Source organism: Thermobia domestica, chromosome 3, assembly GCF_964235325.1.
Source record: "Thermobia domestica chromosome 3, izTheDome1.hap1.1, whole genome shotgun sequence".
Taxonomy (NCBI): Eukaryota; Metazoa; Arthropoda; class Insecta; order Zygentoma; family Lepismatidae; genus Thermobia; species Thermobia domestica.
Genome location: NC_137456.1, coordinates 135,906,960 through 136,051,138, shown reverse-complemented (window position 1 = coordinate 136,051,138; position 144,179 = coordinate 135,906,960). Strand labels below are relative to the sequence as shown.

At 35.8% G+C, this 144,179-nt stretch overlaps 1 protein-coding gene, 1 long non-coding RNA gene and 1 other non-coding gene across 3 annotated transcripts; 2 read left to right on the top strand and 1 right to left on the bottom strand.

Annotated features, from left to right (window-relative positions):
- Positions 1-49,118: 49,118 nt before the first annotated feature.
- LOC145681514 (uncharacterized) lies at positions 49,119-130,088 on the bottom strand. Its single transcript, XM_081753160.1, has 7 exons — positions 129,838-130,088; positions 119,763-119,918; positions 79,738-79,878; positions 69,957-70,100; positions 66,147-66,281; positions 64,175-64,303; positions 49,119-49,918 (listed from the first exon to the last, which is right to left on the bottom strand). The coding sequence occupies exons 1-7, from the start codon at positions 129,996-129,998 to the stop codon at positions 49,915-49,917; spliced, it is 870 nt and encodes a 289-aa protein (XP_081609286.1). The 5' UTR covers positions 129,999-130,088; the 3' UTR covers positions 49,119-49,914.
- On the top strand, positions 74,925-74,998 carry TRNAN-GUU (transfer RNA asparagine (anticodon GUU)). The gene has a single exon. It is a non-coding gene; the product is annotated as a tRNA-Asn (tRNA).
- LOC145680765 (uncharacterized) lies at positions 95,559-103,456 on the top strand. Its single transcript, XR_014130675.1, has 3 exons — positions 95,559-96,544; positions 97,788-97,965; positions 103,231-103,456. It is a non-coding gene; the product is annotated as an uncharacterized LOC145680765 (long non-coding RNA).
- Positions 130,089-144,179: the final 14,091 nt, after the last annotated feature.

Sequence of the window (144,179 nt, the reverse complement as noted above, 5' to 3'; positions counted from 1 at the left end):
CAGTCTCGGTCTCGTCTCGGTTGAAAAATAGCTGTCTCGGTCTCGATCTCGTCTCGAGTTAAAAATCGCCGTCTCGGTCTCGGTCTCGTCTCGGTCAACAAATGCTTGTCTCGATCTCGGTCTCGGTCTCGAGGGCCAAATCTCGGTCTCGTCTCGAAAGTCTCGAAATAAATAAATTACACCGAATAAATACGAAGAACATACAGATGATTAAAACTGGGAAGTTGCTTAGGTCCAATTTCCTGAATTTTAAGCATTCCCGAAACTCGAAAGTAGAGCCACCTTTGAAATCCTTGGGTAAAAAAAATATACAAGAAAGCAATATAGGCCTATAGCTCCTTACAGCCAATGATCAAAATCCGTATTTATTCGGTGCAAGGACTTCAATTTTTAAATGTTGGACTTTGCTAAGCAAAATGTTTCTAAATCTGCATTACTGCCCCAAAAATCTGAAATTCAGGGTAGAAGACGGATGACTTCTAAACGAACGCCCCTATCTAGCGGCAATCATACAAAATTCTAGATTCCTTTTTTTTCAGGTAGTTTTTCTTTCTTTCATCTCGGATTCGTGGTTGTGAAAATATGACATTTTACGTCGATGTATTCTTTTGAACACATTCTGCATTTATGTAACGTAATTATGCATCATTGACTATGACATTCGGAGCTTGACTTGTTAATCATTCCAACGCTGCAACATACACAATACAAGTATAATGTTAATATCTTAAATGTATGAGCAAGGAGGGGGAAGGGAAAATTAGCCCTCCTCCCCATTCCGTCAACGCCCTTGTCTAGCGGTTGTCCTATGAAACTCTAGTCCACACGCTTTCCCGTGGTTTTTGTTTCATTTATTTCATACCCTATGCTACGAAGATATTACGTTTGCTGAGCAAAAGTGAACCTTTCTGAAAATGAACTTGGATCCCTTGTGCTCTAAATGTTGAGTTGAAGCAACCCAACGCAACTGCAACCCAAGTTTGTTCGAAACATATAAAATTAGTTTGTTTAGTTTGATTGATTACAACTTGCATCAGTAGCAAGGCTATATGAGACAGGGCTTTTTGTTAAAAGTGGGATCTGACCCACTAATTTTGAAATTTTACGTGGGATCGCAGTCAAAATCTATACAGCAAATTCCGACGCCTCGTGTCTCTATCCTCAAAAAATAATGTTAAAAGACTGAATATTGCACCCTGTAGCGTGGTACATACACACAAACAAACAAATTGAGATCAAATTGTCCCAGACCTTGACGTTCAGCACTAACGCTATAATAAGTATCACACTTGGTTAGTTACACGATCGACTGCCATACCTTGCGTTTCTCACCTGGTCTCTTCATACAAGCTATGCCAAGTTGTAAAGTTTCAAAGAAAATTTAGAACTGTGGTGGGGAAGAGGTACGAAATAAAATTTTCATAATATAATGTAAAAGATATTGTTGATACAAAATTAATTGTTACCTGAAGTTTCCAGTTGCATCTCAGCCACACCACTGACGTTAGATTCATCAGAAGCAATTTTCGGATCAACATTTTTACCATTTGTTTGGGTTTCCATTTTTACCAAGCATTGTATTTTTCATAATGATTTTCGTTCTTGGAACTAAACCACCCATTTCTTTCTTACACGTTTTGCAACAAACTCGTTTGATCGTTTACTTACCTGATTGAGTTTGAGTTACTCTAATAAATTTGTATCAAATCATGTCCTTTTCTTCACGTATAACCCATGTTAAACGATTCCATGTTGTACGGAGACAGAACTAACATGTACTGTACAAACGAATGCTTGCGATATTTTAATTTCAGAACCTCAACGTCGCAATGAATACAACACAACAGTTTGTTTCCGTGATAATTATTTTATTTATTTTTTAATATCAGTTCTATAAGTAGTCCAACCTTCGATTACGACACTTTCTCGCAAGTTAACTGAGAAGCATTTAAACAATACAATATACGTTAAAAATAAGGAGGAAAAGAGACAAAATAAATTGTTGATCACCACATTGACCTGCTGTAGCCACGTGAAATCAAACCATTCACATGGGAAGAAAATGGTCTTCTGATTGGGGAGCACTTTTGGACAGTTCTCTTGCTCTGGAAGATTTTTTTTTTTTTTTACGAACATAAAATAAAATGCAAATAAACATATGTTTAAGACAAGTCTTCAAAATACACGTGTTTAAAACAAAATGTTTAAAACATAAACAAAATTTGTTTTAAACAAAATCAATTGTTTAAAAAAAAGTTTTAATCATTTGTTTTAAATATTTTGTTTTAAACAAAACAACCCTGGAAGTTAGTAAATTTGGGACGAAGCCCAAACTAGCAAAAACTTGAACTAATTACATGAACCTTCGATTGTGCCACCTGCAAAGTCTATAAAAGAAGTGACAATTCACAGCAACTAGGTAACTAAGAAAATGTTAAGCTAAGTCAATTGAACTTAACGGCAATCTTCTGAACAAGGAATTTGCCAACTTGATCAGAAGTAGTGGCTTTTGGGGGGAGGCTTCTCCTTTCTCCCTGCTGTGACAAGACTTAGCTTCTTTGGTCCTCCTGAATAAGTCATAGTCCCCCAAGAAAAACTTCCTGAGTACACAACTGTATGATTATTTAATTATATTTGTCACTATTTTATTTGTCAGTTTCGATTCTATGCAGTTTCGATCGTACGCAGTTTCGATCCTACGCAGTTTCGACCGTACGCAGTTTCGATCGTACGCAGTTTCGATCCTACGCAGTTTCGACGCTACGCAGTTTCGACGCTACGCAGTTTCGACCGTACGCAGTTTCGATCCTACGCAGTTTCGACGCTACGCAGTTTCGGTCGTATACAGTTTTGATCCTACTCCGGTTTTTCCCTATATAACTTCAAAAAATTACTATTACTTAATATTCTGTGATTATAAAATAATTGTTTTTTTATTGCTTGATCATATGACATCTGTTTTCGATCCTACGCCGGTTTTAGTTTCGATCGTACGCAGTTTCGATCGTACGCAGTTTCGGTCGTACGCAGTTTCGATCGTACGCAGTTTCGATCGTACGCAGTTTCGATCCTACGCATGTAACCCGATTTTGGATGGCTATACGTGCTGTATATATTTAACAGAAAATGACTACCTGTAATGTCCTTTAAAGAAAGGGTTACATGCGTAGGATCGAAACTGCGTAGCATCGAAACTGCGTACGATCGAAACTGCGTACGACCGAAACTGCGTACGACCGAAACTGCGTACGATCGAAACTGCGTACGATCGAAACTGCGTACGATCGAAACTAAAACCGGCGTAGGATCGAAAACATATAAGGTCTTATGATCGAACAATAAAAAAACAATTATTTTATAATCACAGAATATTAAGTAATAGTATTTTTTTGAAGTTATATAGGGAAAAATCGGAGTAGGATCAAAACTGTATACGACCGAAACTGTGTAGCGTCGAAACTGCGTAGGATCGAAACTGCGTACGGTCGAAACTGCGTAGCGTCGAAACTGCGTACGATCGAAACTGCGTACGGTCGAAACTGCGTACGATCGAAAGTGCATAGATACGAACCTGAGAAATAAAATAGTGACAAATATAATTAAATAATCATACAGGGGTGTACCCAGGAAGTTTTTCTTGGGGGACTATGACTTATTCAGGAGGACCAAAAAAGCTGTCTTGTCTCAGCAGGGAGAAAGGAAAATCCTCCCCCCAAAAGCCACTACTTCTGATCAAGTTGGCAAATTCCTTGTTCAGAAGATTGCCGTTAAGTTCAATTGACTTAGCTTAACATTTTCTTAGTTACCTAGTTGCTGTGAATTGTCACTTCTTTTATAGACTTTGCAGGTGGCACAATCGAAGGTTCATGTAATTAGTTCAAGTTTTTGCTAGTTTGGGCTTCGTCCCAAATTTACTAACTTCCAGGGTTGTTTTGTTTAAAACAAAATATTTAAAACAAATGATTAAAACTTTTTTTTAACAATTGATTTTGTTTAAAACAAATTTTGTTTATGTTTTAAACATTTTGTTTTAAACACGTGTATTTTGAAGACTTGTCTTAAACATATGTTTATTTGCATTTTATTTTATGTTCGTAAAAAAAAGAAATCTTCCAGAGCAAGAGAACTGTCCAAAAGTGCTCCCCAATCAGAAGACTATTTTCTTCCCATGTGAATGGTTTGATTTCTCGTGGCTACAGCAGGTCAATGTGGTGATCTACAATTTATTTTGTCTCTTTTCCCCCTTATTTTTAACGTATATTGTATTGTTTAAATGCTTCTCAGTTAACTTGCGAGAAAGTGTCGTAGTCGAAGGTTGGACTACTTATAGAACTGATATTAAAAAATAAATAAAATAATTATCACGGAAACAAACTGTTGTGTTGTATTCATTGCGACGTTGAGGTTCTGAAATTAAAATATCGCAAGCATTCGTTTGTACAGCGGTGGACACTTCTAAATGGTACAGCCATATGGAGATTTACGGCTAAAGTGTACCATTTAGAAGTGTCCACCGCTGTACAGTACATGTTAGTTCTGTCTCCGTACAACATGGAATCGTTTAACATGGATTATGCGTGAAGAAAAGAAGGACATGATTTGATACAAATTTATTAGAGTAACTCAAACTCAATCAGGTAAGTAAACGATCAAACGAGTTTGTCACAAAACGTGTAAGAAAGAAATGGGTTGTTTAGTTCCAAGAACGAAAATCATTATAAAAAATGCAATGCTTGGTAAAAATGGAAACCCAAACAAATGGTAAAAATGTTGATCCGAAAATTGCTTCTGATGAATCTAACGTCAGTGGTGTGGCTGAGATGCAACTGGAAACTTCAGGTAACAACTAATTTTGTATCAACAATATCTTTTTTCATTATATTATGAAAATTTTATTTCGTACCTCTTCCCCACCACAGTTCTAAATTTTCTTTGAAACTTTACAACTTGGCATAGCTTGTATGAAGACACCAGGTGAGAAACGCAAGGTATGGCAGTCGATCACGTAACTAACCAAGTGTGATACTTATTATAACGTTAGTGCTGAACGTCAAGGTCTGGGACAATTTGATCTCAATTTGTTTGTTTGTATGTATGTACCACGCTACAGGGTGCAATATTCAGTCTTTTAACATTAATTTTTGAGGATAGAGACACGAGGCGTCGGAATTTGCTGTATAGATTTTGACTGCGATCCCACGTAAAATTTCAAAATTAGTGGGTCAGATCCCACTTTAAACAAAAAGCCCTGTCTAATATAGCCTTGCTACTGATGCAAGATGTAATCAATCAAACTAAACAAACTAATTTTATATGTTTCGAACAAACTTGGGTTGCAGGATAAATTTGGCTTCAACTCAACATTTAGAGCACAAGGGACCCAAGTTCATTTTCAGAAAGGTTCACTTTTGCTCAGCAAACGTAATATCTTCGTAGCATAGGGTATGAAATAAATGAAACAAAAACCACGGGAAAGCGTGTGGACTAGAGTTTCATAGGACAACCGCTAGACAAGGGCGTTGACGGAATGGGGAGGAGAGCTAATTTTCCCTTCCCCCTCCTTGCTCATACATTTAAGATATTAACATTATACTTGTATTGTGTATGTTGCAGCGTTGGAATGATTAACAAATCAAGCTCCGAATGTCATAGTCAATGATGCATAATTACGTTACATAAATGCAGAATGTGTCCAAAAGAATACATCGACGTAAAATGTCATATTTTCACAACCACGAATCCGAGATGAAAGAAAGAAAAACTACCTGAAAAAAAGGAATCTAGAATTTTGTATGATTGCCGCTAGATAGGGGCGTTCGTTTAGAAATCATCCGCCTTCTACCCTGAATTTCAGATTTTTGGGGCAGTAATGCAGATTTAGAAACATTTTGCTTAGCAAAGTCCAACATTTAAAAATTGAAGTCCTTGCACCGAATAAATACGGATTTTGATCATTGGCCGTAAGGAGCTATAGGCCTATATTGCTTTCTTGTATAATTTTTTTACCCAAGGATTTCAAAGGTGGCTCTACTTTCGAGTTTCGGGCCTGCTTAAAATTCAGGAAATTGGACCTAAGCAACTTCCCAGTTTTAATCATCTGTATGTTCTTCGTATTTATTCGGTGTAATTACCTCAGGCTTATTCTGTTGGACTTTGCTTATCAAAAGATTTCTAAAACTGTCTTACCGTCCCCAAAATCAGAAATGCAGGGTGCGGATGAGGGTGGTTGCCCTCCTGTTCCACTGACGCCCTTACTAGCGGCTGTCATATGAAACTATCCCACGCCTTTTCGCATGGTTTTAGTTACATTTGTTTTGGATTCTTGACTGCGAAGTATTATTTTTTGAAATAGAATTCATTTGCTGAGGAAAACTGAAGTTTATTGAAAATGGATTTGGATCTATTGTACTCTGAACGCCCCAAATATTACCTTTCGTCAATAAATTTTTGACTCAAAAAACAACCAATTACATAGACTTGCAGAAAATATAAAGTTAGCACAATATGAAGTGTGCTTCAAACATTACTTTTCGAAAACGTAGCCCTATTATTATAAAATAATTTTATTAGCACCAGTGTTATGAAGTAGTAATCAAATTTTGCAACAAAAATCTCACCCGCCTCCACGAAACGCTAGCTTAGCCCCTAAAGGCATAACTACAAAACTTTTAGAAGCGGTAACTCGAAATGATTTTCTTTATGGTTAAAATAACCGCACAACAGCATTTCTGGTAAAATTCTAGCCCTCATGTAACATGACACCATTTGCATTTGAAATTTCGAATACTAAGCACAGATGTTCGCCATGATGCTTGATAGCACTATCTGATGTGTCAGACCACTTCCAAGATTCATCATTCTCCCTCAACCCGTTGTCAACGCACAAGGATGGTGAGGACTTTTGTTTTGCCGTGTATATTGATAGATTGTGTGAAACCTCTATAGTGGTAAATTTTAAAATCTACCTTAAAAGCTTACTATATCCAAGAAAATACTTACTGTATGAGAGTCACTGGCAAGAGGGTGTAATAAAAGGGTCGTTATATGAAATAAGTTGAAAATTACTAATCTATACGGAAATGTTCTGTACCCAACACTGTGTAGTCTTAAAGAGAATAAAATAAATGAAAAGATCGGTTGAAAGAGCAAAAAGTCTTAATAAATACGTGATTACACGATTTTGAAATATGTTTAAAATAATATTTTAAACTGTTCAAAATGTTTAAAACATGTACTTTTACTTTTTTGTGTGTTTTTTAAAACATCTTTAAAACATTTTAAACACTTTTTTCATGTTTTAAACACGCGTTTTGTTCTTTTTTTTTTAAAAAAAAACTGTATTTTTTCCAACCCTGCTAACTTTTGACCAAGTTGGAAAATTAGAATGCGTTGCTGCCAATATTTACTTAAAAGACTTCCGTTTCTTTCAATTGACATTTGGATTAGCATTTTCTTACTTACCCAGTTGCTGTGATTTTCAATTTCTTTATGAACTTGGCAATTGGCAAAATTGAATGTTTATATAATCAGTTTAGTTTTAAGTAGGTGGGAATTTGTCGCCAGATACAAAATTTCTCATCCTACGGCCTCGCGCCTCATAAACCTACTAACATACCAAAATTCCTAGTTTTTATTCCGATTTCAATTACGGTACCTAAAATATGAGATTTTGTACATCCAAAAAGTCTATTTAAATTACACAGTTTTTTGTCTCTTTAAAGCTGCTAAAAATGGAAAATATTCACTTTTGGAAATTTTCTATATAGTCCCAGGAGGCTAAAAACTTTGCCAAATTTAATCCTTGTAGTTCTACTGGAAGTGCCTATACTGTAAAAAATCGTTGTATTATTTCAACGACATGCCTATGTGTTAGCACGATTGTGTTAAAATATAACACAAACAAGTGGTTAGAACAACTCACTCTCCGTTTGGAGTTGTGTGTCAAATGCCGCTAGTTGAAATGACACACAGCCTGTGTGTTAACACAAGTGTAGAATCTTCGGTGTTGTTTTCTGCGTGATTGCCATATATGTTGGGTATCTAATTATAAAGGCTTATGAACTGAAGCTACAGGCAAACACAGTAGAAAGAAATACTTAAACAAATCCAAGTATACGCAAAATTTCAAAATACAAACCGCGCGATGTGTTTTCAATTGTTTTACAAAATGTTTCTGAAGAAACCCTAACAGCACAAGATGTGCTAGGCATGTACCATTTTGGTGTTCTAAATTCATCTCCCACATTTGATGCATTTATTGCTTCTTTTTCAAAGCGGTTGTGTACTAGAAGCAACAAACGCATCAACTTTATTAGATGGCAACTGGCGCCGATCATTTGAAAGTGAATATGGAAGAACTACAAAATAAAGTAAATAGACAGTCGTCATTTTGTAATAAAATTAGGTCTACATGGCGAGCAGATTTTATCCCGAACGGTTATCGTCGAATATACGCGGGTTAAAGGAGCACTCTGATTAGCCAAATTCAAAAGACCTTAAGAATTTATCCCTCTACAAGCGACGGTTTACGTGTTATAGGCTGCCAAAAACATGAAAAAAGGAATTTTAAAGGTCCATAGCTCCAAAACTATGGGACCTACCGCAGTCGGGTCAAGACTTAACTTAGGAACTAGTATGTGCCCTATCCAAAAATGCGTATGTCAGAATCCTGAGGTGCTTCCACAACAATTTTTATAGAGGGAGTTTAACTACGGGCCTATGATATAAAGTATTCTCCAACTACCTCCATAAAAATTGTTGTGGACATCTTAGGTGAATTGAATTTTGGACATCTTAGGTGAACTTTGGACATCTTAGGTGAATTGAATTCTGTATGGAAATGGAAAACATTTCAGTTTTATTTAAATCTTGGAAAAGAAACATTCTCTGTGTGCAAGAGGTTAATCTATACACATGACGATACATCACTCCAAATGTTTTAAACATATTAACTGACAGAGTATATAGTTATCCTGGGGGCAAGAAAACAAAGGGATTTTTACTGAAATTAAAAATCGTAGTATGGTGGTACGTACCATACGCATGAACTTACTTTGGAGGAGGGGTCCAAATTCAATGCGAAGATAAAGTATTTTCAGATTTGTCAATTTTCGAAGTTTATGTTTATAATTCCGTACCTATACGTCCGAGCGCAAGTGAACTACGTCAGTCAAACATCGGTCCTTACTGAACAAACTTGGGCACAGATCGTTGCAATTGCGTAATTAGGAGGCGCACCATAAATTCGTATTTAGGTTCTAAACATCGTGTGTGTGGGTTTTATCGGGGTTCTCCCGTTTCCTTCCACTTTTTTCATTCCACCATTTCATTCATTTCTCATCATCAGCGTCTACTTTAGCCTAACCGGCATAACCGTAGGACGTGAAACTAAAAGATTTCATTTCATTTCATTTTCGTATTAAGGTTCTAATCCTTGATTTTTCTCACTTTTATATTTACCATAATCTATTAATTTTTAATTACTAGCTTCGTTTATTCAATATCGACATGATACTTTCAGGATATATTAGTGGTGGGCTAAGGTTTATTTGAAGATAGTTGCATCTGTCTCTTAGCAGTATTTCCAGCCATAGAACTATTTATTTCCAGACTTTTTTGGTAAAAATTTCCTTTTTTCCCTTCTAAAATTTGCCTCTTATTTCCTTCTCTTCTATTGGCTACATTGGAACGAACATACCAGATTCTGGAAGCCTCATCCTTGACTTACACAACGCAGTATAAAAAGTTTCACTTGGATAATTGGGGACACTACAATTCCGGTCTTACAGTATACCATATTACATAATTTTAAGGATAATAGTGACTTTCTAGGAAAAATGATATACTTTTTAAAATTACATGCTTAATTTGAGAGATATCATCATGATACTAGCTGAATATATTATTGGTGGGCCAAAGATTACTTTAAAATTGTTTGCTTCTGAGTGGTAGCAATGTTGCCAGCTACAGAAAATGTTAATTGTAATTGTTTGTAAAAAATTTGGGAAGTTTATCCTTTCCCCCCTATTATTTCAGTGTCCTTGGCTATATTCAAACCAACGTACAACTGTCTGGAATCATTCTTCGCCTACAAAACGCACCATAGAGGAGCACGATTGAATAATTAGGGAAGACGGTGAACCACCATGTATGCTGATTTTTGCTTCTGACGCGTAAGAAGTGCCAAAATTTGATGTGTATTATGAGATAGTTTTTTTCTTTCTCTCTTTGTATGGCAGCCAGCGACTTCAGGTTTTTACTGTACCTTGTCAACATACCAGAAAATTCTTTTTAGGTGACTTGCACCCCTGTGGCTTCGGTGTTCCCAGCTAGAAAAAATCATGAAATTCGGCTAGGGATTTTTTTTTTTAAATTTCACTCCTACATTTTTTCAATAATCCCTCCCGTTAGCAACACTGCAATCTAACTTACACCAAAAAATAGCCATGTCCCTCTTCTAAAATACAAGACGTAAACGATATCAATCGGGATAACAGTGTTTGGGCAATAAATCATTAACTGAAAGTCTACCAAAAACCGCAAAATCGATTTTGTCCCGAAAGGGTTAATGAGATATGCGCGCCAAAGATTTCGGGCTCTAATTTAACGTGAGCCCCCCCCCCCCAAAGTTTCTGGGCTGGTCCAGAGAATGAATGGCCTACATAGTACTGTCTACGGGCTGGATAGGCTACCAAATTTCAGCTTTCGTTCTCCCATAGTTAATGTGATATAGGCGCCGAAAATTTGGGAGCTAACTTCACCAGAGCCTCCCAACTTTCTGGGCTAGTCGAGATAAAGATCGATGGGCTAACAAATTTCATCTTTTGGGCCAATATAGTTAATAAGGTGTGAAAATCAAAGTTTTGGGGCGTTAACTTAACGTGAGCCCTTAACTTTTTGGGCAAGTTGAGATAATGAGTGTACCAGGTACTAAACTTCATGGGCCTTCCAACCCATTATTATTTAGCATTTGGGGCACTCAAGGAATACAGATACAGGGTCTCCAAATGTGAAAATGAAAATGCAATCTTTAAGTTTTATGTCCGACTGTCATCCTGGGTAGACTAAAGGAGACGCAGATGATGAGAATAAATGAAATGGTGAAATGAAAGAGTGGTGGGAAAGGGAAACTCCAAGAAAACCCTCACAGACGGTGTTTGTTCACCACAAACCCCACTTTGCGCAAGTTGGTATAGAACCAGGGCCCCGCAGCATGTGTGAACCCTCTGCCACTAAGCCACTGCGGCCCGGAAGTCCTCGAGACGAGACACATAGGCGTATACCTAACGTGTAATTTGTTCGTAGCGGGAATTTCTGTTATGGTATAGTTAATTACATACAATGAAAAACCGAAAATGTGATGTGGACAATCGCGAACAAGCAATAAACAATCTGCGTGATTTGTTTTAGATTTCGGAAAATAGGTTCTGCCAGATTTACGCTTATCGACTGTAATCGTTTATTTATTTATTTATTTATTTGGGAGGGAAGCAAAGTATAATACATTTCAGTCATTACACATGCAAAGAGATGTTTTATGGTAATTGTTTTTTGCTGAAATATAACTTCGGTATCTTTTATACGTGTTTAGGAGCTGAGATTATTATCTAATAATTATAAGGACGATACAAGTTTTTTTTTTTTTTTTTTACGAAGATACAAGTTTTTCACCTTCGTACAACAATTCATGTTTAATAGGCGTATAGAAGGGGCTCATGCCCAAAACATTGGGACTCCATTTCTGGGGCCCCATGTTGGGGGCCCGGTTCCTGACCACCACTGTGCTGAGGGGAATCGGATCTTTCCAACGTCACCATCTGTATGCAACAACTCCATGCTGAAACGAGAAATAGAGTGGACTCAAGCCCAACATTTCGGAACCACATTTTCTGGAGCTTCGAGGCCAGGGCCCAATTTCTGACATTACCGCTTTCGTTAATCGACCCCGACCTTTCAAACGCTAACACTATAGTACAACACCATGTTAAATAGGCAAATAAAAGAGACCTGAACCCAAACTTTTGGGATCTCATTTCTGGAGTCTCAGGTCCCGGAGCTTTCCAACACCACAATATGTATCCAATAACTCCATGCTTAAAAGAAAAATATAATGAAGCCAAGCTCAAAATTTCGGGACACCATTTTTGGACCTTTGAGACAAGGGCCCAATTTCTGACGTTAACACTGTGCTCAGACGACCCGAACATTTAAAAACTTCACCACCCACCCACATACAATTCCATGTTTAATAGGCGTATAGAAAGAACCCGCGCCCAAAACTTCGGGACCCCATTTTTCTGGAGCCTCATGGCTGGGGCCCGGTTTCTGATATCACCACTGTGCTCGGGAGACCCGGACTTTTCCAATGCCACCATCTGCATCCACTAACTCCATGTCTAACACGGCTTCCCCATTGTAGGAGGATTTTGACGAATTTTCTGCAGGTTCTTTACAACTATTTACAACGTTTCAAACTATTCATAAGAAATGAAATTTCAATACATTAGAAACTATGTTCTTTTAAAATGTTCAAAATGGATGACAGCATTGATTTCCAGTAATAGTTGTAAACTTTCGTAATTTTATTCTCTATTTGAATAGTAGTTTAATTTCGAATCTTTTACGGTTAAAAATATTTTTGTGAAATGTAACGGAATACATTGAAATGCTCCTACCCCCACGGGTACGTGTTCCAATTATAAATCGATTTGAGGTTCAGCGTACAAATGAGAAACTCCCAAAGCGAAGTACAATATTGTAACGTTGTTGACATACATATGAATAACTGGTGATTAGGTCGTTAAGCTGTACATAAAATCATATAAATTTTCATTCATATTACGCAGACAAGTACACACAGAACAGCATATGAATCTTTATCTGACTTTTGTTTCTCTAACTTTCTGATAGCCTTTAGAAATAATATCTTTACAATCGAAATATTCGTTAAACATTATTATTATTATTATCCTTCAATATTCATTATACATCATATTCTTCATTACTTTAAATTCTTCATATTACATAACTATTTTACATTATATTCCGTCGAAGCTGTTTCAAAGTTAGTATTACACTTCTGACATAGTCATCATTACAAATCATAATTGATTCTCAATCCATACGCCTGTAACTTGTCCATCCTACCTGCAGTGTGGATCCTACGCAGTTTCGATCCTACGCAGTTTCGACGCTACGCAGTTTCGACCGTACGCAGTTTCGATCGTACGCAGTTTCGACGCTACGCAGTTTCGACCGTACGCAGTTTCGATCCTACGCAGTTTCGACGCTACGCAGTTTCGACCGTACGCAGTTTAGGTCGTGTGGAGTCCATGAATATAACCCTAATTTATAGCTGCACAGGTTAAACAAATTAAAGAGAGAAAAAAAATATATATATTTTTTGAGCGCATGATTAAAACTTAAATTATTTCAGGGCAACTGCGTAGGATCGAAACTGCGTACGGTCGAAACTGCGTAGCGTCGAAACTGCGTAGCGTCGAAACTGCGTACGATCGAAACTGCGTAGGATCGAAACAGGTTTTGAGCTGAATTTTTCGATCGTACGCAGTTTCGATGCTACGCAGTTTCGATCCTACGCCGCATTCCCTAAAGAAAAACAATTCAATGCCAGTAAATCTATATAGATAAAAATAAAAATGGCTTAATAACTCTTAAACAACCAGACCGGTTATCATTTCACTTAGTGAACTTTTCACTTTAACGGTGAACCTATAGTATATACTGTATATAGTATATGTATATATAAAAAACGATATTAGGGGTCACTAAGACGAACAATGACATTTCCGATGCTGTTTTAAATCCAAATTCAGCCCCCATCAAAACTCATGCGGGGATGGTGACATGTAAAAAAAAGAATTGAAAATGACCGATGTTAGTGTCAAATTAATAGTTTTGGTGTCCCTAAGTTGATTGGTGACACTTTTAGTGCCCTTTATGTCTAAAATGAAACGCATTCTCCTCGTGCGAAGAACGGACATTATGCTAGTGTATGATAAAATAAGAAGGAACGAGCATCAATGATTGTTAGCAGGTTCAAGCAAGATTCAAGACTAGATTATCGACTACAGCGCCATCAAAACACAAGCGGCGTTTGCACAAAACAATGGCTCACCCATGCGGTAGGTTAGAAAGTGTGCCCTGCTGGAAATCTAAAAGAACCGCAATATAGAATGTAACATGTATATGAAAACAATCTTCATTTAATCTTGGAAATTAGTTTTTAAACTTTCGCGCGTCCATATAGTATACTCTCACATTATTATACTATTAAAAATTACCACATTCAACATTTAACAAATTTAACTGAATATTTAATAAATTACCTGAAATCTACAGTCGAAAATTCTTGATCCCTGTCTGTGAAAGTAGTGTTTTTGGTTGTTCTGTTAGTTGCTGCTGCATCAGAATCAACAATGGGTACATGTTTGTCTTGAGGCAGAATGAAAAACATTAAGAAAAAACCTAAAGCAGTCTCTGGTAAGTACATTTTTAGTTTTCTACTCTTTCATATATTTGAAACTAAATCTACAAGTCAACTGTGCATTTACTTGTAATAAATATTAACATTCTATTAGTCATATTATCACTTGCATTTCTTCTATCAGCTTAAAAATGTGACCTTATGATCTCTTCATGTTTCTGAAAGATGATGACCGGAACTTTTAATCTATTTTCAAATAAATAAATATATAAAAACTCGTATTTAATAAGAAAAATATTTCCAAGAATTCAGTAATGCATATTTATTGTTCACATAAATGGTGAACTAATTTAACACTCTTTCGTAATGTTATCACTTGTAAAGAGTAGCTTCAAAGGTCTTTGTTCTCAGCTACGTTATGATTAGCATTCAAACCTCAAACTCGAACATTATGTCATTTCCTTTAAATACAATAATTCTTTGTTTACATTGCGTTTGGTAACAAATTTCTATTCTGCTATAGTGACTAAAATGCTTATTGTAACTTTGACTTCTTTGTTAAATGAAATAAAATTAGGAGTCATTAATAGATTATTCATCTTCGTCACGATTGAGGCTAATGGTCAGAAGGTGTTCATGGAAGGACTACCAGCTAACTTTAACAAGTAAAGCTTCCTTTCACTTGACTTCCGAACTATAGAAACTATAGGTCAGCAGTAAACAAATGAGCACGATAATTGCGGTCACCGTCCAAAGGAAGTTTGAAGTCAAGTGGAAATCTGAAAAGTGGTCAGATAAGAGAGTATCTTCATGTCTTAGAAGTGTTTGCATAGAAGTAATCGTTGGATGGAGGCTTTTGAGAAGGAAGAGAAAATTAAGATCCTGTTTGGCAGACAATTGCCGGTATTCTACTGTAAAGTTCGCCGAGTGGCGTTGGTAAATTGAGATATTCGGTTAGTGTCCATTCAAAATCTTTATATTGGGAAAATAAGTTCAATAGGAATTTACACCGTCTGCCGTTAGAATATGATTTTGTTGTCTATTTTCACAATTTTCCTCGAAGTTAGGTGTAGTTCCACACGAGAGTACAAGTAATAAAATTCTTTAGTTTTTGAGAGTTCGTTCGTGGCCAAGCGGTTAGCGTATGCATCTTTGGCGTGGGAGACGCGGGTTCGGTTCCCGGTGGAAGCTCATGTTCGGATTCCATGTTAATCAGTAGATCCACGTCTTATATAGCCTTGCTGCTCAAAGAGAAGCTAAACTAAAATCAACTCAAAATCAACTCAACTCTTTAATATTTGATAGAGATGATTTCAGCTGGCAATCTGCCGTTAGATGCCAGAATACAAGGTTATATAAACAATATACCTCTTGTGAGATTGCCATTGCCTGTATTTTATACATAGAAAACATTTGGTGTGTCTGACAAATTGATAAGTCCAATTCGTATATTTCGGCCCTTGTGCAAATTGCGAATTCAGGCATTTTAAAACTAAAAATGGTCTTTGTTAAAAGTCTATTATTAAATGTGGCGTAACTGTAAGTGGTTACATATTCCACTTTTGTATTGAACGTGTTGAACAGAGGAATAAGAGTGAAATTGAACTTACTCATAGCATACTAAATACAAAAACAATTACCTCATCTCTTACCATTTTTGCTTTGTGATAATCATTTTCAACTGATTGTTCTGTGACGTCACAGTTTGGTGCTTGGATTCTCAGTAAATCCCTTACATAGAGCAAGAAGAAGACACAAAATTTAGCGTTGATAGAAGACAGTAGCGACAAACAAGCGTGATTTTGCAGATATACTTTTCGTCGATTCTTGTCTACTCGAACACTGCGAACCTTGTTTTATTTTATTTCATTCCACCCATATCTCGTTTTCTCCCCTAACGCTTATTCTAAAAGCCCGCTCCTATGTCACACATTAGCGAGCTGGAAATGACTGTTCTATTGGGATCCAACATTGAAGCCGGAACTGAACTGACAGATATCAACAACTTCCGTTTGAATCAAAGGGTAAGTTCTCAGATGGAATCTATTCGGGATCTCAGATCGTCCAACAGTTACAACGCTCAAAAGCATAAACATTCAAACAAGCAGTGAACAGAGATCTATATACATGTAAACGTTACCGAATGAGTGTCACGTCACGAATAGCGTGTGGTGTTGGAACACGTCGTGAGTGCCAACACACCTTTACCATTGACAAAACCTAAGGTAATATTAGCGTATATAAGTAACATGGATAGCCAACGTTCTAACCGCACTTGCAAAATATCGCATCCCGTGAGACCAACAAAGTCAAATAATGCCAGGAAAAAGATGGGTGACCGTTCATACTTACCAGATGCTGCTGCTATTGAGGTGTTTATCTAGCATCGTAAGCACAGTTAGGAAGGCACTTCAAAGAAACAAGTAATGTACTCAGGTTTGGAAATTCAGCATCAATGGCGAGGGAAGTTGGTGTGCGGACCACACATCAGAGCATGAGTGCAACAAACCAGCTGGTAGTTTCTAGTTCCCAAAATATCGTTTTGCAAGAGTTCAATTCTTTAGTAACGTCGGACATCATATTCATGTGTTTTCTCGCCATTCCCATTTCCTCCCAAATTATCATAGCACCATTCTTTCATAATCATTAATTTTCATTAATCATCTGTCATTCAGCCTCAAGGGGAAAAGCATTTAATTTTAAATTAAAAATTTAATTTAATTTTTACATGTGCTTGTCCAGTGCTGCAACTGATCGATCTCAGTAATGCCCATAAATATAGAAATATTGCTTTCACATTGCCACCTTTGTTACGTTGCTACATCTTACATCGTGTAGCGATGTTCAAAGTTGCGACTTAGCTATTTGCTATGTCCGTAATTTTCTCAAGTAATACAGCAACACAGAAAAAACTGAATGTTTCATGCGCCATTATCTCTACTACAAAGTTCTTTCTGGTCATTCTGAATTCCATTGGAATTACGGTAAAAGTAGTTGCGTTCGACAAATGGTTCGCACATTTTTAAATAATATTCTGCAATAGTATCTTCTAAATGCCCGTATAACGTGGGCCCCTGTCACCATAGTATGGCGCGTCCTCAGGTTGCGGATCGAGAAGAAGGCCTCTAGATATAGAGGTTAGCTGCGAATATACTGAATAAGCAGTCTCGAACAGACGACAAGGGGTAATCCTCCAGCTTGGAGATTTGGTGTGGGACTAACAACCTCATCCTCTTAAAAAAGGCTTGTTCAGATATATCCGCAGAATCCTCGGATCAGACAGATTACTTGGCACGAACTCAGCAAAGTAAAATCGACATGAGATTTGGAACATGGAATATACCTAGAAGTCACTAAAGGGCAGGCGCATTAAATTTGTAACAAATGAGTTTAAAAATAGAGGAAGGACCTAGTGGGATATCAGGAATTTAGATGAGAAAGAAATAGAGGAGTCAAGTCGGGAAATTTTACGTTCTTTTACTGGGAACGAATTAAAAATTACCAATTAGGAACAGGACTTTTCGTTCACAAACGAATAATATAAGCAATTACATAGATTGAATTTGTTAATGATAGATTTTCTTTTACTGCTCTTAAGGGTCGGTGGTGTAATATTATTGTTTTAAATGCATGTCCCAACACAAAATAAGGATAATAATATAAAAGACAGTTTTTACGAAACAATAGAACGGGTATTTGATCATCTCTCACAATAGTATATGAAAATTCTGTTAGGCGGTGTCAATGCGAAGGTAGGACGAGAGAATATTTTCAAACCGATTATAGGGAATAAATGTCTGCATAAGGAAGGTTGTGGCAACGGCGTTAGACTCGTGAACTTTGCAACGCTCAGAAATTTTATCGTGAAGATTACAAAATTCCCGCATCGCGACATTCATAAATATACTTCGATTTCATCAGATGGGAAAACATAATCAAGCTGATCACGTTTTAGTAGACAGAAGAAAACAGTCTAACACAACTGATGTTCGGTCGTTCAGGGGAGCTAATTGTGATACTGATTATCACCTGGTAGCAGCGATAATAAGACATCTCCTTGGTGTACCACGTTCCAACCTTGAACATCTCCTTGGTGTAACTCACGACAGAGATTCCAAGGATCAATATCGTCCTTACAATACATCTGCCGCAAATCATGGGTCATGTAAAGTAGGATCTAAGTCATTTACAGAGGATTCCACGTCCCAATCTTGAACATCTCCTTGGTGTAACTCACGACAGAGATTCTAAGGATCAATATCGTCCTTACAATTGCGGCGTTAGACTCGTGAACTTTGCAACACTCAGAAATTTTATCGTGAAGATTACAAAATTCCCACATCGCGACGATTCCACAAGGTATCGAAAGTTCCAAGTTAATTTGCTTTTATTTAATGGCTAATTGGCAACAGTGAATACCTAGGTCATTTCTTAACTATGTTTTAAATATATATATAAAAAAAACTACTGAGATCATTTCTAGACATTTCTAGATATACTAATGTATGTAGAAAGAGAGACTGTCGTTGAATAAAGGAAATATACAATATCTGAAAATGGAGCGGTTTAATTTAAAGAAATTTGAGGGAAGTCAGGTGAGAGGGGAGCCAGATTGAAGTGTCGAATAGATTCTCGGTTTTAGAAGGTTCGGAGTGTACTAGTGTTGAGGATACTTGGTTGAAAGTAGAGATAACATTAACATTTCATTAAAAGAAATATTGGGGTACACAGAAATAAGTAGGAACAAACCATGGTTTGACCAGAAATGCATTAAATTAGCACAGAAGAGAAAACAGAAGAAACAGTGTTGACTACAAAATCCGAACGAAATAACTACATAAAATTTCATTGTCATTTGGCGGAAAACTTCGAAACCTTTTAGAACAAAGAAATGCGATTTTTGAAAGCTAAAATTAATTAACTTGAAGATAATAGTAAAAACAAAAACACTTGGGACACGTATAAATGCATCAACGAACTTAAGAAAGACTATCAACCTCGTGCTTATATATTAAAGAAAAAACGGAACAGTTCTCACTGATCAGGATAGCATCTTAAATAGATGAAAAGATTTCTTTGACGATTTGCTTAACACAAAGCCAAAAACTAATGTTCGTGGACAAAGTGAAATGCATAGAGCATAACCGTATATTCCAGAACCTAACCAGACAGAAATAGAAATCGCTTTAAAAATATTTAAGAAACACAAATCTCTGGGTGTAGACGAAATTCTGACTGACTTAATTTTAGCTGGAGGGGAAACATTGTAGAGCAAGATACACAAACTCATTATCCTTATATGGAACAAGGAGGAATTCCCTAAAGAGTGAAAAGAATCAATCAATGTTCCAGTTCAGAAGGAAAACACCAAAACTGATTGTAAGAATTACTGAGGCATTTTCCCTATCCTGTCAACTTCCATTAAATCCTCTTACACATTCTATTAGCAAGATTGACTCCATACACAAATTAAATTATTGTAGATTATCAGAGCGGATTTAGGTAAAAACCGATCAACTAACGTCCAGAGCTCGGTTTTAGAAGGTTCGGAGTGCACTAGTGTTGAGGAGACTTGGATTGAAATCAGAGATAGCATTAAAATTTCAGGAAACAAAAAACTGGGGCACACAGAAATACGTAGGAGTAAACCATGGTTCGACCATGAATACACTAAACCAATAGACAAGAGAAAACAGGTAAAATTACTTTGGCTACAAAATCCGAATGAAATAACTACACAAAATTTCGTTGGCATCAGTCAGGAAACCCAAAACTTTTAGAACAAAGAAACGTGATTTTGTGAAAGCTAAAATTAAGTTACTTGAAGATAATAGCAAAACCAAAAACATTCAGGACATGAACAAAGGCATCAACGAATTTAAGAAAGGTATCAACATCGCGCTTATACATTAAAGAAAGCTGACAGAACAATTTTCACTGATACAGATAGCATCTTGCATAGAATGAAAGATGTCGTTGATGAATTGCTTAACTAATGGTCATGGAGAATTTGAAACGCACACGGCAGAACCGTATATTCCAAAACCTAACCGAACAGAAGTAGAAATAGTTATAAAGAAATTTAAAAAGAACACACACACATATATAAATCGAGAGTAGACGCAATTTCAGCTGAGTTAATTTTAGCTGGAGGGGAAAAATTGTGGAACAAGGTACACAAACTCATTCTCCTTATTTGGAACAAGGACGAATGGAAAGGATCATTGTTCAAATTCACAAGAAAGGCATCAAAACCGATTGTAATGATTATCGTAACATTTCTCTTCTGTCAACGTCTTATAAAGTCATCTCCAACATTCTATTAAGAAGATTGACTCTATACGCAGATGAAATTATTGGAGATTATCAGTGCGGTTTTAAACTAAATCGATCAACTATCGACCAGATATTTACCATCCAACAAATACTCGAAAAGAAATGGGAATACAATACCCGGTACATCAATTATTTATTGATTTTAGAAAGGCCTGGGACTGTATTAGGATGGAATCATTGTATAACATTCTTACAGAATTTGGAATAGAGAAAAAGCAAGTTCCGTAAATTAAAATATATTTAAATGAATTCCAAAGTAAAGTCCGGCTAGGAAAATTCTTATCCACGAGCTCTCACGTCAAGAATGGAATGAAACAAGGAAATGCGTTGTCGCCATTATTATTCAACTTTGTTCTGGAGTATTCTATAAGGAAAATAAAAAACAGCAACCTGGGCCTAGAGCTGAATGGTATTTACCAGGTTATTGCGTATGCTGATGATGTGAATATAATAGGAGATGATAGGAAAATAATAGAAAGAAATGCAGAAGATTTATTAATCGCTTGCAGGGCCATCGGTCTAGAAGTATATGCAGAGAAAACTAAATAGAATGAAATTTTTCCTAACGGACACCTCTGAAAAGCTGTCACCTCTCAATAACGGCCACTTTTCAATTCCCCGGCAGAATATCATTCAGTACAATGGAAAAGTTACTTCTGAATAGCGGACATTCTCAATAACGGACGCGGACACTGAAAACTATTCGCCAGCACCTATGTAAAACTTCCAAACATTATCGCTCATTGTTGAGTAAGATATTGTATTCTTTTGTACTTCGCTTAGTCTTGTTTTAAGAGCATATTGTTTACTAGCAATTTTCAGCATAGTTTGAACAATGGAATGACGTCTCGTGTATTTTGTCTTCGTCTGGCTACAAGTGATCCATTTGCAAGACGCAGACAACGAGTACAGTATAATATAAAGAAAGTACCTGTACTGAAAGTTCCTTTTACTGTACTTAGAAAACTGCATTAGTGTACATTAGGTATGAACATAAATAGCAAGATTATGTTATCTAAATTTGTATGTACATTGCAGTATTTTTTCTTGTACTGTAACTTAAGCTTTTTCCGAATAGCGGACAATTCCGAATAACGGACAGTTTTACGTTTCTCGGTACTGCCCGCTATATAGAAGTTTCACTGTACATGGAAGTTCATCGGGATCGTAATACTGCAAATTATGATGGATACATTAAAATATAGGGGAGACTCGGTGAAAATGTCATACTTTTACTGAAATGAATATAACATTATTAATAAACAAGTGATCAGGGAAAATATTTGGATTAAATGTTTGATTCCTGTACTTTTGAATCCAATTAGAGCAATTTCAATTGTAGAATCCTTCGTATATGCTATAGCAAAGTAAAATAATAATAATAATAATAATAATAATAATAATAATAATAATAATAATAATAATAATAATAATAATAATAATAATAAAATTGAGTAACTACCTGGCCTGGATGACTTCGTAACCAATTCGAAACTTCTTGATCGTAGTACTTCATTAACGAACTAAAGAATGATACAAATAATTAAGGTAAAATGACATACTTACCTGAACACAAATCTTCCCCTCAAAACACAACTTTCTCCTGTATTAATCTACCATTACTCCACTATCACTGTTGCCAAGTACCGCATAGGGTTATGTTGCTGACAGGCACAAAACACACACCAACACCGAGAAACCCCGCTATGTCATTTTACCTGAGTATGTCTTTTTCACCAAGTCTCCCCTAAAATAATACTTTCGAGAAAGTCGATAGTCTGAAATATCTAGGATCAAAATTAGCATACCAAAATCATATTCACGAAGAAATTAAATGTAGACTAAAAGCAGGGAATTCGTGTTATTATTCAGTTGAAACTCTATTGTCGCCGTGAATTCTGTCGAGGAATTTAAAGCTTAAAATATATAAAACGATAATCATGCCTGTTGTTCTGTATGGTTGCGAAACATAGTCGTTTACTCTGAAAAAAGAATGTAGACTGAAAGCATTTGAGAACAAGATCCTTAGACGAATATTCGGATCCAAGAGGAAATGCAGAATGGCGGAAACTTCATGACGATGAACTGTACAATTTATTTCCTTCACCAAATATTGTTAGGGTCATCAAGTCTAGGAGGCTCAGGTGAACAGGTCATGTAGCCAGAATGGAAGGAAATAGGGACACTTTCACAGTTCTAACTGGAAATTCAATCGGAAAACTACCATTAGGAAGATCAAGGCGCAGATGGGAAGAAATAGAAATAGAATAGAATAGAATAGAATAAAATAAAATAGAATAGAAATAGAAATAGAAACTGGATCCAGTTGGCTAAAGACAGAAATCGATGGAGAGCATTAAACCTCCAGGTTCCATAGGCCATAGACTTAGGTAGTTATCTTCTAAATGCCAGTTACTGATTTTATAAAGAAAACCTTTTAGACTAATCAAACTTCTAATATTTTTACTTTTACATTGTCATTGTATACGATTATCACATTGCGCTGTCGCTCATCTACAATACTTGAGGGTCCATCTTTCGAATGTCTTTAACGCAGTGGTTGGATGGAAATGGCTTTCGGACTATTCATACAAACCACTGTCTACATTCATATGATTCTACATTCATCTCTGAGATATTTCCAACTCATTCCTCAGTAAACTAAGAACCGCCAATATTTGAATTTAGCCATTAATAAACATTCAGTTAACGATTTCGTAGAATTATAATGGCTGCTTTGATAGAGAATAGTGCTAAGATTCAGTTTTGGTTTTAGGTTCCACAAGGTAGTGAAGTAAACACAATTTCACCTAGTCAATCACACATTGACCGGTACACTTGTTATGTGCAAGACGAAATTTTCGAGGCCGCGAACATGGAATTCCTGTTTCTATGCCGCTCTGATTTGCACAGATTTAACAAGGAGTTTCGAACTCTAAGAATGATTCTTTTTCAGAAAGTGTTACAATATGACAACCAATGTTATAACAAGGGATTAACGAATATCTTTATTGCTTAACAAAGTAAAATTACATTAATGAACTGAACTTAACAAATATCTAAATTTCTATTATGCCCAATCCACTGGAGGGAAGAGATCAGCAACATCACTTCCAGCCACAGCCCCATCTTCGTGAGGTTCGTGCCTGCTCGATTTTATTCGGAAGAAAATATCCCTCTTTCCACAGGTCAACAATTAAGTGTGGAGTGCCATTGCAGTGCAGACGGCAAAAGTGACTAATTTTAGTAAGTCAGTGAATATTGACTTCTTTCCCTAGGAAATACAGTTTTATTTTGAAGTAAAAAATAACGCAATTCTTACTTACAGTACATGTAGAGAAGAAAGGGAACAGGTCATTACCTCTGTTCCACGGAGAAATCGCTACTGGACATCACCCTGTAAGTACAGTCGCATACAACGCAGAGCTCATATGCATTTCCCTTGAATCTATGTTTACCGCACGTATTAATTAATATTTTTCATCTTTACGTGATGCTTATCATCTTAAGTTTATAAAAAATTAAACAATATTTGTTTTTTTTTCTAAAAGAAAGTGGCACGTAAAAGAAGCATATGTTTCAAAAGAGAAAATCGTACTGGCCACTGGTATTGGAAATTAATGCATCACTAACCTAAGTTACGACCTTACACAGCCAACATCGTCCTAGACAACAACTTGCGCATTCTACAGTTTATATAGGAACATTGTAGCAGTCAAAATCGATACTACACCTGAACTGATTCATTGTCCATACGACGACAAAACTGGACAGAAACCTAAAGCAATTTAATAAGTAATTTCAAACGAATTGACATTTTCTTTTTTGAAGTTCTGTTCTACCATTGAAGCTCTTTCAGAAGCAATACGAAATTTGTAATTAAGATATAATGACATCAAATGTGCACAACAAATGCAAAAAAAAAAAAAAAAAAAAAATGGTTACAAATATTTCTGATCGTGGAAAGTATAAAAATCTGAAATAACAAAATAAAAATAAATAAATGAATAAAGCATAACTGATATAGACGGAAGTATCAACATTTTGCCCTTAAACTATCTATATACAAAGTGCCACCTTCTTAAATCTTTAGTATATGATGGCATTATGTTATACCCTTTTATAACATGCGGTATAGAAATTACTTGTGACCGTAATCTCACTAATGTTATTCTGCGCCAACCTGACATTTAAATAAGGCTAAATAATATTTTACCTGGATTGGAGCTATTTACAGCAAATATCTTCTTTACAAGTTTTTCTGAGAATAGTTTCGACAAATACAAGAGATAAGTTAGTCAATAGCAAGCTTCGGCTAACCTTATCACATGTGTTTCTCTACATATCCATTTTAGAGAAGTTTGGTGAACTACTGGGCCGCATTGGAACAAAAGTAATCCGTAAAAGTAATTGAAAGATCCACTAATGTCATATCTAGACAGTCAAATTGGTAAGTAGGCACCTAACCGACTACGCAACCGGGATTCTTTAAAATATTAGGTCTATATCACTAAGGCAATATCAGAATATGCTTGGAAGGCAGGGGAAGACTCCAATATACGTAGAAATTCTCCATTTTTAATAGCACATTAATATTATTGAAGCGAGTGTTAGTGAAGCTTCCACTATTCGACTCGATTAGCATTTGTGCGTAAGTCTATCTGTTTCACGATCACGCTCGTAAAACGTATCGAATTTTGATTAAATTTGGTTTTTACCTTCCTCCCATTTGCAGAAATAATCTTATTGCTTGGGGTTCGAATCCATCAGGTATAAGGGGAGGAGTAGAGCGGTAATATCCACTCATATAGCAAGTTAAAACACGTATGTGCAAAACAATTTTCCAATATAAACCATGCATTTTGTCGATTATGGCAAAACTTAATGTATACTTTCTTATAGTATTGGAAATGTCTCCACAACTTAGGGTTATAATCCGTGAAGAATGAAAGTGTAAGTACATCCTTCATTTCTCAATTCCACATATTCCACGATAATTTTCGTTAAACGTACTCGATTTTTGCGTAACATACCGTAAATTTTCTTTGAAGCTTCTCAATCTTCCACTCTGTAGGAATTAAAGTCAAATAGAATAATGTAGTGTAGTTCCACAATAAAGTTTCCAAAATTCATTCGGTTCTGACACAATATGTATAATGTACAATTTATTTGACTCTCATCCGCAATACTCAGTGCTTTGGATGAAAATCAGTTAAGAATATGCGATGAATTTAGTCTTCTCATTTGATTGGATTACTCCTCACCCCCCCCCTTAATTTAAGAAATATTTTCCACTATAATTTTGGTTACAATCATTTGAATTTGTTTTGCTATATCATACCTTTTCTTTAAGGCTTTATTAATCCGTTAGTGCGTTATTTAATCCGCATGGGACTGAAATCAATAAAGAATAATGAAGTGGTATAACGTGGTATTTTTAGAGTTTAGAGAATATTAACTAATACAAAACACATTCAGTTTTGCCTGTACAATATTATATATGTTTTATTCGACTCTTTTCTGTAATTCTCTGTTCTTAGAATTAAAATCAATCAAGAATAAGGGATGTGGGATGGATGACACTCCCTCCATTAAACAAATATATGTTCCAACGTATCTTTTGTAAAAATATTGGATTTTCATGGAAATGGTGTACACTTTTGCTACTTCATAGTCATTTCTACTGCTTGGATTTAAAATCAATTGTAAACGAGAAAGTGAATCCAGGTCCTAGGTTTAGAAAATGTTTTAAGATAACTTTCGTAAATATTAGGCCTACCCGCTTTTACCACAATATGATATATTAAAGTTTTCACATAACTCCCACTCTTGCAGTTAAGCCAACAAGATTTCAGATTTACCCCCTACAATCCCCTCCCCAGTATATATATATATATATATATATATATATATATATATATATATATATATATATATATATATATATATATATATATATATATAAGACGACGTTTTTCTTAAAAAGAACAATTTTGCCGAAAATGAACTTTTCTTTTTCTCAGAATTTCCTGACACAATTACTTGCAATTGAAAGGACCAATAATAAAGGAGCGCGTTCTCACAATTTTATGTCACATATTTTCCTGAATATTTATTAATCACATTCAGAACTTTTACAGAACATTGTGTGTGTTTCACCGGAAATTAGAGATTTACTCCTATAGTTTGGGTTTGAAATTAGTGTGAGAGAGGATCGCCCGTTTCAATAATGTACAGCATCACTAGTTATTTGTATATTATTATACTTTTGATAAAAATGTATGTATATCAAATTCAGGGGGAGACAATTGCTCTCCCTCCCGAAAGTCCCAAATTACTCGCCTGACTTAGAAACTTAAATTAAATAAAGTACTAGTAGGAAAAGAAAACGAAAATATTTTAAGAAACTCTTTGCAGATAAATATGTTTTCAAACATTTTCCAATTTTTGCTGCTGGCATCTCATAAAAAATAATACAGATCGTTAAAATAACTTTCCCACTACAATTGACGGAAAAAAAATTACGATTATGGTTACAATATTACTTCTCAGAAAATTATTAGGTGTTCTTTTTTGAAGGATTAAAGGTATTGTCGTATGCCGTATATATTGCAAGGATATGAGAGTTGATATGTATATCTCTCTTACGAAGAAATATTGAATTTAGATATAACCTCAGGAGGAGCGTTTCAAAACAACGAAGAACGCTACATATTATTAGTAATACGTACTATATAAGCTGCTTTGCATTTTCTCAATTTCCAGGGGCACATAGGGTCACTGCCTTCCATTCCTCTTAATATAATACTAAATTCGAAATAGTATTCTTCAATAACGGGTATCGACTTATGAAAATAGTCTGCAGAGAAACGTACACAAAATCGAACATCGAACTCGAGCTTTCAAACTCAAAAACACATCCAATAATGCTTAGGTTACGCATACTTATTATTATTATTATTGTTATTATTATTATTATTTTTATTATTATTATTATTATTATTATTATTATTATTATTATTATTATTATTATTATTATTATTATTATTATTATTATTATTGAATTGTAAGATTAAGTGCTATATTTTTGCTTTCAACTGTTCTCAACGTAATAAGGATTATATTATTATGTTTAAAGTTTCCTCAGTGATCTTCAGTAAACTGCTTGAAAAGTTGCCCTTTCTTGGGGTATTAGACTCAGATATACTTTGCTTAGTCTACTTTATCTCTGGAAGCTTCGCTTTCAAAATATTATTCGTACAATTTATTTTTACTCATTCTGTGTGTAAATTTTCATGAACGAATTTATCAATTAGGGTTATTCTTAGTAACAATCAAAGTAGGCAAATGTGTGGACTAATGCTCATCACCAATATATTCACGCAAATTTTCCTACACTTACAGTTATTATGATAACGCAGTAAGACTTATAAAATTATAAGGTTATTTCGTCCACCCATCAGTTCTTCCACACGATAACTCTTGAAGGAAAGTGATTTTTGTAATTCCGTTCTTTGTGCAGTGGATAAGTAGGCAATGGTGACTTCTACAAAATTCATTCATAAAACTGCTCATATCAAATTCATTCATAAATGTACGATCCGCATAATTCCTACAATGTTATGCAACCTTCATAACGCTTAAGAGTTACGAGTAGCATAAACATTAGGGGTCCAAAAAATCAACTTACGAATTTTAATCTGGGTCATTCATTCCTTTATTCCTATGACGTCAACAAACAAAACTGCAAAATATTAAGGCTCTACCATATGTTTAAGTACTCGCTCAAAGTTGATAGTTTTTAATGTACTTAGGTAATATTCGTTACAACGTAATAAAATTATATCATATTCCATATTCACTTTCATACTGCATCTGTTCGTTATTAAATCACATCTAAAAATGTTTTTGTTCATAATTTAATATTTTTTTTTAGTGTAGCCTTCTTAAAGTCTTTGATTTTCTTATGGTGTAGAGCAACAACACGAACCAAATATTGTTTTTGGGCCTCATCTTTCGGTATAGAACTGTTGTAAGCTTGAATAAGGGCAACAGCTCTTTCAGCACAATCATTTACGACAGCCAGATTTCCAACACATGTATTCATTTTTTGGCATACTTCATTTGTTATCCAAGACGAAGGATCAGCTTGAAGGAAAGATTTTGCCTGTTCTTCACCATCGTTCATAAGTACATAGAAGAATATGGTGGAGCGCCTTGTAGCGTAGAATTCCAGCTGAGCTGTTGTCGTGAAATTGTTCTCATCTGCTCTTCTCATATCTTTCTTCTTTTCAGGTTTGACTCTCATATTGTTGACTATCCCTTGCTTTGTTGAATCTGACACACGGGGATCAAAAAGTGAAAGAGGAATTAGGTATTCAGACAGACACCATAAATGACTTTTCATCGTCGCAAATACTGCATTCTTAAATTTTTGGTTATAATATTCTTCCAGCTGACGCAGGAAGTTGAGGTCATTGAGCGGTGCTCTATGTGCCATATTTGCGTCATTCCAGTAGCTTCCATAGATGAGGGCAACGAACAGACTTAATCCCTGAAGCTCTTTTATTTCACTCTCAGAAAGAGTAATTTGACTGCGAAAGAGGACGACCTTTATTGTATATATGGCTTTGGACATCCATCTTGCATGGTGCATACCTCCAGGACTGCGGAATTTGACAGTTGTTTCTGCTTTTCCTCTAAGGAATAAAAAGCAGAGAAGCATGAGTTCGTTATAATCATCTCTTTGTTGCTTTTTCTCGACGGCCTTCTTGTAGTACTCAACCATCTCACTCCTAAGGTCAGCTGTAACTTCAGGGAAAATACAGTCAGGTGTGCTTTCGAATGTATTATGATCTAATGAACCCCAATTCTGCTGGAATCGTTTGAATAAACCAATTTCAGGCCCACTGCTGGTCCCAAAACTGGTGCAGGTTTTGAATACTGCAGACAAGACAACTTCTAGCACATTTTGTCTACAAGCAATCCAGATCAGAGTCGTACCCAAAGATTTTTCTATCAAAGCACATGCTCCAGACTGCAATCCTGTATTTGAGGCAGTTGTGTCGAAGACTAGACCTCTAATTTTGTTCCTCAGAGACCAATCATCAACAAGCTTTAAGCAAACATTGGCCTGGGTAACTCCGGTTCCAAAAGCTACCACGGGAACTCCTAGAAGCTTTTCCTCTCCTTTCGAGGGATCTGTAATAAGAATAGCTACCCTATCAACTTTCTCAGCTCCTTGGACAATATTTAGCAGGAGTTTTTCGTCCCAGTGAAGAATCAAAGGACCATCAGATGAAAAACTAGCCTGTTCTTTGGTGCACATAGCTTCTCTTGTTAAGCTCCTTTTGCGGCGGATAGTACTTCGAGAAAGGGCACATTCGTCGAGTGAGTGACCGAGAGATTGAACCACAGCTGCCATCACCAATGTTGCACTTCTGTCACTGATATTGGCACGGTCGAGAGCGATTGATACATCATGACTGATTACAGTTTTTCGTCGTTTAGAGGAAAGTGACACGCTCTGGCTATTTGATGCCTCACTGTACTTACTGAACACTACATCCTCATCCAATGATTCTGATGTGCCTGATGAGCTCGAAGTGGGTTCTAACAGCTCGTCTGTGTTGATGTTCTCTACAATGTGACGTTTTACCTTCTCCTGACGTGTTTTTTCTGCGTCGGAATGCATCCTTTTCATTTTCTGCTGGTAAGCCATTTTCCTGTCGACCGGCCCGAAACTCGATGAACGTGGATCTTCCAACTGTTGCATCAAGAAGCTTTTGTCCTCTTCGTTCTTCATGAGCTGCAGGGCAACTTTCCGTGAAATATCAAAGACATCATCCAGATCTCCACGAAAAATGTCCTCTTTCATCCTATAAGAAGGATAGTCTTTTGTTCGATTCTTCTTCAAGCCCTATATTCCTCATAAAGCTTTATTAGTTTCTTTACGGCATAACGCTTATCTGTCATCGGCGCATTTGCTTTGAGCCAGAATGGAACCAGAGCCTCCATTGTAATTTCGGCACTTCGGTATTGAACAAGCTTCTCTTCCATGTGATGATACATGAATTTTCTGAGCACCTGAAGTTTCGTTGGTAGACCAGCTCCTGCAATTGTAGACTCTGGCAATGTATATAGAGTATTACAGGTAGCACATTTTCTGCTATCGAGAGAAAAAAATACCCAGAATTCTTGCGCGACGTGACGTCACGTGGAAGAGAGCACGAAACAAACACATTGTAGGGAATACAGTAAGCGGTTATTCATCAATTGATTAAAGATCCCCATGTAATGGATGAATAAAGAGATGAAATAAATGAAATAAAACCTCTTTGTCCTTTCACTTTATCCTTAATTACCCTATACACTTAAATTCACACGAGTGTGAACTTAGCAGGACCACTTTTGAAAATTATAAATGTTTGCACACCATACGTTTGTACTGCGTTTGTACCGGTTTGTACCGTAAAAATTTTCGTTTGTACCGGTCTCAAATTCGAAAAAATCGAAAAATAAAATGGTCCTGCTAAGTTCACGTGAACTTAGCAGGACCACTGATAAATTTCTACAAATTTGATGATTTTTCTCTACGATTCGTTTGTACTGCGTTTGTACCGGATTGTACCGTAAAAATTTTCGTTTGTACCGGCCTCAAATTCGAAAAAATCGAAAAATAAAGTGGTCCTGTTAAGTTCACGTGAACTTAGCAGGACCAGAATACAAATTTCTGCAATTCTTAAGATTTCTCTGTTTGAATCGTTTGTTCTACGTTTGTACCGGATTGTACCGTAAAAATTTTCGTTTGTACCGGTCCCAAATTCAAAAAAATCGAAAAATAAAGTGGTCCTGCTAAGTTCACGTGAACTTAGCAGGACCACTGATAGATTTCTACAAATTTGATGATTTTTCTGTACGATTCGTTTGTACTGCGTTTGTACCGGATTGTACTGTAAAAATTTTCGTTTGTACCGGTCTCAAATTCGAAAAAATCGAAAAATAAAGTGGTCCTGCTAAGTTCACGTGAACATTGCAGGACCAGAATACAAACTTCTGTAAATCTTAAGATTCTCTGTTTGAATCGTTTGTTCTACGTTTGTACCTGATTGTACCGTAAAAATTTTCGTTTGTACCGGTCCCAAATTCGAAAAAATCGAAAAATAATGTGGTCTTGCTAAGTTCACGTGAACTTAGCAGGACCACTGATAAATTTCTACAAATTTGATGATTTTTCTGTACGATTCGTTTGTACTGCGTTTGTACCGGATTGTACCGTAAAAATTTTCGTTTGTACCGGTCTCAAATTCGAAAAAATCGAAAAATAATGTGGTCTTGCTAAGTTCAAGTGAACTTAGCAGGACCACTGATAAATTTCTACAAATTTGATGATTTTTCTGTACGATTCGTTTGTACTGCGTTTGTACCGGATTGTACCGTAAAAATTTTCGTTTGTTCCGGTCTCAAATTCGAAAAAATCGAAAAATAAAGTGGTCCTGCTAGGTTCACGTGAACCTAGCAGGACCAGAATACAAATTTCTGCAATTCTTAAGAGTTCTCTGATTGAATCGTTTGTTCTACGTTTGTACCGGATTGTACTGTAAAAATTTTCGTTTGTACCGGTCCCAAATTCGAAAAAAACGAAAAATAAAGTGGTCCTGCTACGTTCAAGTAAACGTAGCAGGACCACTGATAAATTTCTACAAATTTGATGATTTTTCTGTACGATTCGTTTGTACTGCGTTTGTACCGGATTGTACCCTAAAAATTTTCGTTTGTACCGGTCCCAAATTCGAAAAAATCGAAAAATAATGTGGTCTTGCTAAGTTCACGTGAACTTAGCAGGACCACTGATAAATTTCTACAAATTTGATGATTTTTCTGTACGATTCGTTTGTACTGCTTTTGTACCGGATTGTACCGTAAAAATTTTCGTTTGTACCGGTCCCAAATTCGAAAAAATCGAAAAATTGATGATTCTTCTAAATTCACGTGAACGCTGATAAATTTCTACGAATTTGAAGATTTTCCTTAACAAATCGTTGGTACTGAGTTTGTACCGGATTGTACCTTAAAAATTTTCATTTGTTCCGGTCTGAAATTCGAAAAATCGGAAAACAATGTGGTCCTGCTACGTTCACGTAAACGTAGCAGGACAAGAATACAAATTTCTAGAAATCTGAGGATTTTTTCTTCACAAATCGTTTGTAGTGCGTTTGTACCGAATTGTACCGTAAAAAGTTTCGTTTGTATGGGCGTGAAATTCAAAAACTCGGAAAGGAAAGTGTTCTGCTAAGACAAAATGAGACATTCGTGTAATAGTTTTTGAAACAATTTTCATTATATTCTATTGCATTATCTGTTGCTAAAACGCTAGGTGTCAAACTATGGTACGAATTTAAAGATTAATTAATAATGTGTCGCTTGCGATTGAGCCGAATCTTTTGACTACTTTTTTGGATGAGTGAGTTTGTCGTCTCTGACTAGGAATGATCGACTGTACTTTATGAGTCGTGTTTCTTCGTGATTCGTGTATTTTCAGGAGTCGTAGTTTCTAAGGAGACGTGGTTCTTCTAGGGTTATGGCCTTTGGCAGTTAGGTTTCTTTAGGAGTACGGGTTTTGAGGAATACACGGTAGTTTGGGATTGACAATATTTGTAGCATATAAATATTGTACAGTCAGTAACAATATTAAGTATAGATTGGAGCTTTTTTTCTTTATACTGGTCCCTCCAATCTATACCTTAAATTTTTCTAACTGAATGTTGCTAATTCGCGAATCGCCTCTTGCTTCTCGATCTTCGTGGTCCAATCAGTTGCTTTTTTTGGAAAGGTGGTTTCAATGATTCGTGCGCCTTCTCAGCAGTGTAGGCAGATTGGGCTACAAAAAGCGGATTGGGCAATTTTTGATCCAAAAGTTCCTACCAAAATTTCAAATTGGGCGACCCATTACGTTCTCGGCTACTTGCAATTATCTGCCAGTTTAACTCAAAAAAATACTCTACTTTCTTATTTTTATATTTGGAATCACAAATTTATATTATACAATAAAAATTTTGTTTGTTTAGTATCCTATTCACAATGAACAATAGTTTTACTGAAACAAAAACGTTTGATACTAGCTCAATTCTTGTTTTACTAGATTTTAACCTCAAGATCTTACAAGACCAGTGTTTTGTTGACTTTGGGCTGTAGAAGTATCACTGACCGTGTTTCTGTCTCAGTTAATGCTCAACCTAATCCCCAACTTCACGTGAACTTAGCAGGATCACTTTATTTTTCGATTTCTTCGAATTTGAGACCGGTACAAACGAAATATTTTACGGTACAATCCGGTACAAACGCAGTACAAACGAATCGTATAGAAAAATCATCAAATTTGTAGAAATTTATCAGTGGTCCTACTAAGTTCACCACTTTATTTTTTGATTTTTTCGAATTTGAGACCGGTGCAAACGAAAATTTTTACAGTACAATCCGGTACAAACGCAGTACAAACGAATCGTACAGAAAAATCATCAAATTTGTAGAAATTTATCAGTGGTCCCGCTAAGTTCACGTGAACTTAGCAGGACCACTTTATTTTTCGATTTTTTCGAATTTGGGACCGGTACAAACGAAAATTTTTACGGTACAATCCGGTACAAACATAGAACAAACGATTCAAACAGAGAAATCTTAAGAATTGCAGAAATTTTTATTCTGGTCCTGCTATGTTCACGTGAACTTAGCAGGACCACCTTATTTTTCAATTTTTTCGAATTTGGGACCGGTACAAACGAAACTTTTTACGGTACAATCCGGTACAAACACAGTACAAACGAATCGTACAGAAAAATCATCAAATTTGTAGAAATTTATCAGTGGTCCTGCTAAGTTCACGTGAACTTAGCAGGACCACTTTATTTTTCGATTTTTTTCGAATTTGGGACCGGTACAAACGAAAATTTTTACAGTACAATCCGGTACAAACATAGAACAAACGATTCAAACAGAGAAATCTTAAGAATTACAGAAATTTGTATTCTGGTCCTGCTATGTTCACGTGAACTTAGCAGGACCACCTTATTTTTCAATTTTTTCGAATTTGCGACCGGTACAAACGAAAATTTTTACGGTACAATCCGGTACAAACGCAGTACAAACGAATCGTACAGAAAAATCATCAAATTTGTAGAAATTTATCAGTGGTTCTGCTAAGTTCACGTGAACTTAGCAGGACCACTTTATTTTTCGATTTTTTCGAATTTCGGACCGGTACAAACGAAAATTTTTACGGTACAATCGGGTACAAACGTAGAAAAACGATTCAAACAGAGAAATCTTAAGAATTGCAGAAATTTGTATTCTGGTCCTGCTATGTTCACGTGAACTTAGCAGGACCACCTTATTTTTCAATTTTTTCGAATTTAGGACCGGTACAAACGAAAATTTTTACGGTACAATCCGGTACAAAAGCAGTACAAACGAATCGTACAGAAAAATCATCAAATTTGTAGAAATTTATCAGTGGTCCTGCTAAGTTCACATGAACTTAGCAAGACCACTTTATTTTTCGATTTTTTCGAATTTGGGACCGGTACAAACGAAAATTTTTACGGTACAATCCGGTACAAACGTAGAACAAACGATTCAAGCAGAGAAATCTTAAGAATTGCAGAAATTTTTATTCTGGTCCTGCTAAGTTCACGTGAACTTAGCAGGACCACTTTATTTTTCGATTTTTTCGAATTTGAGGCCGGTACAAACGAAAATTTTTACGGTACAATCCGGTACAAACGCAGTACAAACGAATCGTAGAGAAAAATCATCAAATTTGTAGAAATTTATCAGTGGTCCTGCTAAGTTCACGTGAACTTAGCAGGACCACTTTATTTTTCGATTTTTTCGAATTTGAGACCGGTACAAACGAAAATTTTTACAGTACAATCCGGTACAAACATAGAACAAACGATTCAAACAGAGAAATCTTAAGAATTACAGAAATTTGTATTCTGGTCCTGCTATGTTCACGTGAACTTAGCAGGACCACCTTATTTTTCAATTTTTTCGAATTTGCGACCGGTACAAACGAAAATTTTTACGGTACAATCCGGTACAAACGCAGTACAAACGAATCGTACAGAAAAATCATCAAATTTGTAGAAATTTATCAGTGGTTCTGCTAAGTTCACGTGAACTTAGCAGGACCACTTTATTTTTCGATTTTTTCGAATTTCGGACCGGTACAAACGAAAATTTTTACGGTACAATCGGGTACAAACGTAGAAAAACGATTCAAACAGAGAAATCTTAAGAATTGCAGAAATTTGTATTCTGGTCCTGCTATGTTCACGTGAACTTAGCAGGACCACCTTATTTTTCAATTTTTTCGAATTTAGGACCGGTACAAACGAAAATTTTTACGGTACAATCCGGTACAAAAGCAGTACAAACGAATCGTACAGAAAAATCATCAAATTTGTAGAAATTTATCAGTGGTCCTGCTAAGTTCACATGAACTTAGCAAGACCAGTTTATTTTTCGATTTTTTCGAATTTGGGACCGGTACAAACGAAAATTTTTACGGTACAATCCGGTACAAACGTAGAACAAACGATTCAAGCAGAGAAATCTTAAGAATTGCAGAAATTTTTATTCTGGTCCTGCTAAGTTCACGTGAACTTAGCAGGACCACTTTATTTTTCGATTTTTTCGAATTTGAGGCCGGTACAAACGAAAATTTTTACGGTACAATCCGGTACAAACGCAGTACAAACGAATCGTAGAGAAAAATCATCAAATTTGTAGAAATTTATCAGTGGTCCTGCTAAGTTCACGTGAACTTAGCAGGACCACTTTATTTTTCGATTTTTTCGAATTTGAGACCGGTACAAACGAAAATTTTTACGGTACAAACCGGTACAAACGCAGTACAAACGTATGGTGTGCAAACATTTATAATTTTCAAAAGTGGTCCTGCTAAGTTCACACTCGTTAAATTCACTCCCAAGAGAAGGTATTCCCTTCTACGGGTTTTGCATGAAAAAAAAATATTATTTTCATTTAACTAATATTTGCATTATGTTTTTCTAATTATTAGTTCTGCAATGTCTTTAAAGAAACCAAGTTAAATTTGCACTATAAGTAAATATTTCATTCAATCAAATGCGAATTATTGTATTCTTTTTGCAAAAAATGCCATTATTTTACAGAGAAAAAGCGGACAAATAAATTCTTTGCACAAGGTAGATATACTATTTTAGTTTCATCACTTTGTTAATAAGTAATGGCCTCCAATACAAAATACTAGCCAAAACTAGCTAAATGAACGTTACCCACACCTAGCGGACACCCGTGTATTCAGATGCATAGAGCGCAACGTAAGGAATCGTCGTTTCAATTTATAATCACATTCAGATCTTTTTCCCTTGCACGAACATATTCGTGGTTTTAAGTTAAGCGGTTAAACATTGTGCAAGATTGAGCGACCTCTAAATATAGTCCTACATTGGTGATTTTTTTCCTCATTAATGCATGTGACTGGTAGGAATAAAATAACAAGTGAGCCATTAGTGATTCAAAACTTTAGTTTTTTCATATGTTTTTGGACCACCCTAATAAACATGTCCGCAAAAATGTACTTTACGCAATAACCTCTTTTCCTATCATTAGCAAGGCTTGCTATTGTTTGTAACTTTCCTATGTCTTGTTAAGGGACTTCAGGTTATGGAATTCTGAATTTAAGTGGCTAAATGTTTTACGTAACACCAATAATAAATATAACAATTTATTAACAGTATAGTTTAAGTTGTTTATCAATTTATTAATCAGCGTTTTATACAAAGCAATGACAATTTCCATTTGCAATGAAATATACAATATTTTACAAGATGAAGATGAAAGAAACAGTACTCCTATAGACTCCATTATAACTTCTGTATACACTAGACACTGATTTTTGTCTGAATTTTGAAACCTATTACAATGCTTACTTGTTTAGAATATTTTAACAATTTGAATAAACCATATTTACTAGATTAAAAAAAACTATTACAATAAGTATCACGATACTAAGATCTCGAAAGCTTGTAGTTATATAAGTTACAATATAAAGGTAATAAAGTTATTTACAAAATTCGTATCTCTTTTACTGATACAGTATATATTGATAATGTTCATGAAATTTTTCTTTCTAGCAATGGTTTCAGCAAATTGTGGTGTATTGTTTTGACGTTTTGACGTTACATGTGATTCCTGGTAAAGATAAACACGCCCACATTTAAGTTTTAGTGGCTAATTATAAATGCACCCAAGTCAGTCATAATTTACTATTTACTAGCGAATTCATACTTTTTGACTGCACGATTGGTGCTGATATAACCAATTTTGGTTCAATGGAGATTAACACTTTTGCGGCATGATACTACGTGTAGGGTCTATGAGTCAAAACCTACCGGTTTAAATGAAATCCAAAACGGCTATTTCCTTACAAAATCAAACTAACAAATTAGACTTATTTTTCTCTTAACTATTTCAAATACCTTCGTGAAGACAGCGCCACCCACACGAACACTAATTATCACACACATGACAAATATTAATGCTAAATTAGCGCTGAGGACACCACATAGAAAGAAAATTAGTGCTTTTATCAGAAAGTCAGCATTCCAAATTCTTTGTAAGTCTTCACCTAAAGATAGCACGACCTTATTTTAATAATGGAGCACAATATTGCTGACGATACCACATAGAAAGAAATTAGCGCCAGCAGCAGAAAGCTAAAAAATTTACGAAAATCTCTAACGGCGGCATCATCAACAAAACAATGGATCCCTAATATTAATGATGAGATAAACAGCACTAACTTCCTTTCTATGCGGTATAGTCAACTATGCGGTAGCTCGTTTTTTATTTTACATAATTTCCAAAATTAGTGCTCCTTTATACGAAGTGGGTTTGAGACAATCTCACCCACAAAGAATGTGGAATGCTGGTTTTCTGGTAAGAGCACTAATTTTCTCTCTATACAGTATTGATACCATTAATTTTTGTTATATATGTAATAATAATTAGTACTAATGTTGGTAGCGCTTGTCTTCACTGACTTTTACAAGAAACTTCATGAATGTAGCAACGTTCGCTTTAATGTTATTACAACTTTCCATTATTAGACATATTCATTTAATAATTCATGTTATCCTACGAAAAAAAAGTAACTTTTTGTCTGTACAAAATAATGTTTGGTTATTTCAGTGTTGTACCACACTAGACTAAATGTACTTATTTTAGAATAATAAAACCGTGATTCATGAAATTGTAACAACAGAACATTAGCAAAAAAAAAAAAAGGTAACAGTTTATGAAAGTAGAGCAAGAAAATTCTTCTGTTGCCACATACAACGGCAAAAACATACGTAATGGAAGTAGCGAAAACACAATATATTTATATACTACATTTACATAAACTTAAATATTTAGCAAATATATTTAGCTACAATTATAACTGTTTGTAAGATAGATTCCATTGTTCTTTGTTTTGAAATACGTAAAGAACATTTGAGAAAATGTTCATTCTTAATTACATGTCTTCGCACATTATAGTTATAGCTAAGAGCACTCTAGTATTGAAAAGCTGAATGGGACTAACTAAAATAATTTTGTTTAAAAAATTGTAGAAATATTGCAATACGCATTTCAGCTTCTTATTATTAAAGATGATAAGCGTTTCCGAAATATTCTTCATTGTTTTGTAGTACAATGATATTTTTCACTTGTGCAATTACAGGTAAGAAGAAGCAAGGAAACAAGTTAATATTGTTGATATTAAAAAAATATATACACATGAAACTTCCCTTGTGAACATCTAGTTTCCAACTATATTTATAAAGCATAACATTCTCTGTTGCAGTAGATATTCATAGCAGTCCATCAGTAATATTATATCGACACACTTATCTGAGTAGAATAACAAGAAATGCGACCCTTGCACTGTGGACGTGGCAACATTGTACTATTTTCTTACCAATGAAGTTATAGCTGTCTTTATGTAACAGGGATTTCATGTTTTGAAAGGAACTATACTTTTATATAAGGGAAAAATATCTAGTTCATATAGCAACATGATATTTTAATTTACTCATTTTTGTTGCCTGTGATTCTTATATTGTTGAAAATAAATTTTCATACTTCCTTTCCAATCTATCTTTGTAGATAAACTTGAAATTTATAACAAACTAAACGATATAAGTGAAGCGGACGCCAAAAGTAAAAAAGGCAAGAAAAAATAATAAATTCAAACTGTACTAGTGTTGGCAATTTATGCATAGTTTAACTTATAGCGAAACTAATTTTTCACTTAAAAGTCAAGATCTACAAAGACATTTCTCAATGGAAAAGCAAGTCAAACTTCTTTTTTTCCCGGTGACATTAGCTAATTTTTTGTAATGGCAATGACATTTAACTCATTAAAAGTCTCCTTGTATCTCTAATACCCTCTTGATATTTTTACTGCTAATATGAAAAGTTGGATAGTTTGTGACTCTACCATACTTCAACTAATATGGCAGAGTAGGTAAGGAAAACTGGGAATTCAGAAGCTGGAGGACAATGTAGATTGTGAATTAATAAATGCAAATACAATGTGAATCAATATAAAAATTTGCAATTCATTTACAAGATAATCTAAAACTCGATAAACCGAACAACGTTCAGAGAATGCATTCACAATATTATCCGAATAATACTACAAAATTGATAACAAATGCTGTAAATAACTTTGTTATCCCTTACAGAAGCTTACACGTTTGTATGGCTTAGAAAACACCTTTCGCAAAATGACAACAGTGATCTCAGCAATAGAGAATACAATGAATATAGTTGTTCTCGCGCTATAGAATGAGGCCATAGATTGTAGCTGATTGGACATCTCTATCGACCAACCACATTCTTCCCTTTCCTTGCCAGCACTTATTTAAGGAGTGTTTCTATTTGGTTTTCTCATAGGCATTTCACAGAACAAGTAGCGAGAATACTAGATGGTTCTTAAGAAATCAGCTAATTAAGCAAACCCAGGGACCCAACTAATATATTTGACTCTACACTTTGTTGAACACTCACTGCTGAAGGACGTTTGTTTCTTCCTACATCCTCCAGATTTCCAGCATCCTCTCAACTCATGCCCTTATGATAACCATTTCACATAACATTCAGAACAATATTACACATTCACGTTGCATCCAAGCACAGAACATGATGAAGAAGGATATGAAGACTTGAAGAAAAGCGTCACATAAGAAAAATGAAGAACACGAAGAAACACAACCAGAACACTAGAAATACCAATAGTAACATATAACATTTCCCCAACTCAACCACTAAAGAATACAAACACTGAAACAGATACAATTAAGAACACGATAGCTATCGTGACACAGTTATAGCTATCATGACACGAAAGATAACACTGCTTTCAATATACTAATCCACTAGTCCCCTCCGAGGAAAGCCTCCCAGAAAGCCTCGTCCTCCAAGATTTTGGCAGAAACGCTGATCAAGAACTTATTACAGCAACAGAAATTGGCATTGCTGATGTAATAACATTCCAATCGTTACAGCCTCAGCAAGAAAAAGAAGATTAACTCAACACACGCCCTGTATTAACTTGTCTGATTAATGGAGCAGCCCTACACCTCAAACCTTAATATTAATACTGGAATTCTAAGGAGCAAAAGTAGACATCCTGAATGCGTCGCTCACATAACCTAAAAGATAGTCACTAGCACTAACCGGCGATGGCATCTACTTTAATGAGAAATTCTACCGCATTGAAGCTTCCAGAGAAAACACACAACACCGCTCTGCTAGGAACTACACTCACGCCACTTTTGCCACAACCGAGCAATCTCCTTTAACTGTGGCGAATACCACATAATCAGCTGCCAGCTTTCAACAAACTCACGTTTCTGCGCGACTTGCAAAGAAGAGGGCCATAGCTGCAGGTCCAACAGTTGCTCAAAGATATTTTGCACTCCCACTAATAAAACTGTTGCAAATGTCAATTTTTATGTAAGCCAAAAATATTGTATCTAACAAACCTTAATTGTTTTTTCTGTTTTGAGGAACTGTAACTTTATTTCAATATACTTAATACTAGTTACATTAGACAAAAATTTCTTTAAATACATAGAAATTACAATTATTACACATTAGAAATTGATAACAATTTAAAATCTATTTGGAGTTATGGCAATCTTATTCTGGGGGTGCGATGTATGTACAAAAATCAGAAGAAATTACCCAGGAAGGAAAATGCATAAAAACCATATCCAAGTATCCAAACATAATAACAATCACGCGAAAAGAAACATCAGAAATCACATCTAACTTGCACTGTATTGTGTTCATGACTTCTGATCTACTGCTACAGAAAAAGAAAAATGAAAATGAAATGAAATTTTGAGTTTTACGTCCCACGGTTATGCCGGTTAGGCTAAAGGAGACGGTGATGATGAGTAATGATTGAAATGGTGGAATGAAGAAAGTGGGAGGAAACGGGAGAACCCCGAGAAAACCCACGCACACGGTGTTTACAGAAAAAGAGTTACAATATCTACTGCAAGACAAACTAATAGATAATAAAACTTACATCACTAAAAACACAGAATGTATAGGGCCTTAAGTCGTTCCCTCCCTATATTTCCGGTTTTCCCAAAGCCTTAACCAGTGAAAACAAAATGCTAACCGTTTTCTGTTAAAATAAAACAATATCATGATGTAACACTGGGCAAAGTAGTTATTTGCTGGACTCGCCTGTGTCTCTACGGAGATTGTAAACCGACTACCATTCATTCATTTATTTGGTTCTCCCACACTGTCCGTGATGATGGAAACAATATTATGAGTTTTCGAAATCTCAGACCACGTGAGACTCATCTGATTGTTAGCTCAAGAACAACTACGTTCATTACATCATGAAAACTTCAGTCATTCTTACAGAACACAATGTTCCTCTTCAAACTCTCCTCATTGTGTTTTGTGCATTGTGTTTGAAGAGGAAATGCACAAAACACAATGTTCCTCTTCAAGCTCTCCACATTTCCTGGTTTGTGCATTTCTTTCTGTGGAAATTCATAAAGGAAGATGTCGAGTCTATAATGACAAACCAGGAAATGAGGAGAGTTTGAAGAAGAACATTGTGTTTTGTAAGAACAACTACGTTCATTACATCATGAAAACTTCAGTCCTTCTTACAAAACACAATGTTCTTCTTCAAACTCTCCTCATTTCCTGGTTTGTCATTATAGACTCGACATCTTCCTTTATGAATTTCCACAGAAAGAAATGCACAGCTTAAAGTTTAGTAAACCTTGGAGGCCACAGTCCTTTGGAGATTATTCTGTTCTCGAAAAGGGTATCTAAAAGCTACATCAGTGCAGCTGTAGTTTGACAGGTTTCTCGTTTTGTTAAATCCACGACAGAGATCCAATTTTGTCTATTTTCCATTTTCCTTTCTCTCTGCACTCACTGAGGGGTTTATATTAACCCGAAAATAATGGTTATACGATTATATGCGATGCTACTACACAAATCGTATTCAGTAATCATTCTTCACTATCACAGGTAGATAGACTTTCAAATCACCATCAAGGTGGTAAGATAATATACCGACAAACTGAAGGGAGTAATAGTAGACATGAAATTAAACCAAAAGTGCCAAATGAACGTAAGCCGAAAGCAGCACCATTTTTAAATGAATGGTGTTGAAGGAATGCTAATGAAAAGGCCCTAATGTAATACCGAATATCTCATAAATCTGGAAAGATATCGTTGTTAGTTGAAAAATTTAAAAGGAAGTCGACACTGACAAATGCAATGACGTACATTCATGTCCAAAATGATTGTCGCATAACTATAACTGTATTCTTGTAAGACTATAATTCGATAATGATTTTGCAGGGTACTGTTAATACTGATACTATGTGTGTAATCGGGAAATGTATATTTGTGGTAAATTTCATATGAAAAAAATTATAAATACGAAAATTAGAGTGAGTAAAATAAAATGTTGCTAAATGGACAAGAAAGTTTTATTTTCGTTTTATTGTTTTTATTTACTGCTCTCTTGACATGAAATTTGCCACATACTTGCTGATTATACACATAGTAGCATTATAAGAAATACCGGGCGAATTTGTTATCAAATTATACTCCTACAACAACATATTTATAGACATGCGACAATAGTTTTGGACATGAGTGTACATACAGGAACGTAGCAGTCGCCATGACATGAAAATCCCTACAGACACATGAAGAATTTACACACCAATTCTCCATCTGTGGCGATACCCATTGCGACGACCGTTTTGCTCCAATATGTATGCCATTACATTTGTCAGATGTGACTTACTGTGTAATCTTTTCACCCGATAGCCATATATTTTCGCTTTCATGATACACTCGGCATTATATCAGCCCCTGCACGAGTTTCTCAACGCCTCTCACGTGAAAAGATTGCCACTTGAGACCCATGTTCACTAGATATTTTTGTTTAGCCTCATGTCTGATTTTGTTTTTCATCTCTTATGATATTTTTATCACCTGCTTTGGTTTATCGGTGTATTATTATATCATCCCGTACATCACACAAAAATAACATTTTTCGGCAGTGTAGACTTGAATATGTGCCAAATTCTGAAAAGGTATACTTGCACTATGATTTTTTCATAGAAAAAACTCCGTCTCCTTTTTCAAAGTTTAATATTGTATTTTGTTTTAAATCTTTGTTTTGCTAGGTGCGCTATTTGAAATACTGGAAATTATCAATTAAACCATCCAACTAAATTTTATGGCCAAAGAAAATTTATGATCACTTTGCCATGACGTTACCAAATTGTAATCGTATGTGTCATATTCTGTGTCATTGATTACTTGTACAATTGTTATTCGTTAGGTATTTTTCATTTTTATACTAGAATAAGTCAGAGTGCATTTATGTGAGGAATACAATTGAGATGTACAGGTAACTATTATACATGAATTCACTACTCACGTGTTGTATAGCTACGTGGTTTCCACTAATCCTAATTTCCAATCTAACCTTCCATCCTTGTACCTTAATTTCCGATTTTTCCTTAGAACTTTTTGAATTACCTTATGTTTATTTTGTTGGTTTACTGACCCCTAGGTATTTTTGTGTAAGTAAATTAAGGCAGAACACTCAGACACATAAAGCAGTTAAACCTTTAAATGGTACAGATATTGGAAGGACGCCATACCAATTGGTCCAAGGGGAGGATGAGATGTCATTTATTAGATTTATGTTGCTATATGCATCTCATATTATGTTTATACTATAACCAGATGAGATTTTAAATATAACGTAAGACATAATTTCCATATAAAAGTACTTAAAACAAAGATGTTGTTTTAGTTTGATCTCTCCGCTGAGCACCGGTCATATAGCTGTAACTTCAAGTTCATCAACCTCACACATCCATTAAAACATTATTATAACAAAGATTTACAGAATACTCGAATTATTATATGTATTATTCCAGAAATATAATACGACTATTTCAGCCAATGCAAGGGCATAATATTTTAAGTCCTCAGTGTCGATCTATCTACATGCTAGTGACCTTCCCTTTTTTTCACATGCTTCTGACATCATTACGTCGTAGTGACTTCGGCAGTGCCATATTTGAAATGGCAACTTATATCTTACTTAATATATTCAGGATGGAGTTTTTTTATTTTAGAGGTTCTTTGGGTCTGTATTGTCAAGTGGCGATTTAAACCTCCGCGTCACTGAGGGGTTAGAAAGAGGTGTCGTGAAACGGAGGACTCACTGAGCATTTGCCTAGTGTATCAGTCTAACCCTGGAGCTCACTATTGATCACAAATGTAAAGAACGAATTAAGACATGTCATTTGTTCTCTAACAAAAATGTAATTTCTTGCTTGCCATGTATGATATTTGGCACATACAGCATTTTCTTATTTAAGATTGGCTTTACTTTAAATCGGTAGCTTTGCAAGTTTCACGAGATCTTCTATAGCTCCCAATGAATTCTTTTAAAAATTGCATTACTTTGTCATACTTAAAATATTAAGAACATGGTAGGAAAGGTGCACAAACAGCAATAAAATGAAACACAATGTACGATAACAAGAGTAAGTCTTAAGTACGTACAAGCCGCAAAATAAATAAATAAATGCAAGACGTTTTCTGGTTTCGTTGTAATGTAAGAGACTAGCGCATGTCAGTGTCCAGAAATCTTGAGTGTACATGTCTTCTTTTTATTCTTTTTCATGTGCATGCGTTGAAAGCCAAAAAACTTCTTGCAATTTAGTTCTCTGTATAAGTGCACAAGTGAAAACGTTACTTAAATCACAACATTTTTTAGAGTCTAAGTGGAATTTTTAATTGTTTGGTTTTATTGATGTTTTCAAACCTATTTAAATGTTCCTTATTTCATGATAAATAAGTTATGACATTTACAATTTTAATATTTATATATTAAATTTACTTATACAAAAGGTATTAAATTTATAAGTAATACAAATTCGTTTTGACAAGGGAAGGGACATTTAACTAGATTTGAAGAAGTCAGTAAAATAAAAATTCACTTCAAATAAAACTTAAAAATAATTCCCCATGCATATCAATGGGTTTAAAATAACACATACGACGTAAGAATTCAACATCATCAACAATGAAAAATTTCTGAAAAGGCAAAATACATTTGATATAAGGATTGGGTAACATAAAATAATACGGTGTTCCATGAATATCTTTAAAGGTTAAGTTAGAATAGTTTTTAGTTTTACATTAACATTTATATAAACTGTTACAAATAAGCAAAGACTGCTATGAGTTAAAAATAAGTTTCACCAATACTTAACTACACCATTACTTTAATTCAATTAAAAGAATGACCATAAGATTTTTCTCTCAGAAAGTTGTTACTTGGAAAATAATATTCCTGACTATATTCAATTCAGTCCGGAGTATTTTTTTTTTAATTCTTGAAAATGAATCCAATCTACTGATGTTAATTAATCAACTAAGCTTAAAGACAGAAATTTTTATATAGACAACCCATATGTAAATAAGTACTTTGCATTTTAGGAACATTAACATGCTACTGCTTGCTGGTTTCCAGGTTTGTGTGTAGTAGAAAATTCTTGAAATCAAGAATCGTGTATGAATCACTTCTGATCCCACGGAATTGATTGATTTTCAAAGAAGATAATGGCAACGGTATAAAGGGGGTTAAATTAAATGAACTAAGGATTTCACTGTCCACTGGCAATCAAATGGTGGTTAAGTTTCGAAATAACACAAAAATACTTTGCTATGCAATGTTAAGTTTCACCTGAGAAATAGCACAATACCTAGAAAAGAGGTGATGGATGGGAATCCACATAATGTGGTTGTAGACGTGGGAACCACCTTTAAGTAAGTCCTAATATACGAAGTTGTTGTTGTATATCGTTATCAGTTAGCCTATCATGAGAGACCTGTTAGAAGGAAAATACTTCTTGTAAACAACTTATTAGCAATGATATTAAGGTTGATAAAGGGTAACTGAAATGGTGGGACAGTCTTTGAATCTAGTACCGTATCATCCCACATGAGTAATAACAATAATCCTTCGTGCAATTTTCATACAACTGTTTTATATGTTTATGTAGAAAGACTTTCAAGAATTTAATTCAACCAACTGCAACCAATCGGCAACATAGAATAAATATATCTACCAAAAGTGCACAACAAGAATCTTCTCCTAATATTCTGACAAGTAAACCTTACGTCTGGGTGAATCGAGTTGCTGACTGAGACACATATGAGAAAGTAGTACTAAATGTGGTCAGTATTTCAGTGAAGTTTTAGGTGCGAAGCTCCAGGGGTTTAGGAGATACAGCTACCAGAACATCACATGGAAGTACAGAATAGTCTTCATACAGTTGGAGGTAAAAGCTCTGTAAGACCTCTTGTAACGACAAAAGGTGAATAACAAATATATGGGTACATATTAGGACTAGGGTGAAGTCATATAGTAAGGGTATACCTGACGGCGGCCATCTTGAAATCCGCCATTTTGAATTAAGGTTAAGTTTTTAAAATAGGAATAGGGTCATGTGATACATGATTTAAGGCGCAAATTTAATCAGAAGAACAATGGTGACATTAATTTTGATTTACGCGCAATTGATAAAAAGTTACAGGGAAATTAAATATTATTGCAGTATATGTATTAGTCCTTTACCCCACCTTGTAAATTTTGTGTTAATGATAATAATTAAATAAAAAGCAGGTGGATAAATATTAGGTCTATGGTAAGAGTTGCTTTGATGGCGGCCATGTTCAAATCCGCCATTTTGAATCAGACAAAAGTTTTAAACAAAACGCATAACAGTGACACCTTATTAATAGCAAATTTTACCATAACTCCAACGGTATAACCATTTTTGCTTTATCATTAACCAGCATTTGTTATCGCATAAACAAGTCGCTAATTTAAGGAAAAATGACCAAAGTGGAATTGAGTCATAATTGAACTTGGGTCTTTCTTCCAGAAAAGTCCTCAATTAGTACAATCAGTATGTAGTTCAGAGAAGAGTGCATGACTTGCACAAATGCTCTGCTCACAGTGAGCACACCTGACAAAGGCAATCGAGTTACACTTGACACATTTGTCGTTAACAATTCCGTCAAAGCAGTAGTCGTAAGGAGCGATCCATTTAATTTTGTGCTGGTTAATGATAAAGCAAAAATGGTTATACCGTTGGAGTTATGGTAAAATTTACTATTAATAAGGTGTCACTGTTATGCGTTTTGTTTAAAACTTTTGTCTGATTCAAAATGGCGGATTTGAACATGGTCGCCATCAAGGCAACTCTTACCATAGACCTAATATTTATCCACCTGCTTTTTATTTAATTATTATCATTAACACAAAATTTACAAGGTGGGGTAAAGGAGTAATACATATGCTGCAATAATATTTAATTTCCCTGTAACTTTTTACCAATTGCGCGTAAATCAAAATTAACGTCACCATTGTTCTTCTGATTGAATTTGCGCCTTAAATCATGTATCACATGACCCTATTCCTATTTTAAAAACTTAATCTTAATTCAAAATGGCGGATTTCAAGATGGCCGCCGTCAGGTATACCCTTACTATATGACTTCCGCCTAGTATTAATATGTACCCATATATTTGTTATTCACCTTTTGTCGTTACAAGAGGTCTTACAGAGCTTTTACCTCCAACTGTATGAAGACTATTCTGTACTTCCATGTGATGTTCTGGTAGCTGTATCTCCTAAACCCCTGGAGCTTCGCACCTAAAACTTCACTGAAATACTGACCACATTTAGTACTACTTTCTCATATGTGTCTCAGTCAGCAACTCGATTCACCCAAACGTAAGGTTTACTTGTGAGATGAATTGCTGAAGAAGAAAACTTTGAAAGTTGAAATTACATTCCGTACCGTAATAGGAAAAATACCGAAAATTAGCTGCTAAAAGTGGCATTCAAACGTCTGTATGGGCTAGAAAGTCATTTGATGTGATCCCTATACAGCTATGCAGACTATGCTGACCTTCACAATGAGAAATATCTGTTTCCTTTTAGGAGCTATGTTAAGTGAGTCATAATTCAGACATTAGAACAGCACTGGTTCTATACTCGATCGGGTAATGGCTATGAGCAAAGCAAGCAGTAGAAGAAATTTTAATGTATATAAACTGTGTTTGTACCAAGCTACTGTCATTAAATAAATAGTAATAAGATATCTATGAACTTATGGGTTGTCTCGGTATAATGTCTGCTTCTAGCTATACTTGAATACATCATAATTTAGGAAGGAAGCTACCTAACAGCGTTCATTTAACTAACTAGCAAATATGTACTCTTTGAAGCACTAAAATAATAATAACTTATTGTTTACTTAGCAATTTGTACTTCAGAGTTTATTTTAGGTATTGGATCCTATTCCTGTCTTTTAGTTGTTTTCCCATGTAACTGATGAGTACAACATCCTTAATATTAGACGAAAATAGGACTATTTCATATGATTAAGTCTTAGTTTCTTGTACTATTACATCTTCTCCGTGATCGTCGAACTCCAATATTGTGTTCACCTGAAAATATACAAAAAATACAAATAAAAAAGTTTAGATTTTACCAAGAATTGTGAGTGTGATGTATAATAAAGAAATTTGAATTAAATATATATGTTTCTGCGGAAATCCTCATAGTTGTATTTGTAATTTATTTGCCGTTGAACGTTCGGTATTAAATCTCTCAGCCGCCATTATCAAGAGTTGATTTAACCTGAGAATGATAAGTGTGAAATTCACCGAAAGCTCAATAGTAAATAATTTTCAAATATCGGTTGCACTTATCTCTAGTGAAGGGCTTTCTATATTCCTTAAGCTTACGTTTGTCCTTTCCACCCTATTTTTTCTGTTATATATGTTATCAATAACATGGAATAACATCATTTTCCAAAGAAGGACGTTAATCTTTTTTTAAAAAAACTGAAGTAAATTAACAATATTTTTTTAAAAAAGAATCATATATAAAGAAAACACTTTAATGTCCAAGAAGTTCACAAATCAGAACTGGAGTGGTAATCTGGTATGATAGAAACAACTTGGAGCTTTAGTAAAAACTAAAGACATAATTTTTATTATTGTTGCCCCTTGTTTTCACAGAAAGTTGTTTTAGATAAAGAAAGGATCTCTATACTGATACACAGCTCGTTTCACAATTTTCAAAATTTCGGGAAAAAATTTTGCTTCTCATTCTTATCCTAAATGTTATTTTTATTCTCTACATCGTTAATTTTGAAGATATATACAGAGTGATCGCAAACCATGGTGCAAAATATACATATTTAACATATTTTTCTTCCGAACAACCCATAGAGTTCACATCACCACGGAGCATTTCTAATCGGTTTTACCAAGGAAGTCATTGTAGGCAACCCGATCTTCCAACCTTATTTCACCAGACTTCTTTCATATAGTGATACCTACAGTCAGCAGCTTACATAATCCATCGCATACTTCAGAAGAACTGCGGAAAATTATTCAATAAATCGTGGACAAAATTTCATGTTCAAACTCCAGGTCATATTCAGGAGAACATGATCAGAATGTGCGCATATGTTAAGCTGTGCACGTGCCTATTTTCAACATATCTTGTAATATTTCCATTGTTGTGATTCTTTGATTGCGTTGTATAAAAGGAACGGTAATTTCAGACACCTAGTTAGATTCCCGATGTCTAACTAAGATAAGAAGAACTTTTTTTAAAGTAGATCTATAGCATATCCTGCTCTCTGCTAAATAGAAATCACTTTTAGTGAGACCTAATGTGACTTTCATCAAGTTATAGAGTACACTGTTAAATACGTATACTTTTTATGTTAGCTTATGGTAAGTTGATGCTCAATTGCTGATCATATTTTAAAAAGCAAATGACCAATAAAGAAAATCCATTAATTGATTATGTTTTCTAGACAGGGAAAACCACATCTTGTCTACGATTTAGAACAGGCCTAAATACCTTTATGTAAAGATAATTTTGTTTACTCGTTAAGTTGAATGACAATTTTAAATAATTTTATAGGTGTTTTCTTAAGTGACAACCCTTGATTATAACTAGGGCTGTGCGATATGTCGATATATCGATATCGTCGATATCGATATCATCTTATATCGATCATCGATATCGCAAAAATATCGACGTCGATATTCGATATCCGATATTGTCGATATTCGATATCGATATCCGATATTTTCGATATCGATATCCGATATCGTCAATATCTATATTTGATATTGGTGTTTCGCACTTCCTCGAAATAATTGCGGCAGGTTTTGCTTTATATATATATATATATATATATATATATATATATATATATATAACGCTTTTTGGCTCGCGATAGTAGCTGCATTTGCATTTCTTAACCGAAGGAAACCAAACTGCACGATACTCGTATCAGGCAGAAAAACGCCCCGTTTTATGAGTCAAATTAATGTAGGGCTTGGGGACTATGCTTCCCAACATTCCATGTTAATATTTAGTTTTCTCTTTTGACTTCATTTCTTAACAGAATGAACCCAAATTTACAGAGGATTAGTATGGGTTAAAAATTTGATTCCTTTTGAAGATAGTCCATGTCGGCGGCGGTGGGGTAGGGATGTTTCTACGTCTACTTAATCCACCTAAATATTGTGTATTTAACTTATATTATCGGCTACACTTCTTCACCGAATCAAACCAAACTTTGTGCAAAAATTGTATTGGGCAGAAACGATGTTGCTTTCGGAGATAAAGCCAAAACCAGTGCAGACCCGGGGAGCTATGCCTTCCAAACTATTTCTCATCATTAACATGGTTGCATACCTTAATTGAGTCAACTTGATATCCTCACTACAATTAATGTTTGTGCTGTATTGCCATTGCGAATGAAAAATCAAATGCCTGTGCTAAAATTTGCTTAAATCTAAACAGACAAGGAAACAGGAATTTTTTAGTTTGTTTTTTTTTTTTTTTTTTTTTTGTGCAAAGTAGTAATTTTCCGTTTATTTGTATGTGGTTACTAGATGTACGTTGAGCCACGTAATTCATCCCACTAAAACAAACAAAGCCCTCCATTCTGTCATTTCACTACACAGACCTACATATTCTGTTTAGGTAGTATTAACACTTCCCTATTTCTTTGGATGCATTATGCACTGTTATTAGGAATGACTTAGAACCTCTCTAAATTAATTTCACAAGCAGAACTGAATAATGATATAGGACGTAAGATTTAGCCTAAATTTAATAAAAACATGAACACTTTTAGATATGAGTTTGCACAAAACCAATAACAAGAAACCTCTTAAGTTCATGTTCACGTCTTTGCGTAAAGCTCTTTAATACAAAAAGATTATCAATTTAATAATAACATAAAAGAGATCTCGATTGATCGCGTGCTTTTTTTTTAATTGGATATTAAAATAGAATACGACAAAATAAGTCCAAGTGTTAAATTTGTAAAGCTAACGGATTAACTTAGAAGAACACAAACAGACACATCACACATACAGAGAAAAATGAACAATAACTGTCTTGTTTACAAATATGCCTATTAGCACTGAGTTTTCAACTAGAAATGTATGATGCATGGAAGTTCATGACACTGCTATTTAGGAACGAGCTCTTTTGTTCATGGAAAGAAAATCAGTTGTTTCGCATATTCTGCACTAACTGTAAGTGAAGTATGAGCATCAGTTACGATATTGCGTCCACAACTAAATACCGTACTCTTTCCGATAAAACGCTGGTACCTACACAAATACTTACGAGCCAGAAGAGCTAATTTTGGAAATTCACTGTCATGAGATTTCCTCCAGTGAAGGAGGTTTTCTTCCATATCTGTAGGCAGTGGTGCTATTCTAATTTTTGGTGACTGGTTATATATATATGAGAGAGATAGTAGATGGATACATAGAAAGATATCTCTCTCCAGTGGCGTAACTAAGGGCTTGGGGGCCATCCCGCAGACGTGGAATGGTTCCCCTTTTCTATGTCCTACATCACAATTTGGGGGCCTCGTGATAGACTGGGTCCCCCGCAATGCGGGGTCTGCGGGGCCCTTATTTACGCCCCTGTCTCTCTCCCTCTCTCTTAGGAAGCAAATCATGCAAGATAGACAAAGGCAAATTTTTCACTGGATACCACAAGTGACAAGTAGAGACCTACACAGCAACCTAATATAAGGTGTTGTGACGAAATTAGGTAGCACTGCGAATATCTTGGAAACGAATTATCCAAAATAGATGTTTGTTAAGAAGTATTGGAAACACCTTAACCCAGCAATGGATGAACAATTATTGATAATGGTATGTATGCGTTTCAAATGTAAGTAACACTCACCATTGCACTCATGTGATCCCAGTTTGCATTCTTGATATCTAACCAGCCCATTTGAAATTAAGAAAAAGTCGCTTATACCTTATTCTGACTTGTGAGAGATCATATATCTAACCCTGTAGCTGTAAGAATTTCTAAGAACAAAGCTAAACAAACTGAAACTTGCTCGTTCTTGGGTATAACTGGATAAAATTTACTGTTATGCCTGGGTATAACAAACGGTTTCGCAAACTCGAAATATATTAACAACCGGTTCTAGCGAACCGGTGCGAACCGGCTGAATAGCACCACTGTCTGTAGATGGCACTGAAAGATATGCATCGATTTCCTGTTGCAGTGAGGCATCAAATGATTAGCACAAAAGAGAAACGGGGATTCCCCGATTTTGCTTTTGTTGATCGGGTACGTCATTCGTCCATATCTGAAATAAAATGAAATTTTTGAGTTTTACGTCCAATGATTATGCCGGTTAGGCTAAAGGAGACAGTGATAATGAGAAATGAATGAAAATTATGAAATGAAGAAAGTGGGAGGAAACGGGATAACCCCGAGGAAACCCACGTAACGGTGTTTGTCCACCACAAAGTTCACTTGGCAAGAGCAGGGTATGCACCAGAGGTGAACGCTCTACCACTGAGCCACCACGGACCCTATCGTCCATATCTGGATCAAGTATTGTTTGTGCGTGAGCTTAAAATACAACGCACGCACGTGTTATGTTATAGAAAGAACTCTCTCTCTCTGAAACGCATACCGCCACACGTGCACATTCACAATCGCACATACATGAAATAAACACCTACACACAAATAAAACACGCGTATTCTATGTCACCCTGTTTCACTCTCATTACTTCCGCAATGATGACCAATACGATAGCTGAGAAAGAAATTAAATGACTATTTTTATTAACTTTTTTCTGAGGAAAGACTGGTGGATTAGAAGGGACACAAGTCTGTTTTCTGTGACTAACAAGTATTCTGAGATATCCCCCATTGAAACGTTTTGAGACCAGATTGTATATATATCAACATGAATATTCAAGACCAATCAATATGTTGAATATCCATATTTGATGTTCTCGATATCAATATTGGATGTTGTCGATATCGATATTCGATATTGTCGATATCCGATATCGATATTGTCGATATCGATATTCGATATCCAACATTGTCGATATCGATATCGATATATCTATTCGATATCGATATCAGAAAAATATCGAATGTCGATATCGAAATTTCGATATCGCACAGCCCTAATTATAAATTCAAAAGGTTGTTGTGAGGTTTTACTGAAACTTAAAGATTTATTTATGTAGAAATTCATATTATACAGAATTATACAGAATGAATATGATTTAATTATTCAAATAATTATACAGACAAAATATTCAGAAACGGTCACATTAACTGCTTAAAATGTTTGTAAAGAACTGTAGCGTTTTACTTGTTCTCCTTGTTTCAATAAATTCTTATATAATTTGTATTTTGAAGAAATTGTTTCTTCACAATTAAATGACAACTAGAGTTATAGTGAAATATCTCCCTTTCAGGTAGATGGATCAGTGCCTTTAGGTTCTATGAATATTCATGAAACAGTGGCCAACTAAATAATTTCTCCTACAATCGTTGGATCCAATATCGACTAACATACCTGGTTTACATCATTTATACTCCCAGTTAAAATCTGCACTAATCTGTGCATTGACTACAATGTGTGAAACGCGCAATGGATCTTCTGAATAAGAAATAGAACAAATTGATGGTTAAATGAACGACGACATAAACTACAAATATATCCAGAAAATAGGTTGCAGTGTCCAGTCAGTTCGAAACCAGCGTGTTGTTGAACAGGGTCACCTGAAAATGCACCGTGAAAAACACACAATTTTAAGTGATTTTCTGTACTAGTTCAAACTAAGACATTCTGAACACCTAGTTGTGAAAATGACAACAGTAATTTGTGTGAGGAATGATAGGTGAACGTTGGTTTATGGATGTTTGTACCGATAAAAAATGACATACGCGACGTAACCACGAGATGCTAGATAAGCTCCGTAGGTTCATAATCTTTGAGAAATGTTCCTTCAATTCCAGACGACTTAGGCATACATCATATCACTGTTCTTCGGCAGCTATACGTGATAGGTAAGGTGATAGGGCAGACTCATGGCTACTACATGATTTTTCACAGGCCAAAGGAATCGCTGTCAAGACGAACAGTTACATTACTGAAAATTTTCTGCATTGGGTTGTCATTGGTCAGAACAATAGTTTAATCGTGATCAACACCCAAAACGATTTCCGAAACCACTCGTCTACATGCCAAAGGTGTTGTCGCTAGTATGGTAGTATATGACAAGGAAGATTCATCATTTGAATCATGTCAAGACGAAGCCTTCACTGCGGATCGTCCCACAGTGCTAAATTGCATAAAATGCACTGCAGATTCTTCTTCTAACATTCAGCAATGATCAACGTACGTGGTGTTCTCATGTTACATGACAATGTAGCTGAAAGTACTGTGCAAAATCTCCACGAGTTGCAGTATAGTCCTTAATATACAACGTATTCCTGACGTCTCTCCCACAGAGTACTACCTTTCAATCACTCTTTCTCAGGAAATAAGTTTCCTGATGGCAGATGGTGCAATATGCGGTTGCGGATCTTCGAACTACAAACTCGAAATTGCTTTAATCGTGAAATCCAATCGTTTGCTAAGAGATGGCAAAAGCGTAAGGCCAGAGGTGGAGACTATTTCCACTAACCAGGTATTGTAATAGTTTTTTATTTTCTGGCCTTTAAAAGTGATACATGTCATTTGAACATTTCAATCTCACCCATTAGTTGAACAATAATATTTTGCTAGGGAGGACTATGGCACCTTACTCCTGAGAGTTGAAAGAATCTTACAACGACTACAGTTTCATTTTGTGGTTCAATTTTATTCTAAGTACAGGCGGAGGAGTTAACAGTCTTTAGAGAGGCCTAGCTAGACCTATGATCGCATTAACCAAAAAATAAATTAATAATGCTTGAAAGGCTCCAGAATATTATTATAGTTTAGCAGCAAATTCGCTACAATTTTTCTATTCGTATATGAATATATCATGTATATGAATAATTATTAATTTGGAATAACGTTTAAAAGTATAAACAATATTCATTCAAATGTTGAAGGACATAAAAATGGACTCTTCAGAAGTAAAAATTTCATTTCTTTGATTTGAGTTTAGTAGCTCGTTCAACAGCGAAAATATACAAGAAATAGATCTACAGCTAAATGTAGGATCTGAACCACATGAACTTCCACCTTGAGTCGAACTCTGGTCTTCTGTATCAAAATCGCGTACACTAATCAAATGAAAACACATTAAACCCTTAAGAACCGACATTATCATTTTTACTGACTTCAGAAAATATAGTATGTTCTCAATTTGACCCGTTTATAAATATGACTATCTTGATACATTCTTGAAGAATTTTAAACTAATTGACAAAAAAAAAAAAAAAAAAAAACGCTGAAAGTTTCCACGATGCAAATATCAGCAAAGTGACATTGTTTGATATATCCTGGAATATAATCAGGTTAACATGATTAAAATCCAACATAAAGTTGTATTTTTTAAGTAGCACTACGACATGTTATTCCACATTTCTAATCTACGTATTAAATGAAAACTTACAAAAACACATTTAGTATTCAGTGTTGCAAACTAAAGACGCTACAGCATATCAAACAATACTTTGGTCAGCTGTAATAACGCAAGTGAAACGGACAGAGTGGTGGACATTCGAAGTACTTTAGTAACCCATACTATTATCATGATACGATGGATTTCGAATGAATAGGGGAAGCAGTGAACACATCTCCCTTATTCACGAAGAATGGGCTGCTCTCTTGCAACATCATCAGTGCTACAAAGAATCTCTAATAAACTTCTGGAAAAAGCGTGTTAAACCAAGATTTCGATAGTTACTAAACAATATTGTCGAAATATAAATGCTGCATATTTGTGCTCAATACTAATATTACACCAGTCTCTTTACGAGACTACATGAAAGAACACGTTCAAGGTGGCCATTTGCAACATCAAATTCAAGAAATCAAAATCTACTTATTAACCATCATTCAAGTTTTCACAACCTGCAGTAAAACAAATCAACATAACGACTTAAAAACTCCAGAAATTGTATAAATAAAAAATAATACGGGGATAGCAGAAATCCATCTCCCAGCTTAAAGATTCCGAAAGTCAAATGTGTGTAGGTGAGGAAGTAATACATCGTGTCACAAATTATTATAAACAACCACATTCCAATACTATTTCTTCATCCAACAGTCCTGAAATTCTAAACCATTTTCCAACAATGCTACAGGCATAATATCAAGAATACCTATGAAATCAATTTACAGTTGAAGAGGTTGAATCAACCATCGTTTCCAGATGACAACAAAAATCTACGGGGAATGATTCCCTGCCTTTAAAACTCTATATCACTTTTATTGATTTATTAGCACCTTGTTTACATTCATTTTCAACGAGTACTGGCGGAATCTTGTTCTAGATCAATCACTCCGCACTGGTGTTATAGTTTGAGTACCTAAACATTCTCGCACTTATAGTGTTAATGATTTAAGGATATTTCGTTCCCGTGTACGGATTTTGAAATGTTAAGCATTGTCAAGTAGACCCTATTTAGTGGCAAACTGCTAATTTCCCATCACTAGGGTATTGGCATAAACATTCCGATCTATAAGACCTTATCAAATCTGAGATTTAATTCCTTACCACGAATCCAGTGCTTCATCATCCATTATTCTTTTAGCTACAAACTACTCTAAAACCTTTGATGGGATTAACCATCAATATCTATTCAAAGTCCTTGAGAAATATGGGTTTGACTCACCATTAATTTCTCTTGTATGAGGAATTTATACTCACATATTCAAGAAATTAAAGTTAGTGGTAGCTGAAGTAACCCAATAAACATCAATAAGGTATTTGAAAAGCGATCCAATGTTAAGTCTATTATTCAGTTGTTACTGTTTCTACTTATATATGTATGTGTCCAGAGTTTAATTCCCGATGTATCTGTCTGAATACCAAAATAATTGTACAATTATATCTGGACGACTCACATTATTCTTTGCAAAATCCTGCAGACATGAATTATTAACAACGTTTGTAAGCCTTGTATCAGCAGACTTCTAGGACGCAATTAAATCTTAGCAACACAAAAATATTGTGTGTTCATCAGGAATAGACTTTCGTATCGTAGTTACTATGACGTAATACAGTCTGTCAAAATACTTGGCATATGGTGGTTTAATATCAACATAATCATATAGTGTTTTTTTTAAATCTTATAAGTAATAAAATCAGCACTCTTCTTAAAATACATAGAAAGAGAAACATGGACTTTCTTAGTGGAAATTTATTTCTCAAGGAGTCGACATTCAGCATATTATGCTACATAGCACAGATCCTATCAATGACAATTCAAATAAGTAACCACTTAACTAGTGAATTGTTGTTTTTCTTATGGCATTGGTAGGATCTGTGCTATGTAGCATAATATTCTGAATGCTGACTCCTTGAGAAATAAATTCCACTAAGAAAGTCCATGTTTCTCTTTCTATATGTTTTAAGAGTGCTGATTTTATTACTTATAAGATAAAAAGGTCAAGTCTATTAAAAATATTACGCGTGGACTTTCAATAATGTTTCAACTCTTTAGACCTCAAGGCGTCAATACACGTGTCTCCGTGGGGGAGAAAATATCCTCACTTACGTGATGTTGAACTGGATATGGTATACATCTTGCTCGCAAAAGACCCGATTGAAACTGGCTCGATCAACTACCTTAATTGATTATATGTTCGCTTGTAAATTACAACTCCACCTAGTATCCTTATATCACACAAAAATTGGAATTGGAATGTTGTATGAAAAAAAAAAAAATGTTTCCTTTCTCAATCCCAGACAAGTACAACCTGGTGCTTCACAGTCAATAATGTTTACGAAACATTAGAAAACCTTTCCAATATGGGTACTGTAGCCAGTAATATATATGCACCTACTGCAACAATATAGATACTCTAGCTCATAAGTTTCGTACCTGTGAAATGTGTAAAACACCTGGACATTTTTTTTTTTTTTTTTGTATTTTAATCTTTAAAATTTGTCGTCTTTCACCTTACAGTATAATTGTTACAAATATCATTTTGGTGGCCTTATTAATTACTTTCCTATATCTAAATATTGAGCCGTTATCTGGCTCATTGTGCAGATTATCGTGTTTCTTTTACATACAAGCAGGCCTTATGACCTACAACAATGTCTGAAATATCAGGTTACTTTCCTGTAATATATAAATAGATACAGATGATCAGAGCCGTAGCTAAGGGGGGGCCAGCGGGGCGCCCGCCCCGGGCGCTGATGCAAGGGGGCGCCGAACGAGCAAGGAGAAAGAAAAAGTGGTGTTGGACATGAGTAAAAGCCGAGTCGCCCCCAGAGAGTATTGGCGCCCTATTCGATCAATATTGTTGTCGGTTATCAATGAAATACTTAGATTTCTTAAAAATTTTCTTGCACGCTTCGCTCGCAATCCACTGCCGAGTAATGACTTATAGTGTGCGCAGGAGCATTTTCAAAATCAGAAACGAGCGAAGTCGTGTTCGGTGTTTTGACAGTAATGAGTTTGCTTAGTTTAAAACGTTTTTCTACCCAATCGGATTAATCTCAATGCACAGTGGGGCCAAAGCACTGAATTCTTGGCAAAAATAAGAATTCGCAATATGAAGCAGAAAATTGAAAGAAAACCAATTATTTCGGTATGTGCAGTGGCTACAATAATGTTATTTCGACATTATTTCATCAAAAACAGAGTTTTACATCATAAAAGGAAATATTCCTTATATTCACTCCTAAATTATATAACAGATTATATGATTGGCATAAACAAACGCATGGGTAATATGCTTTGATTTGGCAATTCACGATTGGCTTACATTCTTACGCATGAAAGGAAAAAGTGTACTTATTCATTTACAACTGAAGAGTAATAAAATTGAAGAGAAGTTCTTGCTTCTCAAAATTATTTCAAAGTTGTGGAGGATTCGTTATGACAATGAAGATGCAAGGGCGCTTCAATACATAAAAATTATCTCATCGCAAGTTCTCGATATAAATATATTATCAGATATATTAAACATATGCCGCCTTATGCAGAGTCGTTTTCACGTATGATTAGCGTCATACTAAAAGCCTGACTACTGCAGGAAACATATGTTAATCGAACTCTTGAGTATGGTACTAATCCAACGTCAGAACGACTCTGAATAAGGCCCATTATGATTTTCAAGTATCAATAACCTGTTCAAGTTGTTTCATATATTGCATCGTGTATTACGTGAGCTCATTTCAGAGCTTGATCGGAACACTCTTAGCTGGAGCAAGCGGAAGTTCATTACAGTTGATTGCAATGTCACTTCTGTGCACGCATCACAAAAAACACAATAGTGAATTGATCAACATCATTTTTAATATGGTTCTACCTTATAGGCCATAGATGGTTTAGCATTGGTGTTTCAAAATGTCGCCACCATTAATCAAATACGTTTGACTAGAGTTTAGTTCTGTTAGTGAATGCCAGAGAAGTATGGCTAGATGTTAGAAACAAGATGGGTTCTGGGGGCGAAGCCCCCAACGAGATCTGGGTTCAAAATTCCAGAATCGACCTATATTCAACTTTGTCACTGCGTGCATGGGGATCACACGTCTAATAACCTAACACTTGCTCTCACATTCATTCCAGCTCAATTCAAAAGCAGCATTGCATCCAGAATGCGGTTTTCCTTAAACATTTTCATGCGCTATATTTCTCAAAAGTGCAAATATGTGCAGGTTTTCTCTTTGCATACAGTAAGAACAATGTTTCCGCTACGACATATTAAAAAATTACAGACATATTATGCCATATTTTCTACTAAAATGCCACTCTATCGCTTGACCATAGTTATATGCTTTCAGTACCACAACATTTTCCAAATATGATATTAAGTAGGGGATTATCATAGGGATATGATAAATATTAGCATCATTTCAAATATGATTATTGAGTACACATCACATCTACATTCTAAATATACAAAATGATACATACATGTTGACCGTGCCACCATGTTTACCAGCCACTAGGGATGCGCACGAGACAAGATTTGTGGCTTTCTCGACTCGAAAAAGTCCCGTAAAAGCGATGTCTCGACTCGAAAAATGTATATTTCTCTATTGGAAGAGTCGTGTCTCGACTCGAATTTTGCCAGGAAAATCCTGTCTCGACTCGTCTCGTGCGCATCCCTACCAGCCACTGAATATCTACACGCAATGTAGGAATAGTTGCATTCAAAGTCAATTTCCTATCTTCTGTCACTAAGCAGTGCCTCTCCGGCTTCGGCGGATAACGAAATTTACGCGTCCCATGAGTTCATTGTAAACTGCTATAACTTCTTTTCCTGTACACTATCTTATGCGTACACTATTAAGGTTTCATTATAACAAATTATGTCGAGTCAATCTTTTACTTCATTTTTCGAGTTTTTGCTAAGAATTGCCTGAGAGATCTTAAGTTGACAAAACGAGAGCACCACACAATATGACGTCACGCCTGGCCCCATTGTGTGACGGTGAGAATGAAGGTATGAAAGTGAGAAGAGTGAAGAGACACATTCAAGCTGCTGTTTGTGCGGGAATGTTAAAAATAAAGGTAAACGAGGGGAACAATAATATTTTCGAACTTCAAACAGTTGTAGGATAGGGGCTTAAGGGGTCAGAAATTAGCACAACGAAGTTCGACTTTTTCAGACACTTATCACTACCAATGATTTATTTTTAAGTTCCATTGACATATCAAATGCTTCCAATTTGGAGGAATTTATTTGGGTTATTTTTCATCAACTTTTTGTATCGCCAACATATTATTTTCTGCATACTGCGTGCTAAGCGAAAAAGCCTTAACTCCATTTCACATACTTTAGAGAAAATAAGCAAATCGTGTTTTGGCTTAGGCTGTACGTTCAAATTTGTTGTATTTCAGTAAAACTTTATTAAATATATATTCACGATCTAAAATTTGTGTGGTAATACAGTTAAATATATTTGCTTATGAATTGCCCCTTAAGGTATTTTTGCTTACTTTCAGTTACAGTTTTGAACATAAGGTAAGCACTCATGACGTTATTACCCCCTACCTATTGGTCAAATCACGTCAATTTCACTTTAGATAGATGCAGAATTGTACTACGAACATTCCCATACCAATATCTCGATTTTCGAAAAATGTGGAGCTAAGGTCTTTTCGCTTAGGACGGCAGCATACGTGTCTAGTTGTGTGATGTTTTTATCTATCTACATACATACAAAACATAAGTACACACATTCTTTATATATGTACGTGTTAGAGTACTTTAATATGTTAATTAATAATAAGTACCGGTACCTTAAATTCGGAACTTTCATTCATTAAGAAATTAAGTAATTACTATAATTTCAGACATTTAGTAGCCAAAGTATATTTTGGATTTTAAGTACAAACATTGAACATATTCTTCAGCTCCATCGATCAATATTTAAAAATTCATAAAGAAGGCTCCTTCTGAATTTCCATTACATTTCACAAAATATATTTTACAGTTAAAAGATCGAAATTAAAATGCTATTGATGTGGTCACATACAGAATAAAATTAAAAAGTTTACAATTATTACTGTCACCCATTTCGAACAATTTAAAAGCACATAGTTTTTAATGTATTGAAATTTCATTTCTTATCGATAGTATGAAACGTTGTAAATAGTAGTAACTTTCCATAAATGTTCTCCCAGTGAATTTGTAGACAACCAAAGGTAATTTTGTCAAGTTTAACAAAAAGCCCAAAATAAGACTCTTGAAAACAGCTCTTATTTGAAAAAGGATACATAATGATCGTTTTTGGTTTTTGCAATGGCAATACCTTTCCAAGAAGATTAATAAAAATTCAGCGTATCATAACAACAAAAACTGCTTTTCTTTTTATATATATATATATATATATATATATATATATATATATATATATATATATATATATATATATATAATTATTAATGAGTGTAGGGGGCGCCGAATTCTACTTCGCCCCGGGCGCCGAAATCTCTAGCTACGGCTCTGCAGATGATAGAGATATCTATATCTATCTATCTATCTATCTATCTATATATATATATATATATATATATATATATATATATATATATATATATATATATATATATATATCATTATGTTCGACAATGAGATACAGCTTGAAACATCAGTACACTTTTATCATTAAAGAATTAATTCTTCACCCTTCTAGGTATCTCAGTTAATGAAGATAATTTATTATATATAATTAAAGCTAAGAAAGGAAGCTTTACCTTCCAAAGATTCGTCTGCAACGTCCTGTACCATCATCTCTGTATCCTGGACGACAGGGAGCTCGGATAAAATTTCTTCCTTGTCTGTTTGTATTGGTCTCCTCTGTTTCTGTAATATTCTTTATATTCCTAAAAATAAATAAGTAAATTTAGTAGCATTACACGCTTTATGTTATTACTAACTACTGAACATTTAAGGATGTATTTTACAAAAGAATCACATTCATTGTTACTACCAAAACAAACCATGTATTATTCTTGCAGACCTGTGTCCGTAAATTATTCCATTGCTAAATGGCTTGTAAAATTTTACGGTTTAATTTAATGGCTCAATACTGTCAAATTTAACTGTCGATTCTAGAATAGTTGTTTGGAAATTTATAGCTGAAGTCTACAATATATCATAGAATGGAAAAGAAAATTGGCATTATCGAAGCATTAAATTGACCCTCACACAAAATCAAACACTCATTAAATGTTCATATATCCGGCACATTCCCTGTATATTTAGGACGAAACATGGATGTCCAAAATATGAATGTCCTAATACATGTATTCAATGAATGTTTAGTACGTCAATGTCGAAAGAACAAAGAATGACATTAGACATCCTTGCGTTGTATTAGACCAGAGCTAACTTTTTAACGTATCAGTGTAATTATTTTTACTGTATTTCAAAAAATGAATACAGAAAATATGCTAAATCACTACAGTAATTGATAGTGTATGCATACTAACCCTTGAGTAGCACGGTATCAGGTTCAGTTTAGTCATAACTTATTTCTGTTAACTTTCAGGATAGGAAATAATTCATTACATTGTATTTGGAAAATAAATAAAAACTCCTGTTCGCGTGCTAATATACTCTCTTCGAAGATCTTTACAAATATCTGTTTGAACATCTAACAATCATTAGATAATATTGACCCCGATGCTTGTTGCTCCGATTTCATTTCATTAATCCAAATTTCAATAATCAACATACAATAAATGTTAATGGTAAGAACAATTCTATATACATTATACAGTGTATAAAATCTATATATAGTAGTTATATAAATAATATTAAAAAAAAAGCGAATATGAGTCTGTCTGGAGCAGCACGCAATAACTACTGAACAAATTGAAATGATACACGGCATGATTATCAACCTTAGCGTCTGCAAAGTTCATATTATATTAAAATTGATTAAAATATATATATTCAAAGGGGGTGAGAGGGTCATGATTTATGTGAAAAATAGAGTAGCTCACGAGCTCGTCATGTTAGGAAAATGAAACTTGATGTACCTATATAAACTCCTTATTAAAAATAAACAGGCCCATGCCCCAGTGTTTCTGAAACTTTTCAACTTAAAGGAGGTAAGGGTGCATCCATCTACATAAAATGTATGTACGTACGTGTGTATTCTACAGCAATACTTCGTAATACCCGGAGCAATTTTAATCAAACGATACCCATATAATTTAGAATCTGCAGAAATACTATGCAGGTAAGATACACAAATCACTATCAGGGGGGTGGAAAGGGAAACATAGGCAAAAATAATCAATAACGACCGATATTAGTGTAGAATCCTGCTTTCGAGATCACTGAGTTGACTGATGACACTTCCGATTACATTTAAGCCCAAATTTAGGCAAAATATTCCTAGGGACTGGAAAAGTAGCACGTTTAAAAATAATCGAAAACGACCGGTATTAGTATCGAATCCACAGTTTTTGGGGTCACTAATTTGATTGGTGACACTCTAGATGATATTTAAGCCCAAATTTAGGCAAGACACCATTAGTGTCCCTAGGGGTGAGAAAAGAAATACATGTAAAAATGATCGAAAACAATCTGTGTTATTGTAGAATCCATAGTTTCTGCTGAGATGATTAATAACATAATCAATGCCATTTAATCTCAAGTTTAGGCAATGAGTTTATAAATAAGGAGTTTATTTTTTATATTGTAATTTATCCTTACCGGGATTTTCCAAAGAAGAAATTATACACATTCCTGATTAAACTCTTTTCGGAATCTTCATTATCAGGGAACATGGTTCGGCTCTGTTGGTTAGTAATATTATGGTTCGCTGTCTCCTCATCAATGTTCGCCATTCTGAAAAATAATTCATACAGTAACAGTACTATATAACTATACTATTTCTTATTTTACAGCAAAGTTGGGAATCTGTATAGTTTATAAATTTCGTGTTTTACAAAATAAATTGCTATTCTATGAGAACTCAATTAAAAGAATAAAATTTAAAATGTATATTCGGGCTAAAATATTCTTGATTTCAATAAATATGTTTCTCGGGTCTATACACTGTTAAAAATACTTTCTTAAATTTGAGAAAAAGTTCCTTATCTGTGCACTGAGACAATATTTTCTTAGAAATGAGATTTAGCAATTCTCATTCAGAAGGAAAGTGACAGTATACTTTCTCGTTTCACTTTATACAACCTCATCTACTTTTCTTTATTTCTCATTAATTAAAGTTTCAAACTCTTGTTTCTAAGAAAAGATATTCTTAGTGCACAGATAAGAAACGGTTTCTCAGATTTAAGAAAGTATTTTTAACAGTGTAGGTTTTAAAGATTCTATTTTAAAATTGTACATATGTCTAGATACCCAAGATATATATGTCTAGATGTCTAGATACGTTTTTTGACTTCGAGTTCGAATCCAAGAGTAGAATAAAGATTTTGCGTCATTGACATGTCAGAGAGAAAGAAAGTTATCAAGTAAATATTTAAGATAGGTTGGATTCCTGGGTATTAACGAAGTAGGTCAAGTTTATACTTTCACTGTTTCTGGGGACTTGGAAATAAAACCATAATAAAGATTTTGTATAAAAGATGGGCGCAGGTAAAGAAGAAAAGGGTTGATAGGGTAGAAAAGAATTTAGTAAGGTCAGACGTTTCCTGCCAGATGAATGTTGTTGCTGTACCTTCGTAATGATGCAAGCCAAGCTCGTCTCCATTCCTTGGCTAGTGTTAACGTAGACTCTCTCTATCCGTTGACTAATTAATTCTCTCCAGAACTGTAATCTTCTGGGTATTGTTTATCAATTTTGCTATACACGTATGACCCTCCTATCCGGGACGATACTTACAACATATATTTACAGGTCACACATAACTTTGTGATTTTCTTCCTGGTTGATATGACGCTTCCTATTTGACGTGACGTCATTCTTTGACATCTTAGTTACTTCCTTGATAATGTTCAAGACTGCAGCGTTATGTCTTTTCCTTCTGTTAGAAAGAACCTTGAAGTCTTCAAGTTCCGCTTGTAGATGAAATTTCCCTCAGTTTGACGGCTTCAAAAGAGTGCATAGTTGACAGAGGACATAAACAAACCTTCCCGTTATTTTCCTCATACAATGACGTATGTTGACTCTAATTTTCCGAATATTATGTTTTTCCATGCCAGTCAGCTGAATTCGGTAGTAATGACTTGCGATCGACGAGGAAAAGACGCTGACAATTAAACAAAACTAGAGACCGAAATGCTTGTTATGAACATAAACATGAACGAATAGAGATTGAAGAAGAGAAAAATCCGATTAAATGGAGAAGATCATCCGCTAAGTCCGAAAAAAATATAGCTATGTCACACTTATTTGAAAAAGAAGTAAATAAAAATAGTCATTTACATCATATAATATGTGTAATACATCACATGTATAACATAGACAACTATTCTCCTTCAATACACTTACACAACTGTATAATATATAGTTCTATATTGAAGAAGTATTACTAAATTGTTTCAAAGGAAAAATGTATAGTTGTAAAAAATAGCATATGTTATGTACAGATTATACACAAATCACGATGTTTTCTTTGGACGAAGGCTCTACATATCAATTAATATGAGCAAGGGCGCCCATCAAGGGGCAAGGTGGGGCGCTTGCCCCCCATAAGAGGAAATTGTATTTAGGAATATCGAAAACCCAATAGAATTTTTACATTAGTTACAGCAAGATTTGAAACTATATTTGAAACGTCGTTTATACTCGCTCCCTGTTGGAAACCATAACATGGGCACCCTTGAATATGAGTGTTAGGAAAATGAAATCTCATCAAGAAAAGGAAGGGTCACAGCAATGTATGTTTTTATGCTACATTTCTAAACAAACCTCCTTACCCAAAGACTAGACTTTTTCGAGAAGTAGTAAAATCTCTACAAACGCCAATTTTCTTACAACTGACAAAAATAGTAAATTGACTAATGTATATTCTTTTCTAAACTCATTAAGTATAAGAGTTTAAAGAGCAGAACATAAAATCAGTAATTCTATAAAATTAATAGCGAAGAATCTTAATAGGAAGAAGATTCACATCCCAAAAGATGTCTCAAAAGCTTAAAACTTGCTACTAAGCAAAGTTCCATTACTTTCTAGCAGAGTAAGCTGAATCTGCTGAGTCTAACAGAATAAGAGCTTGAATGAAGCTTATTGGTTGTGCATATGAATAGCCTTCCCTTTAGAACGGAGGCGAGAAGAGTAGGCAAAAATAAAGGAAGTTATCTCCACCATCGATTAATAGTTACAGTAATTGTAAGAAGTGTAAGATATTTACCATATTGTTTCATTGCATATATGATGTCATATCCGAAGTTCTTATCGAACAAATAAATTTGATTTTACCAGTATGAATTCTTCATTGAATTATTAGGTTTCACAATGAATAAGGGGTTCTGAACAACGAAATAAAGAAATGGTCTAAAAGTATTATTGCTGTAAATTATTCTCAGTATTTCAATGAGCTTGGCCGCTATAGAAATTCAATGAATATAAGATATTAAGAATAATTAAAACTTATCTCCTTAATTAAGTTATTATTATAGATTGTTCAAACTTGTTATTTTTCTGGGAAAATATATTTCTTTGAAGTTTAATGTTCTTTAAAATTGTACTTAAAGTATGTCAATAGTGGACTTAAGTTCAACATTGAAATCGAACCCAAAGAAAGCACGTGAACTATTAATAGGAGTAAAAAGCTTAGTGATACATCTTTTTGAAGCAATGAAAAACGAAAACTTACTATTTACATAACTTTTTCTGTAGGAAAACATTGAATAATCCCACAACCAGAGATACCGCCTAATAATAGAATAGAATGCACCTTCTCAATGATATTTCATATAGTTACATTATTTTCCTTTCTGTATGTCTGTAGAGATTTTCTTGACTGTGAGTGTTGGAACGAGGCCATTGTTGTTATAAACAGTGGCACAAGGTACTATACCCATTTTTGAATGAACATTACACAGATAATTATACACCAAAATTTGGTTTGAATAGGTGCAGGAAAAAAATTTTTGAAGGTAATGTCCATCTTCCATAACGTAGTGTTGAAGTCAAGACATGCAGAAGATCCTTCAAGAGAATTTGAAACGCATGTGAAACAGCTTCATCTCTCAAATTGAAAACCACATTATGGAAAATGGCCATTACCTCTCAGGTATGTTTTTTTTACGTGGCACAACGGTATTCCTCCCTACATCCTTCCCAACCAAAATATTAAAGTTTAGCATACAATTATTATATAATGTTCATTTAAAAATGAGTACATTCCCTTCTGTCACCCAGCATATCATACAATGTTATATAAATATTAATGTTACTATTTAAAATTTAAATTTATCAATTTTTGAAATGTGGGGTTCAAGTCAGTTTACTTGGAACTTACTAACACGAATCTTCAGAATTTTGGATATTCTGCTTCTTATTGCAAATATGTAATATCTTATCTATAATAAATATAATCTAGATATACTTACGTAGGCGCTGGCTGACTGTTGTCACCTCCGAAGAAGGTACGAATGTTTCCAAAGAGCCCTCTAGAGCGGACACTATTCCTTTGAGGAATAAAGCTGTCTTGTTGATTATTCACAGTTGGTAATTCGTTGGGAAACACTATTTCTCTGTAAATAAAAACATTTCATTATTATTATTATTATTATTATTATTATTATTATTATTATTATTATTATTATTATTATTATTATTATTATTATTATTATTATTATTATTATTATTATTATTATTTTAAAATTTAGTAATAATTAAATATAACACAAGATTGATTCTTAAAATAAGATTATAGTATCAGAATTAAGGGAATCTTATTCTAAAATAGGTACTGAAAATAATATTCCAGTAATTTTCATTCATAAATCTACACACTTAATTCAGAAGTTTGTTTCTTAGCTTTCCGTATAAAATGATGTATCATCCTTACTATAGGTATACCAATTACTTCTTAGTATACTTTCTCCCTTCTTTCTTGCCGTCTTAATGTTTTATTATAATGATTCCATTGCCCAGAATCATGTAGGTTTTACATAGCGCATTGTTTCTTTCCGTCATAGAAAGAGAAACGACTTATGTTTGTTTTGATATCACAAGTCACATTTATATCTTGACAGTGCTTAGTAGGCATACGAAATATTTTGTTGTGTTTTAAAATTCTTTATAAATATATCAATCAAAATTCTGGGTACATGATGTGAAATTAACCAAATAGGTACTATGAAAGTAAGTAAAAAGAGTGAGGGAGATTTCCAACCTAAGTTAGCAAATCTTCAGTTACACATACAAATTGTTACAAGTCTTCTCAATCCAAAGTAGCTACATAATACTTCACCTGTAACATTCAATCGTTGAAAATAATTATTACAAATACCTGGAATATATTTTATACACATATTCCACTTAAAGTACTCGATCGAACAGAAACATTCAGATTAAAAGAATAAATTATTTCTCATATGCACACGCAAATAAAAGGTGGTAATATCTAAGAAAAACATATTGGATTCAACCGACAATGCTAGAGCTCCTTCGTGGCTAAGCGGTTAGCGTACGCGCCTTTGGCGTGGGAGACCCAGGTTCGCTTCCCGGACTGGAGCTCATGTGGTTCGGATTCCACGTTAATCAGTAGGCCCACATCTTATATAGCCTCGTTGCTGAACGTGACGTTAAACTCAAAATCAACTCAACCGGCAATGCTGCTATATTAACGCAAGATTAAAGGGTGACTACATCATTATTTTTCTTTGTCTAGTTTATAGATGATATAGGGTGTATATGGCTTTTACAATGCAGTTGAACTTGGTTATAGCAATATTAGTTTTTGTGACGGTTTGGGTACAAAACCACTGGCACAAACTCGTGGCCCACAATCTCGGGTGGTCTGAACTTCCACCCGAAAAACCGCAAGGGTCAAAATCTCGCCTGGCTACAACCTCGCCTTGGACAAAAGTTCTTCGTGCAAAATCTTGCGAAACGAAATTTAACCATAGCGATTTCTTCAGTAAAGAATGTCCCGGTAAGAATATATGTATTATTACAAAACAGATTCTTCTTATTTCACGTATTCTCTGATATGGACAGGTACATCATTCTCCCTTCCCCCCTCTCTCTCTCCGTAATATGTTACAAACATGTTATTTAATCATTTCATAACGGAGAGGAACTATTCTCAATTCAGACGTATTTAGCACAGAAATATTTGCCTTTCTGAATTTAAAAAGAAATACGAGTACAATGCAGTAGACAGAAAATTAATTTCCTATGTTCAGCCGTTTCCAGCTGATGATGACACAGACAATGTCGATTAGAATGAGGCTCTGCCCGCTGGTCTAGTAGCTACCGCGTATACCTTTGGTGATCGCGGTCTCGCGTTCGATTCCAGGTAAAAGACCACAAAATTTAATTTCACACTCATTCACTTTCAATAATTATCTGTTTTCGTGGGACGTGAAAAGAATAAATTTTCCTTGAAAACTGAAATTTGCAAAACACTCGGACACGTTTCCATTTATTATTAATGAAGAATATATATACAGAGTTTATATACAGAGTATACGCTTCTCGATATTGCTTACCGTTTTTGATCTATCAAAATCAATATTGGAACCGGTAGTACTACTACATTTCAATCGCTTTGTTTCGGTAGAGTGTTGCAGGTAGTGATGGTATATTCCGTTGAGTCGCTGAATCTTTTGCATAATTCTCCTTGCCAGTATCTATTACCGTTTTTGATCTATGGGAACCAAGTTGAAATCGGAAACGGCTGATTTCTCTCACTTCTGGTTTGAACAAACGGTTAACAGAAGAGATGGAACCGATTGTTTGGACGTTAAATACATTGCAGAAGAAAAGGACTTCTTAAATATCTCTTACCGTTTCTCCTCTATGGGCTTCAATATTAAAACAGCAAGTAGGGTATATTAGTACACTCTAACCACTTCCGGTTTTGGTAGATCACTACCAGTAATAAGAGTATGTTGTTTTGGAATGTATGTTACTCTGGAAGTCCAAAAGACAGATAAACTGAAAGTAATTTCACTCTAAATCAATAATAAATGTATTTGAGAGAAAAGCTTGAAAATATTTTAAAAATAAATAAATAAATAAAGAATGTTCGAAAAGCTCTGTCGTAGGACAAGGCCATTTAGTAGGGACTCCGTAAAACCTGGCAAGTAATCCCTACGTTCCTTTGGGGAATCTCTCGCATACATCTTGCGGAGGTTTGAAACATGAATTTTTTAATCCAGCAGGTATGACTTCGAGTGTCATGTTCTAAATCGCTCTCTCTACGTTGCATTGTTTTTGAATTACACCCCTCTGTAGTTCATTTTCCCACGGTTTCGGTACCTTATATCGCCGAAACTATCCCTCACTGACCAAAGTTCCACAAAACTTTTTTCTCTGGTTTGAGTGTCGGGAATCAGCTCCCGAAGTTTATTCAAATAGTTTCTTACCATCCTGTATATATTTTAAGTTGTGCCATAAGTAAACATGCTAATTAATTATGTGTTTCCACTGTTTATTTAATTATAGGAAGAAGCGAAATTACATAAATGCAGCGTACAAAATTTCAATCTGTATTCTAATCTAATGGCTTTCAATGTTTGCGTTGATAAGATTAAATTGTATACTTTTATCTTCATGAAATTCACGGTGATGGTCAGAACTTTAGACGCTGACCCTACACGATAATACGATTGATACGGGCGGGATGGTGACTCAATCGTAGAGCGCTTACCTCTGGTGTGGGGCCCCTAATTCTATCTCCGGCCAAATAAGTTTGTGGTGGACTACATAATGTCCGTGGATTTTCTCAGAATACTTCCGTTTCCTCACACTTTATAATTCCCTAATCATTCACTTGCCCTCATCATTCGTCTCCCTGATCCTAAAAGGCATACCGGTAATCGTGGGACGTAAAATTCAAAGATTTCGTTTCATTATTACGATTGATACACTGTTTTACAAAACTCCGATCTGAGAAACAAGAATCAATGACAAGAAGACGATGGACAGTTTAATTTGTTTGTTTGTTTGAGTTTAACGTCCCACATTTATGCCTGGGTTGCTAAGAGGGACGTGGACTTACTGATTATAGTAGAATTCGAACCACGTTTCTCGTTCAATTGTACCCCCACCGGGAATCGAACCCCGGAACCACGCACATCTAAAGCAAGCGTGTTAGCCACTAGGCCAAGCGGAGGTCTAATGGCCAATTTAAGTTAAAGAACAAAATTTGTTGAGACTTAGATTGGTGAGCTCGTTGTTACTGTTTGTGCTCATCTGCTAAAAGAACAAATTGTAGTTATTTTATATATTAAATTAATTTATTTAGCTCAAATATATGATCATGTTGCTTACGTTCACTTCAATAATAACATTTACATTTTGGTTTCCGAATTTCATTTGTGCCTTTCAGGGGCCCACGCACGTGAGGACCAGAGTTCTTATCCCCCCCCCCCCTGCCAAACTTCGAAACTCAATATGCATTTGTAAACTTCCTAAATAAATATATACTAGTTTAGGAAAGAAATGGTTGATGTACCCTAGAGATTTTATCATCCACTTTATCTCTACCCTTCCGTTTGTTACAAAAGCAATCTCATTCTATTATTATTTTCTGAGAGTATATGTGCCAGTACTTAACAATTACTCATAGTCTTTTCGGGTGCATAATAATATCGGTTCATTTCAGCAGAAACAGAGTCTTGAAGTATTGGACCCCTCCCAACAAAAAATCGAATGCCCATTTGTCTCACAATCAGACAATATGCGGTAATGTGAGAAACAATAGTTCTTACGCAAAAAGCACAGTTAGGTCTGAGATACATTGGGCCCCGCCCCTTATAGTTTAGGAGGATCGTCTGACTTGAAGTTCCTGATAACTGTTCTGCTGTTGACAAAAATTTGAATGACGTGGGAAGATTGAATCTGTGTTTATTTTATCTCAAATAGTCATTAATAACATATCAGGGTAATTCCTTATTTTTTTACTGCTTGTTTCCAAGTGTATTTATTTATTTATTATAATATTCGAAAATAACAGAAATCAAACTAGTTTATGACTTGTTTATTTGACTTTAATAGATTTACGAAATATCGAAAATATGCCAGAAACAATACACATGTTTCAGTTACAATAAGCATGTGTAAATACAACCTATACATTACATACTGTAAGTATACTGCTAAGTATGCACTAGTATTCACTTTTGAAACGAACTGTACACGACACTACGTGAAATAAGTCATGAATTTAGTTGGAGAAAGAGTGAAATATGTGGTTCCCCCTTCCTCGTGGATCGTCAGCTGGTTCCACTTCCCCTCCGCTGTGCTATCAGTCGTCCCCACCGACCATGTTGGCAAATTGCAACTAGACCGTTACAGCACGAGAAAACCTAAAGAATGGCACAGCTTGAAGATAAATAGCACATGCCTCCGTGGCGCAATCGGCTAGCGCGTTCGGCTGTTAACCGAAAGGTTGGTGGTTCGAGCCCACCCGGGGGCGTCCGTTTTACTAAACAATATAAAAATAAATTTTAGTAATTAAGTTTCTTAGCCAGATAGAGCATTACTTCCACCAATTCACATTTTATAGTTAAAAAATATACCAAGAAATAACACGAAAAAATTATATTTGAGTGATATAATTTTAGTACTTATACTGAAGTAAAATATAATTTTCTCATTATGTAGTTCGCTGCTCATCACAAGTAACTCAACGTTTTGGTGTTCGAAAAAATGAAATCTTTAAGTTTTACGTCCCACGATTTGCCGGTTAGGCTAAAGGTGATGATGAGAAATGAATGAAATGGTGGAATGAAGAAAGTGGGAGGAAATGGAAGAACCCCGAGAAAACCCACAGTGTTTCTCTACCACAAAGTCCACACGGCGCGAGCTGAAATCGAACCAGAGACCCGAAGCACCGGAGGTAAACGTTCTACCACTGAGCCACCGTGACCCCCAATTTTTGGTGTTCGTGTTCAGTGTGTGTGTGTTGGGGGGGGGTAGATCACTGAGCAGATTAATGCTCTTATAAGATATTTTGACATTGATAAATCTCTTGCCTGAATTCGTTTCAATAGCAATGAAATGCATCAATCCAAGGGCGCACCCACGCTGTGGGTTCACCGGGTTTGGACCCTCCCTACAACTTCCTAACATTTGTACACTTCCTAATAAAACTATACATGCTTATTGTACAGCAAATGATTGATGTAGCATGAAAATTTGATTTTACACTTCATCTGCACTCTTTCTCTTAGTTCTAAATATTTTTTATGGCAACCGAGAAAAACACAAAATAAATTTTAGATTTCAACGGATTTATACATTTCATAGGGCATAGGTACCGAAAAAGTATTTTCCCGACATCTGTCCGTCTTTTCGCCCGTTCTTCTGTTTATCCATTCATTCTGATATATCCTCGTCTACAGCCCATACCGTTCAACGTATCTCAACCAAATTTTAAATATAAGGTTTTTATGTAATTTTCCGGAGAGGTTTTCCGAATTTTCTTCCTACCTCTAAACCTAAGGGTAGTTTACCGAATGGTAAAAATTTTTTTAAATGCTTTTTTTTTTTTTTTTTTTTGAATATGGCTAAAACGATTGTCCTTATGTTTCATAACTCATTTTCTTCAATAACAAACCGCATACTATGGTATAAATAATTTCTCTGGAAAAATCAAGAATGGGTGTTTTTCTTTGAACGATCTTCTTAAAGACGACTTAAGGGATTTTGTTCATGTTTCATAAATGAATATTCCGTTCACAACCTGACAATACGACATAACTCATTTGTCCTGAGAAAATGTACGAAGAGTAGTTTATTCATGGGTATGAGTTCTTTTCAGGAAATTTTCTCAAGAGCGACTTAGGCGATTATGTTCATATTTCACAAATAAATGTTTCATGAACATTCCTATAATGTTGCATAAATTATTTTCATGAGAATATCCACAAGGGATAGGGTAAGTTTTTGACTCTTGAGTTTAATTAAGTTTTTGACAGTTTTGTAAAATACGACTCATGCAATTTTATTGTTAATTTATAAACCAATATTTCATTAATAATCCTAACATTGAGGATGATAAGTGCTCAAGGGATTCAAGTATATTTTTGGTCATTTTGGACACGTCATATTTAGGATCTCTACCTGAATCTCCTTTCAGTGCTTACAGGGTTCCTACTGATCAGAGAAGTTAGGGAATCCCGGGAAAACTCTGGGAAAATAGTGCAAATCAAGGAAACTCAGGGAAAAAGACTCGAAATCAGTGAAAGTCAGGAAAATTTTATAAAATATAGTTTTTGTAACATTAATTATATAAAACTTTCAGAGTTTTATGGGAGGTAAGTGGAATGTACGTATGAGCAATTGATTACTATATGTCTCTATAGAATAAATGTTCTCAAATATAAATATTCACCGTTATTCCTTATTTATATGTCAACGTCATCCGACATCTGTCATGAAAGTCAGTGAATTTTCTGCCAAAAGTCATGGAAAGTCAGGGAGAAGTCAAGAAAATAGATTTCTCCAAATCAGTAGGAACCCTGTTAAAAGATTCATGTCCAGACACTGTAAATAATGCTTATAATATATAGAGTAAAGGAGGCTGATTCTAATTGTTTTGGGGACAAACCGGCCTAACGAACGCAATTTACAAAAAGAAATTACAATGACATACCTTGATATGTCCTCCAAAATTCCCAACATAGTAGTGGGTAAGTCAGCACGTCATATTATATAATTGTAAATACCTATTGTCAATCGGAAATACCCGCCTTATGTGGGTGATTTCGACACGTAGGCGGGTGATTTCGATCGCTATACACAAAACGAACAATGCTAGATTAGTATGGTTAATGTTAAGCATACAACATGGAAATGTCATTAAACAAACAAGAAATGAAAATGATAGCATAGAACACATAATAAATAGGAATGATAACATAGAACATGTAAACGAATACAATGTGTAATGTGCTAATAATATACGTACCTATGCTATAACATGGAAGAGAAAATGATCATCGGATGTTAAAGATGTTTTCAGATTCGACATTTACCGCAAATAAATTGCTTTTCCCCCTTAGATCCCACACACGACTCGTGGTACCATTCACACCCTCTGCCTTGACACTGAATCCAGTCCACAAGTTTAGCACATCGTGGATCCGAGTATTGCAAAAGCAGAAGTTGCAGAAATCGTTGCAAGGATGCAAATGTGGACTTCGTGGCAGGTGGTTCGTACGAAGAATCGGAGTCGTCGTTCGTGCCATCAAGGATGTCTAGAAACCTTTTCTTAGTCCACGTAGGCTTGCCTGATTGTCAGTTTGATTTGGGTTTAGTGACGGCTACCGAACTTTTCCGACCAGTTTTTAACTTCAATACAGCAATATGATGTGCTGATGTCAAGACATTGGCATGTTGATTCGGTCATCGTGGGTGCGAAATTGGCATGTTCCCTTTTTTGGGTGAGGGAAGAATGTCCTTCAATGATGCACCTGATGGTGGTGTAGATAAGTCTGGCAGTGCTTAGTTCATAGATGTCTGAGGGAGGTCTTCTATAATAGATCCAGTTGTGCTCTTTGAGGGAATGGTGTTTCGGCGAATGTGGTATGAGTAGGATCTTTAACAGGGGTGATACATAAAGAAGGTAGATATTCATCCTCAGGGACTACATCTAGATTGAATGGGAAAATGTCAGTTGATCGGAAAGCACTCTCGTGTTTGCGGGTGTAGCAGCTTTCAGCCATGCTGTTTTAAATATAGTGGCAAACGATGTCTTTGAAATCTGTCGGGCACCACTAGACCTATTTTCTGACGGCGGTAACTTGTAAACAAAGTTGTTGCTGACGTCGCAGAAATAGCTCTTTAGCGGCTTAAAAAAAGTCCTGTCTACAGGTTGTAATCTTTGAGGGGATGGCCAGAAAGGCATAACACATGAATGTTATTTTACTCACAGAATTCAAACGCGATGAGACTATGACTCATATGTCCAACCAGAACTAGAATGATCGGGTCGGGAGTACGGAATCTCTGGAAATGCTTAAGCTATTGCAAAACGCAGCTTCTGTGATCCAGCCGGATTCAGTAGTTATGACTTTTGTTCCATTTGGGAACCCAAGTTGCATGTCAACAGAAGGACATTTCTTCCCTTTGAATATAACAAAGGGCCGAATGAAATTTCCCGTAACATTTGCACAAGCTAAAATGTTCACATGCCCCCTTCCATACATTTTGACCCCTTAAGAGTTACTATGGGGTGTATTGGATTATTAGTTCCAATGATTCCAATAGTTATTTCAGGATAGCGAAATATCGATCTACTTCTTCTTTGTTCATTCCAGCACACCGAAATTCCGATAAACCGTGTGGTTTACGAACGCTCAAGTCAGGATGACAGATCAAATCTTCCTACTTCTAATCTATATATATATATATATATATATATATATATATAATTAAAAAAAACAATGGACACTTCTATGTATCTTAACGGAACGCACAAACTTCAGGCCCTATGCATCTTTTTCTCTCAACTTTGTAGTTAGACTTGAGTCTCTTGTGCTCTGAATACTCCATATGGTATAAGTCATTTCTTATGGGAAAATCTACAAGGGTTGTTTACTTTTGGTGATGAGTTTTCTTTGAACAAGATTTTCTAAAAATTCTTATATATATATATATATATATATATATATATATATATATATATATATATATATATATATATTTGTTTTGTTTTGTATTTCACACGAAAATGTTTTAATAATAACTGCAGCACAACATGCTTTAGTTTAAGGAGTTGAAGCGAGAAAGTTTAGTGCGGTATCCCGTACCTTTATTTATAGGTACTTAACTTTTCATCACTACCTGACAGATGGGGGTTTTACTAAAGAATGTTCATTCTTAAAGACCAACAAGAAAAAAATTGTGTCCTCAAATAGTTCGAAAACATATCGAAAGCAAATATATGCCTACTTAAATAATACCAATGAAGTTCAGCAGCAGAAGTTAATCTTGCCAGTTGTCACATGTGGGAGAGCCAAGCAAGCCAAGAGTCTCCGAAATCTTAAAATGAAATCTTAAAGTGAATTAAAATCGTGCATATACGTATAGTTGGAACAGTAATATTAATTAACAACACTTGTAATATCTACTTTCTTCTCAGAAACTACTCATGAAAACATTCCTGTAAGATTTTCTTCTGAACAATTGTAGTACGTATACACTTTTTACCTGGTGGTTGATGACAGTTGATTATCAGTAGTATCTCTGAAGAAAATTCTCGTCTCTATGTGAAAATTTCTCGGAGAATTCTGAAAACTTGTTGGAGTTGTTTCAATCTGCGACACTTCCTGGCTCTGAATACTGTCTATCCTAAAAAGATCAAGGAGAATCTAATTTTCATCTGTGTCAAATAAGTAGGCTCAAATTTGAATTCTTCAATAATTTTGGAAGATAATAAGTTAATGATTTACTGTATAACATATACATACTATCTAAAGTAGGATACCATACATACCGTACATTCAAATAAATATTTCCTTGGTCAGCCCAAACTATAAGGTCACCATACATACACTAAAAAATACCGAAATCTTACAGCTGTCAAGCCTCGTGCCTTCATTGCAATATTATCAACTGTTACAATGAGTAGCAAAATGTGAAAAAGTTTTAGTAAACAGCTTGCTAAACACTTAGTGCCTTATGTAGAGTCGTTTTGATAGATGATTAGCGCCATACTAAGGATTTGACTAAACGCATTGTTATCAGAAGTATATTCAAAATTTCTGATTAGTACGTAGCAGTTGCCTAACAAGTTAACCACATGTGACTACTTAATTTAGAGCAGAGGGTACCCTGGTTTAGCAACAATAAACTTCACGAGATTACAAAGGCAATTTACCTTTCTTTCTTTCTTTCTTTTCCTTTCACCTCATCGGGTGAGTTATCTATAAAGCAGATACTCTCTACAACAGCAGCTCCCGTGTCCTCTACAACAAGCAGAAATGTTTCTTAAAGTGAATAGTGAGAGATGAGTAGAAATTTTCTAGTTTTCTGAGTGATCGATAAATTACCTTCCCTTATAATTACGGTATGATAATTCTATTGTCATTAATATTAATTGACTTCTAGTTATTCCTCTCGTATATATCCCCCAGAAATTAATATGCTAATTATTTGATTTGATAACTATTTATAAGTTGTTGTGATGTCAAACCACAAAGAAAACATCGGCAGAAAGAAAATGATACCAATGAACATTTTTTTTTAAAAAAAGTAATCACTATGTACTTTCAGATCAATATTAAGTCAATTGATTCTTATAAATTTCTTACACATGGCTTGCATGTTTACAATATACTGTATAATAGGCTTATTTATAGCATTATAGTGTTATTTCCATAATAATAGTTTACAATTATAATTTCCCAGCACCATTTGTGCCAACTTTACTTTTCTCTAAGGTATACGTTACACATTTATATTTTTTCAGTTGTCACCTCCGTTGGTAATCCCTGCAAACTGCATGATCCCCCTCCTTTGCATTCTAATTTATTTATTTATTTATTTCAGAAAACAACAGGCGGATGCCTAATTACAGTTTTCCATCATGATAATATAATTTAAAATACACTTATGATAACAAAATAATACGATTGCAAAATACTTTAAAATACATATAACATGATCTACACCTTATTTATTTAGAGTAAAATTCTGTCTATTGCTAAAAATGTCTATCTCTGGTGCTTTTCTGACACCTTATTATACAATAAACACATTTTTCTGACAGGCGATACATCCAATGCATTAGTCCTTTGCGCTGAGAGATGGAATATGCTATTATGGGGTCTGGTTGCTCTATGTGAGACGTGAAGTTTGATTTCTGATAGTAAATATTCTGAATCTACTGTACTATGTATTATTTTATGTAAGAAAGATAAAATGAAGTGAGTCCTCCTGCTTTCAAGTGATTGTAATGAATATTTGCTTCGAAGATCTTCATACTTCTCAAATTTCGGATATATCCCTGTTTCTTTATATGTTAAAAAGCGCACAAATTTATTTTGAATGTTTTCGATTTTACTTGTATATTTCTTACTATCAGAACCCCATATTATCGCTGCATATTCCACCTTAGACCTTACATAGGCAATGTATAATGTTTTAAGGACATCGGTGTTAGAAAAATCACTTCCTAATCTCATCACAAAGCCAACGTTCCTAAAGGCCTCACCAACTACTCTGTTGACATGAATATCAAATGATAGGTTTGACTGCAGAGTGACTCCAAGATCAGTTATATAATCCACTCTTTCAATTGGTGTTTGATTAATAGTATACACATTGCGGACATAGTTCATTTTCCTGGTGTATGATACTACTTTACGTTTTTTAATATTTAACAGCAATTTGTTTGATTCACACCATTGGAAAATAGAATTTATATCGCTTTGCAAAGAAATAGCGTCTAACTCCGTGGAGATACTACGATAGATTTTTAAATCGTCAGCAAACAATAGTTTGTGGGAGGATGTTATTACAGGTGGTAAATCATTAACAAATAATATAAATAATAGAGGTTCTAAGTTCGATCCCTGAGGCACACCAGAGTCTACGACATATTCCTCAGTTAGAATATTTTTGTATCGAACGCGATGTTTGTGTTGGCAAAGATAGGACGCTATAAATTGTTGAAGGTTTCGTGAAAAATTGAATGTCACAAGTTTGCTTAGAAGTATATCGTGATTAATTACGTCGAACGCCTTGGAGAAATCTGTATAAATTACGTCTACTTGTTCCTTTTTATCAACTTGATTAGCTATAAAATGTGTAAGTTCTGAGAGATTAGTTACAGTTGACCTCTTTGGCATGAAACCATGTTGAAAGGGAGATATTACTGACCGTACATGTGAGTAAATTTTTTCATATATAATAATTTCAAATACCTTAGATGGGGCAGATAGCAGTGTTACCGGTCGATAATTTTTTATTTGGTCAGTAGGACAACCTGTCTTGGGAATGGGACAGACGTCACCAATCTTCCATTTCATAGGAAACGTAGAAGAAGCTATTGACTTGTTAAAAATAGCCTGTAGGGGATGTTTCAGTATTTCTGAGCAGCCTTTAATGATGTACGGTGGTATTTTATCCGGCCCACAAGATGACCGTGGCTTAAGTTTTTTAATAGCATTCTCAACATCTTCGATGTCTATAAAGTTAATATTTAATTTGTCCAGAATTTCCGAATTATTGTATTGCTCCATAGGAATAAGATTATAAGTTGATTTATTGTGTGTTACTTGAAAATTTGTCATAAATGCATTTGCAATAGCAGCATCGTCACTCAAAGTTTGATCGTTATAGTGAAACAAATTACTTCCCGAATTACTCTTTTTATTTTTAACATACGTCCAGAAAGTCTTAGGATTGCTTATAATATTGGCCTCACAGTTGTTTAAGTATGCATTGTATGCCTTGGAAATTTCTTTTTTCGAAAGAGCTCTCAATTCTTTAAATTTGTTGTAGTGATACAGTGCGTCCCAAGAACCCTGCTTCCATTTCTTATGGTGATATGATTTGCTCTTAATTAATCTAATTATGTCACTTGAAAACCAAATAGGATAATTGAATCTAGCTCTTTTTTTCGGAATGCACCGGTCAAAAATAGAATAGAGTATATTATAGAAACAATCCACAGAGCCGTCCACAGTCAAACTACCTGTGATAGGTTCCCAATTTGTTTGTGATATTTCGCGGTACAGTTTATCAAAGTCAGCTTTAAAAAAATTATAATCTCTTACTTCGCTTTTCGTTGTACATTTAGCATTTCTAAAGTTAATATATTTATATTCGATCATGGTGATCCCAACAAATTACTTATTCTATTAAATTGTATTTTCTTTTTTCTGTGTTAATAAAATTATTAAAGCATGACTTTACATTTATGTAAAACCATCACCGTAGGTGAGCAGATAAAGTGTTTCTGGCAAAATAAAATTCTTGGGAGTACCATATAGGCCCCTACCAAGGTTTCGGACAGAGTTAAGTCGTGGAAGGGCACTACCAAAGGGGCTACTCGTTTTATTTTATTTATTTATTTATTTTTAACAGTGCAGTATCCATAATCTTAATCTTTAACAATGGATTCATATGACATTTGGAACGGATTTAATACTTATGCACACTTACCTTGTTGCTGGAAGCGATACCTCGAAGGAATCTAAAGAATTACGGACAATTTTGACACTGTGTTGTGTAACACTGTTGTCATTATGAGATTCAGTATGCAATTTGCAAGCACTTTGATCTTGGTTTCATGTTGCATTTATTTATCTCATAATGTGTTGTTTCCTATGTTTCAATATATATCACAAATAGAAAGCAAGTTTCCCTGATGCCTATGGCGTGGGAGACCCAGGTTCGGTTCCCGGTGGAATCTCATGTGGTCCGAATTCAACGCTAATCAATAGATCCACATCTCATATAGCCTCGCTGCTGAAGGGACGTTAAACTCAAAATCAACATCAACACCACGTTTCCTGATGCAAATAAACTTTCTGCTCCAATCATGTTAAGTGCTCACAGTATCAACAATAAAGCATTTCATAGCAGTCGCAATGGTTTCACATTGTAATCTTAGTTTCAAATGCATAGCTTCCCTATGTTGTGCAGAGTACCGACGGAAATGTATATCTTAGAGATCTCTTTTCCATGCGCAATCACTCATTGGCCGTAAATTACCATTTTCCTGCCGACAACTTATAAAACTGCATCGCTAAGTAAATCGTAAAAATCATCTAACAAGTAAAGGTTCTCTCCCAAGAATCGGGGATCCGGAAACTGCGCATATATTTAGATGGAGGAGGGCCACGAAGGAATACTGGTGAAATATGCCGGGCCGACAGCAAAGGATAAATACAATATGGCCGCACGAAGGTAATGACAATCGACTTTTGCAAGCAACCTCTCATCCACTTCCCATGGGCAGATTGACTTAATGATTTGCAGATTGATATATGTACGAACACTATATATCTATTGGTTTGAAATTTACAAATGGAAAATAATACAAATAGATCACAATTTCTACATCGTGTATCCAACATAGCCGCGAAATACGTATAAAATATACACTGTAAACATATTTAGTTTGCTATAACAATGTATAGAATAATTAATAATTATGTGAGTAACGAAAAATATGTTTTTGATTTTTCGCCGGGTTCGAACATAGGACCCTTGGATCGTAAACCACGATGTTACCTGTGTAGCCACGGTGCCAGTGTCGGCAATGGCGATTTTTGTTATATATGATATAGTTTGCAAACTTTAAGACGCATATTCTAGGACGTTTGTGGCTAGTGCGTTCTAGACCTCCCCAAATCAACAGTATATGTTTTCGTGTAACACTTGAAACAGATAACACAGGCACTGGCAACATTTTTAACTTACTGGCATTTCATCTGCAAAATCTGTTCCAATGAATTGTAGGTGATTTTCATGCGAAACCACTTGAAGTCTTTACAGTCTATATTTTATATGCGTATTTCGGGGCTATATTGGATACACGATGTAGAAATTGTGATCCATTTGTATTATTTTCCTCACCTACTAGTGGTAATGGACCTTTACACCAAATTTCGTTTTTGTAGTACGAGCTGTTTGGTTCAGGATTATGTTCGGCCATATTGGTTTTCAAATGGCGATATTTTGAACCGTTTAATGCTTTTCGTACACGTCTAGTGACACTGTACTTCCATAGTACAATTCGTTTTCGAGACACGAGTCGTTGACTTATTGACATTTTGATCGGCCATATTGGGTTCAATACACCGTGTACGTCAACGTCCGCGAAATTTCAAACCAATAGATGTATAGTGTTCATACATATATCAATCTGGAAAACATTAAGTCAATCTGCCCATGGGAAGTGGATGAGAGGTTGCTTGCAAAAGTCGATTGTCATTACCTTCGTGCGGCCATATTGTATTTATCCTTTGCTGTTGGCCTGGCGTATTTCACCAGTATTCCTTCGTGGCCCTCCTCCATCTAAATATATGCGCAGTTTCCGGATCCCCGATTCTTGGGAGAGAACCTTTACTTGTAAGAGAAACGTTTCTATATTGTTAAAAATAAAGTTAATCGTAGCACTTATCAACCTACAGAGAGTAACCTAATTCTTGAGAGAGTAACCTAATTCTTGAAGTGCAACATACTTCACATACCGAAATAAGACTAGCTTTCATAATTCACAAATATTATACAATGTCCATTATTTCTTTACAATTCTCTGTATATTGTTCGCTAATAATTTACCTCTTATAATTTACAATTGCTGATTGCTTTTGTGTATATAGTTCGAGAAAACATACAATGTTTTAAAACAATGGAAAATGGGAAACATTTTGAGATAATATTTAACGACGGTTTCAACCAGTGACCCAGAAAAGTGGCATTTCCCTTTCTATTTTGCTCATAGAGTTTCACCGTAGTACTTGCGTATTTTACTACCTTTCCTTCTAGTCAAAACCTAATAGTTTGTGACAGTTACCTAACAGTGACTCAGTGGTAGTGCACTTAACTACGGTGCGTTGCCCCGCATGGTGTAGTCGCTAACGCCTTTGGTGCAAGCGGTCGCGGATTCGCTTCCCGGTGGGGACACTCGGTAGACAAAGTGTAACAGCTTTCTCAGCCCAGCCATCTTGAGTGAGGTTTATACTGGCTTTCCCTCACTCACACCCAGCAAATACCGGGATGGTACCTAACATAATCGTCCCAGGCCGTTTCCTTCCTTTCTTCCCTTTCCCCGGATAGTGTGCTCACCGAGGGACGTCTCCCTCATGTATGTGACGGACTAAATGGCCTTAGATACCGACAGCCCAGAAATCTAATTCCCTTAACTACGGTGCGTTGAGTTCCTGGTTCGATGTCCGGCTAATTAAGTTTGCAATGGACAACACTGTGTCCGTGTGTATTTTCGGGGTACTCCCATTTCTTCCACACAATCTCATTCTACAAATTCTTCCATCATCGTTCACTTGCCTCAATATTCCGTCTCCCGTAGCCTAAAGGGTATAATCGCGGGATGTTAAACTGAAATATTTCATTCTCACTTTCTAATAGTTTCCAGTTTCTTACGGTAATTTGTCTCTCATACATTCAGAAAAGTTTGTAGAAATTCTAGTTTAGCACTAGAATTCCCTCGAATGAAATTTCTAGTTTTATATTCCAGCTTTATGCCTTTTACGCTAAAGGAGACGGGCGATTAATGAACTAGGGAACTTTAGGTATTGAGTTACATTATTATTATTATTATTATTATTATTATTATTATTATTATTAGTAGTAGTAGTAGTAGTAGTAGTAGTAGTAGTAGTAGTAGTAGTAGTAGTAGTAGTAGTAGTAGTAGTAGTAGTAATAGTAGTATTTATTAAGAAGTTAGGTATAGAAGTTATGGAGACAAAAAAAAAGTCTGGAAATAGCTGATGGATCACTATCAACTTTTGCCACTATGAAGAGGGTCAAATGTTAAGAATGGGATTCATTAATCTAAGTGATTATCCAATTGATTTGAAGACATAACCTTCCATGTATTCCCATAGGGGTTGTCTCTTGGTACCAGTGTTGGGCAAATTTCAATTGAATTAACAATTAACAATTAATCTGTAAATTTAATTGTTAATTGCAATTAACAATTGAAATAAGTAATGGTTAATTGTTAATTGCAGTTGGCCATTAAAAAAGGAGAATCAATTGCAATTGATCAATTGATTGAAAGTAATTGCAGTGGAAAGTAATTGCAATTGAATTCTGTAATTCAATTGCAATTGAAATTAATTGGCAATTGATTCAATTGCAATTGATTTCCACAGCAATTACTTTCAATTGATTGATCAATTGCAATTGATTTTCACTGATTAATTTTCAACACTGTAGTTCAGAGAGGGCGTGGGGCAATGAAAACTTTAGCCACGACCAATTGACCCACCACCCGTCGTGACCCACGACCCACCGTGACCCACTTTGACCCACCACCCACCATAAATCACTCTTACCCACTGTGACCCACAGACCCGCCAAAACCCATTGTCATCAACTCTGACCCATGATTCACGCCCTCTTCTCTACTGACTAAAGAGTTTAAACTTGTAATAAAACAAGCCTATAAAATTATCACTCATCGGAGTTTGAATTTCTACGATCAATCGCTCAAGCATCGCACTAATACAATAACGGCGGATCTGACCTTTCTAATATAAATAAAATAGTTTGTTCGTGTGTCTGTGTGTCTATCTTTGTGCGGCCTGTGGACGAGACGAGTGGACCGAAACTTTTCAAAATTTGGTCACGGGTAGCTTGGTCCAGGCCCCAGACCAAGACGAAGAGTTTTTTTTTTTTTTAAATTCCTTACTAGGGGGTCTCCAGGAGACGTTTACCGGGACCGGCCTGGGGACCAGTCAAGTCGACCGAGAATTACCACATTTTGGTCAAAGATACCTTGGTCCAGGTCCCACACCAAGGCAAAGCTTTTTCGAAAAAATTCGAACCAGGGGGTCTCAGGGGGGCGTTTACCGGGACATGTAAAAGTAGTAGAAAATGACCTATATCAGTGTCGATTTCATAGTTTTCGCGGTCGCTGAGATCAATGGTGAAACTCCGATCGCATTAACTTCCAAATTCACCGTATTCTGCTACGGGCCGTGGGTCAATGGGGGGGGGATACCGAAACGTACAAGTAATCCAAAATGACCGATATTAGTGTCAAATCCATAGTTTTCGCGGTTGCTGATATCAATGGTGACACTACCATTAGCGATGACTTTCAAATTCATCCATCGTTGTATGCGGGCCTTGGGTCACCAGAGGGGGGAATTCCGAGACATGTAAAAAAATAATCGAAAATGACCGATATTAATGTCAAATTCATAGTTTTCGGGGTAGCTGAGCTCATTGGTGAAACTCAAGACCGCGTTTACTTTCACATTTAGTCCCCATCAGCTAAGAAAGGGGGGCATTATGAAGGGGATCACGAGACATGTAAAAATAATCCACAATGACCGATGTCAAATCCGTAGTTTTCGCGGTGGCTGAGATCAATGGTGATACTTTCATTAGCGATGATTTTCAAATTTAGCCACCATTGTATGCGGGCCGGGAGTCACCGGGGGTGGGGAATTGCGAGACATGTAAAACTAATGGAAAGTGACCGATATTAGTGTCAAATCCATAGTTTTCGCTGTCGCTGAGATGAATGGTGATACTTCCACAGGCGTTGACTTCCAAATACAGCCCCCGTCGGCTGCGGACCAGAGGCATTGTTTTTTTCAAAATTGGAACCAGAGGATTATAGGGATTTTTACCGGCATATGTAAAAAGTAGTAGAAAATGGCAGATGTTAGTGTCACATTCATAGTTTTCGTGGTATTAGTTGGGGGTTGGTGGGGGCCAGAGGAGATTGTTTCACAATACGAACCAAGGGGGTCTGAGGGGGCCTTCACCGGAACATGTAAAAGTAGTAGAATTTGTGTCGAATCCATATTTATCGGGGTTGCTCAGACGTATAGTGACATCCCCGATAGTGTTTACGTTCAAATTCAGACCCATCGGCCTTCCCAATGAAAACACATGTACGTTGTTGGATATATATTCACACAAAATATATCCAATGTTAGAAATGTTTCTTAATTGTTCTCCCGTTGTTCAGTTTGTTTACATTGATATTTTATCTGATCCGTGCGAAGAACGGGCATAACAGCTAGTACGAAATGGTAAAGTGTTTGTTATGGACCAAATTACAATGAATTCAATTATATAGATAATTATTATAATTATAACTAATAAATATTTCCTTGTTGAATCATAGAGCTCCTCCGTGGCTAAGCGGTTAGCGTACGCGCCTTTGGCGTGGGAAACCCGGGTTCGATTCCCGGCGGGAGCTCATGTGGTTCGGATTCCACGTTAATCAGTAGGTCCATGTCTCATATAGCCTCGCTGCTGACCGGGACGTTAAACCCCAAAAGCAACTCAAAATCAAATCAACTTGTTGAATTATACATATTTTTCAGTGGAAAAATGAATACAATTTAAAAGTCCCAAATCAACGTAAAGTAGACCAACGTAAAGGAAAAATGTATAAAATTTTCCATATAATTAAGCTTACAAACTTAAAATGTCCATGTAATTAAGCTAAATTTCCATTTTTGTGTCGTTTTGTGCGCCTATTTCCTCGTTTTCTGCGTCACCGGAAATGGGTCAATGTTATCCTACAAATATGGCGGAACAAGTTAATGCTGTTCCGTCAGGAACGATTTCGAGGTCGTTTCCTTCACATCGTCTTGTGCGTGTTTTCTACCGTTTTGTAAGCCTATTTCCACGTTTTGTGAATCAATGGTAGTGGGTCAAAATGGGCATTCAATGTGAGAAGAAAACTGATCCACTCTCCCACCAGTATCGAATTTCAAGGTCGCTTTTTTCGCATTGTTTAGTGCATATTTATACCGTTTCTGCGCATACTTTCACGTTTTGTAGGCCAACGAAAGTGGGTCAAAGGTGACCTACAAATATGGCAGAGAAAGACATATTCATTCCACTTTCAAGGTCCATTTTGACCCTCTTCCACTGATGCACAAAGCGACACAAATCATGTATAAAAAGTGTGAAGGAAACGACCTCATTTGATGGTGACGGAACTGCATTAAGTTATTCCGCTATACTTGTAGGCCATTTTGACCCATTTTTGTTGTCGCACTAAAGTGGAAATAGGAGCACAAAACGGTACAAAGCAGGCACTATACGATGTGAAAGAAACGACCCCCCAAATTCGATAGTGGCGGAACAATGGCTCTATTTTCTCACACATTGATGGATCATTTTGACGCATTTCTGGTGATGCTCAAAACGTGGAAGTAGGCGAACAGAACGGTACAAAATACACACTAAACGATGCGAAAGAACCAACCCCGAAATTCGATAGTGGCGGAATAGTGAGCCATTTCCCAGATAGCATGTAAGCTTAAATCAAGGGTCGCTTTCCCTTGATTTTGGCTTAGCAATGTACAGTTGATGCGACAAGCGACAATCAACGTTTATTTTAGCTTGTTTTTAACTTGAAAAGAAGCTTGAATGCGACAAGCGACAATCAACGTTTATTTTAGCTTGTTTTTAACTTGAAAAGAAGCTTGAATTTATCAACTTTCTACTAAGCCTATTTCAAGCTTGATTCAAAACGCTTGACGTTTGTCGATTGTTTAGCAAATGGAGCCATCTGTAGGATTGGTGAGTAGTCTGAGATTTGGCGCTTGATTTCTTCCAAAAGGTAAACAAAGGTAAGCTATGTGTATGAAATGTAATAGTAAGCCCTACTTTAGTTTTAGTTACAAAATAAAAAGATGATTTTTATTTTAGACTAGTGCGCTCAGCGCTTTTAGGATAGTATTACTTTTCAAATATGGATGGAATTTTATGTTTATACATTTTATGTTGTTTTCTTTTTTTTAAGTGTGTTCATCGGTATAATGTATACCATATTTAGCCATTGGATTCTTTAAAGTCAGTGATGGCTTTTGACAATTAGCATCAGGATAGGCGCCCGAAGGGGAGGGGGTGGGGCCCGGGCCCCCTTTGGCTTACGAAAATGTATACGTAATATAGGAAATCATGTATATTAAATACCAGGCGTAATATAGCAACCATGGAGATGGGCCCCTCCCTAGAAAATTTTCCTCGGGCACCCCTGAATATCAGTACAAAAATTAGAGCGTTATCTTCAGCAGACGGCTTTATCATATTAAAAATTTATAGGTGGAATACTTGATAACTGTTAAGGCATTGCTTTAGCAGACGGCTGTACCATATTTATATCGATTTTATGGTCATTTTTCACTAGATTTGAGATAATACTGTTACATATAGAGAATTTTGGAACTTGGGGGCCAAAATCAGGTAAAACCACCGTGTTTACAGGAGAAATGAGTTGGTGTTACGTAACCGTAATTACTAACATAACTAACCAAACCTAACCTAAATCATCAAAAACAGAAAATATAGGAAGAAAGTACGGGTAATAGTTAAGAACAGCTACTTCTCATCTCCCGTGCACGAGGATACATCTTACTGTTGCACTACCTAAATACCCTAAGTACAAGGGCAAGAACTCAGTCTATTACCTACTTTTTAACATCCTAGATAGTCAGTGAATAATTCTTGAAAGTATGGCGTTTCTCTTCCTTCCCTAAATGGGAAGTACGGCTCCTTAACTATAACCAAAGTACGAATTCAGGTAAAATCACCATGTAAAAATTATTGCGGATATTTTATGTATTTTTCCACTTTCCTCGTTTGTATGCATGTCCTCCGTCGCTGACACGCCTGCTCTCTACGGACGCATTCGCTCGGGACTCCCAGCTACACTCCTGCCCTATGGCATTCGTGTTTTTTTTTTTTGTGGCCACCTAGCACAAGTTGGTTCGTGGTTTATGCACTAGCTTCTCATTTAGTGGATATCAGTGGCGTAGCAGCTGCCCCCGCAACCCCCGCAGTGCGGGGGGGCCCCGAAGTCTTGCGATGAATAAGGATTTAAAGAAGTAGAACTTCAACCTTACTTCTGTCGGCTTTACAACTAGGGCCCCTTCTCTATACTTTGCGGGGGGGGCCCGCAAAAGTGTGCTACGCCACTGGTGGATATTCTACAAAAAGGAACCGGGAAATGCAATGTGTGAACATTTGGTAGAACCATCTGCTCGAGTAATGCCCAAGTATCTTAACCCAGCCTAACCTAAACTAACTTAACCTACCTAAACCATAAAAAAAATACAAAATATATACCAAGAAAGTACAAAATTTAAGCAAAATATTGCCACCCCCAGTTCAAAAAATATGCCGTTACATAACACTTTACGTAGCATAGCTGAGCGAACGAAGGGGAATAGATGCCCCGCAGGGCTCGTTTCCCCCCCCCCTACTTTTTAAGTTACACGCGTTTGGCATTGCAACCATTGCAGACGGTCATTTTCCAAAGCTTCATATGTACTTACTGCCATCTCATTCCTTGCTTGTATTCATCTGCCTACCGCCTTGTCAATTAGATCCACCATAACATACTTAATTTTCCATTTCGTAGGATTCTATATAACAGATACGATTTATTAAGTCTAAACACATTAAAATAATTTATTTAATTAGGTAGAGCCACCTGCTAAAGTTAACCCCATATTAATAATGAAGGTAGTTAAATGATAATGTAAGTGTTTTAAACTCAATAAATTGTATGTGCAAATGAGTATACATGGGAAAGTAAGTATGTTATGGTGGAGCTATTTGCCAGGGCGGAAGGCGGTTGAAGGAACGAAATGACAGTATTTGTATGTTAAGTTTTGGAAAATGACAGTCTACAATGGCTGCAATGCCAATCGTGTGTAACTTAAAAGATAAGGGGAAAAAACGAGTCCTACGGGGCTTCTAATCCCCTCCGCTCGCTCAGCTGTGGTTCGTGAAGTGTTTGTAAAGTAGTGCCTCAAATCTAGTGAAAAAATCAACAAAATCGATTTAAATTTGGAGAGCCGTCCGCTAAAGTAATGAAAATTACGTTTTATCTCTACAATCGAGGAGAAAACTGCTTTGAATTAATACATTGCCTAAGCTTTCTTGTTTTAGCTTTCACCGATACACTAAAAATTTTAACTGATGTGGCTTCCCCAAGAATCGGTACGGATGATATTTAAATGCAGCAAGCAAGCCTGGACATTTCACTCATTTTAGAATGCATCATGCTTATCTTTCGTTCCTTATGTTCTTCCAAATTTATTCGGAGGTTGGGGGCAAAATTGAAGAATATAAATACTTATGTCCGACTTTATTTAGTAACAATTACTTATTCTAAGGTATACTTCATCAATCTTAGATTAAGTGATATCACTCATTTCATCGCTTTACAATAAGAGCATGGAAAGGTTCGATCGGGTATGGACTTTTGGGTTTACGGTAAAAGAACGATGAATTTCGAAAAATTACTTATTAGATATTAATAATAATTCAAAATGGATTATTACGCGAAAATAAGTTGGCATATTAGTTTGAAATTTGTTAGGTAAGAAGTCGAGGGTGTAAGTTTGAAGAAAACTATGTTTTTCGTTGCTTACATTTTTATCTTTTTATCCTCTAAAAACAGTAACTTCTGTCTCTTAATTGATTTTAGTACTTTTGTTTACTTTTTTTTCTACCAGGTGAATGAAGTCTGGATCTAAAATCTCAGAAAAATATTTGCAATCTGAACGGATGTAATAAAGAAATAACGCTATTTTTCAGGATTGGCCAAAACCGTGTTTTTTTTTTTTAACTTTTTTTCACTTAAACCGGAATGTTTGCTTTACACCAGGTTTTTTTTTTTTTGTTTGTTTGTTTAAATACGTTTACCTTAGATTAAAGTGGAGTAACCGTTGCCCCTTTTTTTTTAAGAGTAAAGGTAATTTGAGGCTGATGATTCGATTGAACAGGGTCGCAACCTCGAGAAATGAACGCAACTCGCTCAAACTAGAGGTCACAGGTCAACTAGTTCTGCAAATGATTTGCCATTACATCATAAATTATTCAGCAGTCTACTCCTTCATCATTGGTTAAGCTTGAATTTTCCTTGTCGGAGGCATGATAGTCCACAAGTTGAGTGGGGGTTGGATTCGTGAAAAATACTTTTTTAACTTGTCTCTTTAATTGTGATTTTATTTTATCAAGTTTGGAGTTCCCGCCGAACTGCCTGTAGTGAGCTGCCACACTAGCGGACGGTCAACAAAACTTTTCCACAGAAGCTGATTAAGTGTCTAAATTTATAACATTGGAAAGTAGATCGACGAAACAGAGATTTCCATTAGGTTTGACTGTTGTTAATAATAATAATAATAATAAAAAGTTTTATTTAGAAAGATAGTATGAATGGTCCAGAACTATTAGTCACTTCCTGTATTGATTAGCAAATTAAATTAAGCCTATATTTCTGACTGACTAAATTAGATCTTCTGTACTAAAATATATAGTCTTTTAAAATTGTCCATTGATTTAATGTGTATAACTATAGAGTGATTCCATTTTGCAGTTCTTTCCCTTTTGGTTCTTAAGTGGCTCCTAAAATATTCACAAGTATGCAAGATCACTGCAACGTATTTCTATCAGTTGACCTCCGTGGATGATGGGTCTGTGGATTTATCGCTTTTGTTATCAAGGGATTCTGGTTTCGAGTTCAAATGAAGAACAATATCTCTCAAGTGCAAACTGAGTAGTGGTTCGGATCTCACTTTAAGCTGTAGGTCCCGTTCTTCATAACCCCGCTGTTATGTCCTTAACCATAGAAAGACGAAGGTGGGTCAAATTTGCCCGCACTTTCTTTTTCTCTTTGCCCGAACAAATGAATTTTACAACGTTTAAATTTTTTTGTATTTTCTTCTGTAATCTAAACTTAAATTTAGTTTTATTAGAAAGCACATTATTGTGGTAGTTTTTTTTTTTTTTTTTTTTTTTTAGCGCAGGAGACTAAGTACATTTTTTTAGCAACTTAGAAATGTTAAGAGGAGTATAGTTTTACTTTGAAAGGATCATGTAAACTTATCTATTCTTTGAATGGATGACTAAATTAACATAATCTACTTTTATACATTAAGCAAACGTAATACTCTCAGGTTTAGTATAGTAACTTGTCTACACAGGCTAATGTATTTCAAGCTACTTCATGTCTGCTAACCAAATGCGGTAGTAGTCTGTACTGGGACTTGTAATATTTCCTATTAAAATAAAATTTCACAAGTCTTAAAATAATTTTACAACTCACATTTATTAGTAGCAGTCATTAAATAACTTTAAAATACATTAGTAGGGTTAAAATTGGAATTTACAACCACGAGCAAAATTGACCCCCCTTAGTCTTTCACGTGACCAATTATAGTTTAGTCTTCCTAGGGTTAATGTTAAGATACACGGATGACTAATGATAGTGAATGATTATGAAGGAATTAGTGGCATGAGAACGGAAAAACCCTCACGAATATGATATTGTCCATCATAAACTCATGAGGTCGGAGATTGAACCAAAGATCCGTCGCACCAAAAGGCAACGTTCTACCTCTGAGCAATCAACCCTTTCCTTCCGCAGTGCTGATGAATGACGTCATACTCTAATGACCTGGTCATAATTCTGCAACATAGTGGTCTTCTACACACGTCTTCCTAATTGTTCCCCACTTTTCCCCCCAAGATTTCTGATTAAATGAACAGCGAACTCATATTTAAATAAAATCTTTGAGTTTTGTCCCACGGTTATGCGGGGCAGCCTAAAGGAGACGGTGATGATGAGAATGAATTAAATAATGGATTGAAGAAAGTGGAGGGGAACGGTAGAACCCTGAGAAAATCTACGCACACGGTGTTTGTCCACCACAAACGTACACCCATGTCCAAAATTATTGTCGCATGTCTATAAATATGTTGTTGTAGGAATAAAATTTGATAACGAATTCGCCCTGTATTTCTTATAATGTTGGTATGTGCATAATCGGCAAAGACATGTATGTGGCAAATTTCATGTCAAAAGAGCAGTAAATAAGAATAATAAAACGAAAATAAAACTTTCTTGTCCATTTGTTTTACTCATTCTAATTTACGTGCTTATAATTCTTTCCCTATAAAATTTTCCACAAGAAGACAGTTATAGATATGCGACAATCATTTTGAACATGAATGTACATTTAATTGTTTCAATGGTTTGTGAAATAATATATTTTCTAGTTATATTAACACCTTCAAAACAATATTTCCTAAAATTTATTGCAGATATCAGAATGGTATTTGGCCAAATGCAATCTACTTTAGCTGACCTTAGTGAAAGAGTATCTTCCGTCGAGAAGAAGGTCAACACACTTCTAAGTAATGGTGTGAGTGTGAAAGCAGAGTCCATAAACGAAGAATCGAACTTCTTGGCCTTCTGCCTCTGCGAACGTTCAATGATTTTCAAACATTTGAGAGAAAGCTTGAAGAACCTAACTTCGGAAAGAAATATGTAAGTATCCTATCAAACCTGTACAAGTTATGAAGCAGGTTTCAAATCTTTGTTATATCTTTTAATTTACGTCTTTTTGGAACATCTCTCTTTTGACTAAATGTTAGCATCAACTCCATTTTTGCCAATTTAGCCATTATCATGTGCATTAGCTATGGACTATAATTTTGGTCAACTTGCCATTCATACTTGCTAATATAGTCATTTAGGCGGCAATTAAATCTTTTGCAGTCATTTTTTTTTTTAGAAAATATGAAAAACTTAAAAAAAAGTAGTTTATCTTGGTATTTTTCTAATTCTTTTGTTTACAACAGCACTTACATTGTCACAGTAAATTAGATATCTTTTATCAGTCTCACCTATCCGTCACGGTAAATTGGGATTCCTGGATCTGGTTTCTCCATAGTCAATTTGTTTGATTAGTTTCTAGTGTATTTTTAGTTTGGGTGGAGTTTTTCTTGTTGAGATGCGTGCATGTGCATGTATATATTTTTGTGATAGATCAATAGTGTTATCAAGCCATACCCAGCATTAGAAGTTGAAAATAATTCAAGAGATTTTATTACTTCTAGTCAATGAAGGAACAAATTGTATTGTGAAACTGTTTGATTTGAGGATATCAAAAGATAAATAATATTAGAACATCTTTGTAAACTAGTAGACTTAAAGTACCAAATATTTAGTTTCTTTATTCCTAAATTCTGTTACCTATAAGTTAAGGTAAGTTGAGCCATTTTTAGCTAGTTTTTGTGCGTCATTTAGCTATTTTCTGACACTACTTGTTGGCAGCACTGATTAACCCACTGTTACTTGTTACTTTTGGAAGTGTATGTAATTTCCATATACATACACACACACAAACACACACACACACACACACACACACACATATATATATATATATATATATATATATATATAGTATTTTTTTCTAATTCAAACGGACAATGGTCCTTTTAAATAACCGCTATTCCGATATAAAGCTGAAAGTTACCAAATAAATCCCAGGCAAACAGTTTTTGTTAGTCACGTAGCCCATTTGATACGGCCTTCCGTGAAACTCAGAACTCCACGCCTTTTTTTTTCACACTTCACATTACGGTATCTAAAAATTAATCTAGTTTCATTCATGCTTTGTTTTTTTTTTCCACTGGTAGAAAAACAACAATACGGACCCTTATATATATTGTTTTTCTTTTTGATTTCAGCATGCATTAGATCTAAATACTTTCCTTTCTTTCAGGTAAAAGTATTACTGTCAATTGGTGGTAAGGATTTTAAAAGGTTTCGCTCACAATGCAATAAGAAGAACTTTGTGCGACAAACTCGCAATGGAATTCTCCTACTCTGGCAGGAAACCAAGGATCATGAAGCAAAAAAGCACACCTTTGGGTCCAACCAAATGTACAATAAGATCAACAGTAAGTTGATTTGAAAAGTTGTACTGAAATATTTAACTTCATTTATTTATTTATGCTAGTAACCATACAAAATTCCAGTTTGCTAATTATTAAGTCTTACTTCTCTCGTACTGGACGTGTGTTTTCATATTAGTATGTCCCAAGCAATCAGAAGTAATTCTTCATGAATAAAGTATGCTTTGAGTACTTTAGGATTCTTTTACTGCCAAGTAGTAAAATATGTAAATGTGTTCACCCTTACTGGGTGAATATAACATCTGTGTAGAATGTATAGGAAATTCAATAACTGATCAAACACTCTATGTTGTAAACAAAGCTTTACTGGCAAAGTACATATTTAAACAAATCTTTGCTTTGAAAAGCATTCAAAAGAATTTGTAAGGTGTACGGAAAATCTAAAACCAAATAAAATTCCAAGGTAGGAATGATTCCAGGGCTAAATAAAGTCAATAGTGTCAACGAATTTAAATTGAAGTACAGTGTAGGAATCACTACTGTGAAGTATAATTTTGCACCAGACTTTTCGTGTATACCTGTAAATTTGATACTGTCTACCACACGAATATAACTTTGTTGGGTTGGCAACACTGTTAGTCTGGTAGTATTACATAGTATGCCAAACTGTCTCCCCTGCCGATATTTTAAAGGTGCAAAATTTCAGAGCTCTTTGTCTAACACTGGAACGCAGATAAAACACTAGAAGAACATAGCTTTCGAAGTTACCATAATTCCAGTATAAAAAGAGAAAAGTTGCAGGCTTTCAAGACGGCGCATAGTCAAACTTTCGTCTTTCTGTCGTCTTCATCTTTCAATTTTTCGTGACAACGAAGGTAGCCAAAACCTAATGTGTTTTTTGTAGTGTTATTTAAGGTGACTTTAAACGTTGACTCAAAACCATATCACCACTAAGGGCGCCGGAAGAAAGTCTTGTTACACTTGTATCGAAAAATGTAACTTTTCCATTATATAATATACCAAAAGTGTGGTGGAAGATAACTTTCTATAGTACCCTTACATAAAAATCACAAAATAGGGGCCTAGCTTAGGTGACTTGAAAAATAATATAGGAATTAGTTTCAGCTCTAGGTATCCATGTTTAGAAACCATACCATAATTCCGTAAAGCTATTTAAGAGGGAAATTTATTTCAAATGACAGTTTTTTTTTTAAAGAATAAAAATCGCTAGTATTTGCTTGAAATTCTATCTTTCTTTTCATCTGCTGTTCGTAAGATGTACACCGTCGCAACAGAAGAAACGGTGAAGGAAGTATAGGGTGTTTGGCTGCAGCAGGCGGAGCCTAGACTACTTCGTAGGTAAGTATAGTTTTACCTATTTTCCTTACAATCACGAGAGAGATCGGAAAGTTCTTACCATCACTAAATAAGCTAGGGATCTGCAACTTAGTCCATGGACGCGTTCTTCTCTACATATACGTTTTGTATTCACTACATTTCTCACATCTATAGGTCACTAGATCAATATCATATGCATAGAATTCTGTGGATTTGGAGGAAAAAGAGATTTACAGCGTTTCAATGCCTCTTACTTTCCCGGACCCCAAGATATGAACATCTTATTATAATAATTGCAATCCTTCCCTTTTTCTTCCTTTTAGGATATGTATCATAAAACGCTTTTGTAATAATTTTAAATGAGAAGTTACTTCCATATTTCAAATCTTAAAAGATTTAGAGATATCGACATTTTATTAGAATAATTGTAATCCTCACCTTTTTTTTCTCCTCTCCACATCGTTTCTTTCCCTTTTTACTAGCATGTCAAAAAAGAAAAAAAAGGGCCGAAACACGTGGCAAAGTATTTTAAATGAGAAATGGAAATACTGAACTTCAAATCTCTCACCTTAAGGGATTAAATACTTTACTATAATAATTATAATCCCCATCCATTTTTCTTTCCACCCCCCTTTCTTACCTCCGAGGCATATTTCAAAAGCGCTTAAATTCTTATCTACTTATTTTAAATAATATGAAAATACCAAATTTCATGTTTCAAACCTTCATAAATTCAGAGATTTCGACATCTTATAATAATTGTAATCCTCACTCCTTTTCTTTCTCACCTTTTTTTTCTTTTTTTCCTTTGTACTAAAATATCAAAAACCGCTTAAATATGTCAAATTATTTGAAATGAGACATCCGAATATCAAATTTCAAGTCTGTAACCTTAAGGAATTCGGAGATATGGTCATATTTTAAAAATACGTCCCACACCTATTTTCCTCCCCTTCCTGTCGAGTTTGCAAAAATCCTTCCTTAGTGGTATCCTACGTAACAAATCCCATGTACTGTCCATATTTAACTTGTCTATCTTAAGCGATTTGGCCTGTGCAAAGATCTGTCGGTCACTCAATCACTTAGGTCTTTGTATTTTATATAGCGAGATGAGTTCATTTTTACGCACTCATGTATTAGTGCACAGTGAAATGAGATGAAATGTTTACCTTGTATGTATTTATTATTTTATTATCCCTTATAATTTAGCAACTTGCCTGTTACTTTCCTCGGAGGATAGAAATTTTAACTAAAATCGAGATTCATTACTGTTTACATTTTTATTTTCTTGTCTTCTGGAAGAAAGTACCTCTGTTAATTTTATTTTTTGATTACTCCTATCTGCTGAATGAAATCCTTTTTTTTAAAAAAAAAAATGAATAACTTTTATTCCTTGATTAATTTTGGTGTTGATTACTTGTTTTCTATACTGCAAAAAATTTCATTTTTTGAAAACTGCGATGTCAGAGTAATAGAGAGATAGGCACTTACTGTTATATTTCCTACTGTTATATACTGTTACATTTCCTACCTGCTGCATGAAAAACAGAAAGCAACTAACCTATTTTTTTCTTGACTAATTTTAGTGTTATTTTACATCTTTTCTATCTACTGAACGAACTCATCTCATAAGAGAAAAACTACAATACCACCCTCTTTCTTGATTGATTAGATTTAATTACTTCTTTCCTATACTAAATGAAACCATCTTACATTCTGGAAAACTCTGCAATGCCATTGTAATAGAGAAATATGCAATTGCAGTATCTTCCAGACGATAAGATTATTTCGTTTAGTATAGAAACAAGCAATAAAGTACTATAATTAATTAAGATACAGATGGTATTGTAGTTTTCCTTCTCAGAAGATACGGTTTCATTCAGGAGATAGAAAAGAAGTAAAATAACATTAAAACTAATCAAGAAACAGTTTTTTTTTCCTAGAAGATAAAGACTTCAGCAGTTAGAAAATTTTGTTAAAAGACAAAATAATAGTAAATGCACATTTCTCTCTTACAAAGACATTCCCGAGTTTTCGGGAAGATAAGACTTCATTCAGTATGAAAAAGAAGTAATCAACACTAAAATTGAACAAGAAATAAAGGTTAATGTTTTATCCACAAGATAAAGACTTCATTCAGCAGTGGCAGTAATAAAAAAAATTAAAAAAGTAAGAGTAGTTTTTTTCCCCCAAAGACAAAAAGATTTCAATAGGATAGAGCACGCCAAAGTATGCGTATGCGTAAACACTCAACAACAAATTAACAGGAAAATAAATAGGGAGACATAGGTCTTAAAATGCATTCAGAATTTGACTGGATTGAAGTAAATGAAGTGATTTTCCTGCCTTGCGCCATGTACACTGAGAAATGTTTCTGCTTTCAAAGATGGGATATAAAGAACTAGGTCGATAGGTCGCAGGAGTATTTATTACTTCTCTATAATGAATTGTGAAACGACGCTAATGACTCCGACACGACGTTCCATGAATATGGGTCAAATAAACTTAGTGTTACATTTACGGTAATGAGTCATCCCTTCTTCATTTGATATGTATGATGAAGGCAATATGCATGTCTTCCTATCATTGATTCTTGTGTTTTGAAAGAATGAAACGTTGCAAAGATTTATTCCTCCGCTGTAAGGCTCAGGATTAAAATCCGTTTGTTTTACTGTCACAAATAATTCCAGTGAATTTTTGTTTAACACCTCTTTACGTGTTAGTCACCAGTAACTTTTTTATTTTTTATTTTTAAAGAGAAATATTTCATTGAACCTCTAAGGTATGTTCCAAACTCGTTGCAAAATGGTACGAAGTTGTCCGTGTACACGGTGCCTACTTTAGTAAATTCTACACTTTTCCTGTGAATTGCGAACTACACTTTCCCATGCGTTCTGTTGTACGTGACGCAGGATAACGCCTTGTAGGTCATCATCTGCCATTTATGTTGCTCCGTGAAGAATACAAGGTATATAGGTTCACACACTTATGACCTATCTTTCCTGTGAATCGTGAGATCAGATTGCATTTCATACAAGGCATGGAGAGAAAATTACAGAAATAAGTAAATATTTGTTCTTCCATCTCTCAGTGATTTCTTATATCAGTGATTACTTCGTTTGTTTTTCGTAACGCCGTGCTTATACAACAGTACCGAGTGAGTCAATATGACATTTTCTGGATTTATCTCAATTGATGCTCTCACAGAACAATGCACATTTTCAGCTAGGAAATTAAAAAAAAAACTACTGAAAATTTACTGGCACTAGAACATTGAAATAGGTAAAGTGAATAAATACCATGCAGTGGTACCAGTGATGAAACGAGTAACATACTTCGTGACTCGTGATCCCGAAGTAGTCAGATCCCTGACCCTGTATGACCCAGACAGATTCGTGCGATCCCGAGACGACTTAATATCAGACTGTGGGAGAGTATGTTGTAATTGTAACAAACGCGATTCTTTCCTTTCAAGTGTTTCTTATGAGTGATCGTCAAAATTTAATCAAATAAGGCTGTAAAACGTAAAATGTAGAATATAAGGGATGCCGCTAAACCGAAAGAGTGTTTGGGTAATGTTTGTGTATAGTAGTGTTTAAAATTACTTTATTAATTTTCAGTATGGGAAGATGAATTATATTGTATTTGACATAGTTAAGACACTTTGAATAAGAAGTGTCACACTACAAATCTAACATCTGAATAGGTGAGCTCGATTAGGGAATATTAATTCACTATAAAAAATTCTACCGTAATGCTATAGAGATCATATTTGGAGTGCTTCCAAGCCATGGATCACCAGATCTGAGAAACGAGTGCCAGACTCTGTTGCCTTGTGTGGCACTTACTTCAAAGAATAATAATGTATTTTAATGAGAGCGTATTTATAAGGTAAACAATATGAATGTTTTCTTTTAACTGTGCAATCAATTACATGTTTTTCAGTACGTATTTATGATCGTTATTTTGCAGAGAACGAAGAAATTCAAAACCTGTAGTGGAAGGTCACACCGTTGAAGTTGAGGAACCCAATTAAGGAAATAAGTTAGAAATAATACAAAATATGTAAATAAGTTCAATAAATAACATTGTAATACAAGCTGATTGTTTTCATGGAACCTTATATCAGTTATTGCGTAGAATGTAGGGATAATTTATTTCAATTATGTAGCAGCAGGATGCGAAATCATAACAGTTATGATCGGGGAGAGATAGGAGTAAATAAATAAGTAAAAAAAAAATTGCACTGGAAAGTTTTGAAATGAAGATTTCATATATTGAACATCCAAAATTATTGATATATATATATATAAGGTTAGGGATAATGCTTATCCACTAGGTTGTCCACTAACTGCACAGATTTACTGTAAATAGTTTGTATACTTCTGACAGTGTCGATGTCACCTTATCTCTCCAGTAAATTATTGAGGATGAATTTTCTTCCAAAATTTTGAAGTATGGGAATGGCCATCCTCAGTATTTCGCACCCTGTGTAGCAGTGGTTCTAGGATTTAATTTATATTTCTTTCTTTCCTGAAATCTGATAATTTAAAAGTTTGCTTAGCCCTTGACGTTTGTCTAGTGGTGTACGTCTTTGGTGCGCCTAGGGTCGTGGTCGATTCCCAGTGGAAGACCTTACAAACACTGAACGCATTACTGTTCGGATTCTACAGGTCAGTGTCTCATGTAAAACTTCGTGCTGAAACGGGACGCTCAGCTTCAACATCAAACTGTGGTTAATGGTAAACTAATTGGATGCTGATCTGCCAGGTCGCATAGTATATTCACCAAGGAACTCAGGAAAAGTGTTGCTTTCTATGTTGAGATAAGATACTAATCTCAATAGACTGGAGTATGGGGTATATATTCAACACCAATGTTGTATGAGACGTGGATTTATAATTTAACATGATATTTCAATAATGTTACTCAACAGAAATAAACCTGAACCTCGTGCTGCAAAGACGCATAATGGACGAAGGAAAGAAGCATAATACAGATTGTGAAAGTATACATTATTTTGCTTTGATTTTAACCGAACACAACTATTCTTTTTCAGAACATTGCTTATGTAGGTTTAACAGTTCTTTCGTCGTCACCTTTACGTTTATTTTTGCAGGATTATTGTCTATTTGAGGTTGATTTCATTTTGTATAAGGTTTGATGTGAGGCCCAGTAGTGTCAACCTTGATACAGATTTGTTTCTGCACGTGAGAAAATGATTCATCTGGTTGGCGTCATGTATAATGTTTGATGTGAAGGTTAGTATAATGTTCAGTGTGTAAGTTACATAAATGATGGTGTGTGTTCTTTTGCCATCTGAGGGTGTTTGGATATTGCCACCACTTTATTGGCATTCTTTTAAAAACATTGCAGAAACCATAGCTTACTACTATGTTTACTATTAATAGTAAGTATGGTATGGTTTCCCCTATATATATTTAAAATAATGCCAATAAAGTGATAGCAATATCTAAACACCTCAGATGGCAAAAGAATACACACCATCATTTATGTAACTTACACATTGAACATTATACTAACCTTCACATCAAACATTATACATGTCGCCAAGCAGATGAATGATTTTCTCACGTGCAGAAATAAATTTGTATCAAGCTTTACTGAGAAGCTTGCAATAAACGAGACATATTAAGCATGTGCTAAACTTGAAGTGGACAGCTTGAAATAAGCTTGAGGTGACAATCCTGTAGCAAGCATTATGTACCAAGTTTGAGATAAACTTGAGGTAACAAGCCTGTAGCAAGCATTATGTATCAAGTTTGAGATAAACTTGAGGTAACAAGCCTGTAGCAAGCATTATGTACCAAGTTTGAGATAAACTTGAGGTAACAAGCCTGTAGCAAGCATTATGTACCAAGATTGAAATAAACTTGAGGTAACAAGCCTGTAGCAAGCATTATGTACCAAGTTTGAGATAAACTTGAGGTAACAACCCTGTAGCAAGCATTATGTATCAAGTTTGAAATAGACTTGAGGTAACAAGCCTGGAGCAAGCATTACGTATCAAGTTTGAAATAAACTTGAGGTAACAAGCCTGTAGCATGCTTTATGTAACAAGTTTGCAATAAGCTTGAGCTGACAAGCTTGAAACAATCTTACAGTATAAGCCTACAATATGTTTGTCGCCTGTCAACTTCGTCGCTTGAATCAGCCTTGATATACGCTTACAGACTTGTCGTAACAAGCTTGGGACAAGCTTATATCCTTGTCACGACAAGCTTATATCATGCTTGTGGCAAGCTGTTTCTGCTATCTGGGTTAACTCCCACTTTAAAGGCAAGTTTAACTCACTTCCGGTGACGCACAAGACGAGGAAGTAGGCACAGAAAACTTTTAAAAAAATAATCACTAAACGATGCGAAAGAAACGACCTAGAAATTCGATAGTGTCGGAACAATGGGTCATTTTGGTCACACTTTGGACGTCCATTTTCACACACTTCTGGTGACGCGCAAAACGTGAAAATAAGAGCACGAAACGGCACGAAACATTCACTACTCGACGCGAAAGGAAGGACCACGAAATTCGGTAGGTATAGTGGCGGAGCAGTGGGTCATTTTCGTCCCACCTTCGAGGCTCATTTTGACCGTCTTCCAGTGACGCACAAAACGTCGAAATACGCGCACAAAAGGGTATGCAATGTGAAATTAACGACCTCGAAATTCGATAGTAGCGGAACTCTTGGTCATTTTCGTCCCATCTTGGAAGCCCATTTTGGCCCATTTACGGTGACGCACAAAACGTGGAAATAAGGGCACGAAACGGCACGAAAATCCACTAGTCGATGCAAAAGGAAGGATATCGAAATTCAGTAGTGGCGGAACTATTGGTCATTTTCATCCCACCTTCGAGGCCCATTTCGACCATCTTCCAGTGACGTACAAAACGTCGAAATAGGCGCACAAAAGGGTGCGCGATGTGAAATTAACGACCTCGAAACTCGATAGTGGCGGAACAGTGTGTCATTTTCGTCCTACCTTGGAAGCCCATTTTGACCCATTTCTGGTGACGCACGAAACGTGGAAATGGGGGCACGAAACAGCACGAAAATTCAGTAGTCGATGCGAAAGGAAGGATATCGAAATTCGGTAGTGGCGGAACTCTTGGTCATTTTCGTCCCACCTTCGAGGCCCATTTTAACCGTCTTCCAGTGACGCACAAAACGTCGAAATAGACGTACAAAAGGGTACGCGATGTGAAATTAACGACCTCGAGATTTAATAGTGGCGGAACTCTCGGTCATTTTCGTCCCATCTTGGAAGCCCATTTTGACCCACTTCCGATGACGCACTAACGTGGAAATAAGGGCACGAAACGGCACGAAACGTTCACTAATTGATGCGAAAGGAAGAACCTCGAAATTCGGTAGTGGCGGAGCAGTGGGTCATTTTTGTCCCACCTTCGAGGCCCATTTTGACCGTCTTTCAGTGACGTACAAAACGTCGAAATAGACGTACAAAAGGGTACGCGATGTGAAATTAACGACCTCGAGATTTAATAGTGGCGGAACTCTTGGTCATTTTCGTCCCATCTTGGAAGCCCATTTTGACCCACTTCCGGTGACGCACGAAATGTGGAAATGGGGGCACGAAACAGCACGAAAATTCAGTAGTCGATGCGAAAGGAAGGATATCGAAATTCGGTAGTGGCGGAGCAGTGGGTCATTTTCGTCCCACCTTCGAGGCCCATTTTGACAGTCTTCCAGTGACGCACAAAACGTCGAAATAGGCGCACAAAAGGGTACGCGATGTGAAATTAACGACCTCGAAATTCGATAGTAGCAGAACTCTCGGTCATTTTCGTCCCATCTTGGAAGCCCATTTTGACCCACTTCCGGTGACGCACTAAACGTGGAAATAAGAGCACGAAACGGCACGAAACATTCACTAGTTGATGCGAAAGGAAGAACCTCGAAATTCAGTAGTGTTGGAGCAGTGAGTCATTTTCGTCCCACCTTTGAGGCCCATTTTGACTGTCTTCCAGTGACGCACAAAACGTCGAAATAGACGTACAAAAGAGTACGCGATGTGAAATTAACGACCTCGAGATTTAATAGTGGTGGAATTCTTGATCGTTTTCGTCCCACCTTGGGGACTCATTTTAACCCACTTCCCACGACGTACAAAACGGAAGTAGACGCACAAAACGGCACAAAACGATGTGAAGGAAACAATCTCGAAATTCATTGGTGGCGGAAGAGCAATAACTTGTTCCGCCATATTTGTAGGCCCATTTTGACCCACTTCCGGTGATGCACAACATGTGGGAATAGGCGCATAAAGCGACACAAAACACGCACAAAAGATGCAAAACAAAGTACCTTGAAATTCGTTGGTGGCGGAACAAGTTAATGACGCCGTGAGCACCAATATAAGTATATACTGTAGTTCTTACCAGTTGGCGCGGTGGGTCAGTGGTAGAGCGTTCACCTCCGGTGCTTGAGGTCTCTGATTCGATCCCAGCTCGCACAGTTTGTACTTTGTGGTGGACAAACACCGTGCTCGTGGATTTCTCGGGGTTCTCCCGTTTCCTCCCACTTTCTTCATTTCATTCATTTCCTATCATCACCGTCTCCTTTAGCCTATCCGGCATAAGCGTGAGACGTAAAACTAAAGATTTCTTATCATTTTTTGTAGTTCTTACCATCAAGGCTGAGAACTGCACGGTCCAATTTTTTAGCCAAAGTAGAAGCCCAACCGGAATAGTGATGTCAACCGACTCGGCTTGGTTCAACTGAGCGTACAGCTTGAGCTGGCTTGGTTGGGATTACCCATCGGCTGGGCTCAACTGAGCCAATGGCTTGAACCGGCTCGGTAAAGACGAGTCATCGGCTCGGCTCGATTGCAGCCAATGGCTAGAACCAGCTCCGTTGAAACGAATCCATAGGCTGGGTTCGAGTCAGCTCAACTGAGCCGATGGCTCGAACGGGCTCGGTTGGGGTAAGCAATCAGCTCAATTCGGCTCGGCTCGTGTGAGCCATCGGCTGGAGCTGGCTCGGTTGGATGAGCTGTTGGCTCGGCTCACTTCTCGGTTCGGCTCGATAAGTGAATAAGCTGTGAGCGAGCCGCTTGAGCTGTTGACAACCCTAAACCCGGGTCGAGCAGTTTTGAACATGTTTGGCTGGAATCCCATAACTTCTAACAATTTTTGGCTCGAGCCCGAATACTTGCTCCTCCTGAACTCAAACCAAGAACCTCGTGACCGATGTCCTTGCCTCCTGAAGATTTCTTGACGACCGAGATCGACAGTCAACTAATTTTTAGTATTCCGATACAAACCGCCTATATTCCATGTTTATACAGGTACACGGTGTTATAATGATAATTAATTATAGTAGTAGTAGTAGTATCATTGATTATTATATTGTCTATGTAGGATACTTGAAGATAGTAGTACTTGGAACTACACAAAGGATTTAGCTCGAATTGGCTCGACTCGACTGGAAACTCGATCCGAATTCGAGTCGAGTTGGGGGAAATTTTTCGAGCCGAGATCTCAAGTCGAGCTCAAAGATGTCTGCTTCGAGTCGAGTCGAGTTTTAAAGAAAACTCGTTCGAACTCGCTGGTGCCCATTCCTATTGTATGCATGACGGGCATATAGAGTTCTTTCGAGGGGGATAGAACCATAAACATAATATATTTTAAAAAATACTTAGTTTCCTGGCTTTCTTCCCAGGGGGGGAAGGGATGGTAGGTATCCAGCATTTCTTATAAGTACCTTATTTGAAATATGTAAAACAGTAACAAGTGGACAACACAATACATACACATCTTCTTATCTTCAGTTTCAATTGCTGATTTCAATTGCAATTAACAATTACAATTAACAATTACAAGTTTCAATTGTCAATTGCAATTAACAATTAAATGTTTCAATTGCACCCTTTGCAATTGACAATTAACAATTAAAAGTTTCAATTGCCTGGTGACCAATTAACAATTAACAATTGACGAAAATTTAATTGCAAATTTTATGATTGAATTAAATTGCAATTGAAATTAATTGTCAATTACAAATTGAAATCAATTGCAATTGAAATCAATTGCAATTGATTTTCAGAGCAATTACTTTCAATTGATTGATCAATTGCAATTGATTTCAATAGATTTTGCCCAACACTGCTTGGTACTATGTAACTCAATTATATCTAAAGGTAAGATTGGTTGCATACCATTTAGTTACTTTAAATATTTTAACCAAATTCCTTCACGTGATGTACACGTGACACATCTACTTCTTTTATTTTTATTTTTTTTTTTTTTGTAAACAATAAAATTTTCAGAATGTTCATTGAACCTCATATAATAGAGTATAATATACACTCTCATAACAAGTAGCAAATTACTGTTCAATTTCTTCACTCAGAAAAGAAACTATACAAACACAGAGAGAGACACTGAATAATAAAATATAGAAGAGCTTCTCGTTTCCTCTAGAACAAACCAAGTTATATAAACAATTACTGCCATGAAACCAACAAGACTGTTAAGGAAGTAGTTAGCGTTCATAAGCGTACCTAATATCCCCAATTATAAACAAATAATCACGTGAATTTCTATTTGTTTCCTAAGTAGTTAGGTTATTACTTCTTCCTGTCAGTGTTTGTATAATAACTACTAAAGTTGTTAAAAACTTTAATAAAGAAGAGCTGGTCTCAAGTAATGATTATTGATATGACAATTTACTTGCCCATAAGATGTTTCTTTGTGTGAGAACTTTTTTTTTTTTTACAACACATGCAGCAGAAATGAAATGAAATGAAATTTTTACGAAATGAAACCTTTCAGTTCAACATCCCACGATTAGACTCTTTAGGCTAATGGAGACGAATAATTAAGGCAAGTGTATGATGGTGGAAGAATTGGTGGAACGAAATTGTGGGAGGAAACGGCAGCATCCCGAGAGAACCCACGAATACGATGTTGTCCACCACAAACTTATTTGGCATGGATCGAACCAGAGTGCTATATTACTGATCCACCATATCCCCCGAATTAAATTTCTAGTTTTACATCCCAGGTTTATGCCTTTTACGCTAAAGGAGACGGGCGATTAATGGAGAGGTAGAGTTGCCAAAATTTTTCAGAGGGGAAAAAAGAAATTTTAGAAATATTTAGAATGGTTTTTTAGAAAGTTTAGGAATAAAAAGGAAGATCTGTGATATTTAGAATTTACATTTAGTAAACATAAACATATGGTTCCACATCAAAAATGTTGATAAATAACGAGGAACTGCATAATTTACACCTTTTTATCTAATATGATTTAGGGCCATTTAATCTAGGACTCTCACAAGGGAGGGTCATGCAGTGGCTCCGCTGAGATCCGAACGAGACAATTGTGTTTCCATTTCATATGTTATAACTAGATGAATCCCAAAGTTATACCTGCCACCGGGCGGAATATCTTGAGTTACAACATATTTTGTAATGTACAAAAAAAAAAAAAAATAAATAAATAAAAATAAAAAATAAAACTGGCAGAGTAGTTTGAACCAAGTCATTTGTTCGGAAACGGTTGGGTAAATGGAAAACTCGGCCAACACGTATCCCATCATTTTCAAGGACACACTTTTTGGGGTAAAAAAAATAAGTTTGCCCCAGGGTCTCCCGCAGGGTCCCAAACGGGATCTAACTCAAACTTTTCAAATGACAAGGGGGGTTAAGCGGCACACCGTTTGAAAGCTATTTTAAAATGAAAGAAAATGGACCAAGCTCGACTCTCTACTACAATCCTATGCAAAATGGCGGCGTGTCAAAATGTAAATGAAAACTTAATTGAAAAGTTCATGATCATCCCTATAAATCGGAAACATTGAGACAAATGTGAAAACAAGAAATGAAGCGTGGCATTATTTTCAAAGCACAACGATTTAAGTTAAAACATCTTGTCCCAGGACCCCCACAAAGTCCCAGGTGGGGTGCAACTGAAAAGTTTCAAATGGCAAGAGGGGTTAAGTAGCACATCGTTTGAAAGCTCTTGTTAAATAAAGGAAGATGGAGCACGTCAACGACTTTCTACGATAATCCTGTGCAAAATTGCGGCGGATCAATATGTAAAAGAAAGCTTAATTGAAAATCTATGGCCACTAAAACCTATACCGAAAGGATAGGCATACTAAACTGATGAAGCTAGGAAAACCAAATTTGGCATTAATATTGATTAGTTTTTGACGAAAATATGCGAAATGTTCAAAGACGCGACATCTTGAGTTCAAAATGCAGCACTATGTATCGAACACATGTCCAGCTCAGACCACTGTTGTTGGAGAAGCGAAATGTGGTATTTACGTTTATGGTTAATAGTAGATATCCAGAAAATATCAAAGAGTATCATCTGTAATCCAAAATGGCTGCCAGCGTGAAAAATGAGTTTGTACATAAATATGCATTTTCTCGAAATATTGTGACCAAACCAACAAAGTTTGACGCAGCTCGAAGTACTGAAATGACATACAATTCAGTGGGTGGTTTGGTAGGGCTCACCAATCTTCCTTGTGACCCTCCCTTGTCAGTGGGAAGATAATGTAGCAAGAATTGAAGATAGTAGGAACACTTTCAAAATTTTAACTGGAAACTTAGTCGGGGAAAGACCACTAGAAAGGCTTAGACAGAAATGAGAGAACAATATTAAGATGGCAGAAATAGGAATATAAAGTAGAAACTGGATCCAGTTGACTAAGAGCAGAATTCAATGGAGTGCCTTTTTCGAACCCGACCTCTGGTCCCATAGGTCATAGAGTTAGTTAATATAAGGTTCTATATAATAACGTACAATAATCTTAATTGGAAATTGGAGCAGTTTCAGTGAAAATAATTGCAACGCATAAACACGAAAAAAAAAGTTACATATTACACAATCGTTGTTGCTTTTCATATTAAATTACAGTATTTTAATGAAGATTCCATTTCTGAATTGTCCTAATCCCTTTTTTATATGTTAAAAATACTTCAAGAAGAACCTAACGAAATTCACAACCACTTGTAGTACTGCTTTTATTAGCTCACAGTAAGTTTTCTTCCTGATATCACTCTCGGGAACAGAGTGGACACTCGGTCGAAAGAGTGTAAAAGCTTTCTCAAGCCAGAAATCTTGAATGAAGTTTACCTGGGTTTTCCTCATTCGTACCAATCAAATGTCGGGATGGTACCTAACATACAGGTCCCAGGCAGCTTCCTTCCTTTCCCAATCCTTTCTTCTTTCCCTTTCTTCTGATAGTGTGTTCACCGCGGGAAGTCATTCCTCATACGTGGCGGGTTAACATGGTCATAGATGCCGAAAGCCCAGAAATCTCATTCCTAATCCTAATCCTTCCTGATATTAGTATAGCACAATTGATTGAAACTGAGACATAGTCGAGATGGTACTGGCAAGTGATGGTTAAGATGCTAAAACAACCATATTCTTATACTAAACATAAGATAAAAGTTAAGAACATAACCTGTTGCATTTTCTCTTTGAATATGTGTGTACTAAATTATAACAGTGTTAAATCAGTTCCTAAAATGTAGAAACATTAAAGTTTCCAGAACTGATTATCATTTCTTTTATTTATTTATTTATTAAAAAATGAAAGAAATCGTTTTTTGGATAAAGTAAATGGGTTAAACGTACCAGAAAAACGTAAAACTTATGGAAAAACGAAAGATTTGGCAACTCTACGACAGGAATAATAGAACCTCGACCCACAAACATAGTGTTGTCAACCGCAGACCAACATGGTCTATGATCAAATAAGGGACTCCTCACAGCAGAGATGACCCTATACCACTGAACAATGGTGCTCCCTAAGAGTCCTTGTGAAATGTAATATAAGTGAAAATGAACTGAAATGAAATTTTTCAGTTTCACTGAATTGAATTTTAATTTGTTCAATGACCATTTAAATTGGCTGATTGTCATATGGTATAGAACATGTCAATCATAGTATACAAAATATATATTCATATTATTCTAAAAACGTAACTACACTTACAATATTTCCTAAGTGATAGAAAAACATGATAACATGTGATTTCCTTGGAAGAATTACTAATAAGGTACATCACTTATCAATTAAAGAAAGATTTATTGTTATTTTTTATTTTTATAAAATAGAAAAATATAATACGCACAGAAATTACATTTACGACTTAGCAGAACCTAGATCAGTATTTCTGCACAGTGCAAAAGCAGTGGTTTAGCAACAGAGAACGTACTGACGTTTTGAAACTTTCATGCTTGGAAAGAGATTTAATTTGATTAGGCAAAGAGTTAAAGAATTGCACACCTTTGTATGCAATTGTTTTCGAAAACAAAGTGATATTATGAAGCGGAACTTGGAAATGTGACTTCGTTCTCGTATTATATCCATGTTTATTTGAGTTCTTTTTATACCGTTCTTTCTTGTGGACCAAAAGTAATGTTTCGTATATATACAATGAGGGAAGTGGAAGAATATTTAGGTCTTTGAAGAGCGTTCTGCAAGAAATGTAATATGAAGTATTGGTGACTATTCTTATCACTTTCTTTCGGAGTATAAAAAACTTTCTTAAATTCAGTGGACAAACGCCCAAAGGCTATTCCATATCTGATTTTGATGTAGAACAGCACATGGTAAGCTGTTAGTACTGCCTTTCTGCTTAAAATGGGAACAAGTGACTTTATTAGCAAAATTACAGAGGATAATTCATGACATAAGTTTGCAATATCTTGCGACCAGGAAAAATTATTATCTAACAGAAGACCAAGAAACTTGAATTTTTCGGTTGGCTTTGTTATTTTCTCGTCTATTTGAAGTACTGGATATGGTATCAATTTGGCGTAGTTAGAATGGAAGTATAAGCAGGATGCTTTGTCTGAGTTTAGAAATAATTTATTGTTTGCAAACCAGGAAACTACCTGTGACATATTCTTATCTATTTTCTTTTGGATTTTGCGTCGTTCTGATTTTATAATGAGGTTTGTATCGTCTGCATATAAAATAAGTTTAGTCCTTCTAAGGTGGTTTGGAAGATTATTTACGTAGAGAAGAAACAGTATAGGTCCTAAAACTGATCCCTGTGTACTACTACAATTTGTATTATGTTCGAGAGATAGGATTCTATCCACAATAGTGGAATACCCCTGGTACCGTATCCATACAACTTGTTTAATAAAACCTTGTGGTCCATGCAATCAAATGCTTTCGTCAAGTCACAGAATACAAAGAAAGGATAGCATTTTGTATGCAAGACATATATGACGTAAGGAAAACGGATGATTGGAGGAAGTAAATAGTGATGAAAGAATTGATGGAATGAAATGTGGGAGGAAACGGAAGTACTCCCCAGAAAACCCATGGACACGATGTTGTCCACCACAAATTTACTTGGCCGGGTATTGTAACGTAAGTAAATACAATAAAACTTATGTTAATGGTACAGACAGACGTTTTTGTCCAGACACAAATATGTATATTATTATGGAATAGAACCTTCCCTTACGTCATCCGTGTTTAATACAGAAAATACTTTCCGCAATTTGAAAATATAATACTGAAGCAGTATAGTTCACACAAAGTTCTTTCTGCTCAAAATGTCTTCGTCATAAGTGAGTACCGTACCTGGTGAAAAACAACACTCAACAGTTGAACTCTGACTTTGAAATTCTTTTCACTACCGTATAAATTTTCAGCATTTAAAAATAACGTTTCATGTTCGTATTGATCTACTTTTACATTTAGTACAATCAGATTCGAATTAAGGGATTTTCACAGAGGGAAACATGTATTTCAGAAGAAAATAACCACTACACATACAGTATATTAGTAGCCCGTACAAACAAATCCCTCAACGATATTTTTGTTTCTTTACAGAGGGATATATTATAGCTATTCACCTTTAATCGAACAAAGAGTACGTACGTTCATATTAGCTTATATTTACATTTGTAATCAATGTATTTACTAAATTCTGTGTACAATTTCCGTATGAGGTGTGAACAATCTAAATTTCTGTAACCTCTCTGTAACTGACATCTCTCATACACGGACAGATAATCTTACCCTTATGACGTTCATCATTCTGTGGTTTCTTTATGCTGATTTACAAAGAGAGATATACCGGGTTCATCATAAGCCTTTCCAGAGGATAGGGAACTCCCCAGCAATAGAAAGTAACTTATCATACAATTACAGAAAACTGAAAAATTCTATTCCTGCTTGACAAGCCTATGTCTCTTTCAAGACTATGTTTACATGGAGAAATATTGTAGGGCTGCAAGATTCTTTTAATGACAGCTACAAGATTTTTGCAGCATGGCAACCTAGCTTTAGACTATAATAAGAACTATTGTCGGAAATACAATTCCATCTATTCAGCAGCACCAATTTCTCAATAACTTTTAACAGGAGGGGATTCAGCTCTGTGTATTTCATTTGTAGACACCCAAGGAAAGATCCAAGCAAATATATCAAAATTCTAGTTGGTTCCTGGGCTTCAGAGTCCCCTAGGCCGCCCAGGATCTACGTCCGCGTATCCGTTTGATGTACAGATTATTACAATAAAGTTAATTGGTTCATTGGTCGTATAGGAGGTAAACGTTCCTTTCGACACCGGTTATATGAGGCATCCATCTATAGGTAGCTTAACGCGGGATTCGAACCGCAACGGTCTCACCGAGAATCGAACTCGAGGCTCCTCCTGTTCTGAAGGCGTATATACAAGCCATTTAATGAAAACGGATCTCCAATCAAATTCACGTTAGAACATAGGGTACTTCTGCAGGATGTATATAGTTAACATTCTGATAAGTTACTGAAACAACTCCACTTATATAAGAAGATTATTACTAACAGGATTTACAATTATTATCTCAAACTCATTACTGATTAAAATGGGATATATATATATATATATATATATATATATATATATATATATATATATATAAGGCTGGGATTAAAATTTTCAAAATTTTTACGGTAAGCATTTTCTTGAAATTCATAACTTCCTTTCTACAATTTGTGAATTTTATGATTGAACGTCGCGTTTACAGAAAGGCGATAAGTACGTACGATGTACCTTGTAAAGTGTGAACTTTTTAAGTAAATAAATATAATTTCTGTTTGCTTCAATTTACTTCTTGCCTTTTTCATTCGTGGTATTTGTAAATCCAGCGCTTTTAAATCGATAATTGAGAGGAAACTGTATGATGATCAGTGCAAAAGAAATAAAAGGTCAGAACTACCGCACTAACTTTCTCCCTTCAATTTATTATTCTAAATCTATGATCCAGTTATTACTGAAATATGATAAATTACTTATTCATTCCAGCCCAGTACATTTTCTTGTCGAATCTTTACATTTTTTCCCACAAACTATTAGAGGCATCTTTCTTATACTTGGCCTAACAATGGTACCTATTTTTCTGAACTAGAATCATTCTGTTCAATCAATATTTAAATCGTAGCGATGAAACTGAATTGTGCTTCTGATATACGATTCAGTGCTATGTAAATTATAATGTCACATATATGAGAACTTAACAAATCGTCTGCATTTGTTTTAGTTTCAAATACAGACGATACTGTTCTAAACAAAACCTGTAATTTTGACAGTTATTCCAGAGATAAAGGTACAATGCTTTCAGTGTTTCTTCCAGACATGTTTTTTTTTGGGGGGGCACTGCCTCCCTGGAGCTCTCAGAGTGCCCCCTGAAGGAGACCAAAATAATACCTTTATAAAATAAAAATAAAGTAGTACCAGCAGTGCCCCCCGGAATACTAACTGTGCCCCCCCCGGAACCTTTTTTCTGAAAGAACGACTGAATCCTTTTTTTCTTTTTTCTTTCTTTCTTTTTTTTTTTTTTACAATTGTTGATTAGTTTCATTATGTATAATGCATATTTATGAAACACAGTAGCACGCTGCCTAATGGAATCATATACTTTTATCACAGGTAACTGCTATGAAAAGTATTATAGGGCTATATAGTTACTGATTTGACATTATCCGGTAAATTGAGATTTTTTAGTATGCTTGTTTTGTTATACATGTTTCATTAAGATCTTTTTACAAAACACTTGTAGCTCCAACCATATCGACTCTGGAACTACTACATAAGTAATTAATACTTTTCTGACCAGAGTCTATACTTAGTATATTTATTAAAATTAAAACAAAGCGAAACAGTTTCAGTAACTTGTTATATTTATCAGCGTTACTCGGAAGAGATACCTTCATAACATTCTCTTCCAGGTATGTTATTTAGAAGATGGATGTTAAGACATCTCTTGCAGCTAACGTCCGATGAAGATAACTTTAAGTTGTTGAAACTGTTATGTCTTATTTTAATTTTAATAAATAAGTATAGACCCTGGTCAGAAAAGTATTAATTTTTTTTACAAAACACGTATTCAGAGCCTACTGATCCAAAGTATTCGATTTGAATATTACAATAATGTATTGAAAAAATTAATTTAATTGTGCAAAGAAACACTTTTAAATGCTATAAACGCTAAAGACATGCACAAACGTTTATTATTTTAGAGCCAATCCATCATAAGACTTTTACTGACGACAATATTTCAGGAATTTGTGTTATTGTGTGGGGCAGCCGAATTGAAGTTTGACCTTGAGCGCTGCTCGCACGTCCACCAATGCGCTTAAAGCAATCTTACTAACCCTGTGATGCAAGAATCCCATCCGGCTGACATACCGTATGCGCTTTTAATGACACGAGAACCTTATCAACCATGTCGCTATATTCGTCCACTGAAAGCAAATTTCTCACTGAAAGTTTAGCAATAGCATGTCGCGACTAGTATTGCTCACGGGACAAGAATAGATGAGAAATCGGGTTTACCCGTCTAATCTCGTTGAAATCTCATCTTGTCTTGTCCAATTCTCAGAAAAGCTTTTCTTGTCTCGTTTTAGGAATGTATGTACAAAATTTTTGCCCTGTTTTTTTTTTATTAACTCCATGCAGAAACTATCTCATTCTTTCCGCGTCGCGAGATATCCACGAAGAGTGTAACATAACAACATTTAAACCATATATTATTGGAGTATATTGTGTAATGACTTGAACATCTTAACCCTGGAATACACAGGGGGGTGCTGGAGCACCCCAGACGTTATACTCGTCGCCATTGTGGCTCTGTTCTCAGGCACATTGGTTGGTGATTCCGTGTATTCTCATTTTGGAGCATGGCATTCACGGTGGTGGGTGTGAAGCAAATTGTCTCGTTTTAGAAGAGAATATATTCAAGGGGTGGGGTTCTCCAACACCCCACCTGTGTAATTACGTATGTGAAATTCAATTTTTGACGAAATTCGTTTTAGATACTTTGCATGTATATTTGATTAATTGCATGATGGCGAAAGTGTGTGCAGGTTGAAACAAGTTTACAGACTTTGTACTGAACACATTAGAAGAAGATTATGATTCTGAAGGTAATTTCAGTGAGTCCGATGACAATATTGAAGTATAATCGGAAGTCGATGACGAAATTAGTGGAAGTGACACGAGTGACACTGAGGGTAACATCGAAAATGATCCAGCTATAAGGGGAGCCTCTATATTAGGAAAAAAAATGGTCACAAAAGGAATTCTCAACCATTCGTTAGGAGTTTCTAAAAAAAACGGGTTGGAGTTAACTAGACCCTACATGCTGGAGCGCCTCAAAAAGAATCTTTCGACTAATTTATCTATTGGTATCATAAATATCCTTGGAATTCAAAAAGAACTGTCACCTGTAATTCATTCAACATCTAGACTTCCAGAGCAAGCACGATGTCGAATGTGCTCTAGGAATAAGGACAGAAAAACTAAAGCTTTTTGTTTCAGATGCAAAGAGGCTGTTTGTGATGAGCACAGAAACGAAGTCTGCATTTCGTGCAGTAAGGAATAGCTGTGTCTGTTCAAAAATACATACAAACTCCTATTGTGTCTTCTTGTAACTGCTAAAATAAAACAAATATATTTAAGTTTGTGTATTATAAATTTAGTAGCGTTTAATTATATGGGGTGCGCTGGCACCCCACCTGTGTATTCACGTAAGCTTTTTTTGTCTGTGTATTCCAGGGTTAAAAGTCAAAATATGATCTTTATGGTGTTCGTGCAATCAGTTTATCAATCCATAGTTTTTATACGTACTACGAATCATATAACATAATATTTGAAATCTAAGACTTGGATGAGTGTTGCCCACTAGACTCGTGAAATTCCTCGTGCCGTCTCGAATTTAAAAAGATACTACTCGTTAGACTCTTGTTTCGTTTTCAAAACGTGAATCGAGATGATACGGGAAGTTTCTGATCTCTTGTGCAACACTAGTCACGAGCTCATTGGTGCATCCTAGACGTCAATGTGGGTGCCGCGAACTATTATATAGTATAAGAAAATTACAGTTTTTTTTTTTTTTTAAAGGCTTGAAGAGGAATTCACTGCTTAGGTAAACACTCAAAACTTCATACTACTAGACATAGTTTACAGATGCAATGAATTTAAATACTTACGTAGACTTAGTTGTTTGGTCATTATCGTTCTTAAAGGAAGATGGTATGTCTGGAAAAAGGAAAGATTCTATTACGTCATCTGTGACAGGAGAATCATCGTCTAAGTGAGAATCAAAATAGGGTTGTGGAGCTTCTTCAAACGATATTTCGTTTATCCTGTAGGAGAAAAATAAAGTACAATATTAGAGCTGACTAATTGAATCAAACTTCTACTATTCGACATAATCTGCGTATGTGTCTTTTTAATTGTCTGTACCGTGACAACTATCGTAATATTTGTCCAATATTGATGAAAATTTCCATATTTCTTTCTCCAACCTTGCGAGAATAAAGAAAAATATGTTGAAATGGGGTTACAGATTGGAATTTCGCACATACCTGGTAACGAAACAATTTTCTACTATAGCTCTTAAAAAATATTTGAAATTGAAGGAATGTGCTATACATATAATTTAGGGGTTTCTGATCATCCAACTTAGTTAAAGTAGAAACTATCCAAGAATAAGCACAGCAACTCCAAGTTCCTCATGATATACAATATGATAATCACTTTTAGTAGATATGAATCATTAAGTGGGAGTTACCATGAATGTAAAAGTTTGTCCACCACTGCAGATTCATTCTTTGGGTCATATACACAAACAATAGAAGGGGGGGGGGCAAATTGGCGTTCGAGTACATCGAGAGTTATGATGTCATCAACATGGCTGCCAGTGGAATTTCCAATAAAATTTTTAAACGAGTATAATTTTATATAGAATAGAGGTAAAACTGTCGTTTTAGTCCCAAACTAAAGTAAATTAACTACAAATTATACATAATTAGTTGCAGCATCTGTATATGGTATATATATCTTTGTATATCTTTGAAATATATTGGAGCAAACTTGAAAAAAAATTGACACTCGTTTTCAATTTTAAATTTGAATAACCGTAATTATCAAAATTTCTAAAAATATTGTAGTAACAAAAACGCAGATCTGTATTAATATATTTTCTGTATCATTTCAAAGAAGGTAGTTGTGATTTTATATAAGACATGGTGTAGTGGCTTCGTAGCTGTAATTTATAGGTATACTAGCATCTAGCATCTATTACCCACTTCGCTGGGTTAAATTAATAAAAAATAGTAGTATTCCTTTAGTCAATCACTTTTACTTCCCTATTACTAAAGCGTTCTTTGATATCGGACATTTTCAATGATTTTTATATACCTCCCTCCCTTCCCCATGTTGCAGGGCACGGTATCGGAAGTGTCATTGTTCATCTCAGCGACCCCGAAAGCTACGAATTCGACACTGATATTGGTCATTTCGATCATCTTCATATATATTCCCCCTCCCCTAAGTTGCGGGGCCGAATTTGGATTTAAACGGCATCAGAAGTATCACTGTTCATTTCAACAACTCCGAACACTATGAATTCGAAACTAATATCAGTCATTTTTGATCATTTTTAAATGTTTCTTCCCTCTCCAATCTTTAAGTTAAACGTCAGCGTGATATTACAAAAAACATCTCAGGTTTAAACTTCATCTAGGTTGCAAATTTGATCGGTCCGCTGGTTCAAGAGTTATTTGTTAAGTTTTCTTTATATACATATACATACATACATACATATATATATATATATATATATATATATATATATATATATATATATATATATATATATATATCCCCACCCCTAAGTTCTACCGTCAAAGTGAGATGATAAAGAACACCTCAGGTCCGAACCTCACGTATGTTAAAAATTTGATCGAGATTGTTTGGTTCAAGAGTTATTAAGTTTTATTTTTTTAACTCCTTCTTTCCTCTCTCCTAAGTTCTATCATCAAAGTGAAAAGATAAATATTATCCCAGGCTCGAACTTCATCTATGTTGAAAATTTGAGCAAGATCGGTCGGGTGGTTTAAGCGTGATGAAGTCACAAAGACAGTCACTTTTACTTTTACTGTTTTACATATATTCCCCCCTCTCTCTCCCCTACGTTGCACCGTAAAAGTGAAATGAAGAAAACATTCCAGGCCGGAACCTTATCTATGTTGAAAGTTTGATCGAGATCCATCGGGTGGTTCAAGAGGTTTTTTTTTTTTCATTTTCATATAATTCCCTCCTCCTCTTCCTTGCTTCTAAGATCTAGTATCTTCAAAGTGAAATGATAAAAAGCAACCTAGACAGGAACTTCATCTATGTCAAAAATTTAATCGAGTTTGGTCGGGCGGTTCAAGAAATTAAGAGCCACAAACATAGTCACTTTCAATTTTATAATATACTCGTATTATTAAATAAGAGTTAAAAATGCTCCACTATAGCAGATTTAGTCTTTAGGCCACCTAGTTAATAATGTAGGGTGGGAGAAGTGACATCCTAATAGACCGAAACTTATGACGTCATCAATACGGCCGCCCGTAAATATTCTAGTAAACTATGTAGAACCGTATAATTTAACACAGAAAGAAGATAGAATCGTATTCTTTGCACTAAAGTAAAGTAAATTAAGTGCATTTATACAAAATGAATTTGTAATGTCCAGAATCCCGTTATATACCTGTTATCTATGAATTTTGGATATCATTTTCGGAGTTAAAAATTATATAAGAAATTTGGATGTTGACAAAATTTTATTTTTATAGAGTGAAGTTTCATAATATTTCAGTTAGCAATACTGTTTTGCATTGTAATCATTTGTATGTAACATCCCTGACAAATTAATTACAGAAACATTATTTTTCATTTTGGGAGGAACTAAATGTGGTTTTACGTTTCCGTTACAACGTTAGCGAACTACTATAATAGTAGTAATAAATGTTACATTTTATAAGATAGGGCCAAACATTTTTGTTTACATGAACACTTGCAAAGTGCAGTTTAATTTAATAATTTCTTTGTTTAGCCGCATGATTTAAACACTTCTTGCATCCTCACTTGACCATCTTTTTATAGGTATTGGCAGCAATGAGAATGTTGATTCATGTTTATAGGACTTTATTTGCTTCTTTCTTCCACCCATATTTGCAAAGATCTGGAAGTGTAATTTCGGCCATGTTTGCAGAATCCCAAATACTTGTTTGGTAAACAGAAGCCTGCAATGATACAGAAGAGCATTCTGTGTAGGAGGCAATTTTTCTAGATTTTGGATTTTCTGGCAGAATATTGTTTTCTTTTAGCCGCTGATGGTGACTTTTTCCTGATTTCCATGTAGGTTAAAAAAAAAAAAAAGCAGTTCAATAGATTTAAATTCGAGTGCGTCAAAATCCAGGAAAGTGAAAGAATTATGTATGTTTACCAATGCTTCAGTTAGTGACACAGGGTTCCTCTTCCATGCTTCAAATACCATACTTTGGGTATCCCCATATTTGGGCCTACCTTCTGCCTCATTTCGTGACCTCGATCTTCACATGTCTCGTTTTTTATGGACGTTTCACAGTAAGTGTCCCAGATAACATGTAATGCCAATGTTTTCCTCATTTCAATCTTAATTTGCCTCAAGAAACACATATAAAAGTAATCTTCAAATGTTATAGACCCAATCGTAAAGGTAAGAAAATGAATTAAGGCTCCACCATTCCAAATAATAGCATGTTAATTTAAATTCTCAGTTGAAATGACATCGGTGGCTTCATTGGCCTGAACCTCATTCTGAAGGCACACAAGAACGTCAGATTTCTTGAAACATTACATCATGTCAACTACGTGCAATTGAAGGAGGGTATTCTTGAAATTCATGAGTAAAAGATTTCGTCCATATTACCTTTTCTTGATTGTGTAATTATGCACATTTGGACCAAAACAGAGACATTTCTCTTAATATTCTCACTTGCTTTTCTTGTACCCGCTCACGATTTGGTGTTTTAAACAACAAAACGTTATTTTTCTGTATGGGGGTGTCTAATGGTTTGCTTTTTCTAATGAATACTTCATTCACAAACCTGTCGTATTGTTGTTTAACTTTATCTAAGAACATTAGCACTGATTCCTTGTCTTCGCTAACGTCTCCTTGAAGATTCACTAGTTCATTACTGAACTCGAGAAATGAATTTTCGTTCTTATGAATCGCTTCAATCATGTTCTTCACATCACATAGAAAATCTAAATGGTGAAAGTAGTAACACTCATTATATTCATTGTCTTCATACCCAGAAGAAATTTTAAAGTCTTCAAGTAGATTACTTACTTTAGAAGCAAACGTAAACCAGTTCAGAGGAGCAATTGGATCTTGAGTTAAGCCAATTACTCCCCCTGTTCCGTTTAGTATCTTGTTTGGCTGTTCATGGCCTTGATCGATTGCAAGGGAAAAGAAATGTTTCTTAGATCTTCCAGTCTTGAACTCATTAAGGACTGATTTTGGTACTTGTTTCCAGGGTGCGAATTGGCGGGGGGGATGCCAGGGATTTCCCCCCCTGACAAAAATCTTTCCCACCCTGGAGAAGAAAATTTTTATCCCTGGCAGGGATAACTTCTTCCCCCTCTGGAGTATTTTTAAATATACATAAACATAAGATAGAAAAAGGGAACAATTCTTACTTTGCGTAGCTAACCTAAATATTACTTGAGTGAAAATCTATGAAAGATCTCACATCTCAACTGTTTTGTACTTGTTAGTATATATATATATATATATATATATATATATATATATATATATATATATATATATATATATGTGTGTGTGTGTGTGTGTGGGAGGACTGGGTGCGCATATGGGTGAAATTCATCCCCCCCTGGGAAAATTTTTCAATTCGCACACTGCTTGTTTCATGTCATTAACATGGATAGAAACCCATCTGGCATAGCGGTATTGGTCACATGCAAATAAAAAAAAAAAAAAAGATACCTCCATTATGTTCCAAGATTGCAACTTAAAGTTCAAAATTTCCCTCTCTATTAGTAAGTACAAAGATCAGCAACAGAGCCTCTAATTTCATAACAAGAATCCAATACGCAAACGTAGGGTACGTTAGAAACGAGAACTCTATATCGTGAAAAAACTGGTGGAAGTTATCAACTCAATTTTTATTTTATATTTTTTCTTACCTGTAAGTTAAACACACATACCTTCAATATCCTTTTCAGTCTCCTTTGATTATTCTATATCCATTATAATGAAATGTATTCACATAAAAAGCAATATGAAATATTCTGAAAACGTAGTTACACAGAATTTCATGTTACATATATATATAATATACACATTGCAGTGTATATTTGAATTTGTGCGATCGAAATATTGTAAAGCTAATCGTTTCGTGCTGAGATGATAGAAGTTCTATTTAAGTGACTGTTACCGCATTCAAGTGTATAAGGAGACAATGATACTATCTCTTCCTCCAGACCCAATTGACACAAGGAAGAGCAGTTATATATGTGCCGTACTGTAAAAATTTTAGCAAAATAAAAGCTTGAAAAGCTTTTTGCCAGAGGCAGAGTCTGTGAACAATGCTGGGAAGCTTACTGCTGAAAAAGACACTCCTAAGGAACTGTATGAAGTTCATGGTTAAGAAATCCTTGTCGACTACATAACAAAGTTAGAGTCACAGTTGATTTCCAAAAGAGAACAAAGGAATATACTTCAAACTGCAAGCATACTGAAGTCTGCAGCAATCAGCAAAACTCGGTCTAGAATTCATTTCTATTTCACGTTTCCACGTCTTGAAATGTCAACAAATTGAATATCAAATTGTAGTATGTGAAAGGCAACGGGAAACCACCACTCTACTTTTCCCTAGTTTGCTGACAGCAGAAAGAGAACATATGTACAATGCTGTTTGGCAGGTCAAAATATAGTTCCGGAGGTAAAATATTCCCCCTCCCATTCTAGCGGAAAACGAATGTGCCGTTGTTAGAAATGGTAGGGGAGAAAAGAACAATGTTAGATATTATTAAGAGGAGAAAGAGAAACTGGTTGGGACATTGGCTAATGAGGGACGTATGCGAACCGTGACAGCTAGATACTTGTGAAAATTGGATCCCCGACTAATTTTGGATCGCTTATCATCGTGATGATTGTCACTCAATGCGGAAATGCCTCGTTTGCCCGCTACCTATAATACACACACCAATCAGTAACCGGGTGAGCCTGTGCCGAATTATACCCCAAAAACGCCAGGAAAAGGGTAGAAAATGAAAAATGTATGCAGGTAACCTGATACTTACGACGTTGGGACGCGTGGTCAAGAATAAGGCGATAGTGTCTCACAAGCAGTGTTGCCATCCCAACACAAACTTATAGTTTTTCAAATAGAACGTATACCATTTTATGGCATTAAAACAATTGGTATAAAAACGTGAAACAAAATAATCAAAAGGTAGGTTATCAATGTTGCCAAATAAGTGAGATATGAGACTCTAAAGTTGAGAAATTATGGGGTCCGTACAGAGAAATGAATAAAATATACAACAACAAGTCTGCATAAATAACAAATGTACAGTAGGGAGTAAACTATATCATGCACAGTATCCAGTAACTAACGGGCTTAATCGAGTCATATCGAGTGTGCAGCTAGGGCGAGAAATGTACGTATTTTACCGTACTATTTATGGCTCTTCTGACGTATTGGTGTATTATGTTCAAATATTTCGCGACTGTATATTACTGGTAACCTGAATGCAGTTTGTTTTGTCTTCATCGTTGTCTCACATACTAACGTTTCCTATACTCTCGACTGATACCTATAACAGGTCATTAATCTTTTCGAATTAATTCTGACATACTTTCTTGTCACAGATTTGTTACCTTTCTTGGCACAGCTTTTCTGTATTCTTTTCATGCGCTAGTCCGTCGTTTCCGTAGTTTGGAAGGCATGAAGGATTTTATGCAGTATTTCAACTCCAAGACAGTTCATTTTATAGGTCTTGGGAACGGTTCAAGATATCGATTCCACACAAACGCCATTGGAATTGCTGCGCTAAAGGAATACTTGCTATTCACATTTGTACATTATTTTACATGGGACTTCTTCTTTCTACGGTTACTCTAAGATGTGTCCCTTTTGAGTAAATCCTGTATCAAGCCAGTTAGTCACTGGATGCTGTACATGCTGTACTATAATCCCTACTGTACCTTTGTTCCTTCTGCAGTCTTACTGTTGTTGTAATTTCTTCATTTCTCTGTACGGACCCCGTAATTTCTCAACTTTAGAGCCTCATATTTTACTTACTTGGCAACACTGATAACCAACTTTTCGCTTATTTGCTTTCACGTTTTATACCAATTGTTTTGATGTCATAAAATGGTATACATTGTATTTGAAAAACTATAAGTTAGTGTTGGGATGGCAACACTGCTTGTGTGACTATTGCCGTGTTCTTGGTCACGTGTCCCCCTCCCGTAAGTATCAAGTAACCTGGAAACGTTTTTCATTTTCTGCCTTTTTCCGGCGTATCTGAGATCTAATTCGGCACAACCTCACCTGGTCACTGCTTGGTATATGTATTATAGGTAACGGGTAAACAAGGCATTTCTGCAACGAGTGACTTTATCACCACGATGATTAGCGATCCACAAAATTTTCATAAATATCTAGCTGTCATGGTTCTCATACGTCCCTTGTAAGAAGGAACTGTATCGTAAAGGACGTGCCAGAGGGTATGGTTGCAGGAAAGAGAGGGAGGGTGCGAAGAAGACTACAATTAATGGACGATAACAAAACAAAAACAATGTACGTGAAGACGAAGAGGTTAGCGGAAGACCGTGGAGCATGGAAGCTTCTGAGTTGCAGCAAGTAACCTGGCAATAATGACGGAATGACCATGATGATGATTATGAATTGTAGCATTCATTTACTTTTTTCGGTATTTAATTAGCTACCTACAGAAAGTGAGACATTGCTTTGAGGATACCCACATCGTCAAATCATGAGAGTTGATGGCACTTGAACTTCATTACTACACGTCTATCAATTGGATTACAAATAACAAACGAATAATAAAGAACATTGCACATGTAAACAAATTGTGAGAAATGATTTAATGATATGTTTATAATCACTATGCAACCAAATAACAAATGATAACATAAACTAATTAAATTCACACTATTACGTTTTCATAAACCCTGAGAAAAAGCTTTAGAAATAAAAAAAATAATAGATTTTACAGGATTTATTTCCGACCTATGAAGTAGACCTACTTGATATTAAGAACTACTGGTGGTTTAATATGGAATAGTGGAAGATACAGAGTGCGGTCCCTGGTTCGATCCCAACTCGTGCTAAGCGTGCTGTGTGGAGGACAAATACCGTGTAAGTGTGTTTTGTATCGGATTCTCTCCTTTCTTCTCACATTCTTCATTCCACCACTTCACTCATTATCATCATCATCGTCTCCTTTAGCGTCAGACTATAATTGTGAGACGTTGAACTAAAAGAAAAAAGATATAGAGGTACTCAATATATATATATATATTTTTTTTTTTTGAATAGTTGTGTAATGCAAATTTACTATTCAGTCACCTTGCGAAACTTGGTATGAAATGGACAGCACGGTTCTGAGCTAATCGCATTTTACACGTAGTGGAAACTGGTATTATTAAATTATACTCGTGCATGATCGTTTTACTTGCAAGCTTATAATTTAACATCTGTTTTCAATTTTGAGATTAATTCAAACAAATTTTAACGTTCGATTCGGATCATATGAACTTTCAGTGGGTGTCGATCAGGACACCTCTGCCCCAAAGACTAGAACATAATAATTTAATGATTTTTCATATATAGTATTATTATCTAAAGTTTCGAGGATATTCTTAACTTGTTGAAAATGGCAAAATATTGTAAGCAGAATTGGACTAAGAAAATACTATACTTGGATCAACTATGACGATGCTCATCTTTCACAGACAAAGCAAAATATTAATGTTGAAAATGAGGTTTACTTTATCACATGCAGACTCAACTATAATAATATACGGTAACGCTAGCTTTTCGTATTTTCTTTAAAGGTTTAGGTAACACAATGATATCTAAGTTATAAATACTGCTTGAAATTCGGTCCCGAAAAATCGTTCACAAATTCTAATCTTGTTTAATCTAAAGAGACTGTTAGGGAAACAGTGGTTCAGTGTGGTGGACGCCTGCCTATGGTCAGAAATTGTATTTTAGATTTTGCTTTTTTGCATCCTTATGTAACATCGGGGCTATGATGAGCAGAATCTACTAAACATTAACGTGGACTTCGAATCACAACCGCGGATTGAACTCGGACCAGTTAGCAAACCTTACATTCCATTTAACGTTTCCATTTAAGAAATCTTAATTGCAAAACCATGTCATAGCCCTGGCTTTTGGGGATGGGGTTGCTCAGTCGTAGACCGTTCACCTCTGGTGCATGGGGTCCTTGATTCGATTTCAACTCGCGCCGAAGTGAGCTTTGTGGTGGAGAAACATCGTGTGCTTGGATTTTCTCGAGGTTCTCTCGTTTCCTCCCACTTTCTTCATTCCACCATTTCACTCATTTCTCTTCATCACCGTTTCCTTTAGCTTAGCCAGCGTAATCGTCGGAGTAAAACTTAGATTCCATTTCATTTTTTTAGCCCTGATTTTGGTGAGAAGGATCGCTAGCAAGATCCTAGATCATATATGATAGACACCATAATTCTGATAGTTTCTGCGATTTCATTCTGTGCGTATGGTCCCTGATTCGATCCCAGCTCGAGCTCCTCCTTGGCTAAGCGGTTCTCGTACGCGCCTTTGGCGTTAATCAGTAGGTCCACGTCTCATATAGCCTCGCTGCTGAAAGGGACGTTAAACTCAAAATCAACTCAACTCAACTCGATCCCAGTTCGCGCCAAGTCGGCTTTGTGGTGAACAAACACCTGAAAACACACACCGCTCTTCCTTCTGGTATGGAGGCTAATACGTGCTCCTTTGCTGCAGGCGGTTCTGGGTTCAGTTCCCGATGAAAGAATACTGAAATTTGAAAGAGTATTGTGGTTCAGATTCCACCTTAAACTGTAGATTCATGTCTCATATAGCCACGGTGCTGAACGGAACGCGCCGTTCCAATCAAACCAAAAAATTCCATTTTGCTTTTCGTTTTAAAGATATATAATTAAAAAAAAAAAAAAAAACATATTACCAGTCATCGTTCATCCAAAAATCCTGGTCCTTGCTGTTGAAAGCGATGTCTCTGTTGCTTCTAGTTGACACTACATCGGAATCAGTGATTGGTCGTTTCTCATCTTGTGGAAGAACAAGCAATGCCATGAATAGTCCCAAAGCAGTCTCAGGTAGATACATCCTTATTTTTCGTATAGCACCAACCAAGTTGTTTAATCAACACTCACTCGATACACAATTAGCTGTGACAAAATAATTCAAAGCTCTTTGAACCGTACTGGTTTAAGTCTATCAGTGCAAGGATTGCATTTATCATCTGTGAAGGACGACCTTCTGGCTCTCTGACGTATCTCAATAACGGTCAAAACCTTTCAACTCCATTTATACTTTTTTGTTTGTATCTCTTAAACAATGACACATGTGTGAATTCGAAAAAATTTCGAAGAATTAACGTTATTTATTGATACGAGTACAAAGAAAACACTATATTATCAGGGGTTTTATTATTATTTTAAAAAAATGAGGCTGCTTTATACATTACATTCATAGAATTTTTAAGCGTTATCGATGGTTTGGCTTTAGTGTTCGTATTCTTCTCAAAATTATAGCTTTTATCACTTGACACAAATAATTCAATTCCAAATAAGAAAAAAATGATTTTTTTAAAAAAAAATTGAAGTCCCACTCTTATGCCTTTTCAGCTAAAAGAAACATATGATTAATAAAAGTGAATGATATTGAAATATTTGGTAGAATGAAAATAGGAGAAAACAGGAGAATCTCGAGAATATCCACGGACACTATCTTATCCAGCACACACTCGCCCTGGTATCGAATCAAGGACTCCTTGCACCCGGGGTTAAATGCTCTACTATTATACTTTTTAACTATATCCATTACAACTTTTTACTTAAAAATAGTACCAAGTCATGAAACAAGAAGTCACAACCTTTCATCGAAAATAACATTGTTTTATATTTAGGGCATACACACTGGCTACTAAGGTGTTGAGAACTCTTCTGATTGTTAAACGAAAGTACATACGTACATTTGTAGGGAAAAATGTCTACTCACTAAAACTTCTAACATTTTGTATTTCTGATGAAATGCAAACCAATGGCCTTTAGATTAGAAATTCTGTATACTTCCTACTGAAATATGTTGTCAGATAATTATAAGTAGGATGTCATTTCATTACATTAACTTTGTTTAAGTACTTTGTTGTATTCCACTGTACCGAGTCCAATCGCTGAGCTACTGTGTTTCCAAACGCAAATAAGAGAATCATGATTAAGAAATTTAAGTTTGAAACGCTACAGCTGTTGAAAATTTGTTGAATCCATAAATTAAAAGAATTAAGATTACTATATATATATATATATATATATATATATATATATATATATATATATATATATATATATATATATATATATATATATATATATAAGCACAACACTAATAAAAAATTTGTCATAACAGGTTAAAGAAACAATATTTTTTTAACACTAGAAGCACGAAGCAGTCATTTTGACTGCTTCGAGAAATATAATTTCGTATCACTTCTGTAATGCTTCCACTAAGGCTCTGAAATTCATTGACTTTTAATATTTTTGTGCCCACTTGTTGATAGTATTAATAGTAAGTTTATGTCCCTTTCTACAGGGGCGCTAGTGTCAGTTATACCTAGAAGCACGAAGCAGTCATTTTGACTGCCTTATAAAGAATATGGAAATATAGTGTCTCTCTTTCTGATTTACAAATGGCAGTTTGTTTCTGGAGAAAAGAGAAATTGAAACCTTTATTAATTGTAATTTGAGGCAGAAGAAAGTAAGATAACTTATTATTGTATTGTGATATCTAGTTCCAATAAGAACGTTATAGAAGTTTTTCTATTGCCTTAGAAGATATCTCGTACTGATTTATCGTCGAAAAACAAATTAGTTCAAGTACATGCGCCCAATTTCTGCACGTTAGTTTGTACATGTAGTTGGTTGAATTGAACTGTGTACATGCGAGATTTTACGATGAGACCTCAAGAAATATTTCGAGTTTTACATGATCTCTCAGAAGATAAGTCTGAAGCAAATAATGACAATTTGCAGGATTCGAGTGAAGAAGAAGGAAACTAAAGTGATTCTCAACCTAAAGACAACATTTTATATTCAAGCGATGAAGAATTGGAAGACAGTCATGGAAAGACAACGCCAGTAGTGGTGAGTTTTATTGCTCCAGATGGAACAATGTGGACAAAATTGCATTTAGAACAAAGTGACGTTTGCCGTATAGCTAAGCAGAACATTGTTCCAGGACTTACAAAGTTTGCCAAGCGAGGCGTGTCTGAGGAACAATGTAGTAGTGCTTTTCGTTTACTATTTGAATTATAATGATGAGTCATATCCTAAAGTGCACCATTCCCGAAGCAAATAGGCAACTGAAGTCAACAATATGGACATTAGCTCTTCCAGAACTACAATCTTATTTGGGCCTTTTTATTTACCGAAGAGCTACTGGTGTGTCAGGATTACCCATTACCGTCTTGGGCAGAAGAACCGGGTCACCAATTTATAGGAAAACAATGAATAGGGATAGGTTCAGTGAAATAAGACGGTACTTGAGATTTGATGCAAAGGTAACAAGATCTCCAAGACTTCAAAAGGACAAGTTCGCAACCGCATCCGAACTGTGGGATTGCTTTCTTGAAAACTACATAAAATGTTATAAAGCACATGACAACTTGACTGTTGACAAGCAACTCTATTCTACGAAAATCAGATGTCGAATTCTGCAATATATACCAAATAAACCCGATAAGTTTAGCATCAAGTTCTGTTTACTTGCCGACATGCAATCAAAGTATGTCCTCAATGGCTTTCCATGTCTGGGCAAGGATTTGGAATAGAGTATAAAGAATAAAGAATAAATGTGACATGCGATAACTTCTTCACAAGGAAACTAGCTGATTCTCTTAGGGCTAAAAGTTCAGCTCTGCTAGTTTGGTTGCGACAATAAAGCAAAACTGAAGGGAGTTTCCTAAAGCACCATCACTACGTGCTACCCCAAAAAAAGAAAAAAAAACAGATCTACATCACTGTGATGTTTACTGCGATCAGAGTGGTAGTACATTAAGTGTCTACAAATGTAAGCGGAACAAAAGCGTTTCTGTGTTGAGTTCCATGCATAAGTCAGTGTTAATTTCTGTGACAGCAAAGAAAGACCCGAAACTATAACATTACAATCAGACACAGTTTGGCGTAGTCATCGTGGATCAAATAGCGAAGAAACACTCTGTGAGATGTGCGTGTAGACGGTGGCTAATGTACGTTTTCTTCAACATGATTGATTTGGCATGTTTTAATTCCTGGATGATATACAGAGAGCTACCGGAAAGAAAATCGGTAGGAACAATATCTCCAACGTTTGGCCGAGGAGTTGATGGTCAATGTAGCTGATGACAATTACAGTGTCTCTGAAGACGATGAAGTTCCTTCCACACACACGTTACAATGCCAAGTACAATTGTGTAAAACAACAAAACAGTTGAGATATGCTTGAAATGTCAAAAGTATATTTGTGGAATGTGTACTGCAGAGATCTGAAAGCGAGTTATCTGCGCCAAGTGTAGGTAACTTTGTAATGATCTCCTAAGAAGGTATTTTAGAAAGATTCCAAAGGAGATGTTATTTCAAAATAAACATTTAATATCTGAGAGTTGAGAGTAATCTTTGATTTTTTATCATTATTTTAAAATACTGTTATCGAACATATTTTATTCATGAATATTTTTAATATATGATATTGATGCACTTCATGCTTATAAATAAAAATAATAAAATAAATAATACACTTCCTAGGCTTACGTGTGGATATGACTCATTACGAATGTCATTAAAAACGTTCATCCTTCGTCATCATTACTTTATATTTTAGTCAGAAACGGAAAGCAGTCAATTTGACTGCTTCGTGCTTCTAGGGGGATCAAAATTTCCGTGCTTCTAGTGTTAAAAAATTAATAAAATAACAAAGAAAAATACTAAAAATTCAAATCATTCCAGCGTGGTGGTTCAGTAGTAGAGCGCTCATATCTGGCGTGTGAAGTCCCTGGTTTGATATTCCTTCGCGCCAATTGAGTTTTGCAGTGAACAAACACCGTGTTGGTGGGTTTCCTCGTAGGTAAAATTCATAAAAAGTTTACAGAGAGTGCCGTGGTAGCTCAGTGCTAGAGCGTTAAACTCTGATGGGTAGTGTCCCTTGCAGAGATGGAGTGGGTCAGTGGGTCAAGTGGGTCAAGTTTTCTGGGTGGGTCAGTGGGTCGAAGGTCAACAGCATGTGACCCACTGTGAACCACCACCCACCGTGACCCACCACCCACCATGACCCACTGCGACCCACCACCCACCGTGACTCACTGCAACCCACCGACTCAGTATGATCTACCGACCCTCTCTGCTCACTGCATTGTAGACAGTATCTTCCGAGGACTGGTAAATTTGTCTCCGTTTTACTTTGAAGACCTTCATTTCCCTTTCTTTTTCACTTGTTTCTGTCTACTTACCTGAGGTGAGTATATCTAACCAAGTGAAAAAAGAACTTCGGGCACTTTTGGATATTAATATTTTTAATAGTAATAATAGCAATAGGACTTATACTACTACTTGGCTTTCGAGACCTGTGAGTTTTTAGAGCTAACTACTGGAAAAAATACATTTTTGAATCACTGTAATATATAAATTATTATATTAAAAAATTGAATGTAACTATGTGTGCCTGATCATCACGGTCAAATTGCAGAGTCAAATGAAATTACTTTTGGTATATAGTTAGGCCTTAATCTAAATTGGGATGTTATATTGCTTTTATTATAATGCATAATATCCTAAGGAGGTAGTGAGGATCCGAATTTTTGCGAAAAAAAAAAAACGAGTATCTCGCAAGCCGTTAAACTTACGGAGCTGAAATTCAGTGTATTAACTCTTTATTGAAAATAAACAGAGTGTGTGATAGCATTTTTTTAAATTCTCCTTTATGTGGGGGGGGGGGACTTTCTATATATGGAAAATTGATAGTGAGTTTGTTTGTAAAAATGATCGAAAACGATCGATGTTATTTAAGAAAAAAAATAGAAACAAAAAATACAGTGCTTAGCTTCATATATCCATTGTTTTTGCTATAATAATTGCTGAAGCTTATGTTTATTATATGGAGCGCGTACAGCACAGGGCAATCAACCCATAAAGTTGTGAGAAAAATAGGCATAAAATTTGTACTGTAAGCTTAATTACACGGAAATTTGAAGTTTGGATTGTACTCGTAATTGTATGGAAAATTTTACACTTTTTCTCCCTTTACGTTGGTCTACTTACTTTGATTTGAAACTTTGAAATTTCATCCTTTTTTCCACTGAAAAGTATTGATAATTCAACCAGGAAATAATTATACTATGATAATTTAATTGAAATTCATTGTAATTTGGCACATGGCAAACAGCAGTGTGGTAATTGAAGTTGAAGAAGGAGGGAAATTCCCATTCACCTCTGAACACTTTCCAGGAACCTCGTTCCCCTTCGCTTTCTAGACGGGAGTGGGAACTTGGTAATGGTATCAAACCTTCATGTGTAATTACAAAAATTAAATTTATAAACAAATAAGAAATCATCAGTTTATCAGGCTTTAATTGATAATTTATTCACAAGATTTCCTATCAAAGGTGTGGTAGATGAAGTTTCTTTTCTACATGGGTCGATATTGCCAACTGACATGGTCGATATGGAAAAGATGTTGTATGATGATAGAGAGATGATACTTCTTGCTGAGTATTTCAAACCTGACCAAGAAAAATCGTTACCAGACTTAAGTCTAACAAGTAGATTGTCGATGAGAAGTTGCAGAAATCGGGTAGAAATATTATCAATTTCCACGACAGTGCGAACAGGGATTTCCTCTTATGAATTTACAGATGGCTAATATTAGAAATACACTAAGTGCTCAAACATTGTCTAACTTGTTGCTCATCAATGTTAATGGTCCACCGCTAGACAAGCTCAAAATAGACGAGCTAGTTATTTCTTGGCTGAAGGATGGACATCATTCCACTGCGGATGATTTACAGCCAAAAAGTTACCAACAGGAAATAAATCCGATTTCAGATTTGTTTTAAGGTGGAAAATTACGAGTTACGGAAAATGTATACTTGTATTACTAATGGCTTATTTGTGTTATTCAACTTTGTACCTAATTTTTAGTAAGTCTCTTCTTTGCTTTAGGTAAACTACTTTGAATAAATATTCATAATAATTGCAATTATGCATATTTGTAACTTAAATTTAACGTGGTGTTTTAGTGATTACACAAATTACAATTACGAGCATACTTTATGGAGGTGCTCTTACAGAGGGTACCCGAGCACCTTTATATACTATGAACAACTGATTTTTCAAGTCTTTTGTGAGAAAAATACTGTGAACTGAGAAACCATAACCTTTTCCATATTGTACAGGGGTATTTTCCTGCGAATAGAAGTTTCTTGTGGAATGCATTAAGAAATTAACACTTGAAAGAATACTCTCTTAGTACAAGTATATTTTAGGCACACACTAATTTTCCCCATCTCGAACTGTTTCAATTTCCTCACTGACAAACACTTTACCATTTTATATCGTAAAGATCAGATCCACTGTTATTGTAACAGAGTGGTGCTTGAGCGATTGACTAGAAATTCAAACTCCGATTAGTGACAATTTCACAGTCTTGTTTTATTACAAGTGTAAACTCTTTAGTCAGTTCAGAAGAGTCCGTGGATCGTGTTCAGAGTAGGGATGGCCATTTCCGGAAAAAGAGTTTTCCGGTTTCCGGAAATCACATTTTCCGTTTTCCGTTTTTCCGGAAAATTTTCCGTCTTCCGATTTTCCGGAAAATTTTCCGTTTTCTGATTTTCCGGAAAATTTTCCGTTTCCGTTTTTCCGGAAAATTTTCCGTTTTCCGTTTTCCGGAAAATTTTCCGTTTCCGTTTTTCCGGAAAATTTTCCGTCTTCCGATTTTCCGGAAAATTTTCCGTTTTCCGATTTTCCGGAAAATTTTTCGTTTCCGTTTTTCCGGAAAATTTTCCGTCTTCCGTTTTCCGGAAAATTTTCCGTTTCCGTTTTTCCGGAAAATTTTCCGTCTTCCGTTTTTCCGGAAAATTTTCCGTTTCGGTTTTTCCGGAAAATTTTTCGTCACGTTTTCCGGAAAATTTTCCGTCTTCCGATTTTCCGGAAAATTTTCCGTTTCCGTTTTTTCGGAAAATTTTTCGTCTTTCCTTTCTAATTTTCCAGTTTCCGGAAGAATTATATTCCGTTTTCCGTTTTCCCTGAAAATGTGGTCATCCCTAGTCTGTAGGAAGTTTAATCTTTTAAAGAGTTCTGGTATATTTATATACCATGGCGTACTATCGTCTTTGACCGCTTATTTAGGTTCTATAACAGGTATTTAAGCCGGGATTTTTTTTTTTATTTTTCAAGTCATGGATGGACCAAAGAACACCGCAGATGCGTTTTGGAACCGGATGGTCAACTTGGCGGCGCCAAGTGGTGCGAAGGAACGTGAGTTTTTTTCTTAAGGCAAATTTCAAAACTTTTTCACGCCTTTAGTTTTCAAGATATCAGATTGAAACTTGCATAAGGATTGTGTGTAGACCTACCTTTGGGTATTTATCAATTTTTTTTAGATCCCTACGTGAAACCGGGGACGGGCCCGAGGGGCGCAAGTGTTACGAAGGGGTGATTTTTTTCAGGAAAATTCCGTTTTTTTTTTTTTTTGGATTTTCCGGTTAAGGTTTATGATACCGACACGTGGTACCGTTGGTAAGTATGCCCTATCGTGAGAAAAACGAGGTATGAACCATGATCCTACGATAAATAGTAAGGAAGCAGTAGCTGTTCGAGTGAAAGTCTAAAATTTTGGACATCCTTAAAGGGTTAAACTTCTTGCAATCTGACTCTTTGTTACATTTCTATCTGATAATTCATTGTTAAGAGCTCTTCTTTGATCTATCAATCTCTCAAGCATTTCATGTATGCTGTAACACCGAGTTTTAACTTGCTGTATAAGGAAATGTACTTCCAATCCTAATAACCTTTACTGTTTTTCCAGTTCTGACGTTGGCAACGTACTATATTTAAAGTGGGAAACAATCCGACTAACAACACTTAACATTTTCTCGATTTTCTCTATTGCAAGTCCCTTATTTATAGAGAGTTGTAGGGTCTGAGCAAAACAACATATGCTTGTATATGGAAGTTCTCGTACCGCACTTGTGATATTACTAGCATTGTCATAGACAATTGCATGTATTTATCTAAAATGTTCCACTACTCTGCAACATGTGCTAAGTGCTGAGTTAGGTTTACCCTTGTGTGCCTCACTTCTATTTCAATTATTTGAAGGACTGAACTTATTGAACTTAGATGGAAGCATATAGTGAGCTGTGATTGTAATATAACTTTCCGTAGCCTGCGAAGCCCAGCTATCTGTTGTCAAATCAATCGATTCCGCAGCCACACTTCTCCTTAGAAAACAAGGCCTCAATACGGCGAGTCACAGTTTGCCTGGATGGTGAGTGGTAATTTGGTTCTACTTCATTCATAAATTCAAGAAACCGAATTGCTTCAACGAAAGGCAAAGGAAGAAGATCCTTTGGTACCATATTACTTATTTTACTATGAAGCACCTCTGCTCTTGCGGAAGAACAAGGTTTAGGGTCTCTGAGATAACAAGAATTCTTTTTTGTTTCTTACGTACTACTATGTTCCCTTATTTGTAAAACATTTTTTCTGGGATCTTTCTGTTACTTTAGATGCATTTGAGCGTGCACCAGGTGAAGCGATAATCTGAGATATAGAGGTAGCAGCACCTAGATTATCATCTACGTTTATGAAATAATAATAATAATAATAATAATAATAATAATAATAATAATAATAATAATAATAATAATAAAACACTTTGATTGCATTAGGAGTTCACAATATAGTAACGAAACATGCATGTAGAATAATAAGTAGAGCAACCCACATTATGCTTTATTTTTTTCCAAATTATGCTTTATTATGCTTTATTATTAATTTCAATCATTGTTTTACATTAATCGTGTTTAACGTATAATACGAGGGCTAGTCAAGAAAGACTTGGGCCGATTTTTTTTCTAGGCTATTTATTATTACTCAGCAACAGGCACATGATCCTTTTCAAAGTAGTCCCTGCCCATTTGAATGCACTTTTTCATTCGAGTCTTCCAGTCCTCAAACACGTGTCGCAGGCCATTCTTTGAGAGGTCCTTCAAAACCGCCTCCGACTCCGATGCCTTCAGAACCTCGGAATTATCGGAGAAGCGGCGTCCACGCAGTCTGGATTTTAGGGCAGGGAATAGAAAAAAGTCGCACGGTGCGGTAGGCGTCTCCACCATCCTCAAACCTTTGCAACAGCTCCCTGCAAGTCTCCACTCGAACGGCCTTCTGGTCTGGTGTCAGGAGTCGCGGAATCCATCGCGCACACACTCGGCTCATGTGGAGGTGGTCATGCAAAATTTTGAAGGCACTGCCATGAGATATGCGTAGTGCGGCTGCCAGATCGTCGATACTGATGCGGCGATCTTCTCTAACAATGACTGCTGCCGTGTTAATGTTCACCTAAGTAACAGCTGACGCTCATACACCTGGTCCACCAGCTTTCGTGATTGTCATTCGGCCCTCTTTAAACTCTTTGAACCACCAGAACACGGTACTTCGTGGCAGAGCGTCATCTTTGTAGGCTGCTCTCAACATTCCTAGAGTTTCTGTTGCACTTTTCCCCAGGCGATAGCATAACCGTATAGCTGCAAATTGTTCATCTCGTAATGACTCCATTTCTTCTACAGGCGACTTCTAGAGGCGGCGCAGAACATCACCTGCAATAAAAAGTCGTGGTTACCAAACATGCAATGATTCCTTAACAACATTTTATATATATGCACAGCAAGACCCACCCTACTTGTATGCCAAACTATGAAGCTCCAGCGTTAACAGAACTGCCGGGAAAAAAATCAGTCCAAGTCTTTCTTGACTTGCCCTCGTATTTACTATACATTAAATATTCTAAATATCTTGATCTATTTATTAATATTTTATGCAACCAGTTTCTTTCATATTTAATGAACTTTCTACCTAATGCACTGTAAAGAGAGGCTTTACTCGAGTCAGTTTTTTTAAATCACTTGTGTGCGCCTTAGAGGTGCATATATACAGAAAGGGAAAGTAAAAGATGCCACCAATAAGTACAGAAAGTGCTCAACTTCAAGAGATACACATAATAGTATAGTGTGGAGTTCTTGTGTACTATTCATTGTTGGTGGAAGTTTTCTTCTTTTTGTCCTTTATTCTTTTCTCCACGTCAAAAGATTAGACCAAAAAGTTTACAGAAATAAAAATAAGCTTTTCATTGTTGCATTGTTATGTTCTCAATGATTTTGCATTGTAAATATTGTTTCTTAAAAATATTAATACGGTATGTTAAACTTGAAATTAAAGAGATTTTTTAAAGAATTGTGCTATATCTTTTAAATTATGCTTTATGCTTTATTTTCTAAAATTATGCTTTTAAAATTAGTTTCTTCTGGACCCTTAGACAGAAACAACCGTGTTCAAGGTACCAACCATATGTATAAATAGCTATTATGCTTTTTATGCTTTGTATGCTTTTGGGTTGCTCTAATAATAAGTAAAACTTTCAAATGCATACAGAAACATAGATAATAAGTCAGCATTGAGAACTGAATTGATGTATCGATGACTAGGTGGAATCGTCCTTCAGTTTAAGAGAAATTAGCGGAAAAAGTTACGAAGAGAATTAATTATGTGGAATAGATCATTATTTTATTTATTTACTTTTGAGTTTTACGTCCCACGCTTATGCCGGTTAGGCTAAAGGAGACGGTGATAATGAGTAATGAATGAAATGGTGGAATGAAGAAAGTGGGAGGAAACGGGAGAACCCCGAGAAAACCCACGCACACGGTGTTTGTCCACCACAAAGTTCACTTGGCGGGAGCAGGGTTTGAACCCGAGACCCCTAGCACCAAAGGTGAACGCTCTACCACTGAGCCACCGCGGCCCGAATAGATCATAGATCATTATATGAGTAGCTGGCGCTAGTTTCAAGTAGTGCTACATACTATGGTATTTATAGTCAATAGTACCGGTATTTGGAATTCGTGACGCTTATTGTTGCAAGATGGTAACACTAGGGTAAAGTGTAAAATTGAATTACATCAGTAGAATTGAATTTATCTTAGGGTTAAAAAGTCTATGGCACAGGTCAGATGTAACTGAGTAATAAACTTAAAAAAAAACATCGGGACGATAGGGTGCTCGAATCGAACATCGGCCTTCTGAATGTTAATCCGATGTTCTAACGCCTGAGCTCAGTTGGAATACGTAGTGTACTCCCGCCAATACTACTGCGTGTGGATTCTATAGAATCAATCTAGGGCGCCGATTTCTCTGTAACTTTGGGGATCCATTCAGATGCAGAAGGTATATATGAGGGTTTTAAGACAAAATGAATTCAAATTGTATATTTATAAATAAATGCGGGGTCCACATGAACTTTGAGGGGGCTGCCCCCGGCCCCCAGGATCTGTGACCTTGACAGATCACCGTGATCACGATAAGCAATGAAGAAATGGTTGGAATATAAACATACCAGTTGTATTAATGACACACTGCCAGCTCTACTGCCCGAGTTCTGCTCTCAGGTACACGCATAATCGGGGATTCCCCGAAACACAGGCATGATGGGAATTTCCCGGTGCAAACGAATGATCTGCAAGCCCTTACGCAAACAAAAAAAAGTACATGATTAAGCAAGTGTACAAATAGATGTAGGAGGAAGGAATGTTTCGTCGCTGATTTACTCGACGTTTTCTCTCCTATCACTGTTAAGTTTGAGTTGCGTTTCTTTAGCACTAGATGGTGAAGAGCATTGCCTCATTTACAGGTTGTTTTCGCGTAGCATTTTTCGTTATATTTCTTAATGTAAGACGACCAATGTCACTATTCCAAGTGAACATTTTCATTTTCCGGAAAATTTTCCGTCTTCCGTTTTTCCGGAAAATTTTCCGTTTCCGTTTTTCCGGAAAATTTTCCGTCTTCCGTTTTCCGGAAAATTTTCCGTTTCCGTTTTTCCGGAAAATTTTCCGCCTTCCGATTTTCCGGAAAATTTTCCGTTTCCGTTTTTCCGGAAAATTTTCCGCCTTCCGTTTTTCCGGAAAATTTTCCGCCTTCCGATTTTCCGGAAAATTTTCCGTTTCCGTTTTTCCGGAAAATTTTCCGTTTCCGTTTTTCCGGAAAATTTTCCGTTTCCGTTTTTCCGGAAAATTTTCCGCCTTCCGATTTTCCGGAAAATTTTCCGTTTCCGATTTTCCGGAAAATTTTCCGTTTTCCGATTTTCCGGAAAATTTTCCGTTTTCCGTTTTCAATTTTCCGGTTTCCGGAAAATATATTTTCCGTTTTCCGTTTTTCCGGAAAATGTGGCCATCCCTAGTTCAGAGTTGATGACGATGGATTTTGGTGGGTCACGGTGGGTGGTGGGTCAGAGTGGGTCACCGTAGGTGGTGGGTCATGGTGGGTGGTGGGTCAGAGTAGGTCACCGTGGGTGGTGGGTCATGGTGGGTGGTGGGTCAGAGTGGGTCACGGTGGGTAGTGGGTCGTGGGTCAGAGTGGGTCATGGTGGTGGTGGGTCAGTGGGTCGTGGGTCACGGTGGGTGGTGGGTTAGTGGGTCGTGGGTCAAGTTTTCATTGACCCACGCCAACTCTGGTCCTTTGTTTGATATTAGATTGCCAAGCAGGGCCGTGCCGAGAAAAATCAGCGGCCGGGGCGAGAGTATACAACGGCGCCCCCATACATATATTCCAAGCAATTTTTCCTATCTTTTTTCCTTTTTACTCCCGATTTTTTCGCTCCCTTACTTCGGCGCCCGGGGCGTCGCCCCACTCGCCCCCCACGCCACGGCCCTGCTGCCAAATGAGCTTTGTAGTGGAGAGACATCGTGTCGGTTGGTTTTATCGGGAGTTTTCACGTTTCCTCTCACATTCTTCATTACATCGTCCTTCTTAGCTTTGGAGCTTAATCTTTAACCTTTTAAAAATGCATAGACAGAGACTGAAATGTTTCAGACCAAAGTTTATAACGAAAATATTAATTTAAATGAGGAAATTTGACTAGAAACATTTTGACTCAAAAATATGTTTCAAAACTTAGATGTATAAATTTATGGAAACTGCACTATAGGTACAGCACGTCTACAAATAACATATTAATATCAAGAAGTCTAAGACTGATGACACACATATAAAGGTAACCAAGAACGTTCTCTCGCTTTTTTGTGGAGATCTGAGTTCCATTGGCCCTCACATCGTGAATTGAATGCGAATGGAGATAAGGCGAAGGTCAGTTCTTGGTGTGGGTATATAGAACGAATGCCACTATTTGTTTGATCTGTAGTAATCACTGCTGTATTACTTCTTCTATCTCTTCCTGTACTAGCACTACCTGGTTGTGGTAGTTCAGTTACACCGTGAACTTGCGTAAGTATAGAGTGAACACAGGACCTCCCCAGAGCATCATAAGGGCCTGTATACTCTACGAGTTCAAATTGGGGTCAAACGCTGCTGCAGCGGGGCGGAAGATATGCCAAGCCTTTGCTGAGGCTGTCGTGACTACGCGGACAGTGCAGCGCTGCTTTTAAGAAGTTTAAGGGTGGTGACAAAACACTCGAAGACGCACCACGTGCCGGTAGACCAATACATGTAGAAAATGAAGATGTTCAGGCAAAAAATGATGTGAACAGTGGCCAGGCATTTGAGGAACTGGGACTAAAATTCAGTATGAGTGGGGCAACCATTCGACAGCACCTCCATCAACTTGAGAACTACAAGTTGGGTCAATGGGTCCTCCGTGATTTCACTCCGGGCCAGAAGGCAACGCAAGCAAACACCTCTGGACAGGGTGTTGACTTGTGATGAGAAGTGGGTCCTGTACGAAGCTCCACGACGCTGTCATCATTAGTTAGCATCCCATAAACCGGTTCCAAAACAGCCGGAGGCAGCACTGCAGAAGAAGGTCCTCCTGTGTGTTTAGGGGACTGCTCCCGGAAGTATGCATCAGGAACTGCTACCAGCTGGTCAAAGCACTAATGCAACTGTGTACTGTCAGCAGTTGAGCTGTGTTAAAGAAAAGCTCAGAACTCTGGAGCAAGCACTTCTGAATCGCAAAGGGATCCTCCTGTTACAGAACAACACTAAGCCCCGCGTGGCTAGGATGACCCTGGACACCATTCTACACCTTTGATGG

Coding starts and splice junctions, on each gene's coding strand:
- LOC145681514 (XM_081753160.1), bottom strand. CDS start 129,998: ATGTATCTACCTGAGACTGCTTTGGGACTATTCATGGCATTGCTTGTT. Junction 66,282..69,956: donor AACAGTCAGCCAGCGCCTAC/GTAAGTATATCT, acceptor ATTATTTTTCAG/AATGGCGAACATTGATGAGG. Junction 64,304..66,146: donor TTCTTCTTTGGAAAATCCCG/GTAAGGATAAAT, acceptor ATTTATTTTTAG/GAATATAAAGAATATTACAG.